Source organism: Strongylocentrotus purpuratus, unplaced genomic scaffold (genome assembly GCF_000002235.5).
Source record: "Strongylocentrotus purpuratus isolate Spur 01 unplaced genomic scaffold, Spur_5.0 spur5_scaffold_1, whole genome shotgun sequence".
NCBI lineage: Eukaryota > Metazoa > Echinodermata > Echinoidea > Camarodonta > Strongylocentrotidae > Strongylocentrotus > Strongylocentrotus purpuratus.
This window is the reverse complement of record NW_022145594.1, coordinates 313,272-444,130: the sequence shown is the minus strand read 5'-3', so window position 1 is coordinate 444,130 and position 130,859 is coordinate 313,272. Positions and strand designations below refer to the sequence as shown.

Sequence of the window (130,859 nt, the reverse complement as noted above, 5' to 3'; positions counted from 1 at the left end):
TATAATTTTCATGAAAAGAGGGAAGACAATATTATTCCAACTTTTTGGGCAACATTGCACATCCTATGCGACATCTTCGGAAAACATTCAGAGCTTGAAATTGCGTTTCCCACTCGATCTTCAATTGAGTGCAAGGCTCGCTCCTTCTTTAAGTGTTTGTGGTTAATTCACATTGTTGTAGTTTAGATCTCAACATCAATAATAGAATGGTATCGCCATAATTCGTTTGAACAGTAACCGACCAAGAATGGCTGCTTATATCCGGTACGCTATCTAACTTTCACTGTGGTTCGTTGGTCAATTCTCTTGACTCTCATTCGAAAGGTTCTGGGTTCGATCTTTGCTCGGTGCTTACATTCTTGGACAAGGTGTTTTATCCTTATTATGTCCCAGTCCAACCAAATATATTAAATGATTATCCGGTAATGCTGTGACCGAAGTATTATTTAAATTACTTTATGATTATTATTGTGATTATTAGTCTCAATCTCCCCACCCCCTATCTCTTTCTATTTCAAGTCTCTCCTCAACCTCTACTGTACTCATATATAATTCCTCCATCGCATTTTCTCCCTTTCTTCATCCCTGCCTTTATGTTATTTATCTTTTATATGATTTCCCGCCTAATATTTCTCTCTCTTCTCGCTTACTGTCTCTCTCCCCCTCTGTATCATTCCATCTCTCATTCTCTTTCTCTTTATCAGACACACTCTCTCTCTCCCTCTGTCTAAACGTCTCTTCCCCCCCCCTCTCTCTCTCTCTCTCTCTCTCTCTCTATATATATATATATAATTCCATCTTTCACTCTCGTCCTCTTTCTCTCTCCCCCTTATCACTCCCCTCTCTCTTCCTGTATACCACTCCAGCTCTCACCCCCCCCCCCTCTCTCTCTCTCTCTCTCTCTCTTGTGGATGTTATTTTCTCCTGGAATCAATTACACGTAGCCTTCCCATAAATCGATTTTAAAAACAAGGAAACCAACTTGTTGGTTTTAGGATTGAGAATGGACAATGTAGCTACACGCTTCAAGATACCTTCTCATATCTTTTCGTCTCTTTTTCCATCTTTTATTTACGCAGCTGAGCCTCATAACACGCCACGGTTTTCAAGAAGTCATAAAGCGTCCTCTATTGTTCAAAGCTATAATAGCTTTGTTCACTCGCCTCCTTCATGGTCTGCATTCATACGAACGATTCGACCATGTTCATATTCAAAGCTTTTGTTCTATTGTGATAACTTGTGATCGGAGAATAGGCCCATATAAATCAATGAACTCATATGATTACATTATAATGTCTGGTCTAATAGTCATGCAGCCGCTGTCAAGATTAATTTGTTAAAGGGACAGTTGATTTCTGGTCATGCAATGCACTGTTAAAACTTCCTTTTTAGAGAGTTCGAATGAGTGATTAATATTTAGTAATTAAACATAGGAGTGTTATAATTTCTCAATCAGGTTACTTTTCACATATAATAACTAAACAAAAAATAAAAATAATAAAAATAAGAAGAAAATTGAAGAACAAGAAAAAGAAGAAGAAGGAGGAGGAGGGGAGAAAGAGGAAAGGAGGAGAAGTAGTAATTATAGTTGAATGGTAATAATAATGATAATAATTGTAATAATAATAATATTAATAATTAGAAGAAGAAGAAGAAAAGAAGAAGAAGAAGAAGAAGAAGAAGAAGAAGAAGAAGAAAAAGAAGAAGAAGAAACGAAGAAGATGATGATGTAGAGGGAGAAGAAGAAGAAGGCCTAGGAGGAGATGAAGAAGTAGAAGGCGAAGAAGAAGAAGGAGAAGAAAAAGAAGAATAAGACGAAGACCAAGAAGAAGAAAAAGTGGTAGTAAACGAGGAAAGGATAATAATAATAAGAAGAAGACGAAAACGGGGAAGAAGAAAAAGAAGAAGGAGAAAAAGAAGGGGGAGGAAGGGGCACTGCACAAAAGCTACGCAGATGTTGGATTGGACACCATGTGTAAAAAAAAAATGTGGTCCACAGTGTTACACTTTTTGCAAATTGTGACATTGCATGATCAATGATATTTATTCATAGGAATAAAAAGACTGTTGAAACTTTACATTATTTTAATCCTTTAAAACACTTAACATTACCAAAGCCTAAACACCGTCTGGGAAGCTCCTAAGTCGTTGTCAAGCTTTCATTTTTAAAGCCAAAATTTGGCTCTGGTAAGCATTCACAAAAAGCGTGCGAATGTCAGCATGCATGAAATCATAAATATGTTTTTAAAAATGATACAAAAATAGAATAACAAACTGGTTAGAAGCTGCATAGGCTAGATGGGTATAATGGGTCAAGGCACTAATCTAGTGTCTTGTTTTTTGTATACCCGAATCTCGATATCATATTTGATAACAAGTTGTAAAACCTTCCAATCATTATCAGCTCAGTTACTGGACATCATTTGGCTTGATGTTTTGACCTGTTTTGTCATTAATATAAATCGGTATAGGCTCGTATGAATTGGTTGTTAGTAAACCAGCTGGTATTTACGTATAAACCTCTCCGTTCTCACTAAGACGAAAAATGAGAAGTAGAAGAGACCGGGCAAAGTGTATTACTTTGTCAGTTGCCATTGCAATTGGCGATGGAAGAGAAATAGGGAAAGAAAGCGAGAGAGAGAGAGAGAGAGAGAGAGAGACAGAGAGGGAGAGAGAGAGAGAGAGAAAGAGAGAGAGAGAGAGAGAGAGACAGAGAGAGACAGAGAGAGACAGAGAGAGACAGAGAGAGAAAGAGAGAGAGAGAGAGAGAGAGAGAATGACAGAGTTAGCAAGATTGAGAGAGATAGAAAATGAGGGAGAGTGGGAAAAAGAAAAAAGAGAAAAAAAGCATGACTATTTTGAATAATAAATAATGTCTGCCTGTCTGCCTGTCTGTCTGTCTGTCTTTCTGCCCCTTTCTAGCTCTCTCTCTCTCTCTTTCTCTCTCTCTCTCTCTCTCTTTCTCTCTCCCCTCTCTTCTAAAATCATAATACTGCCTTGTGTCTTTGTCTTGTGATGATCAACATTAATTACTTATTGCAATTCATGGATGACTATGGTCTGCTTTAGATTATTTATTCCGATCAGCAAATCTCAACGAATGCACTGAAAAGCACATATGTATTATGATAGTTTAATAATAATGCTCATATCATGATATCCATCACGCAAGATGCTCAGATCCCGGTTCACCTCCCCGGTACCTATGAGTGGCAGATGAAGATTAATGTCCAGCCAAGGAAACTAGTGCTGCGCCGAGGCTCGAACCCATGACCTGCGTATCTAAAGTCAAGGGTTCAAACCACTCGACTACGACACCCTCTACATTTTTACTTATGGTTACAGACTAATAATTAAATCGTTCTCATAATCAAGATCCCACTACCCACAACCGCCTACGAGATAAGCTCTGGACTTTATTTTGTCAAAGATACTGGATCAGGTTTAGGCTTGGAAATGTCTTGATCGAGTTTAATTTTAGACCATGAAATTATGATAGCGTTAAGATTAGGTGTAATATTAGGTCCAGAATTTAAAGTTAGAAAATTGGTTAATGTTTTTTTTTTTTTAAATGTCGGTGAAAGAACTAACTGTCGCCAGTCATGAGTTGTACCTCTGGTTTGTTCTGATGTATATAAAATTCAAAGCATATCAACAAGGCTCTCTGCTGGAATGTCTGGCCTTCTCTTTAAAAGCGTAAACTGATTTTTCTCTCCCCTATTGTATTGGTATTGAGAAGACTGTGTGTGATACTATTGTTCTATCGTACTGACTTCCCCCTGTTCCACGCTTAATAAGCTACCATGCGTGTAATATAATGAGACGCACGTCTGCTGGCCTGGCACACGACAGTCGCGTGCGGCCTGCTCCGAACAATGAATGCAGATGCCTGCCTGCCTGCCTTCCCGATGCCTGGTGAAACCGTTTATCATTCATACCCCTATGCAATATACTTTCATTTCTACAAACAGTAGAACCTTTATAGCCTTTTAGAACCATAAACTATCGAAATTATTCATCTAAAAGCAATTATTGCCTTTCTGTCTGATCGTAAAATGTATGCCCAAGTTAATAAAAGTGTGTAATTATTGCTTATTTTGCGAGTAAAGTGTCACGCGCCGGGGTTATATTCCGTCGAGTGAAGAAAAAAAAACACACGAAATATCTTTCCACTACAGGGCGTGGTTACCAGGCCAATTAGTATGCCCCTCTGCGCATGCGTGTTTCCAGGATTGAACGGGAGGGAAGATTCTGCCCGCTCTATCGCTTCTCATAATATGTCACTTTTTGAGAAGAATGGTCACCGATAGTTGTTCGCCTCATCAACATTTCATACACTTTTTTTTCTTGATTGATCCGTGTGATAAACACACCGCCTACGTTTTAGCCTTGCAGCAGCTTTATATCTCACTTGTAACATTCCTGGACCTAAACTATCAATATTTCTATCTTAGTTGGACTTATTTCAATCATCGCACATTCGTTTGCGGATTTTGATCAAATGGAATCTTAATAGACTTTGATTTCATAGCACCGGAATTTAATATTTGGAAACTAATCAAGGTCTTGTAAAAGAAGGTGTTTTATTTGATTACGAGCTGATGAATGGTCCTTGAATTCAAGCAGAGCCAAGATGGAGGTGATCTACCAGGCTTCTATCTTATTACAAGGTAAGATCAGCATTCTATAACCTCGATCTGGTGCTATGTCAGGTCGAACCTCGAGCAACATACATGTTTATGAATTCTTTCACTTTCACGCATGTTTATTCCTCATGAATGATTGACATGAGAACGGTAATGTGGGATGGACTCCACCTGTCATTCATTTTGTGTTGCTATGTCAGGCGAACCACAGGCAATTCGGAAAAAAGTAGACAATAATGGCTCTGATAATTTAATGTAATTTTTGATTAATGTCAAGCGAAAATGAAGGAGTTGTTTTGCGGCTGAATACATGTAACAGGCTGGAAAAATATTGCGTGATTCCATTGTGCGCCAGTAACTTTGCTTCTAGTTGTGTCTTTGATAAACGCAAGCAGACATTCGAAGTTTTTTTGATTTTGCTTTTAAATTTGATATTTCACTCAGCATATTCCTCTTCATCATCGTGAACGTAACACTTTAAAATGAATTAAAGACATTAAAATGGTAGAATAAATAGAGAGACGTTAGAGACAATGTTTTTACAATGACCAAAGAGATACCAGCTAATGTAATATCCTCCTTGCAATGACAATACTTCAAGGGAGGTACATTATCAAGGATCCAAACGCCAAGATTATATTTCACAAGAGTATGTTAGGTTAAAATAAAACAGAAAATACCATACAGGCGAGTAACGCATACTTTTAATTCATGACATGTTCATAAGGCAACTTTACACTTATTAGTAATGTCTTTTTTATACCAACAAAAATCCGAGGTTTCGAAACTACCTGTATTAACAGTTTTTAAAAGAACTAAAGATAAAAGCGAAAAGACAGTGACAAATTGTACTTGAATATGTTCCATTCTTTACCATATCGTTAATAAACTGCTACCTGGCATATCATTATACCCAGTAACCGATAAACAAAGAAGGAAATACATTATAATTCATGATGTGAGCATGCTAGCCGAGGTGCAAGGGCATATTTTCTTATGACTCGTATAATGTCGCCTATACTAATATACCAAGAGAATCTTAATGAAAGTAGAAATACATGCTCAAAGGGTCTACTTATTGATCGTTTGTTTTTAATTATGATCCCGATCTCAGAACGGGCGTGCTATCATATCGATAGCTAATCGATATCTAACAAGGTGGTGGCTATAACTCGCTTTCCACGAATACATCTCGAAATGTGCCTACCAGCCATGACGTCATGAAGCTACTATAGAGTAATTATCTCTGTCGGAAATAAGACAACAAATACTGCAGGAAATTACGGTCCTTGGATAGATTCATGGGTCTTCTAGTGAGTGAATGTCATGACGATAGGCTGCCCTGGGATTCATAAGACTTGACATACATCCTGGCTATACCGTCCCTCTCAACATCATCATGATCCTTACAAGCGAATTAAGAAAGCCCCCCCTCCCCCCCCCCGCTGCCTTTCTCTGTAGCATAGTAACGATGTACTAACTATGAAAAGAAAAAGATTCATTACATGACATAGCATAGATTATAATAGACTTAACTATTTGTATATTTTTATGTTTGTACTGATGATATTATTTCGTTTGTAAGCACTATTTTGAGTTATTTCTTATCAATGATATATCATTTTCTAAGAAGACGCAGTAAGTACTACCGTCAATCACTTTCCTGTAGATTATGAGAAGAGTCGCTGAAGGAATGGAGAAATAAGGCGAGATGATAATTAGTTAGAACAAAATAAAGAACACAAAGGAGACAGTGCGAGAGGGCAGTGCTGGTTTCAAGTGAGATATGGACGCACAATTAGAAAGATAAAAGAGAGAGAGAGAGAGAGAGAGAGAGAGAGAGAGAGAAAGGGAGAGAGAGAGAGAGAGAGAGGGCTGGAGAGAGAGAGAGAGAGAGAGAGAGAGCTAGAGAGGGAGAGAGAGAGAGAGAGAGAGAGAGAGAGAGGGGGGGGGCTGAGAGAGAGCATGGACCTACTACAAATGGAGAGAGGCAGAGGGAAAGAGAAAGAGAGGTAGTAGAGAGAGAGAGAGAGAAAGAGAGAGAAAGAGAGAGAGGGTGAGAGAGAGAGAGAGAGAGAGAGAGAGAGAGCTAGAGAGGTAGTAGAGAGAGAGAGAGAGAGAGGATGAGGGGGAGGAGGGAGGGGGACGGCGGGGATTGAGCAGGGATGCATTGGTGTGTATGATATGATTTGTGCTCCCAACATTGCCTAATCTCTGAAGAGCATCTATTTTAATACCATTTTAACTTTAACACTAACCGCAATCCAATAACACACCTGCAATCTGCCTCAAATTGTATCTTAAGTGTATTATAAGTGAATAAGAGGATTATCTCATCTTTACTAGATTAACAATGTAAAGACACCAACTGTCAGCTTTTGAAGGTTTTTACAAAATACAAAGTTTCGGGGGAAATTAAATGTAAAGAGATTTGGTTAATGTATTAATAGTCTTATGCCGGTTAATAAGAGATTGATGAGATTTGTGGTATTATTCTTTAACATCTGTCCCTGTTATCATCGCGATAGAGCATACTCCTTTATTGTTAATCAATCCTTGTTTCTGTATTATTGATCACGGTGACAGTTTATTCGACATTGATTTGGGGTAAAGAAAAATCAGTGCCAGTAAAGAAATCTTTATTTCTTTGTTTAAACTTTAATTTTGCAATCTTATTATTGGATCAACATTACCACTCATATAAATTTTCAGCGTAGATAACTAACAAAGAAATACATTCTAAGTAAGTGACTGAATAAACTGACAAACATGACAAAAAGACAAGAAAATATGCCATCTTCATCATAATCAGCAGTCATCATTCCCGTCATCCTCATCATCATCATCATATCATTATTGATAACTGTCGTACACCAGTTTTACCTCTCCACCGTAAATATATACATCTTTTAAACGTAGTGAATCCATTTTTATGGTTCTACAACACTTATGTTAATATCCATAACAAGTGAAGGCTTTCGTTTGCTCTTTGTTTCTTTTGTTTATCATATCTGCCTGTAATGCGAAACAAAGGGCTCTATATCCAAACAAGAGGGAGCCCATTAAACGGTTAATACCCGTCGAGCTAGGGTGTTTGTTTACGTACACTCAGGTATCATTACGCCCCACTAATGCCATCTCACAAACAAAGAGAAAGCTAGCGATCGGCTACTAATTATCGAAACTCGGAAGAATTATGAATCCATTACTCCCTGAGAGAGACACAGTCCCTTACGAGACACTCTCTCTCAGTGTATATTATTCCTGGTGTCTGATTCCGCACTCAACCCATGCTCATCACTTTTCTGCTTCATAAATTCATCATCATGAAAGCCATTTTACTCAAGTGAGAAAATGGAAAGCAGTTTTGTGTTTTAACGATGATTCAGAGTCTCTCTTAAAAGAAATATAATATACTTGATAAGAATATGGATGAGAATACTGTCAGCATGATCACAAATAGGTGAAGATGAAAACATATAGATTTAAATAAAACGCTTTACCGGTATAATCAATGAGGTCCAAATAGATTTGGATAAGCCGCATCTATCATTATTATCATCAATTCACTACTATCATTATCATTTATCATAATGATCTGCCCTTTCTATTTCTTTGATTCTTACTCTCTTTCTCTTGTTATTTCTTTTACGTTATTAACCGACCCATCCGCCGTCAAATCTCACATTGTCTCTTTATTATCTTTTTATTTGTTTCATTTCTTCCTCCATCCTCGCGTTCTCTGACATTTAATGCTCTCTCTCTCTCTCTCTCTCTCTCTCTCTCTCTCTTTCGCTCTCCTGTACATCTCTCGATCTGTCAACCTTCATACTCCCACATCACTGTGTTTGTCCCTCTCTCTAGTTCTTTCATTATCTCATATTCTTTGTCTTCACCTCTTCCTATTACTTATTGTCTCTCCTCCTTCTCCCTCTCCCTCTCTCTCTCTCTCTCTCTCTCTCTGTCTCTCTCTCTCTCTCTCTCTCTTTTATTCCACGTTCTATGTTATTATGTAAGAAAAGCCCCCATCTCCCTCTCTCTCTTCCTCTCTCTCTCTCTCTCTACTCTACTTTTATCTTGGTTTACCGTGTGTGTTTTATTACCCTCAATCAACAATATTTCTTAAAACAGCACTCATGGTTGTTAATTGCACGGAAGAATTATTACCTTCTTTGTAATAACAGAAGTCATGACGTGAAACCAGAAGCCTGTGAGATGAAATATTCTTCTTTATGATAGGCGTTAATTGGTGCTGTTAAGCTCGGGCCGTCTGGAACCGGGTGGCCCCTGTATTAAACCTATGAGAATGAGAGATTTGAGTGGCATGCAATGGGTTAAGCAGGACTGAGCCGTCTGGATTCTAATGTTACTAGGAAGGGAAGCTGTTGATGGTTAACTAGTCTTTGTTTGGTTTGAATATTGCTTCGCAGCGAGCGAGCGATGTGCACACAGACAGACGAGGATTACTGTTCAACATCATGAAACAAAGTTAAGATAAAGCATTTCTAAATGGTAACGGTTGCTGTTCACGCAGCTGTAAAAAGCTTGGTACATTTCCCCTTAAATAATTGTTGTATCCACATGCGATTAATACAAACTGAGTAAAGTTTCCTAAACGATTACCACTGTTATCCTTTCCAAAAAACCTATATTTTTTCAGTTAGAAAGAATCATGATTTGGATTAAGCATTGAAAAGATAAATATGAGATGGGAAAAAGCACGAAAGAGAGTATACATATATCAGCAGGTGTTAAATGGATACCGCGGAGGTGTAGCGTAGGGAGGGGGGGGGGGGCGTAAGGAAAAGAAGGGGTGGAGAACAGGATACATTGGACAACGCTTTATGAGTACCTACCGTGCAGGTAAAATGAAAGATATCGTGAAATGTCATTATTAAAAAATTAGATCGGTATTTGGGTTGATAAAATATCCCTCCATCTCCACACGGTATGTGCACTAGATGCATCCTAACATCACAAGTATATTGGTAATATACAATCATAATTCTGTAATACAGTATAACAGTTGAATTTCTGAACTTATTTTAAAGGGAGTGTGTTTCATTAATCCATATACATTTACTTTGTGTTTAGACAATGATGTACAGCTTATATTTTCTCCCAACCCGGAGTTCACACTCATCGCATAATAATGATAGGCCTATGTTCAGATATTCATTTAAATTGTGTGAGCTGTTCTGTTAATCAGTTAGTCAAGATAAAGCGCACTGTTTTTGACCCAACAAGAGGAATGGTCTCAACCTTAATTTCTGCTTCTATTCTAGATGAGTGTGGATGATAATCAGCTGAGGAGGGGGGGGGGGGGGTATAATGCCCCTTGTAACACGACGCGTTACCTGTACATAGCAGTAGTATTGATATGATTTTCTTTATTTTAGTAGGTATCGCACAAGGGTACTTTAATGACGTAGCGCAACCAGTCCAAGACATTGAGGGCGTATCGGTAGGGGGGGGGGTCTTATTAGGTTGGTGAAATTTGAATAAAAAATGCCACGATGAGGAGAGGGGGGGGGGGGAGCTGGCTGGTAGGAGGCTCTATCATTTTTTTAAACTTTCGTCCCCCACCACCTTTCTCTCTCTCACACACTCTCTCTCACTCTCTCTTACACTGCCTGTCTGTCCCTCTCTCTCTCTTTTCCTCTTTCTATCTCTCTCTCTCTCGTTTTCTTTTCTTGTCTTTACAAAAAATACACTCTGTCTCTGGGGCATCTTGATCCCTTACTCTCCGTGTCTTCGCCACTGCATGTTCCTTATGTGTAGAGCGGGTCTTGACATTGTAATCGTACCTGGCTGAGAGGGGGACAGAGACTCTATTACCTTATACAAATATGACGTAGTCGTGTTTGTTCTTTGATTGGATCAAACAAAACGATAAGTGGTTAGGACAATACACCCCTCAGCTCTCACTTACAACAACCAGGGATTCAATACTCAGTACAGTCATACACCCCTCAGCTCTCACTAACAACAACCAGGGATTCAATACTTAGTACAGTCATGCACCCCTCAGCTCTCACTTACAACAACCAGGGATTCAATACTCGGTACAGTCATACACCCCTCAGCTCTCACTTACAACAACCAGGGATTCAATGCTCAGTACAGTCATGCACCCCTCAGCTCTCACTTACAACAACCAGGGATTCAATACTTAGTACAGTCATGCACCCCTCAGCTCTCACTTACAACAACCAGGGATTCAATACTCGGTACAGTCATACACCCCTCAGCTCTCACTTACAACAACCAGGGATTCAATACTCAGTACAGTCATGCAAACCTGGTCTAGGTGTACACCTCTCTATAAAGACCACCTATATAGCGTTCATCTAAGTCTTTCTTTATCCTGTCTACGAAGAAATATAAGTATGTTGTCGAACCTGTCCAGAACGGCCATTTTTCTACTTTGGATTTTCCTTAAGGTGGTTCCTTTGATAATTATTGTATAATATAATAAAGTATCTTTCAAGTGTAATATCTTACACTTTTATTTTGTCTGGCTACGTACAAAGAGATAGTCTGGTTCTACTGATGATACACACGAAGCAGAGGATTTATAGTTATCTTTTCAATGATAAAATAGTTTGATGATTGAATCTATTTCCGAATGTCAAGTTGCCTTATAACGATTGAGACCCAGCTCTAGCGTACAATAAAAGTGTTATATTGCCTCAATTTTATAACATTTGACGTCGATTGACGACACGAGTCGAGAGCCATTTTCTGCTTATCTGTAGTTGAGCTCTTCTCTTGAAGCAGGCGTATTTTCCTGTATAATTCTTGATATTGACTATAGAGTGTGTATTGAGAGGGATACTTGAGGGTCTTAAGGGAACTTGTTACATTTCAATCGAGCATGTATATAGCTGAAGGCGCTTACAAACCTCATGGGATACTAAGATTTAAGTGTTTTCGAAGAAGGGTTTGTATTGGAGGTAGAAGATCTCTATCTAGGCTCAGGAGACACTTGGACTTCTTCATCTGTTACAGCAGAGGCTCAATAGGTTAGTCATTTTTCACACGATTTGATATGAACTCGTTGAACATACTGATCTTACAGCATTCTTAGCTCACTCTATGTAAATAGATAGATAGTTAAAATAACGTGCATGTGCAAGACTGACATATAATATGAATAGATGGATATATAACGAAATAGACGGACAGATGAAAATACAAAACAGAATAGAGAGAGACAGAGAAAGAGAGAGAGATAGAGAGATAGAGAGGGGAAGGGTTTGTGTGTGTGTGTGTTTGTGTGTGTGTGTTTGATTGTATGTTAGAGAGGGAGAGGGAGAGAGAGAGAGAGAGAGAGGCGAGACGGGAAGAGATATGGGCAGCTGTAGAGAAACAATAAGAAGTGACATCACTAATTTAGCAATGGCAATTATGTAAATTTGTGAAGAAGTATATTGATTAACGAGCAATCTTAATGAAGGACTCGTAAGCACTTGATCAGAAGAGAATCTTAATTAGCATCACGAACTACTTGACAAAACCAAGACCAATATACAGCAACAACACGGACATGAACAAGACCAATGATCGTCGTTGAAAGCCATCAGGTGACAACGCAAGGTGAACACGACAACTATTATGTTTTGGTGGTTGTTTTCTATTATGCATGCATTGACTTTAACGCAATAACAAGTAGATTGGAAAGTTACAAAATATTAAGTACTAATGTGTAAGAGAGAAAGAGAGAGAGAGACCTTTGACTTTCTACTGCTGGTGTGTTTTAAAGCCCCTTTTTAAAGCATACCGAAATGCGCCATTGGCTCATTTCGCGAGCTTCGGGTTTTTGAAAAGCTTAAGTGAGGCAAAGGTTAAAGCCCAAAGCTGCACGCGTGCACACACAGTACACACTTTTCACTGACTGGTGTGAGGACCTCAATGCGCGTTCTAGAATGCTGAAACACATAGCAAGTAAAGAATGTACCCATTAACACGAATGTGGAATTGCTAAAGATAACAAGTAAATGTTAACTTGAAATGTGTTCAAGTCAGTCAATTGCTATCGGTAGTAGAAAGATAGAGATAGACAGACAGAAAGATAGATAGACAGACACACGCATAGAGAGAGAGATGGATAGAAAGGGAGAGAGAAGGAATAAGAAAGGGAAGGACCATGGTGATGGAGAATATTCATTAAGACTAACGGGTAGCTTATCACACGAAGTGATCTGAAACATCTTCATTATAGCAGACCATTAGTCTCTGTCAGGCTTCCCTTATCTTATCATTGCTTTGTTCACATAGCAACATTGGACCAGGAAGAAAATAAAAAGGTATAGAAATCAAAGAGAACATTCATAATTAGATGAATAATATCTTCTGATCGACGCTGCAATAAATTTCCGGTGATTATAATATTGCAGTACAGAAAGGAAAGATAATGTAAAATCAAACTTCAAAGAAGGAGAACATAAATATTAAAATGATGCGTTTGACAGCAGGAGCAGTAGCATCCCTTGGTATCATCATCCATTCCTCATCCCAACCAATCTCAGACGAAGATTAGAAGACTATTCTCAGCAATATTAATTTCTAGCTCCCGCCCTGACAGCCAAGCATCAGCTTACAAACGATCACCATCATGATCATAATGAAAAATTCTTTCTCTGGCTTTCACACGGGCGAGTGGAATGTGAGTATTTCATATATACGGCATGGATGCTAGGGTTACATTGCTCCAAATATTAATCATTCCTACAGCTGTACCATCGAAAATATTAGATATTATTCATTATAATATATTACTATATCTGCATTGCTACCTACTACCAATACTTAACTTCCACTATTACTACTACTACTACTACTACTACTACTACTAATACTACTACTACTACTACTACTACTACTACTACTGCTACTACTACTACTACTACTACTACTACTACTTCTTTTACTACCACTACTACTTTTACTACTACTTTTACTACTAGTTTTACTACTACTTTTACTTCTACTTTTACTACTACTACTACTTTTACTACTACTTTTACTACTAGTTTTACTACTAGTTTTACTACTACTTTTACTACTACTTTTACTACTACTTTTACTACTACTTTTACTACTAGTTTTACTACTACTTTTACTACTACTTTTACTACTACTTTTACTACTACTTTTACTACTAGTTTTACTACTAGTTTTACTACTACTCTTACTACTACTTTTACTACTACTTTTACTACTAGTTTTACTACTACTACTACTACTACTACTTTTACTACTACTACTACAATGACTAGTACAACTACTACTTCCGCTTATTCCATTGCTACAACTGCTATACTACTGCCGCCAATGTTGATACCATTTATACTAAAATTAAATGACTTAGAAACCTAAAATGCAGGTTCAAGTCTCGCTGGTTCCAAGATTTTTTCTGACTTGTTTTTCAATACAGATCGACCAATCGATGTTATTTACTGGGTGTAAGCCACAAATATGTTTATATAAATGTTAATAAGAAATTGCAAAGGTCTCCACCATATTTATGTCAATTCTTATAAATCTAATTGCCTTACTGTCACGGTTACACACATCTTTGATAATGAACATTACTAGCTCAATTCTCCTTGTATTTCACGACTCTTCACATCGAAGAACCTGATGAACAACGATTAGAAAAACACTTGTCAAACCATTCACTTCCAGCGAGTGCTCTTGATCACAATAGCAGAAAATTATAATTGTTACAACCATGATGATGAAGATGAGAATGATAAAAGCATGGATTGAAACTCGGATTAATTTCTCAGTAAACCAAATCCGAGTAATTACTCTTAACACTTTGTTATAAACGAATCCATATTATGAATTACAAGTAAAAGAAAAAACCCACACTTGGCACTTAGTTTCAAAAGAGCTATTGAATGGCGGCTTTGAAACGAGATTGCCTTGTGTATGGTTTTAGAATTAAAGTTTTAATAGATGTAGATGAATTAAAGGAATTTGAACTATGAAGAAATGAGAATGAATGATAAATGATTACAAACTTATGTTGTAGCAGCTGTGTTACAATGACCTTTGAAATGCAACTGTTTAGGTCAATTTCATATTCATACATACGATGACACTAACCCAACATAATTAAACCTACTCAGAGATGATTAGCATTTACCCTTTACTTTGTCATGCTTGGTAACTATTTCTATCTATGTTTGTTGTTGTTGATAATTGTGGTCATGGTGGTGGTGGTGTTGAAGTTGGTGCTGGTTAGTCATGTCGGTCATGATGTTGATTGTGATGGTGTCGGTGTTGGTGGAGATGATGGTGATGATGATGGTGTCGGTGTTGGTGGAGATGATGGTGATGATGATGGTGTCGGTGTTGGTGGAGATGATGGTGATGATGATGTTGGTATAGGTGGTATTGATGCACTCAAATAAACTCAATTTTTGCTTTCCTCTGGTTCCTTGTGTTTGGACATGTCGTGTAATTCGTACCATAACGTTTCTAAATCACAGTAAAATAAGTCAAAATGCACACCAAACTCTTTTCACTTGTTGGTTAAGGAGGGTGACTGTTGAGTGGAATCTGGAATATAGATAAGCGTGTTTGGGACCAGTGATGCACTTCCCATTCATCATCATCAGCAATGCATGATGGGAAGGATGCACTCGTCTAATTAAACATCTTCCCAGTCACCGATTCGGAAGAAGAAGATTGGAAAACAAATACTGGGAGGAGTGGAGTCAAAAGCATAACATACCGATGAATATAACACAAGGAAGACGTTCTTTTTACCATTACTCCTGGACATTGTCGATATCTCTTTCCTATCGTCAAACTAAACCTTGTTTATTCCTTTTATTTCTCCACCATTTCCTCTGCCATCCCTTTTTGTTGGTCTTACTCTATATTCACCTGTCTCTCCTTCTATCATCCATTTGCTTTCATTTCTTCTTTCTTTCTTTCTCCTCTACTCTTTCCCCTTATCTATCCAACTATCTAGCCAGTCTTACTCTATTCATCCCATACTCATACCTTTTATCTTTCCCCGTTCGTTATATCTGGTGTATTTGTGACTGATTTATATCTGTATGTGATTGAAACCGCTGCCTGCATGCTCACTCGCTTCTAATGATGAGGCTACCAGGCTCTTCAGAGATGGACTATTCATCAAAATTGAAGGAGCAATTACTTTCATCTTTCCCCCTAGTCCTGTCTTTCTCTCTCTCTAAATTGGAAATGGAGCTGGCTATTCCAAATAGAGCAGGTCCTCACATGATATAAATATACCGTCAATCTTAAATACTACTAATGACTGACAGCTTTATTTTAGATCATGCAAAATAGAAGAAAATATTTCCATTTAACTACCCTGTATGCTGTCAGGGGGATATTTTCTATCAGTACATTTAGTATGGAGTATAGGAGATGAACTTTCTTCTTATCATTCTTCTACTTGCATAAACATTAAAATCTTCCCAATGTGTAAATCTAAGTCAGTGATATCTTCCTCAATAGTATTGAAAATATGATTGGCTTCATGGCAATGAAAGGAAAAGAAAACGTTATTGTTCATTGTTACAATAACATATTGTGTCCTCCTTTAGTAATCACTTTCCTCCACCTTCTCATTTAATCAGCTTAGTCAGTTAGTCATCATATCATCATTATCATTCTTCTTCTTCTTCTTCATCATCATCATCACCATAATCATCATCATCATCACCATCATCATCATCATCATCACCATCATCATCATCATCATCATCATCATCCTCATCATCCTCATCATCATCATTATCATCAACATCTTTTTCATCCTCCTTATACCATAATCATTATATTCGATCTCCACAATTTCTCATTCAACCGTCTCTGCTTTATGGTTAATAAGGGCTCTTCGTATTCAAGGTATAAGGTTAAACATGTGATGTATGTAGTGTTTCAACTGGATGATGCAGGAAGAAGTAGAAGAGGAAGGAGAAGAAGATGAAGAAGAAGAAGATGAAGAAGAAGAAGCAAAATAAGGAGTTAGAAAGGAGAAACAAATTCGCATATAGTAATAGTAGTAGTAGTTGTATCATTACTATAATAATAATTAGCATTATTATTAGTATATATGAATGTAAAGTGAGGTCATTTACTTGACATTATTATGTACATGTATATCGTAAGGTTTATCAGAAGAGAGAGAGAGAGAGAGAGATTTCAAAAACCTTTCTACGCGGGGATTTCAGGTTGCACTTATTGTTTGGGGTAAACTTACCCTTTATCTTGAATTTGTGTATAAATCCATTATGATTTTTGAAAAAACGTAAAAGTGAATTAACAAAAGTATTGTTACCATTTAGTCTGTTTGAAATAGTGTTTATCTCTGTTTGTTTGTGTTTTTGTTTCAAAGTACATGTTTGAATAGTAATTGTATAGTAGTAATACTAGTAATAGTAATAGTACTAGTAATAGTAATGGAAAAAGCAATCTTAATAGTAGTGGTCAAAGCATTCGTAGTAAAAGTAGTATTAAAAAGAAGTGGCAATAATATAGGTACATGTATTCACGTAACGTTATGTACAAATACAACAACATTAAGCATTATTTTACATGTATGTGGTATGTTATTTGTAAAAGTCGTATCATTAACAAGGAGGTTTAAACATCTTGTTATACGAAAAGCCTACATTACTAAAAAGAGAAGAAAGCTACACGATCTTGGGCAGAAGATTGATGTCTGAAGAAAACAAGCGTAGCAAGCTGACATAGGAGGCCTGATAACGACTTCAAAGAAAGATGTAAAGAAAGGCAGTGAGATTGATTAATGAGCTCAGTCACTTGTTAGCCACATTTCTACCTTCTTTTGATTAGAGGGAGGACTCGGAGAGGAGATAACGTATGGGTGTACCTTTCTTACTAGCTGCTTGCTAAAGTGCCTATTTATCATGATGATTGGTCGCCGTATCTAGCGTGCGGGCGGGCGAGCGGGCGGGCCACGCGACCGACCGTCAGGCGTCCCGCCTCGGTTAGAAGACGTATCGAGTTAAGCTCGCCAGGGATGCCGACAAACTAAACCGAGCCGTGGTTGGTTTGAGAGAGAGAGTGATTGCTATCAATTGTGCATTATAAATGTTTAACCACGAGTTTGAGAATGAAGAAGCGGACTCTCTAAAGTGCAAGCGTTTGATTTACATATCAGGTGGTGATTATAATAAAACTCTATGGCTTTCAATTTGACGAGTATAACTAATCGGAAACGATATTCAAGAGGATCGTTTAGTTATAATGAAAAGAAATCAGTATGAGCTTATTGCGGTCACAATTATTTCAAAGCCATGGGCAGAATCTGAATCACACATTTAATTCATAGCTCCTTCGTTAACTGATGGTTATTTGTGTAAATCGATATTATTCATAGGCATTAGGTTTTATTGCCTAGATTAAGAACACTCCATATACCCATAGACCTCATTTTATAAGATGTAAAGATTCAATCTGCGCATGAGCAGACACCATTATTTGGAAGCTCTCCCAAAATGTTAAACAAAGCGAGAAAAACACTCGATAAGTACTCATGAAAGTTATGTGCATTCTGTGGTAGACTGATAGAAAATACCTTTTTTATTTGTATTAATCAATAAGAGAAACAATTGTTTTCATAAAGCATTTCCATCACTTTGGAAGTGATGATTTTAAAATGCAAAAAAATCGGGACTTCTCCTGGCTTAAGAAATGTGCGAATTTTTACGGTTACTTGAATATACGACATTCTAGAATATTTATTAAATTCAATACATTATCGTACGCTCGTATCCAATCCTGCAATGGCATCGAACGATTCTATGGAATTTATGGGGTAGGGTAAGGGTTAAGTTTAGAAACGATAATGATAATAACTTATTTGATATTTAATTATGTTCATGTTTCGGGAGGGGGGGGGGGGGGGGGGGGGGAGACACACACAAATAAGGTAGAGGAAATCATTCGCCGGCTGAAAATATCATATCTTGCTATCAAATGACAACATTTAAAAGCGATTTACAGCCAGGCGTTTTATTTAGCACGTTAGCACTATAAACCTACCAAAGGATGTATTTTGGAAAAGTACGGCATTTGAAGTGGTAGACAGTTCACGTATAGTGTTACTAATAATATTATGAATGTCTTGGGTGCATACAGATTTAGACTTGAAACATTTTTATCGTGGCTTTTTCTGATCAGTCCAACCCAGATTGGTGACCACCTGTCTGTAAAGGTTTGTGTGTTTCCCATGGACAATATGTCTTATTGAATCCTCTAAAAAAGGAACGTGTTTATTACGACCTTCTGATCTTTGAAACCAAATGTCATTCTTCCTTGACCCATTATGTTTATTGGTCAATGCAACCTGTATCAGAAGTGAAGAACAAAACAACACAGTAAACACAGCATGCATGTGGTTGGTCTCATTTCAAATAAACCGTTTATCAAATCATAGCTGTGTGGTAAGCAATGGCCATGGAATATATCCCAGCAAATATCGACTCAATTTCCATATCATTATGGGACCTAAGCTTCTAATTTCCGTCGGAGGACACAACGCGTTTCATTAATTCCGAATATAGAATAGAGTCTGGTTATAGCGCATGCGCGTGGCGTACGTGTGCTCTCCCCCGGGGAAGCCTGTTAAAGACTAAATGAATCTAATGGTCTCCTAGTCTTACCTACAAAACTGACATTAAATCATTCTTTTAGTCCCTGATATTAAGGAGTGAAGCTACTGAGTTAAAGAGGGTTGCCGGGCATTTATTGAGGATGGTTTGATAGAAATGAGTTGGGACGGTTTCCAATCTATTCCCTCGTCTACTTAACAAGACAAAGCGGAGTTTATTCACATCCTCCTCATACTCACCATCTCATCTCATTCTCGATACTTCTCTCTTCCTTCCCTTGCTTCCTCTCGTTCTCCCACACGCCTCCTTCATTATATCTGTCTGTCTCGCCCCTACCCCTATTCTCTCTCTCTCTCTTTGTTTCTCTCTCTCCCCCTCTAGCTCTCATCCTTATTTCCTAATCTTCCCTTCTTTCCTTTTCCCCCTCTCCATCCTTTTTTCTTTTTTCCTTTCCTCATTCTTTCGCTCTCTTCATCACATTTTTATCCATGGATATCCCTGTTCCTATAAGGTATGGAAGAGTGTGCAAATGATACCGAGTATAACAGTGAAAGTACGGAACAGAAAGATATGTTGAAATATGTTGGTATCAAGCTAATGACTGTGAATTGATGTGAATATAATGAGTACAGTTGTTTGTTACATCTGTGTTTCTCATTGTCAATGCTAGATTGAATGGTGTCCTGATTATCATGATTAAACCCCAATTATCATCTCAATACGGGTAGACATGCTAAATAGCGATATCTATAAAAGGGCTTGTTCTATTTTACAATGAACTCATTTCTATATTCCATATGTTTATAATGACAGACATGAATAAGCAGTGGACATTTTAACATGCACATGAATTCATACAAAGATCATACTGTAAAGATTAACTTAGGTTTCGGCAAATGGCAGTTTTATTTTGCCATCGTCATAGCAAGTCTATTCGTCGTCATCTATATAGTAGCAATATTTTAAACCAGAATTAATATATGTATATATATATGAATTATTGGAAAATTAAAATAAAAACAAATGGATACAAACATGCTTACATCAAATAAGGCTCCAACACCCATATACACAGAAAAGACATGCTCTAAGCATTGTATTGTACCCAGTTTAACAATATCCCTTTCTTTCTATTAAAAGCTTAATATTCATAGTTTTGCATTTTTTTTCAATCCACTTTCGGTAACAACGGTCCCCTTTTGGGGGAATTTGATGTTTTCTTTCATCATTCGTTTAATGGTTAGATTCTGTGAAAGCTATTTATTTTCTGGCACACAAGACTAATTCAGTCTTACTTTAACATGTCAGGATAGACGTGATGTTAGCATATTGATCAGAGCAGTAGAAACACATCCTACAGGGGTAGTCTGATCTCTATAACATCGCAAGGTCAATGTTTTCTGAATAATTCTCCGAGTACCAAAACTAATTTTCTCAGCTTCAATACATTTTACCCTGCTAAATCTGAATGCTATGTTGTAAGGTTATGGGCTATGCCAGGAGAAACCTTCATTGGTTTGTCGGCAATGCTAGGACACAGCTGCACGCTTCGCTACTCTATACTTTACCAAAATTCAATTTAGTTTCCAAGCTAGAGGACATTGCATACTACGGTTAGCATTCCTAATCTAGTGCCGGGAGGGGAAGGCATTCAATATGAAATCAAGGACTACAGGTTGGCTGTGACTATACTCAGTCATTAAATAAATCAAATTCTACAGACTCTCATTCACAGATAGATACTTAAACTTAGATTCAAATAATTAAGAATCAAGTGAGAATGGGCCTAAATACCCTTTCATAAAAAGTTTGAGCCAGGATATCATACTCATGGACATAAAATAAACAAACACAGACTGTAAAACCTGGGGTTGTTAGAAGAAAAAAAAAAACGGTTTTGGAGAAAAAGAGATAAGAGAAAAAGAAAGAGATAAAGAGAGAAAGAGAGAAAGAGAAAAAGTGTGTGTTTAGAGGAACTGTGTAGTGAGGTAAGAAAGATGGAGTGGTAAAAAAGGATGGGTAAGAGTAAGGGTGTGGTAAGAGGAAGGGTGTGGTAAGAAGAATTGTGTGGTAAGAGGAAGGGTGTGGTAAGAGGAAGGGTGTGGTAAGAGAAAGGGTGTGATAAGAGGAAGGGTGTGGTAAGAGGAAGGGTGTAGTAAATAGAGAGATGGGGTGGTAAGAGGAATGATGTGGTAAGAGGAAGGGTGTGGTAAGAGGAAGGGTGTGGTAAGAGGAAGGGTGTGGTAAGAAGAATGGTGTGGTAAGAGGAAGGGTGTGGTAAGAGGAAGGGTTGGTAAGAGGAAGGATGCGGTAAGAGGAAGGGTGTGGTAAGAGGAAGGGTGTGGTAAGAGGAAGGGTGTGGTAAGAGGAAGGGTGTGGTAAGAGGAAGGATGTGGTAAGAAGAATGGTGTGGTAAGAGGGATGGTCTGGTAAGTGGGATGGTGTGGTAAGAGGAAGGGTGTGGTAAGAGGAAGGGTGTGGTAAGAGGAAGGATGCGGTAAGAGGAAGGGTGTGGTAAGATTAATGGTATGGTAAGAGGAAGGGTGTGGTAAGAGGAAGGGTGTGGTAAGAGGAAGGGTGTGGTAAGAGGAAGGATGTGGTAAGAAGAATGGTGTGGTAAGAGGGATGGTGTGGTAAGTGGGATGGTGTGGTAAGAGGAAGGGTGTGGTAAGAGGAAGGGTGTGGTAAGAGGAAGGGTGTGGTAAGAGAGATTGTATGTTAGAATAAATGGTGTGGTAAGTGGGATGGTGTAGTAAGATGAATGGTATGGTAAGAGAGATGTTGTAGAAAGAGGGATTGTGTGATAAAATCAAGGCTGTGGTAATAGTATGGTAATAAAGATGGAGTGCTAATTACAGAGATGGTGTGGTAAAAGGGATGATGTGGTAAGAAGGATTGTGTGATAAAATCAAGGCTGTGGTAATAGTATGGTAATAAAGATGGAGTGCTAATTAGAGAGATGGTGTGGTAAAAGGGATGGTGTAGTAAGAAGGAATGTGTGATAAAATCAAGGCTGTGGTAATAGTATGGTAATAAAGATGGAGTGCTAATTAGAGAGATGGTGTGGTAAAAGGGATGGTGTGGTAAGAAGGATTGTGTGATAAAATCAATGGTGTGGTAATAGTACGGTAAGAAAGATGGAGTGCTAATTGGAGAGATGGTGTGGTAAAAGGGATGGTGTGGTAAGAAGGATTGTGTGATAAAATCAATGGTGTGGTAATAGTATGGTAAGAAAGATGGAGTGCTAATTAGAGAGATGGTGTGGTAAAAGGGATGATGTGGTAAGAAGGATTGTGTGATAACATCAATGGTGTGGATAAAGCGATAGTATGGTCAGAAAGATGGTGTGGTAATTGGAGAGATAGTGTGGTAAAAGGGATGGTGTGGTAAGAAGGATTGTGTGATAAAATCAATGGTGTGGTAAGAGCGATAGTGTGGTAAATAAAGATGGTGTGGTAATTGGGGAGATGGTGTGGTAAAAGGGATGGTGTGGTAATAAGGATGGTGAGGTAAAATGAACGGTGTGATAATAAAAATGGTTTGGTCAGAGGAATAGTGTGGTAAGAAAATGGTGTGGTAGAAAGAATAGTGTGGAAAGAGGGATTTTGTGATAAAATCAATGGTGTTGATAGAGCGATAGTATGGTTAGAAAGATGGTGTGGTAATTGGAGAGATGGTGAGGTAAAAGGGATGGTTTGGTAAGAAGGATGGTGAGGTACGGTCTAGTACAATGAAAAGAGTGGAGAGAAATCGAAAACTGTCTGCAAACCATCTTTATTCACAAGACGCAATTGTCGGTAACTTTGTTACACCCCTTCTCGTTTCATAATTGGATGTTCATTTTGACTGCCATGTATCCTTCCTTATGTGAAGTTTTAGCTGATTAGAGTAACGTAAGAATCAATAAGGGACGCCAATTATTATCAGAACATGAAAACAAATCTCAAATAGGATCCTCACGGCATTTTAGAGACTGAAGCAACAACATAAGAGAGAAAGAAACAGAGAGAAAGAGACAGAGAGAGAACAAAATAAGGGCCTCCTTTTGCAGATATCAGGCCAAATTAAATGAATTTTGTGAGGAGTATGAATAGGTAGGGTTTAATGACTTTCATTTTTTTAATGGCTTTTTGCAGACACCATGGTCTTTGCATGGGCTTTGCCAGAGCACATTGTAGTGATAATGTAAAACTGAGGGAGAAATGTATTTTGTTTGCACCCGATCTGAATAGCAGCTCTGCAGATCGTGATTGAAAGTCAAGTAAATCAACCAATATACCGTATGAAAGTGGACAGGTTTCCCCAGCGTCTCTCCTCATCGTACCCACATATAGACTTTCCTGTAACGTATGTGACCTTTCCTCCTACACCTCTATTGCTAGACCTGGTTAAATCACCAATATCCGCATTTCTTGGCTATTGTCAATGAACTCTACCCATCGAAATTCGATCAAATTGGAGTTAAAACGAGGCGAAGATTCCATCCATCTATATCAGTGCTAATAAATAATGTTGATTGGAGTTGAGCCCGGAGCTTGGCCTGGTGTTTTTATCACCAAGCACATCTTAGTCGCATTCACACTACGCAATTCTCTGAACCACAAAGTAGATTTCATACAGTAGATAGCGGCTACTTCCCGCTTTGTTCACGCTCTGGGGTTAATTCAATGTATTGTGAATTCACGTTCAGTGAGCACAATCTACACCCTTCATGTATCCTTCGATATCATCACTGTTACACGATTCACACCGATACATTTAGTATTCATCCACGAACATCTTCGAAGATACAGTTATATAGTTGTAAAATTAGAGAATTTTCTAAACAGACGCACAATTGAACCACTATTTAAAAACTTTCGTAGTGTGAAAGCGGCTAATGCCTTTCTATGGAGATGTACTTAAATGCCTCTTATCGAATGCTGAATACATTCGGTCAATTGAAGAAAAATAAAAAATGATCGTCGATGATAGGACATCATCAAACCAAAGAATGAATAAACTTGTGATGGGTTCTGAATGCGAGTGAGGTGTGTGTACTTTGAACCAGTAAGGTATGGGGCATCTCACCAGTCTCTTCTCAACAGTCTCACCACTCTTTTCTCGCCTTCCAACCAGTGTTTGTACGCCCAGTCACGTGACACTTATCTCAATCAGACCTGTCATTAGACGATGTCCTACCTCGTAAAAGAAGAGATCAAATTCAATTCTTTTCGAGCCGTTTTCTTTCGTTCAATATTTGTTCGCGTTGTTGAGATGACTGCGGAGGACAAGATACCTTCATCGTCTCCCCCTCTCTCTATCTCTCTTTCCTTCTCCCTCTTCCCCTTTACCTCTGCCTTTCTCTTTCTGGTCTTTCTGACTTCCACTTTGTCTCTCTGTCTCCCTCTATCTATCTTTTTTGTCTGTCCTTTGTTATATCTACCTCTCGGCCTCTCTAACTCGCTCTCTTCCCCTCTCACTGTTTAGGCCAGCCTCTCGCTGTGCCTTTATTACTTATCTCTTCATTTTCCTCTATTGCACACCTCTTTCTCTTTCTATTTCCCTCTGTTTCTGCCTCTCAATCTTTCTGCCACCCCCTCATTCCCCCTCTTCTTGGGCTAGGTACGGTGAGAGGAGGCAGAGAAGGGAGACTATTTTCTTTTCTGTGTACGACGAGGCCAACACACATGAAAAAGATAAATAAGGCACTTATGCGGGAAGCGTTTAAAGCTTCAGACCTTTTGTCGATTATTGAATTATGATGTCATTTAATGACTTAGAAATTCAATTCCCCCTTGCTCGCCTTTGCACATGCTAGTGCATATGCTCACAATCTGGACGAGAGGGTATAGCTTTTGAAGGGGATAACTTTTATATTGACCACATATTCAGTGACTTAGCGCGTTAAAATATAACGAGATAACAACGATTAATTCATATGGTTGTCTGAACACATGTAATAAAACAATTATGTATTTGAAATATCTTTGTCAACTGTCTCCATCTGTGTGTGTGAGGTAAAAATGTGGGTGAGGGTGCGCGTGAGTGTGTGCGAGTGCGTAATTGCCTCATTTCATAGATCCTTTCTTCAATTTATCCAGTCAATTCTAATACGATATCTTACCCTTTGCCATTTACATCAACTAAATACATGTTTCATATATCTGAGAAAACTTTCTTCTACTAAAAGGCGAAAATGTTATGTTTGGTATGGTTCTGTATGGAGGTGAAACATGCTTGGCATTACTAGGGGTTGTTTATCCTATTTTTCATCATATCTTTATATCTTTTGCTTTAATCCGAGTTAAATGGAGATCCAGTTGGAATATTCGTATTATTCTCAGCGTTCATATGATGATTGAAGTCATCCACTTTTTAATCAATTTCAACTCTCACCTTTTTCTCCTCTCTCATTGCTTTCGGAGAAGGCAATTGCCCCGAAACCACCTTCATCTATAAAAACGTCAACATTATCTGGTCTCTTTGCCATGGAAATTGTATTTTCCGGACAAAAATTCACTAAGTCGATCTGTTTTGGCGCACACGAACGCGTGGTTGATGCTGAAGGGGTATGCTGATTTTTCAGCTGTTATGCCAGTAGTCTACCCCAGAGTTACGGCATGCTGATATAAGAGTGTGCCGCTGGCTTCGTGAGGCAGTTAATTTGACTGGTGCTATTTGAATCCCACTCTAACGAAATCAAACCCAAAACTCAAGGAAATCAATGATATAACGTCCTGTGCATGTCCCTTTTCGGTTAAAGGTAGTATCAACCCTTCTATGTAGATTTTTCCCGCTTTCTGTGCAGAAAAAGCAACTCCTTGTGAATGTTTGCGTTTGAGTTTGAGTTTGAGTTTGAGTTTATTGGTTTCACATTTCAAATATGGATACAAGACAGATAACAACATATACATAAAAGACATATTGTTTCATAATTTAAAAAAATATACACCTTATATAATGTTATCTCTTTCTTTTTATGAAAGAAAATCACATAAAATGAATACTTCTGCATGGACAACACCACTGTCTACTTTAGAAGGTAACAAATCAACAACTACCAGTCTGTATTTCTTAATTCATTAGGCTATTACTGTAAATAAATACATATTTATTCTTCAAAAGTGTTTTAATTAATACAGGATTGCTATTTGCATTACAAAACTCCCATGACTGAGATTCCAAGACAACTAATATATTAACACAAAATCTTAAATATTGACAAACAATTAATGTCTCCACAGATTTTAAAAGAAAAAAAAAACCTTTTCCATACATCCCACTTTTCAGTTCATTCCTAAAAGCACATCTTGAGTTTTTAGAAAAGGGATTGCATTTAGAGATAAACTGGTTTAAATTAATTTCAAGTTTCCGCAATTAATATTCACTGAAAAGCGCAAAAACTCACTGCATATACCAGGAGAGGACGACCATAATTATGGTTTAATTTCTCTTTATTTCCCCAATCCTTTCATTTATGTGCATATTCCTAACAAGACGCTAGCCCTTTGACATGTTATGCAATTGAGAGCGATAGTAATAATGTGAATGGTTACAATCAGCCGACCGACTTCCACGAGACACACATCATCGGTCAAATAAATAAATTAATTAATAAAATAAATGATAAAAACCCTGGTCTTAACAATAATAACAAATATTAATAGGAACTTCAATGTGAGAAAGGGATGATTAATATTTATTCCAAGAAACAGTGAAGGAGTACTTCTTCAGGTGATTGTGATCCTTTAAAAGTGGGGATAGATTCCATTATTCCCGGTTTCTCTCACAATATAATTTATTTGAAAATTAATTGAAAAAGTCATTACTATCAAAAACTGATCGTAAAAAGGTACTTATCATTTTGGAGTTTCTCTTTACACATCCATTTGAAGAAAAAAATTTACTAGATGACAATGGCAATCTTACCCAAGAGTGCTAGATAAAAACATGCAAGCAACTACTTTTGAAACAATTCAATCAAAGGCAATTCCAATAGCCTTGTGCGTCACCTATTGAAGTGTGGAAACATGACAATAAGGTATTACGTAATCATAAATGATTGTCAAATGACATTCAATAGGGTTTGGAAATTGCCCTTGATTTGATTTTCCGAAAATAGTTGAGATCGTGTTCAATTAAAAATCAAAATATGACATGAAGCCCTCATGGTATTAATCATTATGACAATCATCATGTGTTCTTATAAACATAATTATGATTATTACTGAAAGTAGACACTCAAATCAGTTGACAAGAGCATCTTTTATCAACAATTCAATAACTTGAAACTAGTGTTTCCTGTTAGGTGTATATTTGAACCACCACTCCACCTTTTGGTATATTCCTTTCGCAGTATTCGATCATAATAAAAGTAATCATCGAAAATTCCATTGAAGAAGATGAAATTTCTAACCCAATAAAAAGATGATTACTCTTAAAACTTAGATATCACACCGTATCTTTACTTTTTTTTTTATTAAGAAAGAAATGCAGACCAATATATATGGGAAGTGTGAGATCACGAAAGGTTGAATAATGAAAAAATAATTGTTGCTATGCTATTCGGTTGAGAAAAATGTATACTTTTCTTTTAACATAGTCAAGTAAAAAAACGAAACAGAAAACAAGCAAAATGACAAACAAAAAACATGTTGTTTATTCGAGGGTACAAACCACAATTCTACAATGCAAACCAAGAGTATAAACCACAATAACACATCGTATATCGTGTGAATGACCCATAGATTAGGTTGTGCCTGCATGGTGAGAAAATTATTATTGATGATCGAATGCGTTTGTAGTGGTGATCTCATGAACAGCAAAAAAGGTTTTATGATTGAGTGAAGAAGAATATTATTATTGATGATCGAATGCGTTTGTAGTGGTGATCTTATGAACAGCAAGATTAGGTTGTGCCTGCATGGTGAGAATATTATTATTGATGATCGAATGCGTTTGTAGTGGTGATCTTATGAACAGCAAGATTAGGTTGTGCCTGCATGGTGAGAATATTATTATTGATGATCGTATCCGTGTGTAGTGGTGATCTTATGAACAGCATGAAGATTTTATGATTGAGTGAAGAGAGAATCGCTAGAGGGCTCTTAGCAACGATCAGTGGGGTATTATTTCATTGGAGAGCTAGCCGGATACAGCCGCCTACGCCCTGGGGCAGACATCCCCACTCTCCACAACAAATAGATATTAAATTCTCTCTAAATATGAAGAAGGCGAGATTGGTTGAATGGCTGGGGTTGGTTTAGATGTGCCCTTTATGATTGGGTAGAGGTGATGGGTCGAGAGGGGTAGAATCATAAATAAACAGTCACAGCCATGCAAGACTACAGAGTGTAACATATAAATCCATATAAGAGGGAAGAGTGTACGAAAAACAAAACAAAAATAATAAAATACGATGGACTCAAGCTTCTTTTGTTTTTAGATTCAACGAAAAGAGAGTGCAATTTGAGGCAACCGGTGATATACATGAGTAATTGTATGGTAACATTTTGAGTAATGATGAATTTTACTAAACATATAGAAACATAAAAGGAGTGCCGATGCGAGACTGAGCAGATAATAATGGATGAGGGGGTTTCGAATAAGAATGGAACAAATATATACAAATGATGGTGGTGAATATTAGGCAGTTGTGTTGCATAGCAGCGGTCTATAGGTAGGTAATTAAACGGGTGGCTAGTCGGTGAGCCTCGGGGGAATTTCTGCGGCAAGGCGGTGGAAATATCGATAGGATTTTATAGAATATGAGCAAAGAAAGCTGTACTCATAGGCGTGTAGTGAGATTCATCTGCTTCACACCTCTTCCAACTCTCTATTGGAAGTAATTGCACTTTTATTATTAATATCACAATCTAGGATATATACACTAACTATTCGCTCTCCTCTTCTTTCCCTCCATCACGTCTCTCATCTTGTTTTGTTGCCGTCCTCCAATCTCTTTTCTCCCCTTCCCCTCCCCAATGTCTTTTCTCCTCTCTCTCCATCTCTCTTTTATCACTGTATAGTATGTGGAAAGCGCAAAAGTGTTGATAGACATGTTTCTTATTTATTTATTTACTTATTCGTTTAACAATTTTTGTATTCATTTAATTAATGAAGTATTCATTCATTCATCTATTTATCTTAATCTTTTATATATTTATGTATTCGTTCATAATATATTTATTAATTCATTTTATTTTTTTTTATTTTTTATTACATCATCATCTTAATTATTATGTTTTCCTTCTTTGTATTTAAGGGTACAATCTTGATGAAACACAACTAATGCTGTTTTACACTCAACACACACACGCACACGCACACACGCACCACACACATGCACACACACACACGCACGCACCCACACACACGCACACACGCACACACGCACACGCACACGCACACCCACACACACACGCACACACACACACACGCACACACGCACACACACACGCACACGCACACGCACACGCACCTACATACGCACCCGCATGCCCCACACCTACATACGTCAACCAGACTGAAAGATAGTTGATAGAGAATACCGTCGCAGATCAGTTCTCAAATGTTTGTACTGTAATGCACTTTTAATAGATCAAAACATTTAAATAGCTGACCGAATAGTATGCATGCATATCCATTATAAGATGGATGACTTTGGTACTGTGATAATTTATTCTATACAAACGTATAAACTAGATATGAATTTCATCAAACATACATAGTGACTAATCTAATCATTCTACAGCATCCTGAATGAATCGGAAATGTATCCATTTTTTAAAATAAGATTATATCATCCCCATCCTCTATTAAAGCAGATAGTACAGTAGCATATTATAAAGAGCTTCTTCTACACCATACATTGTAGTGCGGTCGCAAACATATGTTTTGTCCCATGTTAAAAGAAGACCACGTGATATGTTTATTGAATCATGACCGGTTTATTATTGCTGTTGATGGGATGAATAGCTCGTATTCCTTCCATTAAACACACTGGGCGTGAAGAGTCTTATTTGTATAGCTTAGATGAGAATGTTTGTAATTCATGAATACGTTTACATCTTATGAAGATAGAAGTGACGTCACGTATACCCTTACACCCCATGTGTTTAAAGGGTGTGGCCACCCTGACATTCAGTTTTTTGTATAAATTAAATAAATTCAAAAACCAGAGAAACAAATTACTATAAGTTTGAACAATATCCGATTAAAAATAGGCAAGTTATACATTTTTGAAGTTGTCATCACTGAAACACTAATTAGCAACACTGGCGTGTCTTGCGAGAACACGTCCGATTTTGCTCTGTACAGAAAATTTCGAACTATCCTTTTTCTGATTTTTTGATGACGTAATAGCTTTGTTTCATACAGAGGTGGTATGACAATATATTCGCAATAATTAAAATTAGAGTGAATGTATGATTGACAATTTTTTTTAGTGAAAATAATTGATTGTTGCAGTTTTTAACACAGGGTAAATGTATGAGGACCTCGCAACATACGTCAAAGAGTTGCACAATAAGATTGATTGATCGCACCTTCACAAATTCATAACTATCTTATTTTTAATCGAATTTTGCTCAGACTTTCACACGTTTTTCTTTTTTTCTGCGTCCATTAAAAACAACTAAATATACAGGTGCACCTCCTCTTAAAGAGTGTATACCAAATGTCCGAAACATCTATGATATCATCTTATTGCTTGGGTTTGAATAATCACGCCTTGGTGTGGTTAATCCACTATATTGTTAATCAAAAGATTAAGACGTGTTCGTTTCCCTGTCAAGTGAAATTTCTCTGGAACGATGTACACTGTCGCTCATAAAGGTGGAATATTTTAGTTTTACCCCAATTCATGGAATTATTTTAAAAATTATTTAAAAATAATAGATCTAGAAAATAGTATACATTCTCAGATTTTATTGAATAATAATTTGCCAATGTGTGTTTTGCGGGACTGCTAAAGCATGTGTATGCTACTATGCCTATTAAATAGGGGACCTACGCCCTCAAGTCATAAATGACAGTAATGAGGATTAATGCCCCACAAAAGGGCACTAATATAGCACATCGACACGGTTTTGATCTTGGGGCCTCACAGTTACGAGGCCATTGTTTTGTCACTGAACCATGACTGTACGCATCGGGGGCTAGGGTAGGGGGCGGTTTCCAAAAATAAAAAAAAAACACAGAAAATGCAATAAATTTTCAATAATTTATTGCATTTTGACCTGGTCCCCAACATAAACAAATTCTCTGGAAGGCCATGCATTACAGCTCGAGGCATGGGCACACAGAAGATTTTTTTATATTGGGAACCGGGGAAAAATGCAATAAATTATTGAAAATTTATTGCATTTTCTGTTTTTTTTTAAAATTTATGGTAACTGCCCCTACCCTAACCCCCGATGCGTACAGTCATGGTTCAGTGACAAAGCAATGGCCTCGTAACTGTGAGGCCCCAGGATCAAAACCGTGTCGATGTGCTATATTGGTGCCCTTTTGTGGGGCATTAATCCTCATTATACTGTCATTTATGACTTAAGGGCATAGGTCCCCTAGTTGATAAGCATAGTAGCATACACATGCTTTAGCAGTCACGCTAAACACACATTGACAAATTATTATTCAGTAAAATCTGAGAATGTATACCATTATCTAGATCTATTATTTTTAAATAATTTTTAAAATAATTCCATAAATTGGGATAAAACAAAAATATTCCACCTTTATGAGCGACAGTGTATATTAACTTCATCAGTGTTTTACAACTTACCTACACATTAACTGGAAATGTCAAAACAAGCACCTAATCCCATTTTAAAATATTGATATTTTCTTTGTTTTTTTCTCCACAGTGCTTTGCTTGGTGTCAGGTAACAAAGGACCTCAATTCTACCAGGTGCCTCCTTCTGTAGTAGCCTTCGCTACGACTCAAGGGGGTCGATTAACCTGCTCAGCTATAGGAGATCCCACACCAGTAGTAAGATGGGTCATGGCAGCTGATGGGTCAGCCGTTCAGAACATCGAGCATAGTCGCATCGCAGATGGTAATGGTACATTGTCATTTCCACCTTTCTCCAGTAAGGAGATAATACCCGAAGTCCATGACGGAGTTTACCGATGTATAGCAACGAATCGAATCGGAAGTATTCGGAGTCCTGATATTCGGGTCAATGCTGGTACGTTTATCTCGTGTTTCAATTCAAAACAATGTTGGTTGTTGTGGTGACAGTGTAGTGAGCGTCAGTGGTGTGATGTAATCAAATTACACTATTAGCATTTATTATACATGTCTTGTTATTCTGCCCAAATTCTCTTTCTGCCTCTCTCTCCCACTGTCCACCTTCCCCTCTCTCCAAAACGCACTCTCTCTCTCTCTCTCTCTCTCTCTCTCTCTCTCTTCTCTCTCCTCTCTTTCTCTCTCTCTCTCTCTCTCTCTCTCTCTCTATTCACCTGTTCTGTTCTTATACATAATCATGCTGCATTACATTTTAAAGTTTGTTTTTGCTCTTCTAATGACCGTATGGAGTATTGCTGAGGTTCAGTGGTGTAGCTACTCCCCCTATACCAATGGAATGGGAGAATGAAGATAACACAAAAGTAAAAGAGAGAAGAGAGAGAGAAAGAGAGAGAGAGAGAGAGACAGAGAGAGAGAGAGAGAATGATAGTAAGAAGAAAGAGAGAGGGAGAAAGATACAGAAACAAATAGTGAGATAAATATACAGATAGATATATTTATATATAGAGAGAGAGAGAGAGAGAGCGGAGAGGGTGGGGTCAAGGAAGGTAACGCCATTAATATGACCCCTTCCCCACACCCTCACCGACGAGATATCCTCATTGTATTGCAAGGTATCATAATAGGAACACTTTTCACCCCCTTAATACCAGTTCCCCTTTAAGAGTTGATCTATTCTACACATCTACCCATATTTCCAGGAATAACCATTTCTCGAAAATACTTGAGAATGTCTGAATGCAAATTTAAATCATCAGTTAGAAGCTACTTTTAGGTTACCATGAAGTCAAGTGGTCGACTAAATGAAGGATAACGAGTGAGCATTGATTACAAGACTAACTACTAGAAAGACATCCTGGGTCGGTAAGAGTAACTACTCTAGTGATTCTTCGATCGAATTACGCGACTCAATTGAAATGGGAGTCAGTGGTCTAGCAGAGTGGATATGTCATTCAGAGTTAAACAGACGTAAGTTACATCTCCAAATCTACAACATTAAACTTCTCTTTAAAGCCCGTCTGTACTAGTTTGGCCAGGGGGTTAAACCACCCTGCAAGGTCACTGACAGGTAGTTATCTCATCAAATCACCTTGAATTGTCGAAGAAAAAGGGGATCATGGGGGGAAAAACAGACACCGATTAGGCATTGTTTAGTATATAGAGAGCGCAAGTAGCTACAGGTAGTGGTGATTGAGCCAAGAGGAAGCATTATTTTGTTCAGTCTCACGGTGATAACTTACACCCAATATTTGTGGCTGTGTATGAAGAAACAAATCACATGGTAGGTAGACAATTTGTAATCTAATTTAATCGGTTAAGCAGGAATATCACAGACACAAAAAATGCAAACGATTAGAAAGCTATGAACTTTGATAGTCGAGAATCTGATATTGGCAATAGTATATGACTTCGTTTATAGGGAAAATGTTCTCTGTGACGAAAGAATCATGTTTTTGTCTCATTTTACCCATATTATACTATATCATGTATAACCACGGGATTTCTTGGTTGAAAATGATAAAGGGGGGAAAGATAATTATTTCTGGACACAACAAATAATATAAATATAAATATGTAAATATAATATAACCAACATGAGCGTGAGGACAGAATAGCAGAATATATATTTACAGAATATATATATATATATATATATATATATATATCAACATATGTTCCACAAAACTGGAGAATGGACTTATAGCCTTAAGGTAGTAAAGGTGGCTCTCTTTCTAAACAGTCACAGATTTCTTGTGTTCACAGACCATAGTGGACTCGTTACGGCCGAGTTCCGTTCAGAGCGGCCACATTACGCGCTAAGACGGCTCGTTGATTTGATTACTCTTACGCGGGGGAAGACGGCGATGCTTGTCTGCTGAAAGGCTATATCATTCACACTGGTGTGTCCATACACTTCTATGCCATTCATGTGGGCGCACGACCACAATTCTCCCAACGGATGTAATCTTTTACCGAAATATCTACATCACACCTTTTAGACAACCTCCGAGTGAGCGAAGCGAGCGACGAAAAAAATTTAAACAGTTTTTAGTTAACAGCCTCCGATGGTACGCTTTTGTAACCCGCGGCGGTGATTGGATGAAAATTAACTTTATTATTCAATTAAAATATATAGGAGTACAAAGAAACCACTCTTGCTTACCCGTACTGAGGCAGTTGCGATATATAAGGAGGGGGGGGGGGGGGTAGTTTGAGAAGCCCATAATCCCTTTGCATCGTATTGTACGCCTATGACGATGAGGTGAGAAAGGGGTTGCTTTTTTGAAAATACTATTACACAAATATGTAGCCAAAGTTTCCTCCTATAACTAAAGAATAGCAAATATTGCTCTTGGATAACCTATCCTGATCCATTCAGCATTTTGTCACTTTCTTCACATTTTATTTTTGTTATAAATTTCAATTCCAATGTAAAAGCATAGAACGAAAACAGACCAACAAGAAGGAACGACATGATACAAGGTCTTGTGCGTAGACTACAAACTTATTGAACCAAAAGATGTGGTAACGAATCAACTGTGCGAGGAAATATAGAAGAGCAAAGGAATAGAAATAGAAGGGTGTAAGCATGAAAGAAGAGACGCGATGAGAGTGAAAAACGGAATGTAAAGTGCATTAGCACAGCCTTCTCTTTGAAAGGAATTAAAATGCGTAAACTGTTATACGCCATACCATTACACTTACATACGTGGACGAGGAAACCCGATGCATGCAGCTGGGAGGTTTACTTTTCTACCAAGCGTGAGTAAATACGCCACCGTGCACCCACTTGTGAAAAACCATGTACAAGACTTTTCACTTACCACAAATATCCTTCCGCCTCACCGCCTTCGATCGCCAATAAAGCAAGGGATCGAATGTCCAATTTCTATTTTCTTATTGGCTAGATCAGGGGAGAATACGAGTAGAGATAGAGAGAGAGAGAGAGGGAGTAAGGAGGGGGAGATATATTGTGAGGGAACGTCGATTTATTTGTATTGAATGCATATCTCTTTCTATTCCATGTGTCGTAGACGTGGTTCTAAAGGGTTGGAAATGCTGGTGGGCATCCTGTTGTGAAGAAATGGGCAAACTAGAAAGAAAGGAAAAGGTTAATGTTTAGCCAGCGGGACTCCGGAAAAAAAATCATTATCCGTAAAAATATAATAATATTACATTCAGAAGTCAAACAAATCATTTGAATCTTACAAAACTCTATTCTTTCCTTTGCAAACAGCTATGCATTTGTATTGTGCCACCAAATCATATATTACTATAGGATATATGTTTATCAAACGTTTGTTCGAGCCGGATAATTACATTTTTAAAATACAGAATAGAAGGACATCTGCTCGCAATTTGATTAATAACGTTTCCTTTAATATCAACTGCATTTTTACAACTCTATTTAGCTGTTTATATCTGTTCAACAATTCCACACTGTTTATAAAAAAAAAAACTTTTGATTTGGTCATAGCAGAATATTTTTTTAATAAAAAGTCTCTATTAAAGACCGTCAATACTACTGGGCCAGAAGGGATTAGACCACACAGCCAGGCCACTGACAGGTGGCTATATTATTAACTCAGCTCTCAACTAACATAAGAAAAAGAGAATCATGGGGGACCAACAGGCAGCGATTGGGGAAGTTTTCCATATACAGGGATCAAGTAGCTACAAGTAGGATTGTGGGGATTGAAGATAAAGCTTACACAATATAAAATGTAAAGTGAGAAACATTAATTAGTAGAGCTAACAGCCGAAGTAATGAGAAGACAATTCTATTATATCGGATTTGTGGTAAATAGATATTGAAATACAGTAAACTCTAATAGATGCGTTGAGTAAAACAAGCAGTTGTTCCCTTTCGTCGTTATTATCTCTCTCTCTCTCTCTCTCTCTCTCTCTTACATACACGCGCTCACAGACTCACACGCACACACATACCAAACTATATCTCTTTCTATCCTCTTCCCATTTCCTTTTTGTTTGTGTTTTGTCTCTTTGAATCGAGGCGATTTGGTAATGATGATTCATGCCTTACGAAAGGGCAAAAGCGCACTGACTTGGTTCCGAACCCGAGACCTCCAGCATTATAAGAAAGGAAAAAAATCTGCCCAATATTCATTACGGCTACCTTATATCCATCTTTCTCAATGTTCATCTCCCTCTCTCTCTCTCTATCTTTGTCTTTCTCCTTCTCTCTGGGTTCATGATGTATCATATGAAGATGTGGAAAAAGGGTTAATAAGGTGAAAGGGTGAAATAACACATTATTGGAATGGATTATTAAAGAGAACATGATAGAAAATGTGGCAAGAACAAAATTATTGACAATGATTTCAAATTTCATCGTCAGTACGATTTATCTTAGCATTGAGCACAAGAACATAATGATATGTTGGTGAATAGACATCATGTCATGTCCCGGATGGAGTTTAAAATTCTGCCCCAAAATGTACCTGTTGAGCCAAATGAAAGTGAGCTATGCATCCTCACGAGTCGTGCAGACTGCGACGGAGAGAGGAAGGAAGGATTAACTTGGTTCATTAACGTGTGAGAAACAAAAGCTGACGTTTCAATTTGAATGTGGTTAGGTTGAGTTAGATACGAAACGGATGTAAGATGCGTGGTGTAGCATCATTACTCTACAGTTAGGAGAGAATGTCATTGTAATATATGTCCTCACATGCTATGCCATGCAGAATATGAAATGTGATGTTAATATGAAACTACCTTCACATCCGTGTTAGATATGAATCGTCCTTACCGCAACAAACAACAGCTGGAGTTTGATGAAACATGTATTAAAAAGAAAAAAACGTTATAATTTATGTAGACACATTTTAATTTGGTTCGTCAACAGTGCGTTACAATAATTAAAGAAGAGTCTACAAATAAACTCTTACCCTGCACTACGACTCACATCTAATTTAAATACAACGGGTGCTTGAAATTAGTATTTTTTTATGTTTGAAATATATGACAAACGCAGGAGTGTGAGTAATGTAAAGTTAACAGAAAGAATGTAGAGTCTTGTCTTTGTTTTATTTATGTCAGTCTCTTCAACAATATGAAATCTCCTCGTTTGTCTGATTTTGATGCATTATGAATCTCTGGATCATAAATAAAGTAGAGAACTGATAATGATTGGACACGTTTGTCGGTATAGGACGGTAAACGACATGACCTTGTGTCAGTAAGTCCCCAAATACGTAATAAACAGCAGAGAGGGCTTCCCAGCCTGGTTCATTCTTAATAATATCAATTCACCTCGAAATCAGTCTATTCTAAGCCCTGCAATGGTTTCACATAATATATAGAAGAAACAACCCACACATCTAGGGGTAAAACTATTAAACTTGAAATAGAAGAGGAAAAGCCCCAATATGAAATATATAAAGATATAAAGATGGATATACCGAGAGAGAGAGAGAGAGAGAGAGAGAGAGAGAGAGAGAGAAAGAGAGAGAGAGAGAGAGAGGGGGGAGGGAGAGAGAGAGAGATAGAGAGGGGAGAGAGATGGGGGAGGACAGAGGGAGAAAGAGATATAGTGCTTGTGCACGCATGTAGGTGAGGGTGTGTGTGTGTGGGAAGGGAAAAGGAGACAAAATAAGAGAGATAACAAGATTGGAAGAAAGAGAGTGATAAAGAAAGAGAGTGAGAGAGAAAGAGAAAGAAAGAGAGAGAGAGAGAGAGGGAGAGAGGGGGAGAGAGGAGGGGGGGGGGGGTGGGAGAATGAAATTCCATCATCATTTTGCTTCAGTGTTTCAGGTTTATTATGTCATTTCTCTAAAAGTGTCAAACAATGGACGGCCCAGATGATTAATAGATCAATATGAATGCGATGTGAAATGAAACAGAAACAATGTCTTAATATAAATGACCGCATTACCTATTTGGCATTATTTAATATACGCTGAGACATTACATAATGAATTCACTTTGAACGTGAGAATAACATAATATCAATTCAATGCTGCACATCCTTTAGAATATGAGTTGGATATGCTTGTAGTGAATACAAAAAGGGAGTCTGACGTTGTGTTTTCAATAAAGCTATAACACGCTTCACCTAGTATTCTGCTAAAATAATAGATAGCCACTTAATACACCTGGGTGTAACCGACGAATATTGGTACCATACAAAATATTTCATATTAGATTAAGTCAAAATAATTTTGTGCATTTTATTTTTGTTTATTAATAGAACTGAATATAATTTATTCATCCATCAGAACAATGTAAGACTACAGAGATGGAGTTAATATCAAAGCTAGGAAATTAATGAAAACGCTCTGAGGATAGGCATCCGAAAGTACGTAAAACATGTAGAAGTAGATGTTGAAACGACACAGCGTTTTAATAAAAAAGACTAAGAGTGGAGAAAATGTACTGGAATTCTTTAGAGTTGCAACTCAAAATACGATGGCAAATTGTTATATTTGCGTCGTTTGTAAAGTCGTATGAATAGGTTTCTCATTATAAGAATCATTAACATTTCCCAAAATATTCTAAATACTGGATCCTTACTCTTGTCTGTACATTCTATGACGGACATACAATATATTACACTGCTTTGTCAAAACTAGCAGTTTTAACATAACTGCGAAGGACTCTTACAGACATCTACAGGACTAAACTTAAACGAGCCAATCATACTGTAGCATCTGACCTTACACGAGCCAATCATACAGTAGCATCTGACCTTACACGAGCCAATCATACTGTAGCATCTGACCTTATTGTCATGGTGATAGGTGATAGACACGTGGACTAGTGTCTGTATATCGATTTACCCCAGGCTGAGAGGAAATTAGATCCCGATATGGTGAATAATAATTATTACTCCTACCCTGGGCAGCTAGCATAGCAGGTTTGGTATCTACTATATCTCTTTATATCTTTCTCTCTCTCCCTCTCTCTCACTCTCTCTCTCTCTCCCTCACTCTCTCTCTCTCTCTCTCTCTCACTCTCTCTCTCACTCTCACTCTCTCTCTATCTTTCTCTCTCTCTCCCTCTCTCACTCACTCTCACTCTCTCTCTCTCACTCTCTCTCTCACTCTCACTCTCTCTCTATCTTTCTCTCTCTCTCCCTCTCTCTCTCACTCTCACTCTCTCTCTCTCTCTCTCTCTCTCTATATATATATATCTTTTTCTCCCTCTCCCTCTCTCTCACTCTCTCACTCTCTCTCTCTCTCTCACTCTCTCTCTCTCTCTCTCTCTCTCACTCTCTCTCTCTCTCTATCTTTCTCTCTCTCTCCCTCTCTCTCACTCTCTCTCTCTCTCTTTTACTCTTTCTCTCTCTATCTTTCACTCTCTCTCTCACACTCCCTATGTAATGCACTCCTAGAATAGAAAACATAGATCAGATGAGGATAAAAGGCATGGTATTATAACAAGATTTGCCCATCACACGTATCGTAATGAAAGTTAATAAACTTTCAGGATGAGCATGGCAAAGAAATTCACACTTCTTTACAAATTTGTTTATGGTTTTAATATATTTTTGGTTATCCATGATAATGAGAGTATTTATTAAACAGGGAATGCATGAAATAAGGTTTAACATGCTTGAAACGTTCTCTAGTAAAACAAAAAGATTTAGTCTAATGAAAGTATTTTTTGAACAGGGAATGCATAAACTAAGGTTTAACATATCTGAAACATTCTCTAGTAAAATAAAGCGATTTAGTCTGAAGACAATATTTATTGAACAGGGGATGCATTAAATAAGGTTTAACATGTTTGAAATGTTTTCTAGTAAAACAAAATATTTAGTCTGATGAGAGTATAATTAACAGGGAATGATAAAACAAGGTTTGACATGCTTGAAACATTCTCTAGTAAAAAAAAAAGAAAAAGAAAAAAAAAAACGATTTAGTCTGATGAGAGTACTTTAAACGATTTAGTCTGATGATAGTATTTATGAAACAGGGCAGGCTAAAATAAGGCTTAACATGCTTGAAACATTTTACTAGTAAAACAACACGATTTAGTCTGATGAAAGTATTTTATTGAACAGGGAATGCATAAAATAAGGTTTAACATGCTTGAAATGTTCTCTAGTAAAACAAAACGATTTAATCTGATGAAAGTATTTTTTAAACAGGGAAGGCATGAAATAAGGTGTGATATGCTTGAAACATTCTCTAGTATTAAAAACAAAGCGATTATTTCTGATGAGAGTATTTATTGAACAGAGAATGCATAAAATAAGGGTTAACATGCTTGAAACATTCAGCAGTCAAACAAAACGATAAAGTCTGATGAGAGTATTTATCATACAGAGAATGCATACAATAAAGTTTAAAATGCTTGAAATGTTCTATAGTAACAAGATTTAGTCTAAAGATAGTCAAAAGAGCATAAACTCCTCTTCATTCTCATACAATTTCCACCCTTCTGGCTTTCACCAGTCATTGTCAATACTACCTTACTGCATATTCGTCCTATAAGACATTACATTGACTAAAATATTAGTTCCGCTCTAGAGTAGAAAGACACAAGCTCCGGAATCAATTAGACTGCCATGGATCCTTCAGGATGGTAACTACAAAAGATTTGATTGAAGTGGATATTGCGGTAGATATTGACAGTGAAAGTATTAAACCGTCTTTCATATCTAACCTATATATACCTCTAGGCATACCGCAGTGCAGTCAGGTTTACACTGAGGGCAAGTTCTAGATAATTAAGTCGATGGAAATTGAGTCTAAGAATATCCTGAGAGTTTCGATAAAAAAACTTCCGCTTGACTTGGCAGTCGTTACCAATAATCCTAAAAGAAAGGTGAGCATGGAAGTTGGCTGACGTAATGAAGCAAGATTAATATCCTATGTATACTTATAGTATCGTCTAACTAAAATATATAGAATGTTTAATGTGAACCTAATTGAAATAATGTTATAGAGGATATAGAGAATCACGCGAACACTATACAGATGTCATGTTTCATTATGTTAAGAATACGTGATGTGAACATGCGATGTTAACATTGACTGAAATAATGTTCTAAAATAATCTTATGTAGTGTGAACAATGCATGCAATAATGTTGTTTAAACAAGAAAGAGAATGTATAGTGTGAACACTGACTGTGATCATGTGGTAGAAGATATAGAATCTGTAATGTAAAAACTACTTGTGATCTTTGTTTTAGATGATATGAAATGTATAGTATGAACTTAAATGTGAACGCAACCTGTGATAATTCTTCAGAAGATACGGAATGTGTAGTGCGGATACGCCCAAGGATGTGTTTGCTCGCCCTTAATAAAAGGTGACAGATTATTTTCATTGTCTGATGACGTAATATGATGTCCTTTTTTATTACTGTATATTGGAAGCTACTCACTGACAGGACTACTTTAGGCTACGGATATGAGATTTAATGAAACGGTTTATTGTATAAGTATAAAGCTACAATATCCTTTGATATATAAGCCATGATCATCGCAAATTCAATGTGAGTGCTTTTACATACTATAATACAAATCTAAACCGATCTTCTGGGAAGAAGAATACCTTGTTGTGCAGACATATTTACATTTAGAAGAGAACACGTGACAGTGAATGTTTAGTAACAATTCTTACAACTAAATGTATTAAAACATTGCTAAATGTAGAAGATCTAACTATTAACTATTAATTACGATGGTTTTACTACAAGAATAAAGTAGCAGTTCCCAGTTTCTTGATAAATTATTTTACTTAATAAATATGAAATTTTTTTTTCTCGATTGTGTAGATTACATTATCGGCAGATTGTTTGATATATACCCCAATAATCATAAGCTAGTTGAACATTGGCAATACTATTTCAAAAAATATAGAACAACAGCTGCATTATCATACCTCGCACCAATAACGATTATTAAACTATTTTGAAAAAATGTTAGATATATAGCACTTTTCATGAATGACAACACATTTAGTTGTCAGAATATTAGATTCCATCAGACGATAAAATTTTCAACTATAACTATATTTTTTTGCATTCAGACTTACATGTTAATATTTCCATGATTAAATGAAATGTTAATGAAAAACGTAAGCAGTGTTTTTTTTTTCTTTTAGAGGGTGAACTAACTATCACGACCTTAGCATCGATAATTGTATTCACATTGGCTTAGCCTCAGGTTGAATGGTTCATAAATAGATACCCAATAGAACGTGTTGATTTAGCTGAGGTGTGTGACAGAGAGAGAGAGAGAGATAGAGAGAGAGGGGGGGGGGGGGGGGGGAGGAGAGAGAGAGGGGGGGGGGGAGAGATAGAGAGAGAGGGGGGGGGGGTCCTATCATTATATCTAGTGATGATGAGGACGACGACGATAGGGTTGATAACGGTAATGAAAACAGATGATGACAGAGATGATGATAATGATATTGACGTGTTTTGGGCTTTTGATCAGTTCATCTGCAGGAATACCAGATACAGCTGTATAATGATGATGATGATGATGATGATGATGATGATGATGATAGTGATGGTAATGAAGATGATGATGATGGTGATGACGATAAAGACGATAATAATAATGATGTTCTTATATTTTGTTATTTAGTTCAACTACAGGAATACCAAGTGCAGCTTCATGATAATCACGTGATGCGAGGAAACACAGCAGTCTTCAAGTGTAACGTCCCTCGCTTCGTCAAGGACTATGTCAATGTGACGGCCTGGACCAGGGAATCAAGCCTCTTACAATCAGGTATGTATGTGCATCTACTCGGGGGTGCGGTCATAAAGGTAATGGGTATGCTGGAGTTAACTCCGAAAAACTGAAACCCTCGTAGTACATGTAACTGATACAAAGTTTACCTTTAAGAGTGGTTTACGTAATTATTTCAACATCAAATGGCAACAAATACATAAAAGAGTTTTCTTTTTTAATCTGCAATGCTCACACATTTTATGTTGATCATACAATCGATGATATATGTGTACACAATCTACATGTAATTTAGCGTACAATGCTAGTACCTACTGTTTTGGTCGTCTTTTGTTCACGGCTGTAAATATATACGAAAAATCCAGATACTCCCCTCCCCCCCCCCTAAAAATAAAAATAAAAATAAAAATCCCCAAACAATTAATATTTGCTATATACGCTCTAATGAATACTGAGATAACAATTTTATGAATATGCATATACATGTACATCAATTTGTACCGATTAAAAAAAAAACGAATGACAATAAATCCCTGTTATCTAGCAATTAAGTCAAAGGGATGGATGTCATTATTGCGTCACTAGTCCACATAATTACATCACCAATTCCCCCACTGATGACTGACGTTGGACTCTATTATCTTCCAGCAATAGATTGGCAATTAACGTTTGTTTGCTGGGAGTAGGTAATATGAATATATCCTTGGAATTTAACGAAATGATGCCTTTGTGAGCTAGGTAATTATCTTTCAGGGAATTGCTTTGATTCGATTATATGCAGAATACAGGCAGATCTATTAGCAGGTTTTCATACCATCATCAACCAAGATAAGGCCAAAAATGAAACATTATAATATCACATCCATAATTTAAAGAGAGATGAAAGTGAGCGATACATGTACATGTTACATATGAACCTCAATATCAATTCTTCCAATATCTTTTAACAACGAATTATTTCCGAAAAGAATGCAATTGATTCGATTAAATCACCCTTCAACTTGTTTTTCATTGAAACGCCACTTCTCTCTTTTTGCCTGTGTATTTTTTCAATGTCTCCGTTCCTCATCGGCGCGCTCTCTCTCTCTCTCTCTCTCTCTCTCTTTACATATCTTACACTGTCTGTGTGTCTGTCTGTCTGTCTCTCTCTCTCTCTCTATATATATATATTACTCTGCCTCTCTGTCTCTCTCTGTCTCTCTCTTTATATAATATACTCTGTCTATCTCTCCTTCTATGTTTCTGCTCCCCTTTCGCGCGCTCTTTCTCTCTATTTATATATATCTTTCTCTCTCTGTCTCCCCATGTAGAAGGTCGATTCAGTGTCTTACCCAGCGGTGAACTTCATATCCGTGACGTACGTGACCGTGACGCTGGTCAGTATAGATGTACAGTTCGTAACAGACTCACAAATAACAATAAAGTGAGCCCTCCTGCGGTCCTTCATGTCGCAGGTAAGTTAATCAATGTAATGCTGTTGAGTGTTACATAGGATCTCTAACCATTGTCATTTTTTTTCTTTGCCTCATTCAAAGGTGTTTATTCAATATTCAAACAATGACATAATTTTACTTTAAATTTAGCAAAACATTGGAACATCAATAATACACAAATTTTCGTTCAAATATAAATAAGCAAATTCGCGGGAAATTTCATATTGTGAAGATACCGCTTCATTCATCATATATCATAAAACTTCAAAAATACTTAGCATCATTTTAGCAAACTAAGGGAGAACTTCTTTGGGGGGGGGGGGTGAAGTTTGTTTAAAAGTCAGATTAAATTGTTGTAAATCTAGACGAGCCAGTTTTGGTTTGGATGCACGCTGTGGCATGGCATTAGGTTGAATAAACAAGTCTTTATTGCTTCCCATTGTAAACGAAGCTTGACAGAAGGTCTTCTAATTATCCTCAGTTTAGAACAAAATTGATCTCTGGTGAATTAGTGATACCAATATAGGATCCACAGGGACTCTTAAATGCAGTGAAGCAGTTAAAGAAAAGAAAAACAGTGCTTATTAAACCAAATAAAACTGGGAATAGACCGAATTATTGGCTTCCCGTAGCTCAGTATATTACTGTCTGTCTGTCCATAATGCAGTGTTGCGTTACATACTGAATGAGGTCTAGGCCAATCAGATGACAATTATTCCGGTGTACAGCATGAATTAGAACATATTACAACAAACAAAACGTGCAAAGCCATTTTCTGGAAAGCCATTTCATCTAAGAATATTTCAGAATATAACAACTTGCATTACAAGACAGGTCATAGGCCTATATAGTTTTCATGCTATTTTTAAAAACTTTTTTTAGGCTAATAACTTATGTCAAATACATCTAAATATTTCTTACATGATGCTTAAATGGATATACCCCCAAATAATAGAAGTATGCATAGAATTTTTTTCTTTTGCACATTGGCTAATTTTAGGTGTCCTCATGTCAGGTAATCTTTTAAGCTTTTTTACAAAGGTTTTAAAACCAGTCGAACAGGTATGTAAAGCATCAACATCACGAAGGTAAATAGTGGTATGAGATGTTTTGGTTAGGATGATAATTATTATATGATCTTAGAGACAGTCGTAAGTGAGTGGTACAAAAGAAATCCTTTGAAACATATACGTTATGTTTTCGTTTATTGAACGTTGATCATATTTCTTCATATCTGCATACCTACTTCCGCAACCAAGATTATGAATAAATAATATCTTTATGAAGGGGCAGTGGTCTTATAAAAGTGCGAAAATTCGGAAAATCGGAGATGACGATAAATTACTTTCCAGATACATCTTAATATTAATTATTGTCGGCTTTTTTACGCACTTTAGTATAAAGAATAGAGAATTTTCTCACTGTAATTAAAAAATGCACTCATACCCATTTCCTTCTATTACTCGTTAGGAGAACCGAAATGAACGAGTGGGGCAGTTGGTACACATTATTGTCAATTCTAGAATGCAATAACTATATATACTGATCACGTAACCAATCTAACTGTCAAATACAGTTATAGATGATATAGGGAGGAAGACTTGCATTAATACGATACCAAATGATATTCCGGTTACAGGTAGAATTGAATGAATATGAAGTTAATCATTTTGAAATCTAATAGGCTGAATATTAATAGTATGTAGGCATGGTGCATCATGTGTATGTAAACCACGTAGAAGACGGATAATTTGTTGTTGGTTAAACAACAGCAATAGGTAATGTCAGTTAACATGGTAAGTGCATCTCATAGATTACATATCTTTTCTTCAATGTCTAACGAGAAAAATAATATGAATTCGCATTATCAAAACTCTTGAATCTTTGTTTCAAATTTAAATTTCTGACATCACGTCAAAAATCGATGTCTTTCTGTAATGCACATTAATCAAACAGACTGAATTAACGTGCGGACCTTTGCATATAAGCCACACCAAATTTAGAATGTTGGCAGCATGCTTCATAAAACCCTCTACATCTAATACTGGATCTGCCACTGGCATGACTGGAAGCATTGGAAGTCAAATGGTTTGAGCACTAGATTCGATATGCCAAAATCATGCACGGTATCATGTCCTTTTCCGAAGCATCTATCTATATTTGCCACTCCTTACCCGAGATAAGAGTGTGGAACTGACAGGATGACGGAAGCCACTGATATCCTAATTGGCATATTAATTCCTCAAGTTGACCATTATAGGAATATTCCCCAAGGAGTAGAGATGACATAAACATCGTGTGCGTAAGTAAATCCGTTGGCCGGGGCCAGAGCCACCTAGACACAGGGTTTGGCCATCTTTATTTCAATTCGTCACAACATGGCGTATATTAAATTGTTTTGTGCTTTCCCAAACAAAGTATTACCCCAGATTGTGCCTTACTGCAACAAGGTTGGCCAAACTGTCTCATCAACGGCGCTGGCATGGGTAGTATCTGTAAAACGCGTTTGGTAGTTATTTAATCCGTTAGACCAGAGCCCTGTCTCACAAAGAGTTGATAGTAATCGTAACTTACTTGAGATTGATTTTAATCGCAAATATGTACATAGGAGGTAGGAAATTGCAAACTTGCGATTGATTAGAGGATTTGCGATTGATTTGGATAAATCGCAACTCTTTGTAAGACAGGGCCCAGATATTCAATTTCCTTGATATGTGTGATAATTCCCAGAGCCAGTGAACACTGCTCCAGAGCTGATCCAGTCCAAAGCTGACTTCACCCTACGAGGGGGAGAGACAGTGGAGCTACCTTGCGTTGCTAGTGGCTACCCATTACCCACCTACCAATGGACCAAAGATGGCGTCCCTGTCACACCCGGTGATAGCCGGAGTCTCCGTGGTGGTAACCTGTTGCTTAGCAACGTGCAGCTGGAGAATGCAGGGCGTTATGATTGTGAAGCAGTTAATGACCTGGGTGCAGTGAGTACAACACGGAACGTTATTGTCAGAGGTACGTATGCTGCTTAACCTGTCATAGTAATAACACGCCATGGATTATGTAGTTAATATTTATCTCAAAAATCCAATTTCCAAATAATACATCGACAACTAGCGCATTGTATTGCTATATAAAAAAAAAACGTTGGCAATGGCATACTTCCTGTCATTTTATCATTATCGAATTATTTGCGTGCTGGACTATGTTATCCGTTTTAGATATAATTTGGAACGAGAGAATGTTCAAGGGTGCTATTACAGTATAACTAAGATGACAAGATAGTTGGAGACAGAGAACTCTCTACCATCTCATTTGCCTTCTGTGCTAACAGGATCGTAACAAACCTTGTTTTCCTTTATTCAGGAATATATGGTAATATACTCTAATATTTTCGGTTTCGATTTAGTTTGAAATAGAAGTATTTTCATTTACATTATTTTGAATATCTAATCTCGTTCTTTTCTATCTGATCACGAAAGCAATGATTGTAAGGTTAAGGGCCTGCGATAAATGTTTTATACAGTTCTCCTTATTTATATTCCTTTATTTATTTTGTTAAAGATTCGATAGCGGTGTATTTCTATCCTCAAAAACGGAGCGTTGACGTCGGTGCATTCGCCACATTCAACTGTTCTGTCTCTGGCTATCCGATAGAACAGGTCACGTGGTATAAGAACGCACAGCCATTGGATGGAGATGATCGCGTCACTGTGTATGAGAATGGTACGATGGTAGTAGGGGGCATGCGCAGAGACGACCGCGGAATGTACCAGTGCGTGGCCAGTAATAGTTGGCAAACACAAGAAGCGACAATGCAACTTTCCCTCGGAGGTAAGCTTTAAGTTGTTTTCATTGAATCTGAGATCACCATAGAAATGCCTTAATTTATATTACATTCATCATTGTACATTAGTGTCACTATATTATTCTATTTGTCAAGGAGACCTACCCGTGTCATTTGTATTGTTTTTTCTGTAATATTTTATGAAAACTCTCGATTCCAAAATTTATCTGTTAGATCACATTTTATCAATATCACCAAAATACCTAAAAAAGAAAAAAAAAGCGACCTAAATTTAATGTTCTTATCAGTAGCTGTTGTATATATGATAATAATGATAATGATAACAATAGTAATAATGATAAAATATTACTGAAAACTATTTTGGACGCAAAATGACAGATTGTGGAGCCAATAAAGTATTTATATTGGTGTCCCCAATACTGTAACATGTAACTATCATGATTATGTAAACATACTTAAATTTTAATCAAACACTGAAACATGGTCGTTGTTGAAGAGATTGCTGACTGGTTGGTTGAATCTTTGAATACAGCTGCTAAACCAATCATGTTGGCACACTTCACAAACCAAACCCTCTGATAGGTTGAATCTTTGATTACAGCTGCTAAACCAATCATGTTGGCACACTTCACAAACCAAACCCTTGAATCTTTGATTACAGCTGCTAAACTAATCATTTTAGCACACTTCACAAACCAAACCCTTGAATCTTTGATTACAGCTGCTAAACTAATCATGTTAGCACACTTCACAAACCAAACCCTTCAATAAATTGATTACAGCTGCTAAACCAATCATGTTGGCACACTTCACAAACCAAACCCTTCAACCGGGACCCAATCTACAGCTATCATGTACAGTAGCAGGGAACCCCACACCCGACGTGACCTGGCTTAGAGATGGTCTACCTATACCAACGGACCCTAGATATACATTCAATGACGTCATCAATGAAGATAGTGACGTCATCAGTTATTTGAATATATCTCGTTTGGTGAGTGAGGACGGTGGATTGTATCGGTGTGAAGCTACAAGTGAACTAGGGGCTGTGCAACATGAAGATCGCATCAATGTTATAGGTAAGATCATGATAACTCATTATTTAATCGCTTGAACACTGCAAAAACCAGGGTGTTAAATTTCTAACACCAGTATGGTATTGAATTTTTTTGACACCATTGATGTTATTTTTAACACCGGTTAAGATTTAAGCATGTATTAATAATTACTTGGTGTTAAGTAACATGGTGGTGTTTTATGCTCGGTGTTGAAAGTATCATCACGTGATTTCGTTTAAGGTGGTTGATTGGTCGAATAAGTTTTCACAAAGTGTACGCGCGCTTAATGATTACTTTACACGTGTTCACAGAAAAATACATTTATCATGATTTGTTAAGCAAATTATGACAATGCACATCAATTTTGTGATTTGTATTTTCCTTTGGCAATTATTGACCAATAGATTATTCGTCCGATCTTGTTACAATTACATTAACGTTTTAGCAATAGATATATTGATTATAAGATTACTAACCAAGAAACAACATGCATATTTATTATATATTCGTGTACCAGCCTGTATCATTTAAATGTTAATCTTGAAATTACTTCAAATGATCTTTGTGATGGAGTTTATGCAATGGAGGTTAGAATATACCTATTGGTAGACAGTTGCCAACATCGATTATGAATTATCAGTTTACCATTGGTTCTTCTACCCTGGTCGATAATGGTCGATAATAGGAAATATGGAATGTGGGACCCGGCATTGGATCAACAAGAATATAAACACCAAAAGTGGAATTGAATTTGTTATGATTCCAGATATTGTTGTTAATCTACACCAGTAGGAGTTGTCAAATATTACCACCAAGAGTGGAATTGAATTTGTTATGATTCCAGATATTGGTGTTAATCTACACCAATAGGAGTTGTCAAATATCAACACCAAAAGTGGAATTGAAATTATCTAATTCCAGAAAATGGTGTTAAGTAACACCAGAGGAGTTGTCCGATATAGATACCAAGAAAGTGTTAAATTGAACACCCTTGGTGTTAATTTTAACACTCTGGTTTTTGCAGTGAAGGAAGCTTGTTAAATGAACGGATAAGATTTAGCAATAGTATCAGACAGTAACAAGTAATAAGTTGGCGGGTTATTTAGTTATTTAAATAAGTGATTGCGTGGATGACTTATTGTCTCAGTGATGGATTGTCTTAATGATTGATATTTTAAAATGATTGATCATTTTAAGAGTCGATTATTTAAAAGAAATCATTGTGTGAATGATAATTTATTTCAGTGAATAATTTGTTTTTGATTAATTGAATATTTGATGAAATGATTATTAAAAGCATTGCTTATTTTAATGGTGATGTTAGATAGTTGAATAGTCGATTATTTGAATGATTTATGGATTGGGGGCTCAAATAGTTGATTATTCGAATATCTGAAAAAAGAATGTTTGAATGAATGATTATTTAAGACATACGAGGCGGGGAGAGAAAAATGTTTAGTTAACAATGTTCGGGCAACCATCAACCTTAGTTCAGGTCTCGTCGTATTAATCAAATCTTACGTTACACACTTTGAGTTCATTTATTTTAAACATTATTCATCATTTACCATTATTCATATGACATGTAAAGGTGCACCTTTAATAACTATTATGACAAAAAACGGTTTCATTTTCCTCGTACACCTCGGTAGCTCAATAATATTTTCAGGAACTAAAACGTTGATATTCGGGGAAGAGACGACGGCTCTCCGGGCAAATATTATATCTCTCAGTTTTATATTAAGTGTACATTAAAATGTTTAAATTCATATATTGTTTTCTTTAAACAAACAATTATTAAATACATATTCACATTTGACAAAGCACAGACTTAGCATAGTATATGAAAATCATGATATTTGCTAATAATCTCATATACAAAAATAACATTTTCGTAAATGATTTTACAATGTTATTCTAGTCTGAAATGGAAAAGAAAAACACGTTTACATTTCAATTACATCTTGATAATCGCTGACCAGTTATATAATACCAGAAATTATACATTTTGTTTTTTGCTGTACAGACTGCGGTTAACATAGTTTGTAATCAAGTGAGTGGTCTACGTTTTACTGCAATGCTATTTCCCTTATTAACGCTATAACAGAGAAAATACAAACGACGCGATGTTTATACGTTTAAACATAATTTCCGAAACAAGAAGGTCTAATATTTCAACATAACAGTGAATGTAAATTGATGCGTAAATGGAATGTTTTTTATAAAAAGGAGTCTGACCTAAAGGAAATTAGCAGGGACAGAGAAGATAGAGGTAGATTAAAAGAAAGGTGAGAAGAGCAAGAGAACAGAGAGAGATTTATCACCCTCGGATGAAGGCCTCTGAACTTTGATATGCTAATTATATTTTATGGCGTGTAGTTTTATCAGGGGGGGGGGGGGGAGGCTTGTGTTACTATTGGCAACCTGGCAATATGACAGTTCGATTCGCTCTCAACACAAGAGCCCGGATGTTAATAACATGGAGTAAGGCAGGACAAACATTGTGCTATGTTTACTCATCTGTTTGCAGGGTGTAATAGATAAATGCGTCATTCGTGGCCGTGCATGGCGAAGCTACAGAGGGCATGGAGACACCTGCCCTATCGAACGATGGAAAATATCGGTGAAGGGGGGGGGGGGGGGAGAGCGAGAGGGAGAGAGAGAAAGAAAGAGGTAGATATAGAGAAAGATAGAGAAAGAGAGAGAGAGAGAGAGAGAGGGGGGAAGGGGTTGATGGAGGGGAGAATAAAAAATGACAAAAAATGACCAAACAAATACGACCTCCGCCCCAATTTTGTTTTTATTGAAACCCCATTTCCCCTTCCCCTAACTTGTTAATTACTGTTTCCATCCACCGACTAGTACTCCCCCTCCCTTCCCCCATCATGCCCATGCCCCCCTCAATGGCTGGACCCATGCTCCGCCACTGATTGGTGTGACTCCCAGGTTAGCCCACTCCTAACACCTTACATCAGTGATGGCAGCTATACTAGACCCATGCATAGTCTTATATTTCTTACGTTGATTATGGTGTGATTCAAGTCAGTACGGATTTAAGATAAGCTGGAGCAAGCTGGGGTCGATTAGTTAAAATGAATCCTTATCATTCAAATGGTCTGCGTTAAATGAATATCAAAGGAAAGTAAACCTCAAAGATAGAAATTATATTAAATTGCTTAAATATGTTTCCACAAGAGACAATGAGGACTTGCTTGAAAAACATCTGATATTCAATATTTGACATCATGTGAATACCTGAACTTTATTATAAACATTTTTTTTTGTGGTCCGATAATATGAACGGTCTTCTTTTTTTTTTTTTTTTTTTACCCAGAATGACATCAGTATACACACGGAGCTGTACATTGTTTACACCATCATAGTTGAGTTCATGAATTACTTCTTGAATGAGGGCCAAGAACAAAACTGATAATGCGCGAGACATTTCTGGTATTTTCATAAAATGCCATAGTCTTTATATAAGTGTGTTATTTCATAATGTAGAGATTGGAAGTTTTTTGGTCTGTAGAATCCATTGAGGAACAAAAAAGAACTCATCTCCAAAAATAAGCCCGTTATTTTAAGGAATAACATTTCAGAAGTATGAAGTAAACATAAAACGTCTGTGCCTGGATCGTCAGGCGGACTTTAGTTAAAAGTACAGTATGTGGGCCCTTTTCGGATTGGGCGAGGGAGTTAGAAAATGGCGCGGGGGTTTATCATTCTCTTAACTTTTTCCCCATCTGATTGGCCCCCTTTATAGATGTAAGCACAGTCCCGCGACATGCGATGATTTAAGTATCGTCGTGTAGGTATGGTCGAGTGGCTATACATGTAAGTCAATCTCACACACGTGTACTGAACAAAGACGACTAACAATAAGTAACCCGCCTCGCGCTAAAGATGGCGTGTGCCCAATAGAAGGAATACTAAACAACAGGGATTTATATAGGATCTAAGCAGGCGTATCAATAGCATTATACGTGTCGGGGTGGACGGTCAGGAAAACAATATTCATACCTGATAAAACTTTTCATTTCATGCCGGGGTATTTTAATAACTGGTGCTTAACTACTAGCGACATTTAACACTAGGTAAACATAGATCATAATAACGCATATTTCTACTTCTGATAACACGATGACCCACCTACTCTACTCTACGGCAAGAAAGGTCCCATGCTGTATGGTAATATCGATAGAGAGGAACTTATTACTGAAGAAAATGCAATATATGAAGATTATAGTACTATTATGTATGAAGATGATATTGCTTTTTGGAATACCAGTGTATGTATCAGAAATCCCTCAGAATAATAGAAAAGGCATACATTAGGGCTGAAATATAAAATAGAAATCAGTAGAAATGGAAGAAATTAATCTTACCATTAAACAATTAGTTTTGTTGTTGTCTTTATTTAGTTTTTTTTAAACTTGTATTGAATAAAATATTTGTGTGCCTGTCATCATAGCCATATAAAAAAGTTTTAAAAACCAGAAGGGTTACTTTAAACACTTGTATGTTTCTTTTCCCCTTTAGATTTGTGAAATAGCTCTATGGAACACATTTAATACAGTAATTTAGAGGATACGATCGAATGAAACGAGATAGAAATCAACATAATATTGTGCAAAGGGCGTAGTGATGTGGCTGGAGATTAGGGAAAAGGTTTTTGTTATTTCCTTTGTTGAGTAAAAGAAAGTGAAGGAGAGAGAGAGAGAGAGAGAGAAAGAAAAGGGGGACCAAAAAAAAGGGGGGGGGGGGGTCACCATACTAAATGAAACACTGTCTTTGCTAACAATCGTATGTTGTTCGCGTGTTAGTAAAGAATCCTGCTGATACCAGGGTAACAATTTTGATTCAATAGTAAGTTGAGATTGGTTTAAGTGTGGTGCATTTAAACTACCCATGCTATACTGTTTTAGGCATGTGAACGGTATGATGGCGCTCTTCAATATGCTCGAAATGACGTGTTTACTATTCGGGTAGGTTGATCTAAAGTACCTCTATCCCCAAACCCCTAGGATGGAGCTAGCAGGTTATATATATTAAAACAAAAGAACATGACAAATGTGAAAAGTTGAGATTGCCTAAAAAGGATAAGTAAGATATTTCAAATATTATTTTTATGATTTCAGGTCGTCCTTTAGTACGCCCTCTACCGGATGTCATCGCAATCGATGGCACTGATGTCTCCATTCATTGTCACGTCGTTGGATTCCCTATCACATCTATCACGTGGTACAAAGGTTTAACTACTCTACCGTCTTCTATGCGACACAATGTCTTTCCAAATGGAACTCTCGTCATTGCTGACGTCACATCTTATGGAGATGGTGGAGAGTATACGTGTGTGGCGAGCAACGCTCGTGGGGATCGATCAGCATCTGATATGGACCTCATTGTCAAAGGTATACTATAATATTAAACATATCCCTAAATCAACTTATTTTTTCTACCTTTCTCTGTCAATACAAAATATATTTGACTCTGCTTGCATGGAAACATGTCAGATAGAAAATACAGTTGCTACTTTCCATCTGGTGTATATATCAAAGGAAGTTGATATTAACATGTGCCATTTCTGATTGAAATACATGAGCCTTTAGTTAAAAACACTTTGAAACCTGTTTTTCCGGTAGTAAATAAGTCTTGGGAAGTCTTACTATCGGGATAAACTGAACGAAGGTTCTCCTTAGAATTCATCCCTATAAGACAGAATACAGGTCTATCGCCCTCTATAGTAATGGAGATACAGTCAATATATTGTTGGTATTGGTATCCCACCAAGTACAGTTTGATTAAAGAAAAGTCTAAATTTTGTTGTATGCACCCCATAGTTCCTCCGGTCATTCAACCCATCGAACCCCTCACCCTTCGACAAGGTCAACGAACTCAACTGATGTGCATCGTGACACGTGGTGATTACCCTATTCACTTCCGATGGCTTAAAGATGGTGAGACTATTCCTCATGGAGTCGGAATTGAGTTTGTAAATGGCACGTTCTCTAGTTCCTTGTTAATAGCTGATGCTTCTACTGTGCATGATGGTCGTTACACATGTGAAGCAAGTAACTTGGCTGCTGCAGTCAACTATACAACAGCTCTTACTATACAAGGTAATATGTCTTTTCTTGTTGCTTATGCCAAGAAGACCATGTCCCGGCATTTCAATAACATTTGAATACACAGAATGTTGCTTCCTCATGTTCCTTGGTAAGGACCATTCCTGTTTGCACTTATGAGGCAGGATTCTCTTATTGATTTATACCCCATGATACAGGTAAAAGAAAGAATTACCTTATGTCAGTATGATTTACAGGTTACGATTGCTGTATACCATTGTGATAATGGTTGGAGTATGCTATTGTCATAATAGTATGATTACTTTTTACCATTATGGTAATGGTTTTGTCTTTCATATCATTAAATTAAGGATGTGATTACCCTTCGTCCATCTTATCTTTACTTCATACTTGAACCTAATGCAGCTCGGTTCAGCCTTCACGGGGGTGTTTCACAAAGATCCTAAGTTGAACTTATCTCTAAGTTGGACTTAACAATATTATGGAAAGCCGTTAGCATCTTTGAAAACATGTTGTAAAAGTTATTTTACAAGGTATAAAATGTTGATTCAAATCATTCATTTTTTCTATTTTCATTGGAGATTTCATGTTCTTGATGTGGAATTCATGAAAAGTATAGAATACTTGAATTTTTACTTTTGAATATATTTCATTATAAGGCTACAAATGGCTCTCCATACTATTTTAAGTCCAACTTAGAGATAAGTTCAACTTAGGATCTTTGTGAAACACCCCCTGTATGATGATTATGGTAGGAATCCAAAGTGACCAACATTAATTGGCGCCATATCTACTCATTCTTTCTTAGCAAGACCTAACTTGCAATGGCGCCTTTCTTTTTGCGAGAATAGCTAATGGCAGCAAAATGTTTTCAAGACACCTTTAATGTTGGCAGCTATGTTTTAATACTCAATGTCTCTGTTGTATTCATGTCTTCACAGTGCCACCACGATTCGTAGTGGAACCTCATAACACAGCGGTAGTACTCAACCATACCGTAGTGATTGCATGTATGGCTAATGGAAAACCAAATCCAGATGTACAATGGAAGAAAGCCCCTGGTAAGAACTTCATCTATCTCTCTTTTCCTTGTTAACCGAATTATTATGTGCCTTTCTCCATCTCCTCCTCCCCACATCTTTCTCTCTCTCTACATAGTTTCGTAATGATATTTCCATTCGCTATAAACTCTTTCTATATTTCATTAATACTGGTTATTCTCTTCTCTTTTATTTTTTTAGATCCACCCTGAAAGACTTATAGTAGTGTTAAATCGTTTCAATTTGTTGTGTTAATTGCTTCAGTTGTGTCCTTTGCTGACGTTTTTGATATAGAACTATTTCATTATTGACTTCATGACAGGTCCAATTACGACAACAAACTTCCGTGACCTCCCGGATGACCCGAGGTTTGAGATGCAGGAGAATGGATCCCTTGTGATCAGAGAAGCCCGCGTAGAGGATGCTGGGTATTATCTATGTCACATCAGTAACAGCGTCGGGATGGAGAGCAAGACAGCAACACTTACTGTTTTTGGTATGAAGCTAAATCAATTTCTTATGGATCGTACTAGAAGCTCGAAAATAGAGATATTAATAGATTTGCTTTCGTCTCCTCTAAGATTTCGTATGTATGCTTTATAATGCAAAACACATTTACTTTGCGGTGGCAATATTTTTTGTCGAATGTCGAAAACGGAAAATGAATTACCTGCTAATCTCTTGATTAAGCGCATATGTAGCACTAATTGCATCTCTGTACAGCAAAATTATATTTTCCTACCTGTACGCACGGCGGAATTTCAATGCTTCAAGATCATGTATTTTGTTAGGTCTTTAATTACTTCTCATCTTGATAATATAGTAAACCTAGCTATTAATAAAACCCATTTATGCCTTACATGAACACTTTATGTTTTATGTCTAGTTCCCGCTACGTTTGAGCAGCAGCAGCAGAACGTGACTGTCGAACTGACTGAGAGTATCACATTAGAATGCATAGCTACAGGTCATCAACCTCTAGAGATCATGTGGTCTAAGAATGATGTCCCTTTCAACCGACTAACCACTGCACGCTATGACATCGAGACAGTGACTGATGGAGATAGTGTATTATCTAGTATGACTATCTTCTCTGCTGTACGTGATGATACAGCCACGTATATCTGTCTTGCTCAGAATCTACATGGTGCTGATGAACATGTTATCCAGCTTTGGGTACAAGGTATGACTCACTTACTAAATACATAGTGAAGACTAATGAGGGATCTTATGCCACGTAGCATAGGCTTTCCTCTACTGCCCTTCTTTTCATGTTCACGTATTATTTCATTCTAGAGGCGATTTGGGCCCTAAATGCTTCCTTGGGGAACCCCCGCATCGTATCGACAGGGATTGTTATATCACATTGAGCATTGTTACCACGTCAAATGGACGGGTATTATCAAAGTCGTGCTATGCAAGTCGTCTTAAAACTAATCATATTTCAATTCTTTAGAATAATTTCATGTTTCATGTACAGTATCACGTTTTTCTATAGGCCGAGAATATAGGCTGAGAAACGTCATTAAAAAAGAAATCAAAGTTTTCTACTAAAATATACGGCTGTCTATTGATAATAAAAAGAGGGCGTACTTTTCGGATGAATCATAGAAGACAGATGTCTGCATCTCAAAATCAAAATGAAAATATAGAATAGATGGAAATCTTTCTGATACTTTCGTAAAATATGATAATAGGACCTAAGTACATACATTACATAGGGTCAGGTTTCTGTAATGAGATCGTACATTCACTTCATGGTAGATTGATCTTGAAAATTTCTTTTTTTACTTTTGTTTCGTACAGAAAAGCCCGAGCCTCCTACAGACTTACACGTTGTTAACAAGACAAGCAGAGGTGTGTTATTGTCATGGCAACCTTCATTTGATGGCAACAGTCCTGTGACGGGTTTCACGCTTGAATACAAGAACGCATCAGGTGAGAGTAACTTAATACTTCAATACTTGTAGGATAGATATATCGTTACTCATTCATGGCACATAAACCCTTTATCTCCTGCACCGGTCGAACGGTTCTTGATGCGTATACTAACACTGAGATACAGTTGATTTAATCAATTATTAATCAGTTTCGCTGTCAATTCAGTGCGTGATCTCGATTTTATTACCATAGATTTATTAGAGAATAGTATTACGTATCGCTTGACATATTAACCTCGTATTTAAAAATAACCCATAGAATGCCTATATGTTTTTTGTTTTGTTTAGATGCATGGCAAACGGGTCTTCCCCAGGAACATGTACCAGCGGATTTGATTGGATATCAATACAGCATCAAGCATCTTCATCCAGCATACACCTACCATGTGAGGATATTCGCCTTCAATGCGATTGGAATCAGTGATCCCAGCAAAGAGATTCTCTTTGATACGGAAGAAGAAGGTTGGTATTTTTTTAGGAGTGGCGTAGATACGGGGGAGGACAAAGGGTTAACATGCCCTTCAATCGAAGAAAATCAGACAAAAGGAGAGAGAGAGAGAGAGAGAGAAACCGAAGGGAGGGGAAAAACCATAGCGAAAAGACCCTTGCATGCCCTAAATTTGGGGCTAGTTTAGTCATATTTTGTATACTGCCTTGTTGCATATTGCGCGTTATAATGGGACACATTTGAACTCAAGTCAGGAATAGAGAGTGCACAAACCCATGAAATATCACTTTAACATATCTGTATAATAACGGCGTTTCTATGAATGTTATTGAGTAATTGCTCGCATGGAATGATTTTATGTATAATATGCAATCACATGTGTATGGCACTCTTTTATTTCAGCACCATCTGGGATTCCTCTGAACATTGAGATCGAAGCCTTGAGCTCACAAAGCATTCAGATAACATGGAGGGTAAGCATTCAATGTGTTCGTCCTATGATTCACATCCATTTTTTAATCGGTAGAAAAAAAGCCTTTTTTTTTGTAGCTGCGCTATATAAATTGATCTAATTGTTATTATTATTATTTTGCCTTTTCGATTTTAAAAAAGGATAACTAAATGTGAAATCTTGTTGTGACCATTATTTTATTTTCTCAAGCATACAGAGAGGCTAGGTTTTAATATTAAACCACTGCATTAATTTATATCATCTTTTTAAATATTAACATTAATAATACCATGATACCATAACTATAATTACATTGTCGTAATACTGATTATTCATGTAGTTATTGGTGATATCATTATTCTTTCATTTATTATGATATTTTTTATGATTCATAGCAACCTCGAGCCGACCTTCAGAACGGTTTTCTTCTGGGATATCACATTCAGTATTGCGATCCAGATTCACCCTTTCAATCTCGCATAGTTCCGGTTGAGACTAATTACATTGAGAGTCGTACACTCACTAATCTCAAGAAGTTCACACGCTACACTATTCAACTGAGGGCTTATAATCGTGTCAATGTTGGGCCCTGGTCTCCTCAACAGTTTGTTACTACTCTTGAAGATGGTAAGGCTCAACACATTCTCATCCCCTGTACGTCATACCCCTCCTCCCGCGTAAGATCCCATTATCTGGTGTGATAACTTGCTAAATGAATTTGTTACGTATCTTAACATAACGAAGTTAAACAGAATAAATTTATTTGGGAATAATATTTTTTATTTTAATGCTGATTCAGCTAAGCCAATTTTAAAGTACCCGAGTAACGACTAAATATACATTATATATACATATTTATAATGTCCTCTTTTATTCAGTTTTTGTATCTATAAAGGTGCAGAATTTAAATAAATAGCATATCTTCATTACGCTTTCTTACGCCAATGTTTAGTACTTTTTCTTGTTTGATCAATAAACTGGAGTGTCATAAACTGAAGATCCCGAAATGCCTTCGTGTCTCCCAATTTTCAGTTACTCCCCGATATATTTCCTTATCTGTCTCCGTTTATTGCTGTGTATATATCGACGTGTTTCCCCTTGTTTCTTTCGATTGATCTTTCCCTATTTAACAATCCAACTTTCCCCACTTGCCATCTCCATTCTAGTTCCCAGTGAAGCTCCTCATGATGTATCGGCGAGATCAGTCGGGTCTACAAGTATTATGGTCTTCTGGAATGCACCTGATCAAGTGTCTTTGAATGGAATACTACAAGGATACAGAGTCTACTACAGGCCAATCAGAGAGAACGAAGGTAGGTTACTATGGATACATAGTCTACTACTGACCAATCAGAGAAAACGAAGGTAGGTCACTATGGATACAGAGTCTATTACAGACCAATCGGAGAAAAGGACGGTGTTACCATAGTCACCGATGTGCCGTCCTAGGTTTAGATTTGTTATGACAATTGCAATATTATCCCTCTGAAAACCAATTCAGAATGCAATATTTTTCTTTTAAACATATCAGTGGCTTTCTATTTAAGGAAAATGTCTGTAATGTTTTCATGACCAATATAATGATGAATGAGTCGCAATGATATCTTAAATATTGACTGGTTTGACTTCGTTGGGAAAAGGGGTAGGGCAAATGGCCTACTTGTTTTCCCCTCGTTTATGACGTTAGAATATATACATCAAGGTTTTATTTCTGTCTTATTTTTCTTTTTCTAAAGACGAGCTGGATTACCAAATCTACGAAACGACAGAGTTATTTGCTGAGCTGCACAACCTACAGAAGTTCACCAATTACAGTTTATCAGTGGTAGCTCATACACGGGTCGGGGAAGGAGTGAGAAGCGAAGAGAAGATAGTAAGAACAGAACAAGACGGTAAGCTGATCAACAGTAGAGTACGGTGATGAAGGTCACCAACAATGTCTGTTGGCTATACAGGAAACACTTTATACGCTCTAGTTGGAGTTCGGTTTGATAAGAAAATGCAAAAATACAAAGTGATGTTTTCTTCAGTGAAGTAAGTCTGAAATATTGTTATTATAAATTCTATTTGATTTATGAAAAGAAACGAGAAAGTAGTCAAAGGATACTTACCGTATCTGCACAATGACAATAGGACAATTGCTTCACAAGAATTACCCTCGGACAAAATACAATGTGGATAACTGCTCTCACCGGATACATCCTACCCAGAGGTGATGGTCCAGGACCAGGAGGCAGTTGTCCTGAAATCGTCATATATATTTGTTGTTAATGAAACTTTGGTTTTGTTAGATCATGCACGAATCAGTATCTCTGTTTGCAGTTTGAAGTAGTTAAAAAAGCAAATAATTGGCAATCACCAGAGTATTACCTTTCCTCTCTCCCTCTCTCTCTCTCTCTGTAGTTCCTGAAGCACCAGCTGATATCAAGGCACACGCTGCATCACCTACTAGTATCATGGTGTCTTGGCTTCCTCCACTTTATCTCAATGGAATCATAACACACTATCATCTTAACATCCAGTATCGAGAAGGGGAAAACGAGGTTAGAACAAATCATTCATCTAAAGGGTTGGAATCTATATATTTGATAACATTTCAATATACAAACAATATAATTATAAAATAATTATAGAATTGCGTGGTTGAAACTTACTGGTGGTAGTTTTGACATTCGTCAACTATCTTCCACATGCCGAGAAAATTCAGATCAAGAAAATGGCGGGAATATAAATTCTGTTGTTTATAACTAATTCACTCCAAATAATCGACCTTAACGTCTCTGATTCCCTTCGACATGTTCATTATTGTCTTCCGTCAGGTAGCGGGAAGTAGAGCTACGATATACCTATTGAAGATCAAAGTAAAGCCTACCTTCGCACCAATGAATTTCCTTAACCGGATGCCTCATCTTGTGTAGGCCTACGTTGTATTATTTCATAGTCATGAAATGTAATGTATGTGGAAATTGAATGGAACTACTTTGATCTTGATCTTGCGACAGGTGCGACAAGAAAAGGAGCTGGATCCTACCACGTATTACTATCTAGTTGAAGACTTACAGACGGATTATGAGTATGACTTCTGGGTGAAGGCAAGCACGATAGCGGGACAGGGAGAGTCGAGTCGAATCGCTACTGAGATACCCATGTCGAGAGGTAATATTCTCCTTTAAAATCTGCATGAGGACGAGTGGAAATTCAAATGTTATAATTGGTTATAAAAATGTATATGGTTGTATTGTTTATTCAAACTCGTTGAATAATAACATACAAAGGTGACTTTTTTAACGTATTAAACGCTTTATCGTTCATTTAATAATTATGGTCTTGAAGCGATTCTAATTTCCCAAGATTTCAATTTGTTTATGTCATCAAGGAAACAATTTTACACGCAGACTATATTTTTGTAAATCTAAACAAAGCAATCTGGGTTTTTGTACATGTACATCTTTCATTCATGTAAAATAATAAACAAATGAAAATATTTATTTTCCTCAGTACCTGCTCGCATCATGTCCTTTTCAACGACCTTAATGACTCCCTGGAAACGAGGTGTGACCTTAGATTGTCTTCCGGTAGGGGACCCTGTACTCACTGTAGAATGGAAGAAGAACAGGTAAGCTACAACCATCACATCAAGATATAATACATAGGGTTATGAATAAGGTCTAGACTCAATAGAATATTCATACTTAGCTGGATATTGATGTATAAAGTACTGCAGCTACATTATTATGCAGATTGAGAATTTTCCTTTTAATCAAACAGAGTTATGGGTTCGAAGTATTACTACAGGAGGAAGAAGTTTAAACAGCAAGAAGTTGCGGTTATTCTTAATTCCAAATAATGTCAGTATACAATTATAGATTTCCTTACGTGTTTATTACATGGTCTGAATATTTATGCGATGTCATTTGTTGATTGCATGTTGCGTCATGTTTTAAGAGCAGACTGATTGCAGATTTCCTAAAGTTGTAGAACCAGACTGTGAAGATAAACGATGATGTCTAACTTTGACTGCAGGTTGCCTAACGTGTTAAAACCTGACGGACGAATAGATATCCTGGAGAATGGATCTCTCGTCATCCAATCAGTGCAGTCTACGGACGCAGGAAACTACACCTGTCGTGCGATCAATGAATATGGGTCTTCAGATTCTATTACTGTACGGGTTCAAGTACTGGGTAAGTAGGCAGAGAAAACAGTTAATGCATGCGCATGCGCACCAGTGCATGCTGAACTGGTGCAGGCATGGACGGATTGCTGCATGTTATGTACTTGCATGAACATAATTATCTTTCCCTCTTTTGAAAACTTAAATTGAACAAACGTCCATAAATATTGAATCTATTATTAACTTATGTTATAAAAAGCTTGCTGTGATCTTGCATGTGTAGGCCACATCATGGGGAAAATAATAGTTATTAAACATGATAAATCGATAAAATCTTTTTAATGCAATTTAATCAAATGCATGTAGCATGAGGGAGACGTATTATAATATAGAAAACGTGCATGCTCCTCCCAAACCCGCATGATTTATAAATACTTTGCATGATTTCATTAAAGAATTAATTCATTAATCAGCCCATATGACAATATCTAACGTGTGTATATATTACATTGTGCATGGTTTGGACTTGACCTAATTTGCATATTTCTCTGACGTCACGCCCGATGCAGTGGTGAACGATACTACGGGTAGTAAGTACCTCATTGCTTCCATCACTCAGTTCAGACAAATGTTTTCATTATCTACTGTGAACCAAAATGCCTTTTATTCGTTTCGGCAAATAATGTGTGTGCAATGACATGGATTTAAAGGGATTTCGGAGAATTAATCCTCAATTTTTTTCAAGTATTCCTTACGATACAACCTTCTACTACTTCTCGGCAGTTTGGACAGTTTCAACCATTTAAACCAGTTTCAACCAGTTTGAATTAGTTTGAACCATTCAAATTGATAAAACAAAACATTCATTTCGTTGAGACGGAATAAAACACCTTCTGGTTCGCATGAGACAAATTGGTATGTGTGAGCAAGAAGAGCGTTAACACTATGTAAGCTAAACCTTAACGCCCTTCTTCTCTCAGTTTCTATAGACGATATATTATATGTTTAAATAGCTTGATGTAAAGAAAAAACATGTTTGATCTGACAACCATTGCTGTATTTTGCTCAGTAGAATCCTATCCTACAAAATGCTTTCTTCATCTGCAATCCAATTTCTAGGTGAAAAATTTAATTCATACCCTAAAAAATGCATTCAAAATTAAGAACGTTGGATAGGTCTACCCTTTTCATATCACTGTGACTAGCCATGTGTCTGAAATATAAGCTTTAAAAAATTGTTTAATTGAAAGACAAATACTAAATTATATGGTAGGATTTGATCAAGCATTGTTATTTCTTCATTAAAATTTCGTTTTAGGCAAACGTGTAGAAATATTAGATGACTGTCTCTGTGTTGTTCTCTCATCATACGATGTTTAGTGCTTAAATGTTGTTTTGTATGCCGAAGAATATCCCTTCATGACCGTCACCTCTTACTATTATCATGGAAATAAAACAATTACAATCAATACAGCGTACCGCAACTATCAACCCTGACTACCACAATCTGTCTCCCACACACTAAATACGACCATTGACTTCCACACCGTGACTCAAACAATCCGACTCTTACACGAATCCCACACCTGGACTCCCACACTCGGACTCCCACACTCGGACTCCCACACTCGGACTCCCACACTCGGACTCCCACACTCTGAATCCCACACTTGGACTCCAACAATCTGACTACCACACTCTGACTCCCACACTTGGACTCCCACACTCTGACTCCCACACTTGGTCTCCCACACCTGGACTCCCACACTTGGACTCCTACAATCTGACTCCCACACTCGAACTCCCACACTCTGAATCCCACACTTGGACTCCAACAATCTGACTCCCACACTCGAACTCCCACACTCGGACTACCACACTCTGACTCCCACACTTGGACTCCCACACTCTGGCTCCCACACTTGGACTCCCACACCTGGACTCCCACACTCTGAATCCCACACTTGGACTCCCACACTGTGAATCCCTCACCCAGAATCCCACACTCTTAATCCCACACTCTTAATCCCACACTCGGACTTCCCACACTTGGACTCCCACACTCTGACTCCCACACTCTGACTCCCACACTCTGACTCCCACACCTGGACTCCCACACTCTGACTCCCACACTTGGACTCCCACACCTGGACTCTCACACACGGACTTCCTACACTTGGACTCCCACACCTGGACTCCCACACACGGACTTCCCACACTTGGACTCCCACACTCTGACTCCCACACTCTGACTCCCACACCTGGACTCCCACACTCTGGCTCCCACACTTGGACTCCCACACCTGGACTCCCACACACGGACTTCCCACACTTGGACTCCCACACTCTGACTCCCACACTCTGACTCCCACACTTGGACTCCACACCTGGACTCCCACACTCTGAATCCCTTACCCGGACTCCCACAGCCTGACTGACACCTGGACTCCCACACTCTAACTCCCCAATCTAATTTCCACACTCGGACTCCCGAACCCTCTCTACATCACCCCAACTAGTTCGCTTTTAGCCTTATTCAGGTAATTAACCATTTCCCAAGGGACATTAGTAGTCCTAGTAATAAATTGAATGGGTATGCAATTAACGGAGATGTTTCTGTTCAGGATTGGCTGACCACAATGTTCTCTTTTGTCTAAGTTGAAAGGTATTTAATATCTAAATAAGAATACATTATCATTTGATAAAAGTTTTGTTTTTTTAACAGGTATCCATCTTGTTGTGCACGTTCTTGCATGTATGATGTTTGCATGATTATGAATTTTCGATCTGTTCTCCAAATATGACTATATATCTAAAGCTATATGAAATGTAACTCTGCACTATATTCATGTTTCCATTATTTACTCTGAAAGTGGAATATGGTATTTTAATTTTTGTTTTGAAAAGTAAATAAATCAATATTTGCTCACATAATGATTAAGAGCTCCACGTGGTAAGTAACACATTGAAATCGAATGTAAGCTGATTCAATTTGAGTTTATTTATTTTATGTGAGTATCTCGCATTTTACCTTTTCACTTATCAATGTCAACTGCATTACTCTAGTGTATAACAAACATCTGAATGATGCCTTTAGGATTTCACGGGGAAAATACAGTTAACAGTTTCAAATGACATCTTATAAAGACTCTCATAATGTATGCATCTTATTTTTAATCCTTGAACCAGATAACATTTATTGTGTTTCATCACTCGCACTTACAGTTAAATAATAGTTCATAGTTTTGCACCTATAATAGGAATGCTAAAATTAGGCTGTGTTTAAAGGAAACTTCACCCCCCCCCTTCCCCCCCCCCCCCCAAAAAAAAAAGGTTAAGGAATGATGAAGAACGAAATTTTCCTGCTTATTGATCTCCCATATTCCTTACGATCATTTATAACAGATATATAAATGAAGATATTCTTGACATAAGTAATATCTTTTAACGTGATAAGGCGCAGCAATCTTCTTGATAATAGGTGCATTTGTAACTGTATCATGCACCACTCAGGGTGGGATAGACGTTTAAATTAAAAAAACGAAACCCATACCATTGATAAGGGGGAAATCTTATCTGAGAAGGCGAGAAAGAAAAAAATTGGTGAAAAATATATATTAGGGAAATAATCATAAGTCATTTATTTAAAAAATACCAGCATATAGCAATTTACAAATCTAATTCATTTTGGGGATCCTTTACCCCCAGAAGAGCACCACTTTATATTATGCAGTTTGCGATTTGACTATTATGGTACAAAAGATATACTAGCACACACGTGGGAAGGAAGCAAGCAACAATCAATTTGAATACGTTTACTACATAAACGACTTCACCTAGTACGTCACGTTACCATGAAAATGGTGATGCCCATGCAGTTCCCAGCCTGAGAAACTTAACAATACGCTAAGAATATTGTTTCTTTATACCGCGTTCATCCACGTTGACGGGGAATCTCGCAGTTTAATTAGCAACAATACAATAAACCTCTCAGAATAAGTAAAGTTGCTTCTTCGGGAGGGCTTTTCCACTAAGCTTCAGTTTCTTTAGTTAGTGCGTCATATTTCAAATTCATCAATTGAGTTCATATATATTTTCTAAAATATGACTTCCTTTATAATTGATATTAATAGCCCCTCCTAATCCACCACAACTTACCATTGGCTCAACATCTAACAACGCAATCAAGGTCAACTGGAGGTCAACCGGAAATGGAGGCTCGTCGATTGTAGGTAAGTTAACTGAAAGATATCACTGTGAAAGACTAACATATTAAAAGTTAGTAGTGGATGGTAAAGTAGAAAATCGAAAAAACAATAATAAAGGAACATGGCATTGGCTATAACGTTTGATTATCCGACTGATATAATAGTCGTGTCCAAATCTTCAAAATTTCCTACATTTGTTTGCTAACTTGCCACAGAATTACATCCAACACACTTTTGCTTATTTCCCAAATATTTGAATTCTTAACACTCACATTATTTGTATGATTTATTAAACTTTGTTGTAACCACCGTTTTTATAAATCTGAGTAGCTTCACAGGAAAGGCCTTTATATGAGCTTCACACTTTTACAAAAGTAACTATTAGAGATTGTACTTCGTTGAGATATTGGGAGTTGATATACGTTTCCTTCCAAACACTCACATTGTGTAACTAGAAATAAGTCGAACGTTAATCATATCTTAATTTCCCATTACAGCCTTTCAGTTACTCTATCAACGGACACACGAGCAGACATGGGAACGTTTTGATGTGAATGCTTCTCTTCGTAGTTTCCGTGCTACTGATCTTCTATGTGGTACTGGATATAGGTTTTATATCACAGCTCGTAACAAGCTGGGTGTGGGTAAACCCAGTGATATACTCTCAGTCAGCACTCAAGGAGAAAGTAAGTAAATTTTTATATAGTTTATTACTAATATCACAAATAGATTTAAGCCTTGGAAATTATGAAAATTGAAACTTTCACAATTAGACTCATACTAAATTTCCAAGTCATAAAAAACATACAAATGCAATAAGAGAGTAATATTATTGGTAAAGTTACAAAGCTCAAGTTAGCATTTTTATTCTAAATTATTGAGAAATTTATTTTTTCATTTTTCATTTTCACTAATATAAATACAAAACAGACCTATTATACTTACGGAATTTTGAATTGTAAGTGCAGTCACACGTTGAAAGATTGAATGGTATACACTCACATATCATATATTCCAAATAAATAAAGGTGTCCTTAAACTAGACAGAACAGGAAACGTTCACGTTTAAACCGAGAATATTTACTGGATCATGTTACTGCAATTTTACTTTGGTCGTTGCAGTTTAAGTAAAACTGCATATTTCGCCAGTTTTTAACTAGTTAAAATTGATGTTAGAAGCTCCACATTAAAATACTGTATTTTTGATACCATACTGATATTCACTTTCAATAAGCATGGCACAAAGAAATAGCCTCCCGTGACGTCATCAAAACGGGGTTTGTTTCTTATCAGTAGTCTTGTGCATTACAGTTTCCAAAATTGTCGGTCTTTCGCTTATATTGAGCTTTTCCGAAGTTCTTACTTACTTGGAAACCATTGAGTATTATTTGAGGTTATAACTTTCCTTTGATATATTTCATCTCTTGATATGTGTAAGAAGTGAACTATATTTTTGCTATTGTTCTCACCCTTCTCTGTCTTCTAGTTCCCATACCGCCCTCAACGGATAAAATCGTACCATTCACTAATGCTTCCAGTATTACATTAGTGTTGGCCAGCTGGCAGAGTGGGGGATGCCCCATCGAGTCTTATAGCATTCAGTACCAGGTTTGGATTCAAAATCTTACTTTTATCAATTCTAAATCAATCTGTTTTTAACCATTTCCGAGTTTTAATTTTCGAGTTTTAATTATGTACAGAACTAAAATTGGTGTTGTCAATATTTCGTTGTTCATACTTTGAATTTCATTTCAAATCAACCAAAGATATGTTCAAGTCTGGAATCTGATTTGAATGTTAGGTCAACAAGCACCATACACGCTCTCATGTTTTTTCTTTGGGAAAACGGATTTGTTTACTACAAAATGATGTCATGGCGTGGAGAAAGTTCTATAACGACTAACTGGGAAAAACCCTGACATTTATCAATATTCAATTCAATAATTGAAGAGTTGTAATTCGCATCAGGCTGGAGTAAACACCTTTCAAAATTGAAGGAGATTAAAATATATTGAATATTTGGAGCTAGTTTAGATTTCTAACACTATTCTGTTGTATTAGTATAATTCGATTTGTGCCAAATCAAGGTCATAATCGATAATCAAAACAGACCAATCCTGCCGTGCATCGTACCTGACATTTATAATTGAAGTGGGTTGAAAGAGGGGCTCTGGAACTTCATCTGTGAGTGTGATGCACGATGGTATAGTTACACACCCGTATGGGTAACTGCCTCGTCAAAAACAAATACTTTGCTTTAATGTTTAAAGAATCTCATGAACATGACCACGCTACAAAATAAAAGTCATACAAATGAAAGTAAAGGAAAACTTGCTTTGCAACGTTGAAGCAAACTATGTTCTGATTTTCCATGACCTTGTAGTATTACACTATAATGAGTCATAATGATTTCGTTACCTACCTTACAGGTACTAGGAGTAGATGATTGGGAGAATATTGCAAATAATCTCCCTGGAAATACGAGAGATTATACAGTAGATGACCTTCGACCTTTGACCTGGTATCAGTTCCGGGTCACAGCAGTGAATACAGCTGGTCCGAGCGTGTACCCCTTCCGGGTCTCTACCGTAGCATTCAGTGGATCAGGTATAGTATATCTTTAAGAGTTATACCGTATTTAGTGAATTAACTACGTGAGGTGTCTCTATAAATTTGCCCTCCCCCTACAAATTCAGTCCTAGTGTAGAGATTTGGCGGATTCAAGAGAAGCGTCTCTTTATTAATAGAGGAGGATCCGGTATCGTCAAAATTAAAGAGGGAGGAATCTTTTAGAAATTTGTTAAGGCCCGTGGCTCCAGTAACGATATCATATCACCTAAGATCACGGGGGAAATATTGTTACTTTTACATCGCTGTTCTCTTTTCGGTGATGCTAATTGAGGAACAATATGGTCATACATGTAGTGCAGTTACAGTATGTACCTCTTTATCAACTCCGTGACAGCTCTTACATGTTTGTTTCGTTGTATAAAAAGAGAGAACGATTTGGTCCTAAACGGTATACTGTCCACTTAAAGAAGAAACAATAGGCTTTACATGCTAAGAGAAAGACGGGGCTTCAGACAAATGAGATAATAACAGGTGGCTTGTAATTGTTATTGTACATTTCTTCATAATGTTATTTTCAATTATATCCTGCATCAAAAATTCGTTGGCTTTTGATTGGTTGAGAGCTTGTCACATGACCAGAAATATTTGACCTATTTTTAGAAAGTACTATATGAGAGTACTATTTTGGTTTACTATTTGGGAGTTGAAAAAAAAGTGTGCATTTTTTTTTTAATTGAACCAATTTTTTTTTTTCAAATCTTAATTTAATGAAAACAAAATATTTTAAATCTTTTTAGATAAAAATTGACATTTTTTTTGTTCTAAATTTTTTCCCAACATTGTTTTTTTTGTTTGTTTTTTTTAAAATAATTTTTTGATGCAGGATATAAAACAAATATACCATGCCTTCCATTCGAGGTACTGGTTAAACTATGGGCCTCGGTGACTCCAAAAGTACCATTTGCTTCGGGGCTGCGCCCCTCAGCAAATAGTACTATTGGAGTCACCTCTTGCGCATAGTTTTAACCAGAACCTCTCAAGGCAGTGTATATTTGTATACTATGCATTATATGAACAGGTACAGCACCTCCAATCAAACAAAGCACGTCAAGACCTTTAGCATTCTATGAAGACCCTCGCTTGTTCGGACCAATCCTTGGTATTCTTACACTCTTCGTCATACTCGGTTTCATCAGTTACTTCATTCATGGTTGTCGTCGACGTCGTAAGAAGTCGGTCAAATCCCAACATGTCGTCGTTGAAACGCTGAGTGGACGTGAAAGCAATGGAAACTCACCGTCGTAAGTATTAACTGCCCTATTATTTATCATGTTTGCCTTGAAGTTCAAAATAGTTGGATGGCTATCGAATGTGAATCTTTATTCTAAGATAATAAAATACAAGTAGGTTTATTACCAGTATGACGACAATAACGCAGGATGCTTAGTAATATTATTAACCCTGTATCACTCAGCGATGATGCCGTCAACACAACTTTCATTGTTATCTTTCTAACAGACAGCAGAACAATAACCGTCCCACTGTACACTTACCGCCAGAGAGGGAGCCCTTCTTGGGAGCTTATGAGAGAGCTGAAACAATAGCTGTGAGACAAACACCCTGGATATTCAATGCTGATGAAGGTAATGCAAAGTGATCATGATCTAAGAATCTAAGTTTATCTTCTTTGTCTCGCTGATCCTCCTTTCTTCGTTTTGTTCTTCCTTTCTTTCTTCCCTTCTTCTTCTTCTTCTTCTTCTTCTTCTCCTTCGTCTTGTCCTTATATTCTGTCCCCATTTTATTTTGCTGCTTAACTTCAAATATTATTATCTAATTCATTTATGTTTAAATACAGTTTGTAGGAAATTGTTTGTATTGCAAATTATGTTTTTGCTAAGCGATTACTAATTTTCCATTGTGTTTAATTGTTCATTGTAGAAGAAGGTGATTATGCGAGTGAGCCTCGTCGCCATCGCGGACTAGCTGATCCATACGCTACCTTTGACTATCATGATGGATCTATCTATCCCAGTATGAGTACGTTTAGATCTGATGGGTCTAGTGCTAGTCTCAGTGACTGTGGTCTAATGATACACGATGAACGACTCTATGATATCCCTCCAGAAGAGATTGCTCACAGAGGTAAGCAACTACAACAACAACAACAGCAAAATGTCAAAGTAGTAAAACAAAAGATCCCATGAAAAGAATCGTTTCTGATTTGACGATGATGTGTTAGAGCAGGTCACCATTATTTGATGAAGTTTTGTTATAGATGACGCTTTGTTGAAAGGGCAACATTTTTCTCTTTTTTTCTTCAAAGAATAGAATCAATGTTTCACATGTAAATAGAAAAGGTGCGTTATTGTTAAATGTTTCTTGATTATGTTATAAGATTGCTGGAATGCATCACGAGGAGGCATATTCAAATTGATTCCTTTTTCTAACAAAATATTTTTTCAGGATATTGTCGTCGTTATCACACGTATGCACGCCTGGATGACGTCAGACCTGTACACGCAGGAAGTAAATCAGATGGACCTGGGTCACAGGCAGATAGTTCCTCCTCTCCATCAAGAGGTATCTCATCGCACAGTAATAAAGTAGTTAGTCCATGTCTCAAGCAGATTTATTAATGAGTGTCAATCATCTGATTGATTAAGTATCAATTTTATTTACATCGCTCGAAGTGGAAATCCACATTGATATTAAGTCAGAAAAGTAATAGAAACCGATCGGTGAACGTTTGATAGGAATGCAATTAAAAAAAAGGGCAACGTAATCGAAACTTTGATAAAATCAACCTGAAGCAATGGCAGTAGCATTATCAAGCACTTTTTGAAATGTACGAAAAAATAATGACATATTACTTAACGGGAATTTGATTTCTATGGGATATACACTTGGGTATTTAAATTACTATTATTACAAATTGTCAAACCATCCCATTTCCATTACCAGGTAACAAACGACCAAGCAATGGCTCTCTGTCTACCACAAATGAATCGTCAAATCGTGAAGAGTTAGAGCGGGCATACTCAACCGGCATGCGTATAGAGGCGGCGCAGTTTGAGCTTATCCAATGCGCCAATAAGAAACGAGAAGATTATTCACCAGCTTCAAGCTCTAGCCGCTCACATGTATCACGTGATCATCCTTCAGTGACCAATAGCGACGTTGAACACGGGATCAGGAACTTTACTGCGTCTCCACCCATGCCTACTGTTCCCGAGGCTAACCACTACGCACCTAGGAGATATGTTCATACACTGGAAGGTATGCATGTGAAGAGTGATGGGCCCTTCAAATTTTTGAGAGGGCACCGTCATCAAGGGAGGGGTGGTCTTGCTAGGAAAAGGAGCAAAAAGATGAATTTTTAGTGCATTGTATTGATCATTTTATTTTGAAGCAGTTGCTCTTCTTGTCAATGAATGATATCTTACAGTTTTTAGTTATTATCTATGTCTTCTAGAAAAAAAAACAGAAGAAAAGAAATATTTAGATGAGATTTAGCGGAAGTAATGTGTAAATTTACTTTTGATCAAGTTGTAGTCTCATTGTGTTGAATATATTTTTCTAAAATCATGTATAGGAGCCAGACCACGTGACCGTGCTCGTATGTCACTGACTACATCGCCCTCTCTTGTTCGATCAAGCGAAGAATCGAGTGATGTGGATTTTGAGATGGAATCATCTGAACGAGGAAGCATTCACGTGTATCGTCCTAGCCGATACCGATCGAATCGCCGGGTACCAAGACGAGGTTATGTTACTGCACGGTCTGTTATCAGAGCAGCTCGTGTACCTGGAAGAAAACACAGGCAGTAAGTACTTAACATTTAAACAGAGGCTTAGGCGTTAGCAAAAATGATGTTGTATTGCCCTTTGCGACCGACTAAAAAAAGGTCATGTTACTGCACAGTCTGTTAATATTTTCAGGGAACCTCGTGTACCGGGAAGCTAGTAGCCTGGACAGTACAAGTACACAAATAACTTGCAGGGGAACCTTTTTGGCATACGCTTTGCTCGTCTTACAAACTTAATATTTACTTTTACTTCCCTCTACCAATATTATTACAGTCATTTGGAAACATACATAAATATATCACAATTCTACTTTTTTGCTCAGTCCTGGCTCTCATCCACATGCACGTCATCATCATGGTACTCCGAGTAGCAGCTCACCCGAAACCGTACGATCTCATCCGATTCACTACCGAGCACCTTCGAGTCCTTCCGAAGGCTATATTTCTCTACCTTACGAAAGTTTCAGTGCTGCACATAGCGGGGTAACAGACAGTGACGCTGATACGAGAAAACATTATGGTTATTACAGACGAAGAGGGAGACCTCAGCTCATTTGGACTCCTAGCGATAACTGTAAGTATCTGCGTTGAAGACTAATAGTAAAACAAAATACACAGATAATAGTAGATGGATGTAATAGAGCTGTCCATATTATATAAAGTGAGTCAACCAATGAACAGCTATTTGGATAAAGTAAGTCTGTTTCGTTTTGAAGGATATGTGGTGGGGGAGTTTGGTAAGCTCGACAGGCTAAATATGGCGACTCCGGTTAGGCTGACGTCATTTTTTAAAAAGGACTTAGATAGTATCAGTAACGATAAGAGGTCAAAGTATAGGGGTTTAGTAGGGTGACCTGTACTTTCGAGACCAGTGCCTAGACTAATGTTAAACTTTTGAGATTATTTGATATGAATAGTTGTTTCGAAACAAATAAAACATTATACGAATGCAAACCTTCTGCTCCTATAAAACATTAACCGATCATGTGATACATTGTTTTCTCGGTTTGTTTAGTGCCTCCTGGATCTATCAGTGACCCAGAAAGAGGGCGCCATCTACGTCATCCCAAACGGCATGCTACATCGGTTGGAGGTGTTAAGGTAGTACATCCTATTCACCCGGAAACAGTTCGGTATCACATCCCATCAGAGATACGTGAGGAAGGGGAATCACCTAAGAAAGATCCTAGATCATGTAAACCTATGATGATAACATCCTACCACTCACCACCACCACCACCACCACCATCACTACCACCTAAACGACGAGGTAGCCCGGAAGGAAATGAACAAGATATTGAAGAAGAAATTGAAATTCAAGTCATTGATGAATGCAGCAAGGCTAGTCCGATAGGAGATCAGTTTAGGGAAAACATATCAGTTGTATGAATTGAAGACAGCTGAACCGTGCGAATTGCGAAAGACTTTAAAATGTGTACAGTAATACCGGATTCGAAGTACTGACTTCTTTTGATTTTCATATTATGAACCAAAAAGCCATAAATGATTATCAACAGAATCCATTTGTAGCTGCGACATAAGACGAGTTCAGCTCTGAGGACTTAGTAGGTATGATCATGAAGATGATAGGTCATTAGTAAGACATCGCTGCAAGTGACCAATATGATACTGCACTAGATGCCTACTACATGGGTCGAACTATAGGGTTAGAGTGAGAGTAATATGGTAAATATAATGAAGTCTGGCATTGTGTATATTTACCAAATCAAGCCAAACCGGATTATCATATTCCACTCGACATTTCTTGTAGAGTCAGTCTCGTAGAAGCGGTCTATATCGTGTTATTACACAAGCTAGCCAGGGTTCAACCTGTAGGTGAACTTTATAGGAGTGTTGTGACCGAGTGGTTTAATGCGCTTGAATGGGGATGCGAAGGTCGAGGGTTCGAATCCCGACCCGACACTAATATCCTTTGGCAATATATTAACATGCACTTGCTACTCTCCACCTAGGTGTGTTAAATGGGTACCCGGTAGGATGCGACCATCATTGTTGGTCAATCAGTTTTTGAGCGTCAAGTAATGTCTGGCTGGAATGCTCCACAGGGAGTGGAGATTGTGCACACAGTGTGTTAGAGCAAGTATTGAATCCAATGACCGGGGTAATAGTATCTGTAAAGCGCTTAGAGACATCGTAGATGTATTAAGCGCTGTATAAAAGCGGATTATTCTTCTTATTATTATTATTGTGTCTGAGTCACTCTTGAGGTTATACTGATCAGGAATTCCAGTGCAACCCGCCAGATCTACTCAGAGTTTCTGAACATGTTTGATCAGCTTTAAAAAACTCCGACAACAGAATAAATCTATCGTTTCTATTTTATTCCGACTGTATCTCCGGGATATTTAATTCCTGTCTGTCGTTGGTTACCCGGTTACCTTCGTTGTTATTGTCAACGAGAAGACATCAGCATATTAGGATTGTTGATATGCAAGTGAACACTCTGTTATGTAAACATATTTAAGATTATTAATACATGTATTACATTGTTATTGTCTGATAAAGATAACCAAACTAAAGAAGAAAAAAAATTAGAATATTGTTATGAAGGCATCTGCTGCAGTATATACGTTAAAAGGTTACCATTCCTTAAACTTCAAATAATTGATACTTTATAATTGTTTGCTAACGGTATATAAAGGAATAACTTTAATATAGACTGTATTTTTAGCAATTTAAATAATGACACATTGTTTACAACTTCTCGAATGCTCTTCTTTTTTAAAGTTCAAAATATGTACAGTTTACAAGAAAGCTATTCGTAGTAATTGTATTCAAGATTAATATTTTTGGTGTGTTTATACCTGCTTCAGTGAGATGTCGCTACAACACATCACATGCAGAGCAGTTCCAGAAGATGCTTCAGTGATTCAATGTTTATTGCATAATGATCCATCATACAAAAGCTTGACAGTTATAAGTATGGTTGATAGCCATTAGATAATCAAGTGATCGACCTCTCACAATTCACCCTGCATCTTATTCATGGACGATTGTGATTTGTTTATTCAGACATACCATACCTTTCACCTTCCACTCCTCTTTATTACTGTATTATATGAAGGGTTCGCATTAACCATAGGGGTACAGCACTTTCAGGGTAAGAAATTCACCGAATATTGGGCTTTGATCGCCAAAATGAATGTACATGTAAACAACATAAAGGAGGATCACATGAATTTAATGGTTATACTTACTTTTTAAGAAAGTTTGGTACGTGAAGGTATATCAGGATATTTTCTCAAACGTTTTATCACGTTTTACCTAGGAATTTTCATGTTTTAAATCATAACTTTATAAAGATAAAATTACGTGAGAAAAATATTGAACACGCACTTTCAAATTGGATATGCTGAAAGTGTTTTTAAAGATTAAATGTTTATTTATATATTAAGGGGAAAGTCCACCCTGATATCAAATTTGTAAGCAGAACCATGAAGAAACAGGTCAGTAAAATAGGAGTGAACCTTCATGATATGTCATAGAGTTGCCAATTTGGGTTTAATTGGTCGCAATTTCATGAATGCATAAATAGCTTAATTTAATTCGATGTTGGTAAAGTTTCCACTTACCTGTTCCTCTCATTTTTTCTGCTCTTATAAAAACCAACTGAATATCAGGGTGGATTCCCCTTGGAAAGGCCAGGTGCGATTTTAAAGTTTTGGTATTAGACCATAGACCATGTTTAGATGCATGTAAGAGTACGTAATCTATTTCTGATAACACCATGAAACCTCGCCATGATTGCCTTTACACCCATTTACGGAGGCAAACACCAACGTGTACTGATTTGATCCAGCATGAACATCTTATCAAATCAACCCAGCATCTCGATGACTCCTCCATATTAATCTTTGGCTACATCCCCTTCACCAAAACACGCCACTGCATCTTATCCTGTTGCCCCACCCTTCCACCAAGGTACGCCCCTGTGTCTTACAAACCATCATGTGTTTTCACCCCTGTGATAAACAACGCTCCAGTATGTTTCAAACCACCCCTCAGCCCCCCCCCTTTAATTTCAATCCGCCCCTGTCTCTATTCATCGTACCAACTTGTATGTTACGCCTCTTTCCGCCCATTTCATCTAGTTTTATATCTTCATGCACTGCCCACTGTAACACTATGACATTGTAAGAGAAGCTGCAGTATAGGAGCTAGTTTGTTCTCTCTAGGTATTCAAACAGCGATGTATTCATTGATGTTATACTGCCAGGCTAATAAATCATATCAGAGTATGCCTATCAATACAGACGTATAGTCGATATAATGCTGACAAACATTGAATATAATTATTCTCATTTTATCATGATCCCGGTGAACACTGCCAAGGAATTATTACACTTTTAAGATGTACATTTCCATTGTAATTAGCTATGTATATATAGAGTAGACCTAGCTGTGAAATGTATAGTAATACATGTGGTTCGTTAGAATTGTACCATGATTAACACATACATCGCGCTATTTATATTCCGCATAAATGTTTGTAAATGCTTCGTTATTCTCAAATAAAAACGACTGATACATTTTATTTTGATTGGAGTGCCTGAAGCCTACACTGATTTGACTTTGATAAAAATTATCATAAATCTGTCTTTATCGAATATGAAATAAAATGAAACGTACTTCGGCATCTATCTTCCAGCTCATTGGGAAGTTCAAAGCAAAATAGACCAGTATAAAAATACACTTACCATTTATATGTATCCCCTATATAGAAAGTTTTATCTGAGAATTATGTTTATTGGTTTCTCTTTATATTAAAAACATTTTAAATGAGTAATTTGACAAATACAAACCTTCCATATTTTGTTTGTGAAACTCCGATATCAATCTGGATAGTATTTCATTTCACGCCCCCCCCCCCCAGAAAAAAAAAGATTGAAGAATTTAAGAAAAAATTTACACATAACTAGACTAAAATCCTCTTATTCTCCATTAAAATTAATCACTTGTGACAATACAAATTAAGAAAAGAATCTAACCTTTTACAAATTCTTCTTCGGATAATCTTCAGTCACAAAATAAATACAAGTCACTTTCAATGGTGTGAAGGAAAACGCTGATATTAAGAAACGAAAAACGAAAAACGAAAAATATTATGTTCACCATTATTGCATAATGTCTAAGAGTAAAGTACCACACCGACTGAGGCAAGATCCTGAAACATAATTGCATTACGATAGGGTATGGAAGTCCTGAATAGACATTTGAAATTCAGCATCGGAAAAGATCATCTTCGTAATAAAAATAAAGTGTCATCCAATTTAATGCATGCTCAATCTTTGTTATGCACCACCGGCGTATGTTATTCCATTACAAACAGGCGAGAAAAAAGGGGAAAAAAGAAAGCTACTCATGACATATACCTCCATCAGTTTGTCAAAGTTGGATCTCGCAGCATTTAAACCATAATGGGGGATACTAACTTGCAAATGATTTACTGACTGCACAAGAACAACAATCGTTTGGAGCAGGTATACGATGTCTTCAACATTTCAGTCATTAACAGCTCTATAGCCGGATGTATACGTCATGGAACATCTTATTACTATAACATCAGGAACCCACGAGATGATAACCTTTGAGACAGATCGCCAGGTGAGCTTGTAAAAATTCTACAAGATGTAATACTTGTATATGTCGGTGTGTGAATGGTGTGTATACTTACTTTGTTTGAACAAACTGTGTCTAACACTTTTTATTTCAATAGCATTTACTTCTGTTCCCATCTGAACACCTACAATCCTAGTTTTGACTCAGCTGAGAGTTCAGAGTCGGACCAGTTCATTATTACAAATGATTTCTTCTTATTCTAAACATGTGCATTATAGCACCTTTCAAGAATTGTCATGGTTCTAGTTTTACTAGAAGAAACCTAAACATTGTACTTCTGTTACCAGACATTTATTTATTTATTTATTCAGTTTTATTTAAAAACAGGGTAGTCTTTTCAGTGCCAGAGGCCTGCTTTACAAAAGAGCCCTGTACATACAAAGATTTACAAAAAATAGAATACATTGTAGAAAACAAAGACATTATATAAACAACATACCATAAGAGAACTAAAACAACTTAAAAACTAGATCAAAATGATCATAAGGCCTGAAATATTAAACATTTAAGATATTATTGATACAATAAAAAATACAAATACAAATACACATGCCATAAAGAACAGACATAAAATCAAAAGGGTAAAAGGTAAGAAATAAAACTACTACATACTACACAACAACAAATACACATGCCATAAAGAACAGACATAAAATCAAAAGGGTAAAAGGTAAGAAATAAAACTACTACAGACTACACAACAACAAATACACATGCCATAAAGAACAGACATAAAATCAAAAGGGTAAAAGGTAAGAAATAAAACTACTACATACTACACAACAACAAATACACATGCCATAAAGAACAGACATAAAATCAAAAGGGTAAAAGGTAAGAAATAAAACTACTACACACTACACAACAACACATAAACAAAAACAAACAAAACTAAATTGTAATAAGTCATGATATAACATTAGGTACCAGTGCATGCATTACAGTGGAGGGAGTGATTTAATTTGTTTTTTGAACATTTGGAGTGAAGTTGTCGTGCGAATATGAGTCGGTAGATTGTTATAGATGCTTGGAGCGATGAAAGAAAAAGATCATTTTTTTTAAAGTTCAGTCTTGGGTTTCGGGATAAATAAGGGATTTAAAGATAAAGACCAGTTATGGTCATGCGATTGCATTGTGAAAGAAACGTTGTGGAATCTATCAGAAAAGGTTGATCATCTAGCATCTAGCATCTGCAAGGTTCCGGAATCATCAAAATGATAAGAAATTTGGCCCATTCTTCGTAAAGTTACAAGCACTATACACAGAAAGATGTACATGGGACTACCCTATATCTCTCACAGACCATGAGAGAAACAAATTTACCAAATATATGAATTAGAAGGCGGTTTCCCGGCAAATTTTTTATCATCATGTATTAGTAAAAACATATTCTTTCACATGATTGGTAATGAGAGCTTCCATTTCATTTTTTGAACTTGGGGCGTTTCCAATACTGGTCTTTACCTTTAAGGTAGAATGACGAGTAACATAGTAAACTGGACGTTTACAAGCAAAAGGTTCTAAATAATAAGGGGCTAGATTATTGAGTATTTTGTAGACGAAAATGCAGTAGTGGTAGTTGATTCTATTTTCAACACTTTGCCATTGAAGAGTGCTTTATAAGAGGATGTCTTTTGGGGTTAGATCTGCATTAAGGACTAATCTTGCATATCTGTTCTGCGTCCTCTGTAATTTGAGTAAATCTTTGTTTCTGCACTTGCCCCAAACAACTGAACAGTAATCTATATGTGGAAGAATGATGGAGTAATAAAGATGTTTCAGTAGGCTTTGGTTCAAATAACTCTTAATCCTTCTAGTGCATGCAATAGCCCGATTAATCTTATTAGTCACATTCAATATGTGTGGTGTCCAATTTAGACTTCGGTCAAGGGTTACGCCTAAATATTTGATCTCGGTAACATTCTCAAGATAGTCTCGTCCATGACAGATTTTCAAAATTTGGTTCTTATGTTTATGTTTCGTTCCAAAGACCATCACTTTTGTTTTCTTTGCATTTATTTCCATATCATTTATTTCACACCATTTACGCAGTAAATCATAAAATTTGTGTAGTTTCTTCTGAATGCTTTTAAAATTGTTACCTTTACAAAACAGTGCCGTGTCATCAGCGTACAGAGCAATTTTGGTTTGTTTACTAAATTTCAAGTTACACATATCATTAAGAAATAAGCAAAAAATGAGTGGGCCCAAAATAGACCTTTGGGGCACATCAGAGTAAATTTTTAGAAAATTGCTTTGGACACCTTGAAATGAGACGCATTGTTGCCTATTCGTTAGGTATGAAGAGAACCAGTCTAATTCAACATAATTAATACCATAATATGGCATTTTTAATAACAATACTTCGTGAGATATAACATCAAACGCCTTTTTGAAATCAAGGAATATCGCCCCTGTTATCAAACCACAGTCAATATTGTTTAACAATATTTCAATTAGACAAGTCGCAGTTGAATGCTTTAGGCGAAAACCCGATTGGCGCTGAGATAGCAGTTTGTATTCTTGGAGATACTCATAAAGCTGGGCATGGACTGCCTTTTCAAGTATCTTTGAAGGACAATAAAGATATTGGCCTATAATTGCCACTTGTTTCACTACTTTTTGGTACTGGAATAATCTTGGCTCTTTTGAAATCACTTGGGAAGCATCCTGAGCTTAGAGATTTGTTAAAGACTTTTGAAAGTGGTTCAGCTATAAAAGGGGCAGCGATTTTCAATATTCTTGGATGTAAGTCATCCAGACCAACAGCTTTGTTAACATCAATTTTCCCAAGTTCTCTTTTTACAAACTCCGAGTCTATGCTTTGGAATTTAAATGTGATCCAACCCTTGATAATGTGTTCAAGGAATTAAAACTTTGTTGGTTAAAAGAGGAATGTCGTTTTCCAACACTAACAAACAATTCATTGAATGACTTTGCAATTTCTACCTTATCTAAAGTCATATGAGTTCCTGTGTTAATATTCGGATTGACTGAAACATGCGTTTTGCCCCCCATTTTGGGGGTTTGGGGGTGGGGCAGCTGCCCCTCCCTGCCCCACCCCCCCTTCCCTCGCCTATGTATAGAGAAAAAACTGAATATCTAGAATTTGGCTAAAACTATGCCAGGGTCAAATGATGTCACGCATAATGCTAGAAACCGATCTGATATCCAGATTTTTTTTAATGCACAAATAATGTTGGGGTGGGCGGGGGGGGGGGGGGGCGGAAGGATATCCCCAGTTCCTACTCCAGTGTAAATTCTAACTTTCATGCACTTCAATTATTAAGTTATTTTAACAAGCTTATACAAATTGCTAGGGGTATTACCGTAACACAATAATCCTTGTCATGTATGTAATCATTTTCAACATTAAATCGTATCATTAAGCATTACATCAACTTCATAAAGGTTAAAACGAAAATGCGAAATATTACAATTACGCCACTAATAAAGCAAACTTTGTTAAAATAGTCATATGACGGTGTCAACTCATTTTAATTAATTGCTAATTCATGGGCTCATATCTGATGTTAACAGTGATATATAAAATCAAATGAAGCATTTATATTAGAAATTCATCAACAAATATGTCGAGTTATACGCACGGAATACCATATTTACATCGATGTGGGGGGGGGGGGGGGGAAGGAGAATTCATCATGGAATCATTACTGACATATGAAGTGAAATGTAATCCGCGGTTTCAGTTTGCTGCTTATATCTTGTGCAGTCTTGAGTTAAAATAATATGTAGACTGACATGTACACACTCTTGCGTTATTCTGAAAGATTTGTCCTGATTATACGCACAACAGTCTACGGACATTTAATATAATCATTGTACATAATTATAGACACAAATTAAATTTTGAAAAGCCTACACGATGTCGGAAAATAAATTTACAACAGAAAATCATCGCAAATTTTCCAGATTCTTGCACGGAGAGATCGAAACTTTACTACAGAAATGCATCAAGATATTTGTTTCAGAACCCTGTAATGATTTGCACTTTCAAGAGGTGAATATGGTATGGAACAAACCATATTTACATGAAAGATTTTGCTTAAACATTTGTAGCCCTTATATTCACTGCCACGTCCACCTCATGATGGAGATTAAAAATCATAGTCTTGTGCAGACCCTCTGTTGAATTCTATAATTAGAATAAATTAAATATAAATACAGGATGAATATATGATTTAATTGTGCTCATGGCCAACATGCGATATAGTTGAATGGGATTCAATGCGAACAATACGAACGAATTTGCGGGCATATGCGCAAAAATAAATCAGTATGATATCGTATGAAATATATATATATATATATATATATATATATATATATATATACATGTATAAACATTGGAAATTCGTCGTTATGATGTACAGACTTACGCACAAAAAACGATCTCAGTTTAATATCGTATGAAATGTATATACAGCGCGTCCCAGAAAAAACGAAACCGAGAAGTATCGATGTTTTATCATAACTTAATCACAACTATAATTAACAAATGACACATATTTGGAAAGCTTAGATCCTTCTCTTTCATTTGATTCAACTTATATGATTCATATCTCACGCATGAGTGATTAAAAACAATGTGAGGAGAGGAAACCTAAAAGTAATTTGGCGGGTGGTATCTGAATTTTAAAAAGAAAATCACATTTCTACAAAGTTCAAAATAAAAATGCATTTGACATTCACCAATTTATTGTGCAGAATTATGGTATGAATAAACGTATGAATAAAGAGTGGCCTACTTGGGATACTGACTAAACATTGTTTTGTGTACAAACTTTTCAAGGCTCTGACTCCTCTCATTCTATAATATATCCCAAGTAGGCCACCCAATACTCAATTGTTTATCGTCTTTTTTATCGTCATATATCGAATTGAAATCCAACTACCACATACACCTGTCAATTTTGATATCTTGATGTACCCCCTATTTTTGTTTTCTCTCTCTCTTTTTCCCCTTTTATCAATATTTTCCCCCAATATTTGTATTATTATGTATCCGTTGAGGGTGGTCATGCTATCAAGCTTTGCTTACTTTGTCAATCCTCCTGTTTTATATTTTCGATTAGTTACAGCCAACCTTATTTTTTTCTACATATACTCTTTTGGCTTGTAAACTATACAATTTGCAATGAATTTTGTTTGTTATATATTTGTAGAACTGCAAAAGAAAAATAAAATCAAACAGAACAAAATAAAATGTAATCAAATAAAATCAAATTTGATCTCAGTATGATATCATATAAAATTAATATGCAATGACCATTTAACATTAAAAAGCGGAGACTTATGCACAATAACCCAATCACAGTAGGATATTATATGACATATATATGCATTGGACATTCATCATTATAATGCACAGATTTATAATAATAATAATTACAGTGCTTATTATAGCGCCTAACACTTACTTTGTCAGAAGTCTCTAAGCGCTCTACAATAATGCAGCATAATTACCCTGGCTTTAGCAGTGCAGCTGTTACGCGCGCTGCGTTTTATGCACAACAATGCATGTTCAGTATGAAATTAAATGAAATATGCAAGCATTGGACATTCACCATTATAATGTTCAGACTTATGCACTAAAATATAATAAACTCAACGTTGAGATGTTCTATCATACAAGATCTAACTACATTATACATTTAACATGTGCATACTCATGCACGAAAACCTCAGCAGAACGTCAGGATATGATGATTTAAAAAATACAAATACAATGGTCATTCTCTATAATTATGATAGTTGACGTTTATTATAATTTGTCTTAGGTTTGGGTAATCTGATATGTGTGTTACCAGAAGAGGTATTGTAAGCCTACTTTGTTTCACGAAAGTTGAAAGTATAGGATACACTAGAGGGACCGAGCTGTTTGATAGCTTTAAACATTAAATGTGTAATTATTTTTTTCTTTTGCCTCTGCATTGCATTCCCTTATGTTTTTATTTTTATATTCCCTACGCAGTCTCTTATACTGTTCATCGTGCATTCGAAATGATTAAGTTGATAATTAGCGGTGATAGCTGTGCTGATAGAGAAAATTCGAAAAAGGAGTAGAGTATAGTGTATTGTATCTGTATTTCATTTTCATTCGTATTCAACTAAAACTTAATTCATTCCACTTGAAAATCATGATACAAATGAATATATGAAAATAGGTAAATATGTTGTCTAATTACAATTCTTAAATGTTGAAAGTAGTTAATAAGACACATTATTCCATAAAATAAACTTGTAAAACTAGCACAAAAACCTGCAATAAATGCATTAATTTTCTCATCAAGGAATGAACTAAAATCAGGTCATGATACAGGTTTCGAGATAAAATGTGTGACCATGTCTTTGAATAATGTGCATTATATATTTAAGGTAATTTGGCCCCATGATTATCTGATGGTCAGTAGTTAGTCAATGTATTAATACCGATGATTATCTGATAATCAGTACTTATTAAGTGTATTTAAACCAATTATTATCTGATGGTCAGTAGTTATATAATGTATATGGGTTACCTAACACTTCATTGACAGCCTTCAGAGTACTGTGATATCTTTTTCCAATGTCTTAATTATATTGAAATAGTAAGCTTTCTCTCTGCACCATTTCAGTAGAAAGGTATCGAGGATTCCTTTAAATCAGATCTATTTCATATACTGTATCCATACACCACCTGAATGAACACTATCACAAATCCTCTTCAGGTCGGTGAAGCTGCCACCCGACTTGTTTTTCCATAAAGAAAGGCACTCTCTCATCGCTGGCTCAGAGTCACTAAGGTGCTTCCTCAGAATACGTGATTCCTCGTTGTACTCAATACCGAGTTTGTTGGACAGGCCATGGTATTGATTGTGAGGAACGTGGGCTGTAAGAGTATTCAGTTTCCCATCTGATACTGGGTCACTATACAACAAGGATTTAAACAATAATGAAACATCATGTAAAGCATTTCTAAACTCAATCTGAATTTTCGCCAGGTGGTATTGGCACGATTTCCATGAGCAGCTCTTCATTTTTCAATTTAGGTACAATCGTTCAAATAATTCATTTTTAAGCTAGAACTACGGGTGTGATTTATCATTGGAGACTTCGACAATTTATTTTTTCTATTTTCTCTATGATTTGGGTTGATATCACTTTGTAAGCTCTCAATAACTTTGGAGGATTCATCCTCCAGATATTAAGGATACTAAATGATTCCTTGCTGCAAATTCGATCCTCTCTTCGAATATCTAAAAGCCAACATGTATAGACTGGTGTATTTCTGCGTGGTTGATCTGAGTGTTCGGCCAAAAAATGTCAGAGGTAAAAATGTTAGAGGTAAGAATTTTTAGGGAAAAGGAAGAAGTCTATACAATCAATTGACATGATAGAGCAACGTCGATCTGGCGCTGCTCAGCGGCTGCCGGGCTCATGATCAATTGGGCAAAAAGAATTTCCATTTTCGGTTTAATAAAATTTGGAGTGGACTTTAAAAGATTATTATTAGGTGATACGTAACGAAGTCAACGTATCACCTTTTGATTTCGTCAAGATTTTCTTTTTTTTTTTATTATTATTCTTCCTCGAATTTGTTCGCAGGATATCTCAAGACTCAATAAAGCCATTGTTATGAATCTTTCACTGATGATAGATCTTAGTCTAACTTAGAACTGCGTGACTTTTCAAAGACTCAAAGTCATCGTGACGTCATCCAGGCGCCATTTTGTAAAAATCAACTTATGATCATATCTTCATAAAGGAAAGCCATTTTTCATTCATATTTATCATGATTAAACTCAATATCCGTCCGGTCAATTTCAAGTCAATAAATGCGCGCAAAAATGCGCGTACGCTTATGTCCGCGCGTTTACGCGCGCGAAAAAAATTAAAATGCTCCAAATCATCCCAATTTTTTTTTACATCCGTTTCAGGCCATATGGAGCATTTGATAAAAAAATTACGCACACGCGCATGCGCGCACATTTTCGCGCGTACTGGCATTTTGCAATATAGAATCGCCGAATTTTTTCTGTCATTATATTTGGTACATTTTTCCAAGCATTTTGATAACTTGTTCACCTTTTAATAACGCAATGAGCGTCCGTCAAAGTTGACAGCACGCGCAGATCTGCGTTATCTTTATCCACCATACATTGGCAAAAACATGCCTATACAAAATTCATTGTAACTGTTCAGAATGGATGGGAACTCCCAATATGTTTTCATATTTAGATAGATTATGAGTTGGAGATATGATTTCATGTCTCATTTGACCCTCAATTAACTCATGATGTCATCATAATGGCCTCCAAACTCAAAATTTCAATTTGCATATTATGACGTCAGCATATTTTTGGAAAATTAATTGTATCTCTGTAAATATTGATCAATTTTCTTTTAAATTTTGATATGTTCTAGCTGAGACAATTTGCTACAAGTATAGTTGCCACAATTTTTCATTTTGACTAAGGCATCAAGGCGTACTTTTGCGATTAAAGGAGGCATGTCAATTTTTCACATTTTGCGTGTATTCTCTATGGGACATGACTTTTTCTCAAAACTGGATTCTACACTCCTGTCTTTTGCGAGCGAAATCTCCCATATTTTAGCTTTGTTTTCGCTGAGCTTCGAATATGTTGTAGCTGAGACAATAAGCTATCACACGTGCGCCTTTTATATTTCGATCAGATGCCGGGATTATGCTCATATTTCACTTGCAAAGTAGGATTTCTGAATTCCATTTCCCGTTTACGTGTAATCGCTATGGGAGATGTTTTGGTATATCGGTAACGCACTTGACTTCCAACCTCGAGATCCCTGGTTCGATTCCGGGTGTCTCCAACACTTTTTTTTCACTTGTTTTTTCCTTTTGACCTTCACTGTACCATCTCCTTTGATTATTTAAACACGTAGATTCGTAAATAATGTCATAAATAACCCTTTTTACTTTATTATTACCCTATTTTCACTTAATCCATTACTTTTTGCGTCTAATCCCTATGGGAGATGACTTTTTTTTTCAAATCTGGATTCTACATTCCTGTCTTTTGCGAGCAATATCGCCGTTATTTCGGCTTGGATTTTGTTGATTTTTGAGTATGTTGTAGCTGAGACTATATGCTATCTAAATCAACCCTCTTTTTTTCAATAAGATGTCATGATCGCGCTTATGATCATGATCATGATCATCATGATCATCATTATCATAATGATGATAATCATTTATCAATTACATTTTCATTTCTTTGAATAAGATAAAAATCGTCAAAAGGTGTTCTTCATGATGTAAATTAGAGTCAAATGTGTAACTGGTTACTGCACAGGGTCAAAGGTCATATATTGTTTCAATCTATCTTCCCTAGATCCATGATGATCAAGGAGACACAATTTAATCTTGACATATGAATAGATCATAATGGGAGAAGCATATAAATGGGAGAAGCATTTTACAAAATAATATATCGTGTAATGCATTATTCGTTATTCGCGCGTTTTCGTCCGTCACAGTCGAACGCAAATATTTACCCGTCAATTTTTTTTGACAGGATATTTCTCATATTTGGCTTAACAATTTGATACCATGTTTATCTCTTTATCACTCTTAATAACGGAATGAGCGTCCGTTGAAGATTAATATCCGTGCGCGCGAGCTCATGTATTACATAGTATATATGGGCAAAAACATGCCTATAAAAAGTACATCGGGATGAATAAAGACTTCCAGTTTTTCTTCATATTTAGATAGAGTGTGAGTCGGTGATATGATTTCATATCTCATTTGGCCATTAAATACATCTTGACGTCATCATAATGACCTTTGATGTCAAAATACAAAATTGCATATTATGACGTCATTATATTTATGGAAAAATTAGTGTATTTCTCTCAATATTCGTCAATTTTCTTCCAAATTTCGGTATCCCGTAGTTGAGGCAATTGCCTACAAGATCAAAACACACTACTTTTCATTTCATAGACGTCATCACAGTACAAAATTCAATTAAAGGCCACATGTCAGAATTTTCTCAATTTGCGTGTTTTGCCTATGGAAGGTGAATTTCGTTCACATCATGAATCTACATGACATTGATCTTTGAGCGCTATCTAGCTTATTCGTGCTCTATTTTCTCCCAAATTATGATACGGTGTAGCTAAGAAAATTATCTACAAGATCGAAGTACATCATTTATCATTTTGATGACATCATCATAGTGAAAATTTCAATTAAAGGCGACATGTCAGAATTTTCTTAGTTTGCGTGTTAGGCGACTTTTTCTGAAATCCTGATTCTACACGTGAAGGGGGCGCTATACCACTCTTAATCATGGTCATTATCAATATGGTCAATTTGTTCAGATTGCTTAATTTATATTGAACTAATAGAAGATATGTTGTAAAAATTGTTCCTTTTTATAATGTTGTATCCAAAAATATTAATATGAAGTATTACCGTCACCTTTTCCTTTTTTGAAGGAATTGTAGCACATTCTGTACACTTGATTGAATGTGTACTATATTAGTTTGGATACTTATGGAAAATATTTTTAAAATATGTCTGTGTTTATAATGTATGAGACAATGTACTACATGTATGTTTATACTGTAAGAACAATTGTGTTCCTTTTCATAATTTTGTATAATTATGAAAATCTGAATAAAAAAGCTTTAAAAAAAAACAAAAAAACTATCGTATATTCATGAACATCATTATATCATCATTGGCAGTTTCGGCACACTGTCATGATCGTAATTCAAGAGCCTAGCTATTTATGCTAGAAATGTTGAAGGCATTTTTCTCAATTGCATCTCTCCCCTCTCTCTCTTTTCTCTCTTGCTCTGTTTCCCTTCACCTAGTCTTGTTCTGCCTCTCTCCTTCTCTTGGTCTCCCTCATCTGCATCTCTCTTGTTCTCTCCCTCTCTCTTACACTTTCACCCTCTCCCTCTCACTGTTTCCCTTTCCCTCTTCCTCTCTTGACCTGTCTCCTTCTGTCTCTGCCTCTCTCTCTCTCTCTCTATTCTCTCCCCTTTTTCTCTGCATCATCTCAGCTTGTCTCATTTATATGTATAACAATTTAATCCAAGGAAATTCGAGGCAATTTCAATTGTTTGGCCATTTACTGCCATGCATGCATACTAACAATCGTTTCTAGATTTAACATCATAGATGTTGGGTTATGGATGGGTACAATATTAATATCTTACTCACATTTTATATTAAATCAGGACTAAATAAATCACTATGTACATTTTGTAATATTTATAAAAAAGAGCTTGTTTAGTATAAGTAAACAGTTTAATCCTCTATCGAAAACCTGAAGGGGGCGCTATGCCACTTTAAATCACGCATGGTCATCATTCTAATATCGTCATCATCGTATTCATGAACATAATCGTTTTTTTTATATTATCGGCAACACTTTCATGATCAGGATTCACAAGAGCTTATATGCTAGAAATATGGAAGGCATTGTTCTCAATTGCATCTCTCTCTCTAGCTCCCTCTTGCTCTGTTTCCCTTCTCCTCTCATGTTCTGCCCCTCTCCTTTTTTGGTCTGTCTCTGCATCTATCTATCTCGATCTCTCCACTTTCACCCTCTCGCTCTCTCTCTCTTGCCTTGCCTCCCTCATATTCTCTTGCTCTGTCTCTGCATCTCTCTTTTTCTATTCTCTCCCGCCTCAGGCTCTCTAGTCTCCTCGCTCTCCTTCTTTTGCTCTGCATCTCTCTTTCTCTACCTTTTCCGCTTCTGGCTCTCTTGTTCTGCCCGCTCTCCTTCTCTTGCTTTGTCTCTGTATGTCTCTTTCTTTACTTTCCCGCTTCTGGTTTTCATTTTCCCTCTATTATGCCTTCGGATGCTCCTTAATTTCCTCTTGCACTTTCCTTTGCCCATTGTATTCTTATTTCACACCTACCGCGCTTCCTCACTGTCCTGCCTCTTTTCAAGTGCATGGATTCTGATTCCTCTTGTATCTCTCTGGTCCAGCTCATTTATTTTTTACAGAACTATATACCCCGTCTCCCTCCTTCTCTATATATCTACTGCCATCTTTTTCTCTCTCTCTCTTTCCGTTAACACCATAGACCTTAGAACAAAATACAGGCAGACCACCTCATTGCCAAGTGATGAATTCAAATCTCCTTTTCTATACGTTTCAGACAATTATAATTTGTAACTGTTTTTGATTGAAGTTATAGGAATCCAAATATGTTTAAAATAGTGGGTAAACAGTAACATATGTGTATGGTCTTTAATTCTATAAGAACTGATGCTATCTACCGACTTCATGACACTTATTTGTGTGAATTATGTTTTCATGATTTTGTTTTGATTTGTTTAGTTTAGTCGGTACGAGAAACATCACTATCACCACTATGCCACCCTTTTTTTGATGGCAGCACCAATAAGGCTCTTGCCTTTTGTAATTGAGCCGTCTCTTCGTTCATGCATTGTTTTTTCATGATCTCCTCTACAATTTGTGTCAATGTACTCTTTAAAAAAAATTAATGAATGAATGGAGTAAATGTCAAATTGAAGTTGAACCATCATCACAATTATAACTATCACCATCATCATCATTTTTACCAAGTCCATCATCATCATCAATTTCATGCACCATCACTACCATCATCATAATCATCACAACCGCCATAATTTATCACCATCGCCATTACCATCACAATAATACAAGGAAAATCAGTATAAACATTATTTTTTTCATTATATAAATTGAGATATTTTAAAAACTCATATCTATCTAAACACAAACACAATTCACTAAATGAATTCATATTCTAGACAGCCCCGACTTCATGACAAAGATAAAATTGAAAATTAAAAAAAACAGAATTGATGTAATTTAATATAAAAATTCTGCAATATATATAAGTGAATGCAATATAAAACATGATATATTTGGCATTTCTGAAATGCTTTGGTGTTTGAAATACTTTGAGATTGAAATAAAGTACCGTAGTCAGGGATTTAAACCACACAAAAGCATACCTGAAGCGAAATAAAGTCAAAAATACTTCCAAACATTACTCCTTTCCAACAAAACAACCTAAACATAGCCATATTTTTCAGTTGGCATTAAAGTCTGAGCCGTCAACAATTAGTTTGAAGAAGAAAAATCGACAAATGATCAGTTCTGTCGTGACAAAAACATTACAAACACAGCATTTCTAGATGAATTTCAGAGAGAAAGGCTAGTAAGTGTTCACACAGAGAGAATATTCTTAGGGTAATCTCAGAGAAGTAACATAACATATTAACAAATAGTTTCATGGGACATAAACAAAAAATCGCATTGACACCCAATCAGCACATTGAAAACAACACCTCCTCCATGTTTCGGCCTTTGACTACGTCTTACATCAACGTGAAATTATGCAACTAAGAATGTACCATTAAGCGTACACAGTATTTACAGACATTTGTAGCACAATTAATACATAATGGTTAGAAGACATTCTTCAACAAACATTGCCTAATGGCCACAAGATTTTTCCCTTTTGAGAAATCTAATTACCAGCCATTTGAATTCATGTTTTGCATAGAAATAGATATCTCCTCGCATGTACATTTCAATATTTCAATTCTCATAACTTACCATTGGGATTACACAATGGATCTTTCTAGCAAAGGCATGAATGCAATAAGCTTAGATTAGATTTAAATGAGCTTGTGAGCAGTGTTCTGTTTATTGAAGGATTGGAATTTCATCTATCTTGCTTCGATGTCAACGAACCATGCCGAGGCGCGGTATGATGTAACAAGGCAACCCAGATAGAGAGATGATGACGACGAGCATAATCGCCATGCAGCAGGCATTATATCTGAAATAGACAGAAAGGAATTTATAAGTTATTTTAACTTTGAATGAAAACTTGGTTGACAACTTAGAATCACGAGACTAGCCACCAGTTATTTCAATGGCATGGGTTAGAATCCTACCGCTGCCACCGTGTAATGTGGTGGTGTTGTTTGGCTGTATTACTAGAACACATGAACTTCGTTTTGACAGTGCAGCATGGTTGTATTTGATCATGTAAGGTCAATATATAACATATATGAGATCACATATCACAGATATTACAGTCGCTTTTACCTTTCAATACTTCGGTCCTATCAGCCAATAAGAGACCAACAAGAGACTAAACAAGAAATTATATTAACTCCAATGGCCAAAAGTTGGTTGGTTTGGAGTTGGTGCAGAGACGGTGTAGAGTCGGTGCAGAGGTGTGATCGAGGTATTACAGAGGCATATGTGAATGACTGACTCTGATCGATGTCTCATCAAATTACATTACGACTGAACCACAGCTCAAACGCACAATCTTTACATCTTAAGTCAAAGTCTTAAGCACTGTACTACAAACATCCTCTCAAAGGTCTCATTACTGCATACATGCCAACATTTGAAAATCAGAAATCTGTACAAATTATGCAATTTAAAAAAAAAAAGAGGAACAATCCTAACTCTCCTATTCAATACTACAGACAAATTTGTACAGGAAGAGGAACACCTGCATTAAAATGATAATTATCTTCTCCCAAAAAGAGGAATGTTCCTCTTTAATCTGAACAGTTGGCATGTATGTTACTGTGTATTCCTTTGGTATTCTTTCATCAGGGTTCCCAGGATTTCATGAAAACAAAAATTCCAAATTTGTTTATCAATGATAAATGGTTTTAAAATTCCAAGATCCAGTGGATACAATCTTTGGACACGAGACGAAAAAATAAGAGACCGTTTTTCTTTTAAGGCCAATGAAATTTGCTGATTAATCCCAGATTTTAGCAACTTTTTTTCTTTATATTCCCTGATATGCAGAATAGCTGGTAACCCGTTCATAGAACGGTTTCCATATAATCTCGATGATTATCTTCATAGAACAGCTAGTATGGAAGGAGTAGGTGTCTTACCCATCTCACAGAGCACACCAGCGTATCCAACGGGGCATTCACAGGTGGCCGAGGATGTGGCGTCGTCTAGGAGACACATACCGCCATTCTGGCAAAGGCAGATATCTGTATAAAGAAAATAAGGCAACATCAGTATAAAACATTCAAATAAAAGATAAAAACTATAAATCTTTTGCTCATGAAAAATAGGTATATGAGAGCCAAGTCAAGTAAAAAAATTCCAAAGCTGATATAATTTATTCAATGGCATACAAACTTATTGAATGCCACTTTTTGCTGATGCCCCACCAGGTTGTCAAGGCTTTCCATGAAAGAGCAACTAAATTTTAATACCAAGTTGTTCTCAATGACAAGTAACATTATAACTGTTATAAGATACTGAAATCAACACATTTGATTGGCTGAGAGCAAATTTGTCATAGAATTTTAGCGTTAATTATTGATAAGAGGTTTTATAAAACAAGGCCCATGTCTGATGGATGGATGCCAAAGACAGAAAGAGGACAGATTCAGAATAACAGAATGTTCTTACAGCTAAGGTCAAGCATCTCAGCTTCTCTCCTCCTCCTGCCGTTGTTGATACACAGGTATCGGGATGGGATGTAGAAGCACTGTTCACTGGGAGCGCATGGGTTGCTGGAACAAGGGTTGGCACCAACTGAAAATACACACAAACACATGACAATGATTATAACAATAATAATGATAATAATACAGTGACACCTGTATATAAAGACCGTTCAAGGGAGACATTAAATGTCTTTAAAGACTGGTGGTCTTTATGAACAGGTTTCAATGAGAAACAATATTCAAGGGAAACAAAATATGTGGCCTTTCTATGCAGGTGGTCGCTAAACAGGTTTGACTGTAATAATGTCTGTCTCTCACATAGTACTTGACCATTAACTGACCAAAGCGCAATACAGTATTATTATTACCCAGGTCACTGGATTCAATTATTATTTTGCACATTACAGTGCACATTCTCCACTCCCTGGGAGGGCATTCCAGCTAGTCACTTTCTAATAGATGCCCACACATGCTTATCTAATTATTTATTTATTAAACACCCATATGGGGAGGAAGGTAGATAAAATGCTATTGCACTTCAAGGACATAAACAGATGGGGTTCATGCAAATTGATAGCAACTCGATACCAATTTCAATTTCAGTTTGTACTTATGCAATTGATTGGAGTTGTGATTTATCGATCAAAACATTTTATAAGATGAGTTATAATATGCCCCTCAGAGCTTGGGTCGAACCAGACATCAAGGGAAACAATACCGGTAGTTTGGATGTCAATTTATGTTCACAGCTGCCTAATACTTTGTAAACCTTTAACAGGTCTTCACAACAGTTTTTCTAGAAGGGGGTCAGAATTTTGGGGGTCCAGACTCAGATTTTGAGTGCCCACGTGTTGCGGTGCCTGTTGGTGTAAAGGCTTACCTTTAAAACACTTCCGACATGCCAAAGAGTTACTTAAGGAAGTGCAGAACTTGCTGACAAATCAACATTAACTGACCTAAGACTGAAACAGAGAAATCACAGTGTCCATGTTGCCAGAGCTGTCCGTAGCAGTGAAGGTCACAGTGGTCACGCCAACCGGGATAAGGGTTCCGGAGCTGAAGTCACTTGTGATCGACATGACGTCATCAGAGTTATCAGTAGCAGTCAGTGCTGACCACGTAGCTACAGCACCTTGGGCGTTTTGAGAGGCGAACACGGTTTGGTCTGAAAGGCAGTTCGACAGGACTGGGGCTGTGTTGTCTAAGAAAAATCAACAAGTTTATTAGAATAATATTTAGAGCTTATTTTCAACACTTTAGTTACGATCTTCGCTCGTTTGTCACACATGCTATTTTGCACAAAACGATAGGAACAAAATGAAAATCAAAGACGATTTTGATTTTGGTTAGGTTCTAGTGCATAATTGTTAAAAATCATCAGTTAATCATACAAAGGTAGAACAATAATCGTAATTGGGGTATGGAGCTGGGAAATACATGTACTATCTTGATTGGGCTTAATGTTACCTATCATGCCTTCTGCCTTGCGGATGCGTCTTTTTGTCCCCCCCCCCCACCCCCCCCCCCTCCCCCCCATTTCGCTAAGCCACCTAATGGACATTGGACATGGTGGAATTATTTTAGGCGCATGTGGCGTGGGGTCAGTTTAAAGAGAAGGTTGAGTTCTGGGAAGAGGTGAACAAAAATTTGTGAGCGTTATCATTGTATTATGCAAGTGTGAAAGAACATCAGCTAAATCTTTAAAGTATCAATTTACTGTAAATTGATAGGTGCTTTTTCCACACACCATTTCTGCACTACATGACACGCCTTACAGCTACTAGCCTCACTTATCATCCCAGTCCCAGTATAGCTTCCTGAGTGAGCTGCTAAAGGGATTACTCCATCAAGAATCAAGTACAGGAGTCTCTATACAGGACGTACCATCGGTAGACAAGACATTGAAGTCGAAACTGCACGTGACAAAGTTCCCAGTGGGGTTGGTAGCTGTGTAAGTGACCTCAGTAGATCCAACAGGGAAGAACTGCCTAGTGGTCGGTTGACCGTCGGGGTAGCGGAGTCAGAGTTGTCTGATGCCACAGGAGCCAGCCATGAAACCATCGTGGTCGAGGTACCAGGGCCGGCATTGGCAACGATGTCGGTCAGACAGCCGGTCAGGATGGGGTTCTTTCTGTCGATGACCACTGTGACAAAGAAATTGGATGAAAATTATGTCAGAGATAGGGAATATGTACATGCAGTCTTCATTTTTAAGAAATATGAGGTGCTTCCTCTATCCAGAGATATATTTATCTCCTCAGATATGGTACAAATTTGAATCATTTCACTACCTACATTTTTACAATTTTAATCTGCTCATGAAACACAGACAAATGCCAAACATAGCAAAATGTTTATATGCAGTAAAAATTTGAACCAAACAGTTGCTGTAATAGAGAGTAAAGGGTTCACGTCATGTTCACTTGTCGTCCAGGTTACTGGTTCTAAACAGAGCCTGTCAATGAGGTTCACTGCACAATCATTCAAACAACAAGCTAGAGCAGGGCAAAGTCAGTGTTTGGCACCGGTATGATCACCACATCATGGTTTAGCACAAATTGTTTGGAACCAGCAACCTTGACAACTTGGCCAGTATGACGTCACACCTTGGTACTCTATACATAAATGGGTCAGTTAAAGCAAGTTCTTTTTTCAAAGCATGATTTCACAATAATGTCTTACACTCCCAAAACAAATCTTTAAAATAATTAAAGGACAATCACTAACCTCCACTTGAAGTGACAGTGACCTCAAAGCTGCATGTTGAGTAGAAACCAGCGTTATGACCAGATAAGTGCCAACATCAAAGGAATCACCAGGCGAGTAGTTGCTGACTGCTGTGATGGGTTCTGAGGCGTCCATAGTTGTAGAGACGTCCCAGGAGGCTGTGGCAGTGCTGGCACCCGCCGCAGCCTAGACGAAGACGTTACTGAGACAGAACGTGATCTCTGGGGCAGAAGTGTCGCTGCTGTTTGTGGTGGAGATCGAATCCAGATTCAATTTTTATTAATTAATGCAATGAAGATTAGGTCTGAGAAAGCTTCAATCAGAGAAAGTAAAAATGCTCCAAAGATGATAAGTCCGTGGTCAAATTTTCTACATGAACCAATTCCCAAATACAGCTCTGGACCACATACTATATCTAATGTTCACTTAGTTAAAAGAACTAACCTTGAACCCAATTCCAACCCTAATCTTAATCTTCAACAAAATAAAGTCTAGAGCAGTTTAGATCAACAGATAAGGATCACCTTGCAATACGATTGAAAAATCAAAAATGTCAAATTTGAAAGAGCTTTATTTTAATTGCTTCATGGTAACTATAATAAATAGGAATCACTTCTGTTTCAACCAACGGTAGACCTTTGCTGTATACATGGTCAATCAAAGTATCACCTTCAGTGGTTGATTGCTTTACATGTTGTGTATAGCCATGATTACACATCAAGTCTTGTATTCTAGATGACTGTTTTAATAAGTTATCATTGAAGTCGCCCATTACAATACATTTTGTACCCACTTTATGTAGCTCTTCTAATAAGTTATTCAAACACTCACAGAAGTCTTTTATTCTGTATGTCGGAGGGCGATAAACAACTGCAATGACAACAGAAACAGGAGAGGTTATAAGAAAAGCAATAAACTCTAGATTATCAATCTTTATATCAAGTCTGCTTGAAAATTCATTCTTGCTATAAACTGCAACACCTCCATGTGACTGGTCCTTGAACTGTTGCCTTGAATCACTTGTGATAGAATAAGAGTTATATCTTGATTGATGATACAACTTGAAATGAGCTAAGAATAATTTAAAAGCATCATCCTTATCCGATAGCCATGTTTCAGTCAAACAAATAATATCAGAATTCAGGAATGTTGGATTGCATTGTAAGTCTACATAATGTTGTTTTAATCCTTGAATATTGTGCAACATTATGCATAAACCATCATTATATGTTTCCTCTGCTATAGAAGTTTCCAAGAAATTGCTCATATCATTAAGGTGTTTTTTAATCTTTGGATCACAGTATATAACTTTTGGATGAAAATCTTCAATGGTAAGTCCAGATAAAGAAGTTACACGACTCAGGCCTACATAGCTATGTCCAGATGCAAATATTTTTTTCAGTGACACTACTACTTTATTTAAAGTCATGCCTTGTACTTTGTGAACCGTGCAAGCATAAGCCAATTTGAGGGGAAATTGCTTTCTCGTGTAATTTTTACCCATTGATTCTTCACACATTTTGATTGATTGAATGCCAATTTTCTGGCTATCAAATTTTACACTGATGCAGTATGGCTTGGATTCATTATTTCGTTTTACTATTTCTGCAACTGTACCTATACATCCATTTGTCAAACCTATATTGGTATCAATATTTTTTAAAAGCATCACTCTGGCATTCAAAGCAATTGACAGATTGCTAGGCAAAGAACTTTGACTAGATTTACATGGTTCGGTACATCTTTCGTCATTATCCTTGCTGTTATTTCTGTCTTCAGCTTTAATACATATAATATCTTCACATTTACTGTGCAACATTCTGTTATTCCATTCATTTACTTGTTTATTAGTTGAATAGATGTGCATATCTTCTTCACATTCTTCACCAGTTTCACGAGAGGTAAGGATTGATAAATCTGCATCTGATAAAGTGTCTTTCTTTTCCTTAACTCTCAATCTATTCAAGAGTAGAGCAAATGCCAAATCTTCCTTTTGTCTCATTATTTCAACCAGTTCTACCTTTTTGAAATTTTCAGACCACAGCGATTGTTCTACTGATTCCTTATACAAGGGTTTTCCTTTCACAGGTGGTAATTGATAAAAATCTCCAACTGCCAATACCGAAACGTTACCGAATGGACAATCAGTGCGTGATTGCTTAATTTGTCTTAATCGACCGTGTATGTAGTACAGCAATTTGGAATCTACCATGGAAATTTCATCTATGATCAAAATTTGCAACTGTCCAAGCTTATTACGAAGGGTGTTAATTTTTTCTTCACCAAGTGGTTGATAAGGAAATTTGGCGTTGATTGAAACTGAGAGCGCACTGTGAATTGTAGATCCTTCTATATTGAATGCAGCTATGCCAGTTGGTGCAACTTTCAAGATTGAAATGTCATCAGGATTAACCATCATTTTACCAAGTATGCGTACAGCTTCGTGGTATATACATTTTATTAAATAAGATTTTCCTGTTCCTGCACCACCACTAATAAGTACATGAAAAGGTTGACTTTCTGTACCATTCACTTTCTCTAAGCACCATTGTCTAATTTTGTAAAAGATTTCTTTTTGCTCATTGTTTAAACATCGAATCAAACTATTTGATTCATGTTTTGAAATTCCATGCCTTCGAAATTCCACACTAGAAGTTTCATTCTTTTTTTCAGGTTTGAAATCTGGAATGTCCAATTCACATTCTGGTTCATCCATTTCAACGTTCGTCTTAGGATTTTCTAGTCTTTCTTTTTCACTTTCAGGACATAAAAGAGCCCACGCATCTTCTGGAGGACCAAATTTGTCCATGAAATGTTCAGCTTGTTCTATGGCTCTTGAATTTCTTTCGTACTCTTTACAATGTTTGTCTACTATTGATTTTACACTTTCCAAATTGCCTCCCTGTAGTTTGACACTACCTGTTTCATAAAATTCCTTATATGTCTGAAACTGTGGTGGTTTTAACTGCTCATCATTACTAAATGGCAGGAAAAGTTGCAATATACTGAGGTAATATTTTTCTGGAGAAACTGTTTTAGAAAATCGTGGATATCTTACGACAGCAGCACTAGACCTTGTTCGTTTCTGAATGTATCCCGAATTATTTTTCAATTCAAATAAATATGGTGATGTTTTATTGCCTTTCACTTGCGATGCAGTTAGTATTCTGTAACATGCGCAGAATTTTGCAAGACACATAGTGTCAAATTCACTTCCATTGGGTCTAGCTTTATATCGATCAAGTTTATTTGCCATCCATGGACTCCTATCATCATCATCATCGTCAGGTCTACTTTGAATAACATGTAAAGGTAAACTCATTCTAACAGGATTTGGACCAACCGGAATAAATTCTACTTTTCGTGAACACTCTTTTAATCGAAGGGAACATACACGATACACACTCTCCTGTGCAGATACTTCTCGATTTTGCATGTAGACATTTCCGAGCTGTCTGATACTTTTTCTTGCATCATGATTTCCCTCATTTATTTCAGATTGAGCATGGCTTAAGAGCATTCCCATTTCTCTCTCTGATTTTGAAATGTATGATACAATATATCTAACACATGCATAAACATCCATAACAAATTGTAAGTCCATATTTGCATTCCATGCTCTCAGTAGAAAAGGATTGTACTGATTTATCCATACATCTTTGGGGTCTCTTTTCTTGATCAAAATTTCTTGTTTAGCTAATAACCTAGTTGCATTTTCAAATTCAGTCTGTGTTGTGTTACAATCTTTAAAAAGGTCTGAAACATTAGTGTAATTATTTTCCTGATTTACAGCATTTTTGATAGATTCTAATAATTGTTTTGCACTATCAATTTCATCGGGGTTACCCTCTTTGGGATAAAGTACACATGTTCTATCAGACGGTGGTCTTGGAAAATTGAACCGACATGTTTTCCCCTTCTTTTTACAAGATTTTGAATGCTTTTTGCTATGCTGCTGCACATGAGTGATTATTTCATGGAGTTCTGGATCTTCTTGTTCGGAAGGTATCTTGCAAGAAATGTATTTATCAATAAAGGAAACTACTTCCTCATCTGAACTATATCCATGCTCTGGTGCATCCTTTACCCAGAATAAACAATGTGTGTGTGGAGATCCTCGCTGTTGGAATTCAACACGATAAAAATAATCTATTACATGACCAATGGGATGTGCTTCAGACAAAATAACATTTTTCAAAAAAGTGTGAAATCTTTTGTCAAACATTCTTGCAACAGTCACTGGATTTGACTTTAAAAGTTCACATTTATCTGTCCAATCTAGGTCATTGATTTTTCGTTTATCACCTCTTTCCATTAATAAAGTATTTAATACTTCAGGCCATCTCATGTCTGCTGCCGAGAAACTTCCAAACCATGTAGGTATACCAAGCTGTCTCACCATGGCTAATAAATCTTTTTGTGTTGCAGACCAATATGGAGGAGAACCTCTTATCTGTTTCAGAAAGCGAAACCCTCTATCTGATTTTAATATGTCCTGAACTTTGTCAATTTGTTTTAAATCTTTGATAGTGATTGGTGCATCAGTATCACTTTTACTTGATGTTTTTCTCAATGCAATTGAAACACCGGACAAAACTTGTTGAATTTCATAAATGCACTGAGCATAAAAAATAAAATCTGTATTTTTAGCAAAGCGATTATCTACGTGCATTAGCCTATTTTGTAAATACCTTCCAAGGGTCACTCGTACACTTCTGACATCATGATAAGTTGGTTGACCTTTTGGAAATAATACAGGAAACGATTTTGGTTCATTGCTTTCATCTCTAAGAAGTGCTATGGGATTGTTGCCTTCACATGGAGCACAACAGAAAATATCATCAAAATGTTGATCAAGGATTTCTTGTCCAATATCAACTGGTTGCAAGCAGGTATCAAGTTGAATTCCATTTAACCTTGCTTCTTGGTCATCGGTTTCCTGTTCTTCAAAGTTTTGAATTGAATCGTCATTGTCGTTTGTTTCTGCACTACACATTTCTCCTGACAACGAATTATTCCAGTTTTCATTAATACTTATATCAGAATACCACTTATTGTTTTTCTTCAAATAGTGCAACCCATTTAGCACCTTAATTTTATTAACAAATTTATACTCATGATGGCCCTTATAAGATATTTTTCTTTTTAATTTCACACGGATTAATTGATCTTCTCTTTCTGGTGGAGGTAACATATTTACAGTTTTCATTGTATTCGAAGGCACACAAACAACTGGTCCATGAACTGCATTTTGACCTCCCTTAGGTAAACGGATTAATTTGAAAAAACTTATGTTACGTGCAATTAAATGTTGCTCTAAATTATTCAAGTCCTTCAATTCATCTGGAATCTCATGCAATTGCAAACTGTTAACACTAGCCTCAGCTGGTAATTTATTCACCAACAATTTTCTGTGGCATGTAAAGCATATCCATAAATGTCCACGAGATGAGTGCGCCAATCGACAGTTTTCATTACATTGTGAATTGCAAATGTGTAAATAGGACTCATTTATACACGTTTTGTTTTGGTAATTTTGTTTAATGCATTTTAAGACTTGACTTTGAAAAAGCAATTTCAGACATACACAACAGACATATTCTGGTCCATGAGAAATAACATTTCTGAAATTTTCTAGTACATTTTCTAATTTTTTGAAACTCATTTTCTTAAGTCCAGCGCGTTCTTTATTTTTTTCTGCGAGTCTCTGCCTATAATGCTGGTTAGATTGATACTTATGTTTTATTTTCTTCTTGCGCATATCTCTGAAGCATTTGTTAGATTGATAGTCATGCTTTGTTTTCTGTTTCATTTTCTTCTTGTGTTCATCTCTAAACAATGTATTAGACTCATATTTCAATTTTATTTTTTTCTTGTGTTCATCTCTAAACAATGTATTAGACTCATATTTCAATTTTATTTTTTTCTTGTGTTCATCTCTAAACAATGTATTAGACTCATATTTCAATTTTATTTTTTTCTTGTGTTCATCTCTAAACAATGTATTAGACTCATATTTCAATTTTATTTTTTTCTTGTGTTCATCTCTAAACAATGTATTAGACTCATATTTCAATTTTATTTTTTTCTTGTGTTCATCTCTAAACAATGTATCTGACTCATATTTCAATTTTATTTTTTTCTTGTGTTCATCTCTAAACAATGTATTAGACTCATATTTCAATTTTATTTTCTTCTTGTGTTCATCTCTGAAAGATTTATTAGACTGATAGTCATGCTTTGTTTTCTGTTTCATTTTCTTCTTGTGTTCATCTCTAAACAATGTATTAGACTCATATTTCAAATGTATTTTTTTCTTGCGTTCATCTCTAAAGGATTTATTAGACTCATATTTCAAATTTAGTTTCTTCTTGTGTTCATCTCTAAACAATGTATTAGACTGATACTTATGCTTTATTTTCTGCTTGTGTTCATCTCTGAAGGATTTGTCAGACTGATACTTTTGTTTAATCTTCTTTTTCTTTTCATCTCTGAAACATTCGTTAGAGTGATACTTTTGCTTCATTTTTGTCTTCTTTACATCACTGAAATCTCCTTTGAATTTGCAACCATCCATGTACTTCTCATTATTTTGAACATTATCGTATGCATCATGATCATTAATTGGTTTCCTTTTTGCTTTCATCCTTTCTTTAGCTAATTGTTGTCGTTTTCTTAAAGACTGCTTACATTTGCTTTTCTTGTTTTCTTTTTTAATTTGTTTTTTAGGGAATTCAATTGTAGAACCTTTTACTGGAATATTTGTACCTTGTAAGTTAGCACTGGATTGTGTTTTCTTTATATCTTTTAAAAGATCAAATGAAAGATTCTTTAATTCAGATTCAGATAATCGTATAAGTCTAATTGTCACTTTTTTCAATACAATTTGTTCATCATTTAAAACATCAATTACACCTCTATTCATAGTATGAACAATTCCTGATGGATAACTAGTAATTCTAGAAGCTGATTTTTTTTCCCTCTCATTTCTTTCCAGTTTGGGTTGTTTTGTTTTGCAATATCTATGCATTTTTGGAGAAGACATCTTTTTTGATTTAGCACACTTCACACTTTCATGAATTGTGTCACCTATTCTCTTTCTTTTTGAAATAAAAATGTCTTCACTTTTTCTGCTTACACTTGGCACAAACGTTTCTTCAATTTCATCTTTCGTTGCGCAAGATCCGTATTCAAATGAAATATTTTTTAATTCAGATTCAGATAATCGTATCAGTCTAATTGACACTTTTTTCAATGCAATTTTTTCATTCAGTATCTTTAAAGGGTCATTTCCAATGAACATGTTTCCTTTATTTAAAACATCAGCAACACCTCTATTAATAGTATTACAATTTTCTGATGGATAACTAATAATTCTAGAAGCTGATTTTTTAGCCCTCTCATCGTTTTCCAGTTTTGGTTGTTTTGTTTTGCAATATCTATGCATTTGTGGAAAAGACATCTTTTTCGATTTAGCACACTTTACACTTTCATGAATTGTGTCACCTTTTCTCTTTCTTTTTGAAATAAAAATGTCTTCACTTTTTCCGCTTACACTTGGCACAAACGTTTCTTCAATTTCATCTTTCGTTGCGCAAGATCCGTATTCAAATGAAATATTTTTTAATTCAGATTCAGATAATCGTATCAGTCTAATTGACACTTTTTTCAATGCAATTTTTTCATTCAGTATCTTTAAAGGGTCATTTCCAATGAACATGTTTCCTTTATTTAAAACATCAGCAACACCTCTATTAATAGTATTACAATTTTCTGATGGATAACTAATAATTCTAGAAGCTGATTTTTTAGCCCTCTCATCGTTTTCCAGTTTTGGTTGTTTTGTTTTGCAATATCTATGCATTCGTGGAAAAGACATCTTTTTCGATTTAGCACACTTTACACTTTCATGAATTGTGTCACCTTTTCTCTTTCTTTTGGAAATAAAGATGTCTTCACTTTTTCCGCTTAGACTTGGCATAAACGTTTCATCAATTTCATCTTTCGTTGCACAAGATGCATATTGTTTGGATAGTTTACTTTTATTGTCTTTAAGCATTTCACTATGAATAGATCTCTGTTTATTACATGTAACTTCCTTTGTTTTTTTTCCTTCGTCAATAACCAAATCAATACATTTAACATCAGTAACACCATTTTTCAAGACTGATAAATTGGAATATTTAATATCTTCAATAATTATTGTATCACTTTCACTTTCATTGTCTTCAAGCATATCACTATGAACAGATCTTTTTATAGTACATGTAACTTCCTTAGTTTCACCCATTCTTTTCTTTTCATGAATTGAACATGGTTCAATTTCCTTGGTTTTTTTTCCTTCGTCAATACCCGAATCAATACATTCGACAGATTCAACATAATCAAAATGTACACCTTTAACATGTAATAGATAAATGCCTCTCATATTTGATTCATGTACAATTCGTCCAGGGTTATCCCATGAATACAGTCTCCAATTCAGATATGTATCACTGTAAATCAATATATCTGTTTCAAGCAGATGTGCCATCACAGCAATCTCTACCTCAGTGGCCCATTTACTATTGATTTGTGGTTTATTTCTACTGACATAGTCCTTAACTGATGAAAATTCATACCTTAAACAACCAGCAAATATATGTGAGTTTTGCAGCAAATGTTGGATACATGTCTGCCTCAGAATGTTGTGATTAACTTCCTTCCCTGTCAGACAAAGAGAGATTGACCTGTAAAAACAATTTCCATCGCCAGTAATATTAGTAATAATAGCAGGAGTACCAATATTAATGCACATATCGGTATCTGATTTGGAACTGATACAAGTATCTGTAATATTAAATTTAGCACACACTTTTTTCTTTTCACTTGAATGGACTGGGAAATATTTGAAGTTATTTGTATTGTATTCTGTATCAATTACTATGCAGTCATCATCATCATCAACATCATCTATATTGATAGAATCAGGCCTATCTGAGGGAGCACCACTAGGGGAATCTTTGCAATAATTTGTATCATGCTCTGTATCAATTACTATGCAGTCATCATCATCATCAACATCATCTATATTGATAGAATCAGGCCTATCTGAGGGAGCACCACTAGGCAAATCTTTGCAATAATTTGTATCATGCTCTGTATCAATTACTATGCAATCATCATCATCAACATCATCTATATTGATATAATCAGGCCTATCTGAGGGAGCACCACTAGGGAAATCTTTGCAATAATTTGTATCATGCTCTGCATCAATTATCATGCAGTCATCCTCATCATCATCTATTTCAATACAATCAGACATATCTGTTGAAACACATTTATTACTTTTGTCAGTTCTATCTGTTGGCAAGAAAAATCTATCATTACTTTCAACTACATTCATATAGTCCTGTTCATCTTTTCCCACATGACCATTATCACCATGTTCTGTCACAGTAATCTCGCTTGAATTGATAAGATTCACAATTATACCTGTAAGTTCAAATTCAGTCTGGTTTTTATTGATACCCATAGATTCAGCTAATTTCAAAATATGATCGTACACACCTTTCCAGTTTGATGTACATAGAACGACACTGGTCCCATCATCTGTCATAAGTCCATGCCTGTCTCTAGAATGTGAATCAAAAATAAAATATTGTTTTCGTGTGGATATGATTGCAAATGTTTGGCCACCAAATGTACAAAAGCATGCATCATGTCTATCCAATTCCTGATGGAGAGCATCTTTCAATGTTACTGCATTAAAATTAATCAAAAAAAAATCATCTCCACAAATTGTACCCATAACACTCTGAGAACATTGCATTTTATAATGGACATCAAAAGCTTCTAATTGATCAGGTAATTCAGATATCAACAAGAAATTATCATTTATTGCAGAACTAAGCTGAATAAATTTATACAACTCATTACCATAAATCAATACCTTGTCAAGATCTTGTTTTTGCCATTGGGAAACATCTGTAATTTTACTGTATAAAATAGCAGCAAAACTGTTAGAAACACATTGCTTTCCAGAATAAAATCCAAATCTAGCATTTCCTTGATGAAAATTGCCCATGGCAACACATTTCACAAGTGTATTTTGTTCCATATTTGATATGTTTTCATTTGGGATTTGCTTCTCTTCTAAATTTACATTAGACGTGTTGACTGACTGTTTATGGAATTTACTGTCATGTTCCATTCCAAACATTTTCTTAGGAATAAACTTCTGTGACTTGACAAATTGATCATTTGCACATTCATCATCATGCTCACTGCTTGTTTTGTAAGTGACTTGGTTACCAACCTCAAAAGTATTAATGACCTGACCATTTTCTGCTGCTTTGGACTGTATTTCTGTCATGTCTTTATCACTGCCACACAATTTCTCCTCGATTACAGTAGTACTATTGCCTTTATCTACCTTTACTTCACCCACGCTTTTAGTCTTTCCGTCACATCCTTTTCCTTTATCGTTCAATACTTCCATTTTCAATACTTTAGAATCAACTGACTTTCCACAAGATGTTTTGTTGCCCTTTAGAACACGGACTTTCTTGTTTCCTACTTCAGGTTTTTGTGAGTGTTTTGCACCACCACATACTCTGAATGTGCTCTGTTCTTTGCCCTTGGATTGTTTCAAAGAAACATGACTATATGTCACACTGCCAACAATAGATTTTGTCTGTGTTGTTTCATTTTGTACATGGCCTACTACATCAGCCCAAGATTGTTCCTCCTTCACGTTGTTTTGTTTGTAGAGGTGCGTTTCATGGTACATCATCGACTGTGGTGACTGCACACACTTTGCATATTCATCTAGCAATGTTTCTGTGTACATTTGAACACTATTATCCTTTACTTTCCGACATTCTACATCTCTGTTTAGTTTGATGTCTACTTTGCGTTTTGATTTTCTACTTTTCCGTCTTTCATAGAAAGATTTCATTGCTTTGCCAATGTATGTTACACCAGGTTCTAGAACAACACCATTTATGATTCTCTTTTCCTGACCTGTTCCACTGTCACTTTTTGCTGTTAATTGCGATATTCTTTCTTGCATCTTTTCCAACATCCTTGCCTTCTTTGTTTTCACCTTCATCCATTCACTACTATCTACTTCTTCACTATGCACTTTATCACGTTGTTTGGGGGAATCTCTTTGAGTGACTACAGGATCATGTTCACGTGTGTCAAACTCACTATGATTTCCTGGCTCTATATTGATTTTCTTGCATTTCTTAAAATACCTTTTCTTTGATTTGGATTTCTTTTGTGTGCCATCTTGCTTGGGTAAGAGGGGCACATCATCATCAAATTCTTCATCTACTGTCTCAAGAGGCTGGTATCTATTCAAATGAGAGGGGATACATACTTTATCAAACAGTCGATGCGCAATGTTGTTATTACCACAAGATGAACAAATCCAGATTAATCTCCGCTCATTCACTCGATCTTGACACAAAAAACCCATACATGTCACATGATAATATTCATTGCAGCTCTCACAAGTAGCTTGGTTTTCACTTTCTTCAATTGTATTCCTACATACGCAACATTCTTCATTCTGCGGATCGAGAACTGATGCACAACTCCATAGCATATCTACAATCTCTTGTATCACTTCCTTGAATTGATCACCTTCAAATTCCATAATAAAGAAAAATCAACCTCACTTGTATGTCTCAATCTCTAAATATCCTGACCAGAACTTCTTTCTCTGCAATCAACCTCACTTGTATGTCTCAATCTCTAAATATCCTGACCAGAACTTCTTTCTCTGCAATCAATATCACTTGTATGTCTCAATCTCTAAATATCCTGACCAAAACTTCTTTCTCTGCAATAGATCGACCTCACTTGTATGTCTCAATCTCTAAATATCCTGACCAGAACTTCTTTCTCTGCAATCAATATCACTTGTATGTCTCAATCTCTAAATATCCTGACCAAAACTTCTTTCTCTGCAATAGATCGACCTCACTTGTATGTCTCAATCTCTAAATATCCTGACCAAAACTTCTTTCTCTGCAATCAACCTCACTTGTATGTCTCAATCTCAGAATATCCTGACCAAAGCTCTTGTCTTACTCTCTGCAATCACTTAGGCTCACTTATACTTTTACAACTCTTATTGTCTTTGCAATTAAATCAATCACACATATATTTCTGTCTTTTCTCCAAACTCTGTTCTCTCTGCAATCACTTCAGCTTATGCACTTTACAATCAATCAATCTTACGTTTATTTCTATATATTCAGCTCCAAACTCTCTTCAATCAATTCTGCTTTATTCACTTTACACTCAATCAAGCTCACTTTTTTCAGTAATAGGAATAGGTAAGAAAAGTTTAGACAGCTTAGAATAAAATAGATTCAGAAATCTTGTAGGAATCACTTCTGTGATAAAGAATATATTTAGAAAGCTTGTAAAATAGGAGAAGATTTGTGAAGTTCAGTAAGATAGAGTAGATTCAGAAATAAAGTATCACAAGAAAGTAGGGCTACTTCTGTAGCAAAAGATCAAGACCTCTGTCTTGTAGGAATTACTTCTGTAATTAGAAAAGTTCAGACAGCTTAGAATAGATTCAGAAAAAAAGTTATAAGAATCACTTCTGTGATAAGAATAGCTCTTGATTCAAGGTTTCTCAGGTTTCAATAGAATAATTGTGGTTCAATGTGATTCTTGCTATCTATCACAACTCTTCTTTAACTCACCAACTAGCTTCTTAAGTGCTAGAGGCTTATTGTCATGAGTTGCCAATAAACAGACTTTCTCTTGCTATCTATCACAACTCTTCTTGACTCACCGACTAGCTTATGTATGAGTGCTAGAGGCTTATTGTCGTGAGTTGCCAATAAACAGACTTTCTCTTGCTGTCTACCACAACTCTTCTTGACTCACCGACTAGCTTATAAGTGCTAGAGGCTTATTGTCGTGAGTTGCCAATAAACAGACTTTAGGATGGGATTCTGGATGAAATTTCAAATGAACTTCTGAATGAGTACTGCTTTTCTCAAAAACTCAGATAACGAGTTCCGAGGGTGAAGATGGAATGGTATGGTATGTAATGTTTTGAATATGATAGAATGGGAATGGGATTCTGGATGAAACTTCAAATGAACTTCTGAATGAGTACTGCTTTTCTCAAAAACTCAAGATCACGAGTTCTGAGGGTGAAGATGGAATGGTATGGTATGTAATGTTTTGAAAAATGAAGATGATTTGATAAATAACAACACAAACACAAATTGCCTTCCAAAGCAACCAGTACCTGCCAAAAGAACAGAGACAGAAAATTGAATACATAATCAACCTTACATACAGTAACTAAAATCTCTTGGGATCCATAAAATAGCTTTCTGAGAGACCGAGGGTCATAAAACAATAGGACAAAACAGGTTGGGCTCTGTGTAGACCTTCGACTTTGGCAAGTTTTGACTTATCCAAGTTCGACTTAGGCAAGGTCACATGTACAATATGTATTGTATTAGACTAAAATCAAGATATTTGTGCATGTTTGCACTATGTGTTTAACACCCCCCCCCCCTTTTTTTCTTCATCTTGACCAACTCCTTACATGTTTGATGGATTCTATTCAAATTTTGGCAACACCCAATGGAAGAGTCTACAATTGATGGGCTTAATATGATGGCTGAGACATGTTTCATTTGATTCGACTGTGTGCAGTCTACTGGTATGCCTCCTTCTTCCCATGAACCACAGTATTGCCGTAGCCCTCAATATAATTATTTGACTTGTCAAGCAGAAAATGTCTATGTAAACATAACCTTGATATATAACACCAAAAACTATTCTTCCTTATTTTTGTACCAAGTGTGAAGATCTTGAAAACACAGGTACTATTGCACATTAAAAATGTAAACAGCGCAATGTAATATAGCCATAAAAAGCATAAACCGTGGTCTAAATCTAAACCACCTTTGTGAATTCCAGCCATTATGGCTAATAGCAGAATACCAAGTAATCATTTTAGTAAAAATCATTTTGGACAGGATATAAAAGTTACAAGATTAATTGTCACAAAAGTCTAACCACTTTCCCCTATTCGGACAGAGGTATACACAGAATGTGCAATACAGGTTTGACAAATAAGGATTTTCAATGTGTAAAATGTTTTTTATTCTTTAGTCCTGCAGGTATGCCATAACATTTGACCTAATTTAAACTTTGACCTATATAATTGACCCATGATCTCAACACAACATGGAGGTTTCCAATGAATGACTATATCATCCAAATTTTGGCCTTAAACAATCCCATGGTTTAAAACTTTTTCACCCTATATGCCAACAGATTTATTTGATCTCATTGTAGGCTTATTTCACAATGTAATCTCATTTTTTTTTAATTGCTGCATGTGCAATCATAATCATAGTATTTGCTTTGACAATTGTTCATTTTGTGCCTTCCTATAGAATCAGCTCAACTGACCTTAAAGTCAAAACATAGGTAAGATAAAGTCAAAACATAGGTAAGATTAAATCAGTGCCACTACATGGCATAACATAATTAATCCTTTTTGAACAGTTACTACCATGACCATAGGCTGAACACTTTCAACTCAAGTCCCCTAATACTTACTTAAACACCACTACCTCCTTCCAGTAACTCCAACACAGACAATCCAACACTCGTCCTACATTGAAAAGAAGAAACAAAACAAACAAAAACAAAAAAAAAGTAAGAAAGAAATAACTATCACTAAAAGTGATTAATACCCACACAATCACATTGTGGTTTATAATGTTAACTAATTACCCACTATTCACATAACTGTCTTGATCATGTACAACTCAAACTCATCAAATCTATCATGTTTCATTTCCAATGATTTACATACTCCGAAATCTAATCAGATCGTATACCAATGATACCTTTTTTCAATCTTAATCTTATTATTCAATTCAATACAAATTTTCCTATATACTTCATTTCTATAATCATTGGGATCTTTAATATACAACTTATATAGTCTACATTTTTTCTTACTCAACTTTATAATTTCATTTGTAATCCAAGGTTTATTTTTACGCTTATATTTCAAACAAACTAATTTCACAGGGAAACGCAAATTATACAGTTTTGTGAATTTAAAAACAAAGCTATCATAACTACTATTCACATCACTAGATAAATACCATTTATTTGAATACCTCAAGTGTAAAAACGTTCTCATATTATTTTTGTTTAAATCACGTCTATAAAAATTAAAAGTCAGTTTCACAGTACTTTTGTGAATATCAATTTCACAAATACAATATACCGAGAAGTGGTCAGAAATGTCAGTTAATAATATTCCAAACAAAATATGACAAAAATCATTGGTAAAAATATTATCTAATAACAATGGAGATCTGTCAGTAACACGAGTTGGTTCATTTATTAAAAGAATCATAGAATGTAGCATTAAAATTTTTACAAAATCATTAATAAACCCAACATTTAATAAATCAATATTAAAATCTCCCATTAAATAGAATAATTTCTTTTCCACATTTAAAACATTAAAAACATTTACGAGAGACATCAAAAAATTATCCTTTGGATGACTGGGTGCCCTATACATAACACATATTAAAATATTTTGATTAAATGATCAATTTCAATAAAAATAAAAAAACACCTCATCCACGTCCAAGTCTTTTATTATTTCTCACAAATTCATAATGATCGAAATTGCACAGAGAATATTGTGAATTTTCATCCCTTAGCCACGTTTCCGAAACACCAATAATTGAAACTTGCATACGTAATGACATCATAACTACAGACAATGCATCAAAATTATGTTGGAGACTTCTACAATCAATATTAATAAATGATAATTTGTTACTGACATCAAGTAATTTCTGTGATACAAACGTATTGAATCCATCTGGTGTATAATATGACTGAGTGAAGTTATTAGTACCTTGAGGATCTGATGGTGACAAAAATTCTTTCAAAGTTGATACAGATACATGTTTTTCATTGAGACATTGAACACATCGACATTTGAAGATAATTTTGTTTCCTTACAAGATCAGAGGAATATAAATTCTACACTTAAAAACAAAACAAAGTAGTAAAAACGAAACTATGTATAAAATGTAAAAGGTCCCTCTCTTCTCTCTCTTTCCCCTATCTCTCTCCTCTTTCTTTCTATCTTCATCGCTCTTCCTCTCTCTCGATCACTCTTACTTATCTCTCCCTCTCTCTTTCTTTTTCTCTCCCTCTCCCTCCGTATCTTCCCTTCCCTCTCTTTATTTCTCCGCTCCCTTTTTCTGTTCCTCTCTCTCTCTCCCTCGTCATTTCTCTCCTTCTCAATTTCCTCGTCATCTCTCGCTTTGGTCTTGCTACATGTAGCCAGCCTGGCTTCACTTGTTGAATGATGTATTTCTTATTTTTCAATCTTAATCTTATATTCAATTTATTACAAATTTCCTATCATACTTCATTTCTATAATCATTAGGATTTTTAATATACAATTTATATACAATGTAGTGTACATTTTCTCTTACTCAACTTTATGATTTTATTTGTAAGCCAAGGTTTATTTTTACGCTTATATTTCAAACAAACTAATTTCACACGGAAACACAAATTATACAGTTTTGTGAATTTAAAAACAAAGCTATCATAACTACTATTCACATCACTAGATAAATACCATTTAGTTGAATACCTCAAGTGCAAAAACGTTCTCATATTATTTTTGTTTAAATCACGTCTATAAAAGTCAGTTTCACAGTACTTTTGCGAATATCAATATCACAAATACAATATACCGGGAAGTTGTCAGAAACATCAGTTAATAATATTCCAGAATAAATATGGCAAGAATCATTTGTAAAAATATTATTTAATAACAATATAGATCTGTAACATTAGGTGATTCATTTATTAAAAGATTCATAGAATGTAGCAATAAAGTGGTTAAAAAAATATTTAACATTCCCACATTTAATAAATCAATATTAAAATTGCCCATTAAATAAAATAATTTCTTTTCCACGTTAACAACATTTAAAACATTAACGCGAAACATTAAAAAATCATCCTTTGGATGACTGGGTGGCCTATACTGTACATAACGCATATTAAAATATTTGAATTAAAATGTTCAATTTCAATCAAAATACTTTCTAAAAATTGTTCATTAATTTCCAATTCAGAGCGGCGTTTAAAATTAATGTCCTTGCGAATAAAAATACCAACACCTCCACGTCCACGTCATTTATTATTTCCCACAAAGTCATAATGATCGAAGTTACACAGAGAAAATTGCGAATTTTCATCCCTTAGCCACGTTTTCGAAACACCAACAATTGAAACTTGCATACGTAATGACATCATAGGTACAGACAATGCATCAACATTATGTTGGAGTCTTCTACAATTAATATCAATAAATGATAATTTGTTATTGACATCATTACCGGTATCAGGTAATTTCTGTGATACAAACGTATTAAATTTATCTGGTGTATAATGTGACTGAGTGAAGTTAGTAGTAATTTGGGGACCTGATAGTGACAAAAATTCTGTCAAGGTTGATACATACATGTTTTTCACTGAGATATTGAACAAATCAGGGAGGTGAGACATACAAATCAAGCATGACACGACATTTGAAGAAGAAAAAAATGCAAAAAAATGATCAAAGGAATATGAATTTTACACTTAAAACAAAGTAGTAAAAACGAAACAACTGCATGTATGTACAAAATGTATAGAAGAACTTTAATAGATAAAATGTAAAAAGTCCCTATCTTTTCTTTCTCTCTCGATCCCTACCCCTCTCTCTCTCCCCCCTTTCTATCTTTCATCGCTCTTCTTTTCTCTCCCCAGGGAGGTGAGACATAGAGTAGAGAAAACTGGATTAGGGTCTTTTGAACCATCCCCGATGCCGCACTCCCCAAGCGACCAATCCACTAAATTGGATTAATGGTGCCTGGTCGCCCGGTTGTAAATAAGATCACATAACGCATGTGCAAGGTCGGTTGATCAACAGGAGCCGCTTGCATGTGCGATGCATTGTAGGATATGTTTACATCCCATGACATGGCAGCTTTTAAATACTCGCGTGACGATTATTTGGAAGATGATATGGATCTTCTTACAGACATATTGAAGAAGGTTTGATCCTAGAATCTAAAGAGGAAAGCCTATCTTCTGTATGCATATGTAGCCTTCCTTCAACGATTGATCTCATTTCATGTAATGGACCAACATGTCCAGTTGGATTCTACCACCGCGAGCATACTGTTAGTCTTCCGTGCAGTGCAATATAACGAACGAGAACAAACGGTGGAGTCATACATCAAAATAAAGAAGAAAATCTAATTTGTCTGCCTAAAAAAATGATTTCCACCTGGGTTTACCACTACTAATACGTTGAAATATAAATATAAATGGAACGGGAAAAAAAAAAAAATTCAACAATAATAAATCATGTCTAAACTCACCTTGTTGTTGTTCTTTGCACTCATCGAGAGCTGAATTCCTAGACTATCAGTTCACAACATCAGGGTGACCTCGTCGCGTAAGGTGTCATTTTGTTTTTCCTTGGACCCCTAATCCCGCATAATCCCACTCTGAGTGATAGGAAAAGCCCTTGGGGCAGAGTGCCCACTCCTCTATGTCTCACCTCCCTGCTCTCTTGCACTCTTCCTTCTCTCTCTCCCTCTCCCTCCCTACATGTATCTCCCCTTCCCTCTCTTTCTTTCCTTCTCCGCTCCCTTTTTCTGTCCCCCTCTCCCTCAACATTTCTCTTCTTCTCAATTTCCTCGTCATCCCTCACGTTGGTCTTGTTACATGTAGCCAGCCTGGCTTCACTCGTTGAATATTGTATTGTAACCAGAATTTTTCTTAAGTGTATATATTTTGGTTCAATTTTGTTTACAGTATTCAATTTTTTTTTAATTTAACCAATATGAGTTCCACTTCCTGAACTTTACGTGTTCATGTTTTTAAACCAAATAAATACAAAATACAAAAATATGTCTAGTGAATATATTACTGTACCAAAAGTATACAAAATGCAGGACCGAAGGAAATCATGATCCTTCAATTTCAATGTTTGTGTTCATATGTTGTCTAGTTCGTTCTTGTCATGAACCTGTTTCTTCACGCTCTTACCGTGTGATGTCTTCACAGAGACAATGATCCGTCAGCCAATCGACCATGCTGCCTGTATCTCACTGTTCTGTTTCTTGCTTGCGATGAAAGCATCATGGAAGAGAGTACGATTGGCATCAGTCAGATCCTCGCAGGTCATTCCGTTCCTTTTCAAATTCGACGATCAGCCGCTGTTGATGTTGATATGATGTCAGCTGCACGATGATGGCCGCTGGTTTTGGCCGTGATCTTGGATGGGGAGGTGGTTTCCGTCTTCGAATGCAGTGACATCGGTCGATATCTTCCGGTTTTAAAGTGATGCGCAATCTTGCAGATTGTTGTAGTGGTGTTTTCTTGAGGAGATTCAGGGACACTAAACACCCGGATGCAATTTCGGGGAGCATATTGGTCTTTCAGCTACTATGTATTGTAGCTTTTGTAGTTTTGTACGTTATAAATTGCACCCCAAAAAATATACATGTATAAGTTCAATGTTCAAACCCCATATTACAGATAAATGTTATCCTAAATGTTTTATGTACATAAATGTCATGTACTCACTGTCATTTAGAGATAATGTCTCAAAACAATTTTCTGTCCCTAAAATGTTAAAGCCCCTCTAAATTGTTTGGAACCAAAAATATGCCCAAATTGATATAGCAAAATTTCACTTAGATTCTATGAGGTTGTGAGAAACAATGTCATTTAACCACACTTCTGCAAGGATTTAAAAAGAACATGTGTTTGAAGGTGAATACTATTGAAACAATACAAAATTGGGTTTTATGTTGTACGCTAAGAACACACATATTGTATTCTTTCATTAATTTTCATGTTCAAACATACTTCTCTGTTAAATGGCAGTCTCTTTAACATTATTCTACATTTCAGGTGAAATTTGCCATTAAGTTTTGAGGGCCCCAACACTTTAATTTAAAGGTACAGCACCAAAAATCAGATTGGAGTGCCAGGTCATGTACTGTACAACTACCTTGCTGTTTATTTGTGTTCTTGCTGGCTATCACTCACACCTCTGCTTCAACCAACTTCAACTTCAAGGATCTGCAGAAACAAAATAGAAACAAGATATACATAAAACAAATATAAAATACTACTAATGTACATTATGTCCTAACAATGACTTTAAAAAGATAATATGACACACAAGTGTAGTAAAATTTCGATTAATTGACACTTACATCAACAAGAAAAACACTAAACAAGGTTTGGAACTCTTGTTACTTTCCTTTTAAACTAATCCATCCAAACATTTGAGTGGTGGAAGATTTTAAAAAGTATGTTTTACGTCATATATACAAGAAAAAACAGTTGGGAGAATTTACTGTTAGAGGGGGTTACACATTGCACCTTGAAAAAACCCATAAATAAAGTTGTGTTTGATAATTTGTTCAGGAATGTTTTGCATTTTAGAGGGTTGCTACAGTAGTAGAAATATAATAAGTAGCATTTCACATGAAAATTTAGGAGTTTTTTCATGGACCTTCAACAATATTATTTTGTATATCTATTTTGATCTTGTAACATCATGTAAATTACGGTACATCTGATTTCTTTATAATTATGGTGTCAAAAGGTGCGCTTGAAAGAAAAAAGTCACCGATCGGCATGACGCAACTTAACCCTAATAAGGCCGGGCTATTTGAGGTCTTAATACGGCCGGGGGGGGGGGCCATTATGGCCCCCATTATGATGCCATTATGGCCCCCCCGCAAGATCTCGGCTGTGAAACGGCCGATCGCCACGAAAATTTGCACGCATGTCAAGTGAAGTGTATAGAATAGGCCTACTGTGGTAAATTTAATTTTTAGAAAAATTCATTCATTTCCATATTTATGGTAATTTATGCAAATAAGGTCATACAATTCACATTTGTACCCATAAATCATATATTATTCATATTTAAACATTAGTTTTCACTACATATATTTTTTAGACCATTTGGAATAATATTACCAAAAAAAAAATCGGAAGAGCGGGGTTATTCCTTATGTTATCTATTGATTTGATAATTTCTTATGTATTTCTTTGTTTTTTTATTTATGTATTTTATTGTTTTTGTTGTTTTATTTTAATTCTCACTATAATTCAACTATTTTGAACCCCAAAATAAACACCCAAACTTTAAACAAGACCAAATAACCAATGTTTTATCTCTTTTTTAGAAAAATGAGATTTCCATGTTTTGTACACAAATCACGAAAATTAGCGATTTTCGGGCTGACATGCAAAGACAAAAGGTCACGTGACTTTGTAACGGTAGGTCCGATTTTCAAAAATTTTATTTCAAAAGATGCGCAAGACTCGAAAGAAAAAAGTCAGCGAGTGGCGGGGCGCCATCCGTATGCGTTCCTGAATAATCAGAAAAATTCTGGAGGGGGGGGGGCCATAATGCCCCCCCCCTGGCCTTTTTAGGGTTAAGGCGGATGCAAAATAATCGCGAACTTAATTGAGAGGAGGAGGATATTCATGCCGCCCCCCCCCCCCAACCCCTACTTATAAGGGTTAAAAGCATTTTTTTAATTAAGCAAAATATCTTCTCTAAATGGTCAACATGTCTTTAAAGGTACTATGTCCCATTTGCAGGCCAAAAAAATGAAAAAGTTAAATTCCAACTGCATTTGAAAGATAATACTAATTTAGAACTTCCCTAAAAAAGGTGGGGCTTGAAAATGTCTTCAAGTGGGAAAATAACGACTATTAGTTGTCAAATCGACTTTAGGGCTATAGAGCCCAAAAGTAATAGTCTTGATTTTCAGACAATTGTACCGAATGGTCATACGTTTTATGCTGCGCAAAGATTCAATCAGTTTAATCTTGGCCGTCACAAGAAGTGGGTTATTGATGTAGACAAATGCTCATGTACCCTTTACAACTCTTTTCATGTATGTTATTACCAAAGAAGAAAAAAGCCAGTCAGTCACTCAATAGTGTCTGACAGTGAAGTCTAGCAAGTAAACGGGTTTCCTTGCATAATTTGAATATGAGGACACTGCTAACGTTTAAATTTCACAGATAGGACATACATGACATATTCATAATTCCTGCAAAGTTCTACAGAATTTGAGGTTGGCTGCAAAAGGGACATAGTACCTTTTAACAGGTTAACAAACTGATAGGTTATCATGATAAGGTATGATATCCATGAAAAAAGAAAAAGACGAATGATTAGCTTTCAGTCATCGAGTAATAAATTACAACACAATCTTTACACATACAGTAAAAGCAAGGAAACCCTATTGAATTGAATATATTCCACCAATGCATAGTAAAACTGATGTAAAGTTTTAACTGATTTAAATTTTCTACATCAAAAACCTTTTCAAATCAGAATTACATTAATGACCAATTCAGAATTAAACATTGAATTCGTGAACTTAATTGAGGGGAGGGGGATATTCATGCCCCCCCCCCCCTCAACCCCAACTTATAAGGGTTAAAAGCATTTTTTTAACTAAGCAAAATATCTTCTCTAAATGGTCAATATTTCTTGAACAGGTTAACAAACTAATAGGTTATCATGATAAGGTATGAAATCCATTTGGAAATTAACTTAACATAAACAAACCTTCACTTCAACTGGCTTCAACTAAGCAAAATCTCTCTCCACACCTTGCTTGGCTTTATACTGTATCTGCAGAAGAATGAAAAAAGAAAAAGACCAATGATTACCTTTCAATCATCAAGTTATAAATTACAACACAATCTGTACACATAAAAGCAAGAAAACCCTATTGAATCGAATTGAATTTATTCACCAATACATATTAAAACCGATGTATAGTTTAAAGTAAATTGATTTAATTTTTTTGATCAAAAACCTTTTAAAATCATAATGACTATTTCCTAAATAAACATTGAATTCTATTACCAGTATCTGTTTGTTTTTCAAAATGTTCATATAATGATCTCAAAGATGAATTGTGCCTCCTTACTTAGCTTTCAGTCGCCCAGGGCCAGGTCATGCCACTGAATTTTGCATATGTGCATGACTGCATGTTATACAAGTCAAAGCACTTGTGTTTTGAAAAGTCCCACTTTAGCACACCTACTCCCTAAAAACAACAGCTTGCACATTTCACATGCAAGCTGTTATTTTTAAGAAGTACACACTACTGCAAATTTTTATATTTTACCATCATGCACCATCACTATGAACATGACTGACAAAGAAAGCGGACAAAATATACAGTTCCTCAGGTAGACAAAGGAACATCCCTTCACTGCTATTATTTAAAAATGTGTAGAACAGGTGTCACATGCATATTCACCTTTTTACATAATAGCAGTGAAGGGATGTTCCTTTGTCTACCTGAGGAACTGTATATTTTGTCCGCTTTCTTTGTCCGCCATGTTCATAGTGCATGCAAGGAGTAAGTAATTGAAGTGCGTATGTTCAGATATATATGGCCATTTAAAAAAATATACATGTTTAGCGTCCCCGCCCGCTTCCTTTTTGGGGGCCGCCTCCTATTTTTTTTTATTTTTTATTTTTTATTTTATTTTATTTTTTTTGAATTTTTTTTTTTTTTGAAAGAAAAAAACATGAAAAACACTGCTAAAATGGCTCTATTTCTGATTAAAAAAAAAAAAAAATTGTCGGCGGCCATCTTGAAAAAAAATAGCCCCGACTGTCAGGGAAAATGTACCGAGCGGCCATTTTGAGCGGCCATTTTGAAATAAAAAATAAAAAATAAAAAGGGCCCCCTCCTTCCTATTTTTCGAAAAAACAGGACGCTAAACATGTTTGTTTTTTTATTTGGCCTATCTTTCCCTCAATTAATTACCGGTACACCACAATTCAAGTGTTTTCTATGGGATACAAATTTGTGAATACCGGTAATCAAAAAACAAAAACATTATGGTTTTAACATTTGTTGTTCCAATCGTGCAACCAAACTTCAAAGAAATCATGTGTCCTTCAATCCTGAAGATTATGTGTTGTGTGCTGGTGCTTGTCCTGGACAGGTGCCGTGATCATACAAAAATAGTATAATTTGTGCAAGGAAAAAACAGCCACAGTGCCTTGTTACACCGACGGTCTCTCCATCAGCACCTTTGACGATATGATATTGGGTCTATACAAATTTGTGGTTAAAGATGACAAGTCCAAATCAAACCTCATTTTTGTACATGCACTTGGGTAAAGTACTGTACTACTACTACAGTATACAACTGATCAGACCTTTTATCAACAGTACAGAAAGTTGTACTTGTCGACCGAAATGAATTTCTGTCTCTTTCGTTTGTTAGCCTCTGATTTGGCCTTTTGGCTCTGAGAATCCAACCCTACCCAAATCAACTCCAGCAAAGCATAGATGGTCAATACTAATGCATATTGACCCAAGGCTCTAGCACTGTACTACGTGCTGATCGAGAGGCAGATCGAGAGACCTTTGACCTTGACTTTGTGACCTGAAATTCTCGTCACATGATTGGGGATACTTGATAACCCTAATAGTCCAATTTTCATTGAATAAGATCTTATACTTTTAAAATCATATCAAAACTGTTGTTTACGCCGTCACCGGAAAGGCGGCGCCCATGTTTTCTATTGATTTGATAATTTTATATGTATTTCTTAGTTTTGTTAATTTATGTATTTTATTGTTTTTGTTGTTTTATTCTAATTCTAACTATAATTCAACTAGTCTATTTTGAACTCCAAAATAAACACCTATACTATAAACAAGACCAAATAACCAATGTTTTATCTCTATTTTGGAAAAATGAGATTTCCATGTTTTGTAAATTTGTACACAAATCACAACAAATGAGCGATTTTCGGGCTGACATACAAAGACAAAGGGTCACATGATTTTTGTAACAGTGGGTACAATTTTCGAAAAATTTATTTCAAAAAGATGCGCAAGACTCGAAAGAAAAAAGTCATAAAATTTTAGCGCAAGATTCTTTGGCATTAAAAAATGTAGAGGGGGGGGGGACTTCTAAAGCCCCCCCCCCCCCCCTGGGGAAGATAGGGCCAAGTTGCACTTAAAGATAAAGACCAGTATTGGAAACGCCCCAATTTCAAGAAATGAAATGGAAGCTCTTATTATCAATCATGTGAAAGAATATGTTTTGACTAATACATGATGATAAAAAATTTGCCGGGAAACCGCCTACTAATTGATATATTTGGGAAATTAGTTTCTCTCATGGTCTGTGAGAGATACATGCATGTGTCGCGCACGTGTGCGTATAGTCCCATATACATCTTTCTGTGTACAGTGCTTGTAACTTTACGAAGACTGGGCCCAGTTTCTTATCATTTTGATGATTCCAGAAACTTGCAGTACACACCAATACTTATGTATGCTAGATGCAGGGGCGTACGCAGGGGGGGAGGGGGTTGGGGGGTTTAAACCCCCCCCCCCCTTTGGTATATATATATTTTTTTTAATTATTTAAAAAAAAAAAAAGTGTCCGCTCCCCCCCCCCCCCCCCTCCACTGAGCGACTTTTCGGCTGGCGCGATTTTCAAATTTTCGGGAGCAAAATATTTTAAAACCCCCCCCCCCCCCCTTGAAAAAATCCTGCGTACGCCCCTGGCTAGATGATCAACCTTTTCTGATCCATTCCACAACATTTCTTTCACAATACAATCGCATGACCATAACTGGTCTTTACCTTTAAGTTAAGTCAAATAAGTGGGGGCCCTCTCTCTGATACCAAAATCATGATATTCCTCTCTTAACAGGGCCTTGTGGCGTGGGCGCCTGTAATCCAGCTAAAAATGGAAGTTACAAACTGATTCAGCCGAGGACGCAGGTTCGAAACTGAGTCACGTCTTTCGGACTTGAAAACACATCGGACAAGATCTAGTCTGAACCACGTCAGCAGCAAATTTGAAGAAGTTATCTTTTTAATCGTTGTGCAACCAAAGAAATAAGAAGAAAACTGACCAGAAACTCGTACTAAAAATCGTACTTGTAAAAATGTCCTTGGCTTAGTCAGCGCATGGCCCGGTAACCAAAATCATACCTCGCTCACACACTCTGTGGTGGGGAGCTACCGGGCTGGAAGTTGCAACAAATCCAACGCAGCTCGGAGATTCATAGCGCGCAATCGTCGGTGTTCTTAACTTTCCAGTAAGATAATTCTTAATTATAATTGAGACTATCTAATTAATTAAAGCGACAAACTAACCTCGGTAGATCTCTAATAACAATACAAAAGCTTGTTTATTTTCTCCATTTGGCGGTACGATAGGGGTAAGACCGGATAACATTATGGCCACAGCTTGGTTATGGCAGGCCATTCATGTTTCTGTATGCATGCGAAGCGCCCTCTAGTGTCCAATGAATGTGCTAATCTGCCTAAAAATCGATGAAGATTTGCTAAATTACGATCATTTTTTAGGTAAACTTCCTGTAAATTTATAAAATGATTGATAATTTTGGTATTAGTTTGTAGGAAAAATAGAGTTCTACGACAAAATTATGATTATTTTCTTTGGTCCGTTTATTTTTTTTCCTTTTTTTTTTCTTCTTTTTTTTCTCTCTCTACGAAATGTCAAAGTTGGGGGTGCGGCCTATGCGGCGGTGCGGCCTTTACGCCGGCAAATACGGTATTCATAATTCCTGCAAAGTTCTACAGAATTTGAGGTTGGCTGCAAAAGGGACATAGTACCTTTAACAGGTTAACAAACTGATAGGTTATCATGATAAGGTATGATATCCATGAAAAAAGAAAAAAACGATAGATTAGCTTTCAATCATCGAGTAATAAATTACAACACAATCTTTACACATACAGTAAAACTAAAAGCAAGGAAACCCTATTGAATTGAATATATTCCACCAATGCATAGTAAAACTGATGTAAAGTTTTAACTTATTTCAATTTCTACATCAAAAACCTTTTCAAATCAGAATTACATTAATGACCAATTCAGAATTGAACATTGAATTCGTGAACTTAATTGAGGGGAGGGGGATATTCATGCCCCCCCCCCCAACCCCAACTTATAAGGGTTAAAAGCATTTTTTTAATTAAGCAAAATATCTTCTCTAAATGGTCAATATGTCTTGAACAGGTTAAAAAACTAATAGGTTATCATGATAAGGTATGAAATCCATTTGGTAATTAACTTAACATAAACAAACCTTCACTTCAACTGGCTTCAACTAAGCAAAATCTCTCTCCACACCTTGCTTGGCTTTATACTGTATCTGCAGAAGAATGAAAAAAAGAAAAAGACCAATGATTACCTTTCAATCATCAAGTTATAAATTACAACACAATCTGTACACATAAAAGCAAGGAAACCCTATTAAATCAAATTGAATTTATTCACCAATACATATTAAAACCGATGTATAGTTTAAAGTAAACTGATTTAATTTTTTTAATCAAAAACCTTTTCAAATCATAATGACTATTGTTCTCAATCTATGTTCCATAGATCCATAATGATCAAGGATACCTGACATATAGATAGACCATAATGATAGTAGCATTTTATAACATGATATGAAATCGTTAACGATTTCATCTACAATATAACTGAACCTACTCAAACAAGACTGGAATGTAGAATCAAGACTTTAAAAAAAGTCACCTCCCAAGGCTCCCATAGAGAATAAACGCAAAATTGGGCGAATTGACAGACCTCCTTTCATCAGAAAAACGGGCCATGATGCCATTGTTAATATGAAAAATAAATGTCCAATTCCAAATTCCATGTAGAGAATAGTCTCACATGTACTGGTATATAGCTAAAACATATCAAAAATCATGCTGGAATTTGCCCAGCAGCAGGTGGGAATCTTGGGTATGCTATGCTTGACTAGCACGAGGTGGAGTGCTGTGGTGTTCTTCCTCCATAAAAAGTAGTTCTTTTGGTACATTATATATTTTAGGCAAATTATGCAACTTTAACTCTTATCGTGCCACAGGGCTAATCCCCATTGTGCCAGGTTGTTTTGGAGATAATCTGATTAACGCGATGGTTCTATGAATGGCGAGTGCAAAACACACAGCACAGCCTAATGAGCATGAACAATAACTGCCATTACGAATGCTGCATTGCACGCACATGGCACTCAATAGGTAGCGTGCATGCAGCCTCATGGCAGGCTATGAGTTATTGCAAATGTGTAGTGTGCGGAATGCATTCGTAAGTCTTCTACATGATTGCCATTGTACGTTGTTTGAGTCCCTTTTCAATCACCTTCTTACAGAAGAATTTTTTCAGTTACACGACTGCCACACCTTTTTTTCCGCCCTCACATTCCAACCTGTTCTATTTAGTCTGTCCTATAACTTCACATATTATTGTGTCTGCCATCCCTCTTGACTCCCAACACAAACAAATAACACAATAATACACTTCCATTATTGTGGGATAGTCTGACAACAACTATTGGCCAGAGGTCGTAACATAACATAACACAATGCACTTTCATTGTAAATAACAGTTGTCTCGTTAAAAGTTCAAACTAGAATGATTCAATTACACACTGATGCAACGCCCTGGTCTCCGTGGCACACCTGTACGAGCTGCCTATGTAAATTACATTCCATCGGGGGCAACGGTACATGCATTCATTAACGATACAAACTACATTTGCCAGCTATACAATCGTACCGCAAACAAATAACATTAAGTTCTTATTCTCTATGCACAACTCTCCTTGTCATGCCCTATCAACAGGCACTTTCTCTTCTTTCATTGGTTCTTTTCGCTTCTCACCTTTGAACTGTTCAAAGATGAGAAACGAAGAGACCCAATGAGAGAAGAGAAAGTGCCTGTTGCTAGGGCATGACAAGGCAAGCCATGCATAGAAAATAAAAACTTAATAAATAGTACGGGTTGGAATGTGAGGGCGAAATTTAACTATCTACATGTACATGTAGTTTGCTCACCTCATTAGTTTCTCTTCTCACATGATTTTCTCCTGATTGGTTTATCTTCTCACATGACTCTCTTCTGATTGGTTTATTTTGTTATGTACCTGATTTGTACTTGGGCGAATGTAATAAATTGGGAGATTAAATCACTTCTGTTCCATCATCCTTCAGGTAAGCTTGTCATTTTTTCCTAAGTTACTTTAGTTTAGGAGAGCAATTGACATTGATTGGATGCAGCATGTTTAGGGATTGTTTTTGGTTAGCTTTCTGTGTCTCGGTTAAATAAACATGTTACAATTACATACAAATACCCAAATAAATAAAATATTTAAGAAACATGAATTGACTACCATAACAAATTATATGGCGTAAATATTTGAGATATAAATGCAAACTCCACTTGATTTCAATCAGTTGTTCCACATGTTCTTATAGCCATCGCATACTTATATGTAAATCTTGTACAGTAATCCTGACCTTTTATTGCGGTTAAATTTATTTTTCTGTATTTATATCGTCACAATTATATCTTTGTTCTTTTTCTCGATAGATCAACATGGCAAACAAAACCGTCTACATGTTCCTAGTCGATAGGTTTGAGGAGCGGCAGACAGCAACGCAGGGCCAGGGAGGAGGAAAAGGAAGAGAATTCCTGAGAGGTGTGGTTTCCATTAGAGCGGGGGGGAACTCGCTCTACGAGGTGTATGTCAACAATTTGTCCAGCTTTGACAAAGAAATCATCGCAAAGATGAAACGCCTCCCAATTGACACACATTTTGCGATAAGGAATTGTGTGATCGATCTTCTTTCAGTAAAGACATAAATGAGTCTCCGTAATACAAAAAACATCAGGTTTATCATGTTCAATAATTGTTCTTATTTCGTTGTACTTTGTTTTTTAATCAGATGTTGGGATCATGTTAAAATTTTCGATCGAAAGTTGAAATTGCAAATTTTGAAGGAATCATTAGGTGATACGTAACGAAGTCAACGTATCACCTTTTGATTTCGTCAAGATTTTCTTTTTTTATTTTATTATTATTCTTCCTCGAATTTGTTCGCAGGATATCTCAAGACTCAATAAAGCCATTGTTATGAATCTTTCACTGATGATAGATCTTAGTCTAACTTAGAACTGCGTGACTTTTCAAAGACTCAAAGTCATCGTGACGTCATCCAGGCGCCATTTTGTAAAAATCAACTTATGATCATATCTTCATAACGGAAAGTAATTTTACATTCATATTTATCAAGATTAAGATCAATATCCGTCGGATCAATATGAGGTCAATAAATGCGCGCAAAAATGCGCGTACGCGTAGGCGCGCGCGTCAACGCGCGCGTAAAATTTTAAATTGCTCAAAATCGTCTTAAATTTTTTTTGCATACGTTTCAGGCCATTATAAGCATTTCATAAAAAATCACGCAAAACACGCATTTTTGCACGTTTTCGTTCGTCACGGCCGAACGAAAAATAATTTCTCCGCAAAAGCTTTTGACCGAATATTCCTCATATTTTTCCGGAAAATTTGATACCATGTTAAGCTCTTTATCACTATTAAAAACGGAATGAGCGTCCGTTCAAGATAACCGTCCGTACGCGCGATTTTTGTAATACATTGCATATATGGGCAAAAACATGCCTATGAAAAGTCCATTGGGATGAATAGGGATTGCCAATTTTTTTTTCATATTTAGATAGAGTATGAGTCGGAGGTAGGATTTCATATCTCATTTGGCCATTAAGTACATCTTAACGTCATCATAATGGCCTTGGAAGTCAAAAATACAAAATTGCATATTATGACGTCATGGTATTTATGAAAAATGTAGTGTATTTCTCTCAATATTCATCGATTCTCTTTGAAATGTCGATATGTTGTAGATAAGGCAATTCTCTACAAGATCACCTTCACTAAGTTTCATTTTAATGAGGTCATCATAGTACAAAATTCAATTAAAGGCCACATGTCAGAATTTTCGTCATTTGCGTGTTATGTCTATGGAAGGTGAATTTCGTTCACATCATGAATCTACATGGCATTCATCTATGAGCACTATCTATCTTATGTGTGCTCTGTTTTCTCCCAAATTGGGGTATGTTATAGCTGAGACCATGGGCTATCAAAACGGTGTACTTTGTTTTTTAATCAGATGTTGGGATCATGTTAAAATTTTCGATCGAAAGTTGAAATTGCAAATTTTGAAGGAATCATTAGGTGATACGTAACGAAGTCAACGTATCACCTTTTGATTTCGTCAAGATTTTCTTTTTTTTAGGTGATACGTAACGAAGTCTACGTATCACCTATTGATTTCGTCAAGATTGTTATTTATTATTTATTATTATTATTCTTCCTCGAATTTGTTCGCAGGATATCTCAAGACTGAATAAAGCCATTGTTATAAATCTTTCAATGATGATAGATCTTAGTCTAACTTAGAACTGCGTGACTTTTCAAAGACTCAAAGTCATCGTGACGTCATCCAGGCGCCATTTTGTAAAAATCAACTAATGATCATATCTTCATAACGGATAGTAATTTTTGATTCATATTTATCATGATTAAGATCAATATCCGTCCGATCAATTTTAGGTCAATAAACGTTCGTAAATGCGCGCGTGCGCGCTCGTCCGCGCGTTTACGCGCGCGCAAAAAATTAAAATGCTCTAAATCATCCCAAATTTTTTTTGCATACGTTTCAGGCCATATGGAGCATTTAAAAAAAAAAATTACGCGCACGAGCATGCGCGCGCGTTTTCGCGCGTACTGGCATTTTGCAACATAGAATCGCCGATTTTTTTCTGTCATCATATTTGGTACATTTTTCCAAGCATTTTGATAATTTGTTCACCTATTATTAACGTAATGAGCGTCCGTCAAAGTTGACAGCACGCGCGGATTTGCGTTATCTTTATCCACAATACATGGGCAAAAACATGCCTATATAAAATTCATTGTAACTCTTTAGAATAGATAGAAACTCCTAATATTTTTTCATATTAAGATAGCTTATGAGTCGGAGATATGATTTCATGTCTCATTTTATCCTCAATTAACTCATGACGTCATCATAATGGCCTCCAAACTCAAAATTTTAATTTGCATATTATGACGTCAGCATATTTTTGGAAAATTGATTGTATCTCTGTAAATATGAATCAATTTTCTTTTTAATTTTGATATGTTCTAGCTGAGACAATTTTCTACAAATGTAGTATTCACAATTTTTATTTTTGACAAAAGTATCATGTTGTATTTTTGCGATTAAAGGAGGCATGTCAATTTTTCACATTTTGCGTGTATTGTCTATGGGACATGACTATTTCTCAAAACTGGATTCTACACTCCTGTCTTTCGCGAGCAAAATCTCCATTGTTTTAGCTTTGTTATCGCTGAGCTTCGGATATGTTGTAGCTGAGACAATGAGCTATCAAAAGTGTGCCTTTTATTTTTCGATTAGATGCCGGAATCATGCTCATATTTCACTTGCAAAGTAGGATTTCTGAATTCCATTTCCCGTTTACGTGTAATCGCTATGGGAGATGTTTTGGTGTATCGGTAACGCACTTGACTTCCAACCTCGAGATCCCTGGTTCGAGTCCGGGTGTCTCCAACACTTTTTTTTCTTCACTTTTTTTTCATTTTGACCTTCACTGTACCATCTCCTTTGATTATTTAAACACGTAGATTCGCAAATAATGTCATAAATAACCCTTTTTACTTTATCATTACCCTATTTTCACTTAATCCATTACTTTTTGCGTGTAATCCCTAAGGGAGATGACTTTTTCTACAATCTGGAGTCTACATTCCTGTCTTTTGCGAGCAATATCGCCGTTATTTCGGCTTGGATTTG

At 36.3% G+C, this 130,859-nt stretch overlaps 1 protein-coding gene and 1 long non-coding RNA gene across 9 annotated transcripts; one reads left to right on the top strand and one right to left on the bottom strand.

Moving 5' to 3' along the window:
- Positions 1-32,132: 32,132 nt before the first annotated feature.
- Positions 32,133-76,099, top strand: LOC115918404 (Down syndrome cell adhesion molecule homolog). The gene is made up of 34 exons (XM_030977104.1): positions 32,133-32,448; positions 43,075-43,221; positions 44,493-44,636; positions 47,346-47,624; positions 48,174-48,443; positions 48,950-48,994; positions 49,200-49,496; positions 54,614-54,886; positions 55,316-55,594; positions 56,503-56,622; positions 56,924-57,097; positions 57,488-57,784; positions 58,408-58,539; positions 58,830-59,003; positions 59,392-59,462; positions 59,836-60,067; positions 60,607-60,753; positions 61,177-61,332; positions 61,844-61,983; positions 62,443-62,596; positions 62,939-63,056; positions 63,464-63,624; positions 67,688-67,786; positions 68,260-68,448; positions 69,249-69,370; positions 70,192-70,369; positions 71,412-71,634; positions 71,852-71,976; positions 72,272-72,475; positions 72,797-72,913; positions 73,295-73,609; positions 73,926-74,157; positions 74,463-74,713; positions 75,155-76,099. The coding sequence occupies exons 1-34, from the start codon at positions 32,262-32,264 to the stop codon at positions 75,526-75,528; spliced, it is 6,426 nt and encodes a 2,141-aa protein (XP_030832964.1). The 5' UTR covers positions 32,133-32,261; the 3' UTR covers positions 75,529-76,099.
- Positions 76,100-92,628: 16,529 nt separating this feature from the next.
- Positions 92,629-125,324, bottom strand: LOC585483. 8 transcript variants are annotated; one of them, XR_004062502.1, is made up of 13 exons: positions 125,252-125,324; positions 120,713-120,778; positions 118,118-118,188; positions 107,562-112,662; positions 106,631-106,738; positions 102,701-102,749; positions 98,841-98,879; positions 98,010-98,250; positions 97,167-97,426; positions 96,239-96,483; positions 95,245-95,370; positions 94,713-94,817; positions 92,629-93,622 (listed from the first exon to the last, which is right to left on the bottom strand). It is a non-coding gene; the product is annotated as an uncharacterized LOC585483 (long non-coding RNA). The 8 variants fall into 8 exon arrangements; XR_004062497.1 differs by having other exon boundaries at positions 106,631-106,715; XR_004062499.1 differs by having other exon boundaries at positions 102,701-106,738.
- Positions 125,325-130,859: the final 5,535 nt, after the last annotated feature.

Bases quoted from the DNA above. Each gene is read 5' to 3' on its own strand.
- LOC115918404 (XM_030977104.1), top strand. From the start codon at position 32,262: ATGGCAGCTGATGGGTCAGCCGTTCAGAACATCGAGCATAGTCGCATC. The intron at 44,637-47,345 runs GTAAGTTAATCA...GATAATTCCCAG, and splicing joins TGCGGTCCTTCATGTCGCAG to AGCCAGTGAACACTGCTCCA. The intron at 74,714-75,154 runs GTAAGTATCTGC...CGGTTTGTTTAG, and splicing joins TTGGACTCCTAGCGATAACT to TGCCTCCTGGATCTATCAGT.